Genomic DNA, 121,896 nt, shown 5'->3' on the forward strand with positions numbered 1-121,896 from the left:
CAGTAGATGTTTCTGGCTGAAGCCTTCATCAGGGCTGAGAAGGGAGGTGAGAAGTCAGAGAAAGAAGGAAGGGGAAGGAGAGGAAGAAGGATAAGGTGGTAGGTGATAGGTGAATCCGGAAGAGGGGGAGGGGTGAAGTAAAGAACTGGGAAGATGATTGGTGAAAGAGATACAGGGCTGGAGAAGGGGGAATCTGATAGGAGAGGACAGAAGGCCATGCAAGAAAGGGAAGGGGAGGAGCGCCAGAGGGAGGTGATGGGCAGGCAAGGAGATAAGGTGAGAGAGGGAAACAGGAATGGGGAGTAGTGAAGGAGAGAAGGGTGGGACATTTACCAGAAGTTTAAGAAACCGATGTTCATGCCATCAGGTTGGAGGCTACCCAGACAGAATATAAGGTGTTGCTTCTCCAACCCGTGTGTGGCCTCATTGTGGCAGTAGAGAAGGCCATGGACTGACATATCGGAATGGGAATGGGAAGCAGGCTTGAACTGGGTGGCCACAGGGAAATCCCGCTTTTTCTGGCAGATTGAATGAAGGTGCTTGACAAAGTGGTCCTTCAACATAGATCAGGACTCATTGATATACAGGAGGCCACATCGGATACAGTCAATAACCCCAACAGACTCACAGGTGAAGTGTCGCCTCACCTGGAAGGACTCTTTGGGGCCCTGATTGCTAGTGAGGGAGGAGGTGTATGGGCAGCTGTAACACTTGTTATACTTGCAAGGAGAAGTGCCAGGAGAGAGATCAGTAGGGAGGGACGAATGGACAAGGGAGTTGCGTAGGGAATGATCCCTGTGGAAAGCAGAAAGTGGGGGTGGGGGGGGAGGGAAGATGTGCTTGGTGGTGGGATCCTGTTGGAGATGGCAGACATTACAGAGAATTATGTGCTGGATAGAGAGGCTAATGGGGTGGTAGGTGATCCAATCCCTGGTGTGGTGGCGGGGGGATGGGGTGTGGCAGACGTATGTGAAATGGAAGAAATGTGTGTCAGGGCAACTTTGATAATGGAGGAAGGGAAGCCCCTTTCTTTGAAGAAGGAGGCCATCTCAATAGTTCAGGAATGAAAAGCCTCATCCTGAGTGCAGATGTGGCAGAGACGTTGGAGGCAAAGTTGAAACCAACGAGCTCAGCATGGGTGCAGGAAGCAGCCCCAAGGCAGTTGTCAATATGGTGTAGGAAGAGGTGGACGGTGGTGCCAGTATAGGCTTGGGACATGGACTGAACCACGTAACCCACGAAAAGGAAGGCGTAACTGGGACCCTTATGAGTGCTCATGGCTACACCTTTGGTTTGAAAGAAGTCGGAGGAGCCAAACAAGAAATTATTGAGGGTGAGCACCTGTTCCACCAGATGGAGGAGAGTGGTGATGAGGGGCAACCAGCTGAGCTTGTTGTCCAGAAAGAAGCAGAGAGCTTTAAGGCCCCCCGATAAGGGATGGAAGTGTATAAGAATTGGACATCCATAGTGAAAATGAGACTATCGGGAGCAGGGAACTTAAGTCATTGAAAAGATCAAGTGCATGGATGTAGGTTGGAAGGGACTGAACCGGAGAGGATAAAACAAGTCAAGGTATGCAGACAGAAGTTCAGTGGAGCAGGAGCAGGCAGAAACTGTGGAACTACCTGGATAGTCAGATCTTGGGAAGGAGGTAGAAATGGATGGTGCAGGGTAAGGGAACCCTGTAGTGAGATAGTGTTCATGGGTTCATTAACTTTTCAGAAACCTAACGTCAGAGGGGAAGAAGATTTTCCTAAAACATTGAGTGAGTGTCTTCAGGCTCCTGTGCACCTCGCTGATGGTAGTAATGAGAAGAGTGTTTATCCCGGGTGGTAGGGTTCTTCATAATGGATGATGCCTTTTGGGGGCTGTCTTTGAAGATGTCCTCAATGGTGGGATAGAGCTCAGGGTTAAGGTCAGGGAAATGACTCTTCCCTAGCTCAGGGTAAAATCTGGAAGAGTGACATGTCCTGCTGCTCTATCCATGAGAGTGGTGCCTTGCCCAGAACTCCAGCTAGCTAAATGGTTTGCAGGGGAGATCAGAGGATGGAGCCCGGGGCAGGGCTGGGTGTAATGGGAGCATGTCTGGTGGCTTGATTGACAGGTAGCCCAGAAATCACTGCTGGATATCGAGGAGTTAACTGCAGAGGAAAATATAAACAATAAACAAATTATATGTAACTTAAAGTAGAAGTTGTTATCGTCCAAACTTCCAAGTACAGTATTCTAGAATGGCTTCTACATGTCAGAGGTTGCAAATAAAATTCTGTTATTTAAAAATGAGGGTAAATGGTAAACTGGAACTACAGACTGTCGTTGATTGTAGGGAAGATCCAGGGACCCACTCTAAAGGAAGCGGTACTGAGGCATAAATCGTAAACACAGGAGATTCTATAGACGCAAAATGTTGGAGGAACTCAGCAGGTCAGGCAGCATTTATAGAGGGGACTAACCAGTTAATATTTCAGGCCAGGATCCTTCATTAGGTCTGGAAAAAAAGGGAGTAGAAGCTAGATTTGCTCCACTGCAAAGTCCCTTCAATGTATGCCTACACTGAAGAAATTTAGATCTTCTCTTCAAAGGGCGGGCTAGAAACCATAGAAACCATACACAGAAACAGGCCTTTTGGCCCTTCTTGGCTGTGCTGAACCATTTTCTGCCTAGTCCCACTGATCTGCACACAGACCATATCCCTCCATACACCTCCCATCCATGTATTTGTCCAATTTATTCTTAAATGTTAAAAAAGAACCCGCATTTATCATCTCGTCTGGCAGCTCATTCCATACTCCCACCACTCTCTGTGAGAAGAAGCCCCCCCAATGTTCCCTTTAAACTTTTCCCCCCTCACCCTTAACCCATGTCCTCTGGTTTTTTTCTCCCCTTGCCTCAGTGGAAAAAGCCTGCTTGCATTCACTCTATCTATACCCATCATAATTTTATATACCTCTATCAAATCTCCCCTCATTCTTCTATGCTCCAGGGAATAAAGTCCTAACCTATTCAACCTTTCTCTGTAACTGAGTTTCTCAAGTCCCGACAACATCTTTGTAAACCTTCTCTGCACTCTTTCAACCTTATTTATATCCTTCCTGTAATTTGGTGACCTAAACTGAACACCATACTCCAGATTCGGCCTCACCAATGCCTTATACAACTTCATCATAACATTCCAGCTCTTATACTCAATACTTTGATTAATAAAGGCCAATGTACCAAAAGCTCTCTTTATGACCCTATCTACCTGTGATGCCACTTTTAGGGAATTTTGTATCTGTATTCCCAGATCCCTCTGTTCTACTGCACTCCTCAGTGCCTTACCATTAACCCTGTATGTTCTACCTTAGTTTGTCCTTCCAATGTGCAATACCTCACACTTGTCTGTATTAAACTCCATCTGCCATTTTTCAGCCCATTTTTCCAGCTGGTCCAAGTCCCTCTGCAGGCTCTGAAACACCTTCCTCACTGTCTACTACACCTCCAATCTTTGTATTGTCAGCAAATTTGCTGATCCAATTTACCACATTATCATCCAGATCATTGATATAGATGACAAATAACAATGGACCCAGCACTGATCCCTGTGGCACACCACTAGTCACAGGCCTCCACTTGGAGAAGCAATTCTTTACTACCACTCTTTGGCTTCTTCCATTGAGCCAATGTCTAATCCAATTTACCACCTCTCCATGTATACATAGCGACTGAATTTTCCTAACTAACCTCCCATGCGGGACCTTGTCAATGGCCTTACTGAAGTTCATGTAGACAATATCCACTGCCTTCCCTTCATCCACTTTCCTGGTAACCTCCTCGAAAAACTCCAATAGATTGGTCAAACATGACCTAGCACGCACAAAGCCATGTTGACTCTCCCTAATAAGTCCCTGTCTATCCAAATGCTTGTAGATTCTGTCTCTTAGTACTCCCTCCAATAACTTACCTACTACCAACGTTAAATTTACCGGCCTATAATTTCCCGGATTACTTTTTGATCCTTTTTTAAACAACGGAACAACATGAGCCACTCTCCAATCCTCCAGCACCTCACCTGTAGACAGCGACATTTTAAATATTTCTGCCAGGGCCCCTGCAATTTCAACACTAGTCTCCTTCAAGGTCTGAGGAAACGCTCTGTCAGATCCCGGGGATTTATCCACTTTAATTTTCCTCAAAACAGCAAGCACCTCCTCCTTTTCAATCTGTACAGTTTCCATGATCTCACTACTTGTTTCCTTTAATTCCATAGACTTCATGCCAGTTTCCTTAGTAAATACAGATGCAAAAAACCTATTTAAGATCTCCCCCATTTCCTTTGGTTCCGCACATAGCCGACCACTCTGATCTTCAAGAGGACCAATATTATCCCTTACAATCCTTTTGCTCTTAATATACCAGTAAAAGCTCTTTGGATTATCCTTCACTTTGACTGCCAAGGCAACCTCATGTCTTCTTTTAGCCCTCCTGATTACTTTCTTAAGTATTTTCTTGCACTTCTTATACTCCTCAAGCACCTTATTTACTCCTCTCTCACTGCTCTGCGTCTGTGATCTCTACTGCATTCCAACTCTTCGACCATGTGTACCAGCTAACTGGTGTTCCTTCTTATACTGGCTCCCCCACTCCATTTCTTTCCAGTCCTGATGAAGGGCCTCAGCCCAAACAGTCGACTGCTTATTCCACTCCACACCTGATGAGTTCCTTCAGCATTTTGATTATTTTGCTGTGGTATCAGGATACCCAGAAGATTATAATAGGATTGGGCAGAATCAACATGAACTCCTGAAAGGAAAGTGAGACTTGACAAGTTTTTTTGGAGCTTTTGGAACTTGTATCCAGTAGGAAGAAGGTCTATTTGGGCTTGCAGATGGCCTTTGATAAAGTGCACAAAGGAGACTCATGGGACACACTAATTTCTTAATAGGCATAATAGAATTTCCTTCTTGAAAATAAGGGGCTGGTCTTTCAGGACAGGGATGGGGGAACATTTGAGGGGAGTGAATTTATGTGATTCTCAACCCAGTGCCCCATGGAGGTTCAGCCACTGAGAACAATCAAGGCAAAGATCAAACAGCTTTTCAATACCAAGATCAACGCAGAACCAGAATTTGGTTTATTATTGTTGACATATATTGTTTTGTGGCAGCAGTACACAGCAATATGTTACATGTTGTTCCTTTCCGCGCTTTGTGGTGCATCGGGTGGCAGCCGTGTCATTTCTTTGACAGTTTTGTCTGTTTTTGTGATGCCGAGTCACTAGCTCGACGCTCAACCCAGCACAGATGGAAAGCGTGCAAGGAACCGGCCAGATTTGAACCAGGGAACACTTGCCACAAAGTCCGGTGCAGATGCCACTACACCATGGGCCAGCTACAATACATTTTATAAATATATAAAGTAGTGCAAAAAATAAGAGCAAAAATAGTGAGAAGTGCTTTTACTGGAGAGCAGAGCAGATACAAGAAGTGAAAGGGCCTACTCCTTCTATTTCTATTTAAGTAAGGTAAGAGATCGGCTATGACATTTGAACCACCTTCTGGATCACTTCAGCTGTGTCAGGCTGACACCTATGAGATAACTGAAGCCCAGTAATCCAGTGGAAGGTGCTGCTTCATGTGGAAAGCACTAAATTCATCCCTAGGATTTTAGCCACAGAGGTTGTGGACAAGGGAGAACACTCCAATCATCTCTCCTGTTGGCTCCACTCTCTGCCTTCCTTGCCAACCTGCAATGTGCCACTGCAATAGCATTGATTTCTCTTGTCATCTCTGCTGAAGCAGTTTCTCATTTCCTTGTAAACAAGTGGTCTGATTTTTGAACACCTGCCACCCTGCAAGTTTCTATCCATTCAATGTTCTATTCTTCCAGCATCAGTAACCAAGAGCAGAAACACAGATCTGTGGCTGATTATTCCTCCAGGTCTTACATCACTGCCAACTTTGAACTGTTATGTGTGGGAGATTACCGTGCAGCCCATTCTATTGAAAATAGAGTGTCTTCCCAGGACCATATGCACCACAGACTATGATTGTTGATACATTATTGTATCTGGCATCTCCACTAGTCAGGAGTTAACTGCCCTCAATATTGTGCATTTTGTAGTGGCTCTGTATTTGTTATTTGTCAGATAGAGGAGCACGATGAAACAAACTGCAGATACTGTACGGTTCCAGCATCCAGTTATGTGCAATAGTTAAAAATATAGCTGGGACACATATAGTAAAAGCTTGTGAATCTTCACACTCCGGAAGCTGTTGCTCCAGTGGGAGTACTTGGGCTGACATTAGGACAGGGTGAAAAGGAGTGCCCAGACCAACACTGAATGAGCCTTTTTGCTGACATTGGAACAGCACTGAGGAAATGCTCAAACCAACTCTAATGGAGTAACTGGCCAAAACTGGAACAGCCCCAACGGAGGGTCAAGATCATATCTGGGCCAACACTGGGACAGTTTTGAGGGAATATCTGAACCAGTCAGATTGGAACAATGCTGTGGGAGTAGCTGGAATGATATCGCTTTAACCTGCCAGATTTGATTAATTGGCACCCATTAAGGCTGGAATGCTGGGCAGCAGAGCTTTTATAGCAAACTACTTTGTATATTTTCACAGAATCACAGAAAGGAGGTTATTCAGACAGTTCAGGCCATACCAATTCAGTATAAACACTATCCATCTGGTCACAGTGCACCGCCCTCTTCTCATAGCTAACTTCTTTGAGATACGTATCAACTTTCCTTCCAAATGCCACAGTTGGATCAGCCTCCATGACAACCCCTGGCACTGCATTCCAGACGACCACGTTAAAATTGCTTCTCCATCATTGTGTTTAGTTCATTTCTCAATCACCTTGGGGCACAGTAGCGTAGTGGTTAGCACGACGCTTTACAGCCCCAGTGATCATTAATTGGGGTCCTATTCCCACCGCTGACTGGAAGGAGTTTGTATGTTTTCCCCGTGACTGTATGTGTTTCCTCCAGATGCTCCAGTGTCCTCCCACATTCCAAAGACGTGTAGGATAAGGTTAGTTATTTGTGGACATGCTTTGTTGGCGCTACATGCAGGGTGACACTTGCAGGCTGCTCCCAGCACATCCTCAGACTTTGGTGGTCGTTGACGCAAACAACTCATTTCACTGAATGTTTCCATGTGACAAAGAAAGCTCATCTTTACCTTCATTTTAAGTTCTCTAATTTTTCATATTTCCACTGATGGCTATCCACTTTCCTATATCTTTCACAATTTTAAATGTCTCCTTAAGATCTCTTTGCAACCTCTACTGTTCCAAGGAGAATAACCCAATTCCCCAGTCAACGTACATTACTAAAGTCCCTTATCCCTGGAACCCCTCTCCTCCACATTATTGCCAATACAATGTGTATCTGGATGGCCAAAATCCACCCCCCTCCCCACTTCACCATTCCCCATTTGGTTTTATTGGTGCAAATGGTCCCCTGAACTTTCCTGGACCGTCATATTTAAATCTTTCACTGTGCACATTTCAAGAGGTGGCCTTTTTGTAACTGTGGAGATATTTAGAATTTTATGGAATTTTGATATCGGTCTTGGTTTTACTATTTATATTGCAGTTTCACGTTTATGATAGTGCAGGTTGACCACCAATTTTCCCGAAACTCAAGGTTTGGCCCTTCTTTTAATTCGGATGAAATTAGGAGTATTCTGAATTTCATAGAAACATTGCAAGTGATGAAGATGGCAGCAATGATGATGAAACCAATGAAATGGAAAGATTTACTATTGATAAGTTAATTGAGTTGTTGGGTGATTTAATCAAAGGGTTAGAGGCACGTACCTTTGCGATGGAACAAGAGCTAATCAATTTTTACTTGATGCAAGAAAAATTGCACATGAAACAACTTCACCTGGATGAAATGTTTAAGAAGATAACCGAGAAGAAACACTCTTCGTAAGCACAGTAATTAATAAATTTAAATTTAAATTTTTGTTTAATTAATAATCATTTTTAAGCTTCTACAATTTATTTTTGCCATTATTATTGAGTGACCTCTTTTAACCCGGCAAAAACATTAATTTGGCAATGCTCAGGAACCAAGGGTGCCGGAAAATCGGTCGTCAACCTGTAGATTTATTAATATTGCTCAAAGGGTGTTATCAAGTTTGCCGATGACGCAACAGTGGTTGGCCTCATCGAGAATGATGACGAGACAGAGTACAGAGAGGAAGTGGAGCGGCAGGTGGATTGACGTGAGACCAACCTAAACCTGAATGGGGAGAAGACAGAGGAAATCATTGTGGACTTCGGGAAGGTGCAGACAAACCATCCCCTCTGCCAATACATGGCTCCTCCGTAGAGAGAGTTAAGTGCACCACATTCCAGGGAGTTCACAACACGATGACCTCACCTGGTCGCTTCATATCACCTCCTCAAACAAGAAGGCACAGAAACGTCTCCACTTCCTAAAAGGATTGAGGCAAGCAAGGCTCCTTGACCCCCCACCAACACCGCCCCCACAATTTTAGCTGCGTTTTGCATAAGCACCATTGGGAGCGTTCTGACAAGTTGCATCTCCATCTGGTATGGGTGCAGTCGAGCATCGGACCAGAAGTCCCTACAAAGCGCTGTGAGAACAGCTGAGAGGAGACATTTATCAGGACCACTGCATACACAGGGCCCTTAGTATAATTAAGGATCCCACCCATCCATCCAGCATCCTCTTTGACTTTCTACCATCAGGCAGGAGACTACGATGCATAAAAACGAGAACGGTCAGGATGAGAAACAGTTTCTTCCCCAAGGCCATTAGGCTTCTGAACTTCCTGTCACATTGTATTCGAAATGTCACTGGTTAATCTGTTCCGTACCTTACGATATTTAATATTAACGCACTTTAGTTTGTTATTTATGTGTGATTCATCTGTAGATTTTATCCTTACCCTCATAAGTAGTTATCATGTGGATGTGTACTACTGTGCTTTACACCCTGGTTCAGAGAAGCATGTCTCGTTTCTATATACATTATATATGTTATATACACGTATGTAGTTAAATGACAATAAACTTCTCTTAAGCAACAGACACAAAATGCTGGTGGAACGCAACAGGCCAGGCAGCATCTATAGGAGGAGATACAGTCGACGTTTCAGGCCGAGACCCTTCCTGACGAATTTCCAGCATCTGCAGATTTCCTCGTGTTTGCATTTTTAAACTTCTCTTAACTTGACATTTGTTTTCTTCTGCATTGTCTTAAAACTGTTAACCTATAAACCTACTTAGCTTATTGTCTCTTAGCTCTAAACAAATAAATTCTGTCCTTGATCATTCTAGGACATCCTTTCTCTTTTGCACTGCATCATTTAATCAAAACCCCCATTGCCCCGCCTTCCCTCCCTTCCCTATAATTCATAAACATCTTTTCTACAGGAATGTTTGGAATCCATTTTAACCCTTTCATCACCGGGTCTTTCATTGTAATCCTACCTAGTTTATTGTGTCTGCAAATCTCCGACCTTTTTGGTAGTGTAATTTCATCTCTGTAAACCTTAGGCTTTCTTTACGTTCTGTCTGAAATCTTCCTTTTTTGTGTTCTGGTGCTATTTATTTCTTCCACTGCTTTTGGCACTATTTTCTGACTATTTTTCCTTGCCCAGTCTGTCGGACTCCTCCCACACTAATATCAAGCCTTTCTGCTCTGGAATCTATCCAGACTATACAGATCCCACCTCCCCTAGAACCTGTCCCAGTATCCCAAGAGATTAAATCCTTCCCATGCATTAATCTGTGTGAACTTCCCATTTCTGTTCTTTTAATCTACTTTCCACCTGCCTTTGTGGGTGGGTCCATTTATCATTGCTGGGCACAATCAGCCGGCAAGCGGGATGGGAGAAGATGAAGGTTACTTCTCTGTGCATTTTTAATCTTGAAGGACTGAAACATGAGCAAATGTCGCTGCTCACAGGGACCAGTGTTTTCACTGGCAATCACAACAGCAAGTTACAGAGGCCTGTAGACTGCTGTACACCCTGAGCAGAAATGTGACGAGACTGATCTTCCCCACACAGATTTTTGTGCAGGTATATTGAATTGGTGGACATGTAGAAATCCAGGTCACTCCACTCTTTGAAGAGAATATAGGACTTTCAATTGTTGAGAAAATTAACTCAAAGGAAATTGATTCCATCCTACTTTGATGGAGATTTTTGAAGTTCCTAGTAAGTGATTTCTTTGTGCTTGCAATTCATGCTATTCTGGGTATGTTGCCCTCTCGGTCTATTTTGAGAATTCCTTTGAATGATTTGGTGCTGTGGCTATTGTACACACATTCTCGCAAGCATGTTGCACTGTTACTGTAAGGAATTGGTAATTAATACCAAGCACACTGTGTCTTTGTTCACTTACGTGTGTACTCTATGTATTCTATTTACATCCCTTCCAGACAGATTAACTATGATTAACAATCAGAATCAGGTTTAATATCTCTAGCATATGCCAAGAATTTTTGCTGTTTTGTGACAGCAGTACACTGTAATAAATAATAATAAAAAACTATAAATTATGATAAGTATATATAGAAACATAGAAAAACCTACAACACAATACAGACCCTTCGGCCCACAATGCTGTGCTGATCATGTACTTATTTTAGAAATTACCTATGGTTATCCATAGCCCTCTATTTTTCTAAGCTCCATGTACCTATCTAGGAGTCTCTTAAGAGACTCTATCGTATCCTTCTCCACCACCGTCGCTGGCAGCCCATTCCATGCACTCACCACTCTCTGTGTAAAAAAACTTACCCCTAACATCTCTTCTATACCTACTTCCAAGCACCTTAAAACTGTGTCCTCTCATGTTAGTCATTTCAGTCCTGGGAAAAAGCCTCTGACTATCCACATGATCAATGCCTCTCATCATCTTATACACCTCTATCAGGTCACCTCTCATCCTCTGTCGCTCCAAGGAGAAAAGGCCAAGTTCCCTCAACCTATATTATATTCTGCAATCATATTTGACCAACCAAAATGAACCACCTCACACTTATCTGGGTTGAACTCCATCTGCCACTTCTCAGCCCAGTTTTGCATCCTATCAATGTCCCACTGTAAACTCTGACAGCCCTCCACACTATCCACAACACCCCAACCTTTGTGTCATCAGCAAATTTACTAACCCATCCCTCCACCTCCTCATCCAGGTCATCTATAAAAATCACAAAGAACAGGGGTCCCAAAACAGATCCCTGAGGCACACCACTGGTCACCAACCTTCATGCAGAACATGACCCATCTACAACCACTCTTTGCCTTCTGTTTGGTCACATCCTCACAAGATTCAATCAGGCTCATAAGGCATGACCTGCCTTTGACAAAGCCATGCTGACTATTCCTAATCATATTATGCTTCTCCAAATGTTCCTAAAACATGCCTCTCAGGATCTTCTCCATCAACTTAACAACCACTGAAGTAAGACTCACTGGTCTATAATTTCCTGGGCTATCTCTACTCCCTTTCTTGAATAAGGGAACAACATCTGCAACCCTCCAATCTTCCGGAACCTCTCCTGTCCCCATTGATGATGCAAAGATCATTGCCAGAGGCTCAGCAATCTCCTCCCTCGCCTCCCACAGTAGCCTGAGGTACATCTCATCTGGTCCCGGTGACTTATCCAACTTGTTGCTTTCCAAAAGCTCCAGCAAATCCTCTTTCTTAATGTCTATATGCTCAAGTTTTTCAGTCCGCTGTAAGTCATCCCTACAATCGCCAAGGTCCTTTTCTGTAGTGAATACTGAAGCAAAGTATTCATTAAGTACCTCTGCTACCTCCTTCAGTTCCATACACACTTTTCCACTGTCACACTTGATTGGTCCTATTCTCTCACGCCTCATCCTCTCTGCTCTTCACATACTTGTAGAATGCCTTGGGGTTTTCCTTAATTCTGCTTGCCAAAGCCTTCTTATGACCCCTTCTGGCTCTTCTAAGTTCATTCTTAAGCTCTTTCCTGCTAGCTTTATAATTTTCTAGATCTCTATCATTACCTAATTTTTTGAACCTTTCGTAAACTTTTCTTCTTGACTAGATTTTCAACTGCCTTTGTACACCACAGTTCCTGTACCCTACCATCCTTTCCCTGTCTCATTGCAGAACGCCACCCAAATATCCCCTGAACATTTGTCGCATTTCTGCCATATATTTCCCTGAGAACACCTGTTCCCATTTATGCTCCAAGTTCCTGCCTGATAGCTTTATATTTCCCCTTACTCCAATTAAATGCTTTCCTAACTTGTCTGTTCCTATCCCTCTCTAATGCTATGGTAAAGGAGATAGAATTGTGATCATTATCTCCAAAATGCTCTCCCACTGAGAGACCTGATACTTGACCAGGTTCATTTCCCAATACCAGATCAAGTACAGCCTCTCCTCCTGTAGGCTTATCTACATACTGTACCAGGAAACCTTCCTGAACACATTTAACAATCTCCACCGCATCTAAACCCCTCGCTCTAGGGAGATGCCAATTAATATTGGGGAAATTAAAATCTCCCATCACGACAACCTTGTTATTACTGCACCTTTCCAGAACCTGTCTCCCTGTCTGCTCCTCGATGTCCCTGTTACTATTGGGTGGTCCATAAAAACACCCAGTAGAGTTATTGACCCCTTCCTGTTTCTAATTTCCACCCACAGAGACTCTGTAGACAATCCCTCCATGACTACCTCCTTTTCTGCAGCCATGACTCTCTCTCTGATCAGCAGTGCCACACCCCACCTCTTTTGCTTCCCTCCCTGTTCTTTCCGAAACATCGAAAGCCTGGCACTCAAAGTAGCCATTCCTGCCCCTGAGCCATCCATGTCTCTGTAATGGCCACAACATCATAGCTCCAAGTACTGATCCATGCTCTAAGCTCATCTGCTTTGTTCATGATGCTTCTTGCATTAAAATAGACACATCTCAAACCATCAGTCTGAGCACATCCCTTCTCTATCACCTGCCTATCCTCCTCCTCGCACTGTCTCCAGCCTTTCTCTATTTGTGAGCCAACAGCCTCTTCCTCCACCTCTTCAGTTCAGTTCCCAACCCCCCAGCAATTCTAGTTTAAACTCTCCTCAATAGCCTTAGCAAACCTCCCTGCCAGGATATTGGTCCCCCTCGGATTCAAGTGCAACCCATCCTTTTTGTACAGGTCACGCCTGCCTAAAAGAGGTCCCAATGATCCAGAAATCTGAATCCCTGCTCCAATCCCTCAGCCACACATTTATCTTCCACCTCACTCTATTCCTATACTCCCTGTCACGTGGCACAGACAGTAATCCCAAGATTATTACCTTTGAGGTCTTGCTTCTCAGCTTCTTTCTTAACTCCCTGTAGTTTGTTTTCAGGACCTCCTCCCTTTTCCTACCTATGTCGTTGGTACCAATATGTTCCATGGCCTCTGGCTGTTCACCTTCCCACTTCAGGATATTGTGGACGTGATCAGAAACATCCTGGACCCTGGCAGCTGGGAGGCAAACTACCATCTGTGTTTCTTTCCTGCATCCACAGAATTGCCTGTCTGACCCCCTAACTATAGAGTCCCCTATCACTGCTGCCATCCTCTTCCTTTCCCTACCCTTCTGAGCCGCAGGGCCAGACTCTGTTGCTTCCCCCATGTAGGCCGTCCCCCCAACAGTACTCAAACAGGAGTACTTTTTGTTAAGGGGGACAGCCACAGGGGTACTCTCTAGTATCTGACTCCTGCCCTTCCCTCTCCTGACTGTTACCTACTTATCCATCTCCCGAGGCCCCAGTGTGACTACCTACCTATAGCTCCTCTCTGTCACCTCCTCACTCTCCCTGACCAGACGAAGGTCATCAAGTTACATCTCCAGTTCCCTAACCCGGTCCCTAAGGAGCTGCAGCTCGACGCACCTGGCGCAGATGTGGCTGTCTCGGAGGCTGGGAGTTTCCCGGACATCCCACATCTGACACCCAGTACGGACCACTGGCCTCACTTCCTATTCCTATTCTTCACAAGTAACTTAACTCGCCTCAACCTGTTATTGCAGAAGCCCCGTTGAGCTAAGTCTCCCTCTGACTCCTTCTATTCTATCACCCACTCTATAAAACTGTCTTCTTTTTAAATTCTTCCCACCGGTCTAACTCGCTGATGTCCATGCATCTGTACAGTTATGCCTCGATCAATATATATTATAATTTGAAGTATATAAATTAAATTAAATAAGTATTGCAAAAGGAGAAGAAAGCAAAAGAAATACTGAAGCAGTTTTCATTGGTTCATTGTCCATTCAGAATCTGATGACGGAGGGGAAGGAGTTGTTCTTAAAACAGTGAATGTGTGTCTTCAGGCTCTTAAACTTCCTCCTTGATGGTAGCAATGAGAAGAGGATAAGTTCTGGGTGATGGGGGTCCTTAGTGATGGATGCCACCTTTCTAAGGCACTGTTTTTTGAAGGTGTCCTAGATGCTGTGGAGGCTAGTGCCCATGATGGACCAGACTGAGTTTACAACTTTCTGCAGCTTTTTCTGATCCTGTGCAGTGGCCCCTCCGTACCAGATGGTGATGCAACCAGTTAGAACGCTCTCCACAGTACATCTGTAGAAATTTGCACGTGTCTTTGGTGACCTTCTAGGCCCATGACCACTACCATCTAGAAGGATGAGAACAGCAGACAGCCAGGAGCACCACCACTTGGAATCCGCCCTCCAAGTCACTCACCATCCTGACTTGGAAACATACCGCCGTTCCTTCATTGTCGCTGGGTCAAAATCTTGGAATTCCCTCCCTAACAACACTGTGGGTGTACCTACACCTCAGGGACTGCAGCGGTTCAAGAAGGCAGCTCATCACCACCTTCTCGAGGGCAACTAGGGATGGGCAATGAATGCTGGCTCAGCTGGCGTCGCCCACATCCCGTAAATAAATAAAAACATACCAATTCTCCTTAAACTCCTAATGAAGTATATATGCTATTGTGCCTTCTTTGTAATTGCATCAATATGCTGGGCCCAGGGTAGGTCCTCAGAGATACTGACACCCAGAAAGTTAAAGTGCACACCCTTTCCACATCTGATCCCTCGATGACGACTGGTGTGTGTTTCCGTGACTTCCTCTTCCTGAAGCCCACAGTCATTTCTTTGGTCTTGCTGACGTTGAGGGCAACACCTCTCAACCAGCTGACCTATCTCGCTCCTGTAGACCTTTGCGTCACCATCTGAAATTCTGCCAACAATAGTTGTGTCATGGCAAATTTATAGATTCTGCTTGAGCTGTGCCTAATCATGCAGTTGTGGGTGTAGAGAGAGTAGAGCAGTGGGCTAAGCACACTAGGCGCACCAGGAGGAGATGTTATTTCCGATCTGCACTGTGGACTCCCGGTGAGGAAGTCAAGGATCCAGTTACAGAGGGAGGTACAGGAGCTCACGTTTTGCACCTTTTAAATTAGAACTGGGGGTCTAGTTGTGTTAAATGCTGAGCTATAGTCGATAAATGGCAGCCTAATTTAAGTATTACTACTGTCCAGGTGACAAAGGCCGAGTGGAGAGCCAGCGAGATTGCATCCATTGTAGACCTATTGTGCCGATAGGCAAATTGCAATGGGTCCAAGTCCTTCTTTAGTCAGGAGCTGATTCTAGCACTTTGTTAAAGCACTTCATCACAGCAGATGTGAGCGCCGCAGGGCTATAGTCGTCATACAGCTCACCCTGCTATTCTTGAGCACTGGTATGCTTGACGCCGTTTTGAAGCAGGTGGGAACTTCCGACTGCAGAATTTGAAGATGTCCTTGAACTCTCCTGCTAGTTAGTTGGCACAGGTCTTCAGAGTCTTGTCCGGTACACCATTAGGGCCTGACGCCTTGCAAGGGCTCACCCGCTTGACAGATGTTCTGACATTGGCCTCTGAGACGGAAATCACAGGATTGCCAGATGCTGCAGGGATTCACACAGGTGTAGTTCTATTCTCCTTTTCAAAGTGTGCATAAAAAGCATTCAGCTCATTCTGTTTTGATGTTGGTCTCTAAGACAGAGATAACAGGGTGACCAGACACTGCCTTTCACTGCATGCACAAGAGGTGTTGGGCTCCTCTGGGAGTGAAACATCACAGCCATTCATGATGTTGGGTTTTGTTTTGTAAGAAGTAATGGCCTGCAAACCCTGTCAGAGCTGATGTGCATCCGATTCCATCTCTAATCTCAATTGGAATTGTTTTCTCACCCTTAAAATAGCCTTCCATAGGTCATAGCTGGACTTCTTGTACAGTTCTGGATCACTGGTCTTGAATTCAACAGATCTAGCCCTCAGAAGACGATGAATCTCCTTGTTTATCCATGGCTTTTGGTCTGGGCATGTCCGGTGGGTTCTCAGAAGCACACGCTCATCCTCACAGATCTTGATGAAGTCAGTGACAACTGTGGCATATTCATTCATTTAGACTTGAATATGAATCTCTGAATATTGTCTAGTCCACTGATTCAAGCAGTCCTGTAAGTGCTCCTCCACCTAACTTACCAAACCTCCTTGGTGCTCACCACTGGTGCCGCAGTGTTTAGACTCTGCCCATACGCTGGGAGGAGAGGTACAGCCAGGCGATCGGACTTTCCAAAGTGCGTGTGTGAGATGACACGGTAAGCGTTCTTGATGGTGGTATAACAGTGATCAAGTATGTTGGCTCCTCTTGGTGATATGTTGGTCGTAACTGTTCAGAGACTTCTTCAAGCTGGTCTGATTGGAATCTTCTGCAATGACAGGGAAGGCATCAGGGTTTGCTGTTCTGTGCCTGCTAATCACAGTGCTCAGCTCCTCCAGTGCCTGCCGATGTTGACTGGAGGTGGAATGTGCACAGCTACTGGATGATGGCGGAAAAATCCCTCAAGAGATAGAATGCATGGTATTTGACCACCAGATGTTCTAGGTCGGGTGAACAGGACCGAGAAAGATCCACCAGGTTTGTGCACCACAATGAGTTCATCATAAAGCAAACTCCACCTCCTCTGCCTTTAAAAGACTGAGCTGTCCTGTTTTTGCAGAGAATGGTAAAGCTGTCTGGCTTCGGTGCCGTGTCTGAAATTGCCGGTGTGAGCCTTGTTTCTGTAAAGCAGATGAAATAGCAGTCCCAATGTCTCTCTGGTACAGCAATCTTGCTCAAAAGTGTTCAATTTTATTTTCCAGAGAATTTTACATTCGCCAGCAGGATAGTCCATATGACCATAAAATACAGGAGCAGAAATGGGCGACCCATCAAGTCTGCTCTGCCATTCCATCATGTCTGATTTATTAACCCTCTCAACCCTATTCTCCTGCCTTCTCCCCGTATATAGGAGTGGAAGTCTAAGGCCTCTGCATTTTAATCATACCTGTAGACTGGTATGGCATCCCCACTTCTGTTCTCTAAGTCTGCCATCCAAGCTTCATCAAGTTTGGGTATCAATAGATTTTTTAAACATCTTAAATTGATGTTGCTTACTGACGTACCCATGCCCGTGACTCTGGATTTCAGCTGTAGTAGTCATGAACGGGAATATTTGATGATCCCCATCGGAGCTGCATGCAAAGAGTTGCCTCTTAATGGCATCATCTTACCAGCCGCCACCATGTTGCAAATGGCTGCATTTATGTCCCAGGACCCCCATCACGAGATTCAGTAAAAGTTATTATCCTTCATCCGTCAAGCTTCCGATCCAATATGGATAACCTCACCCAAATACAGAACTGATTCTGTAACCTATGGACTCACTTTCAAGGACTCCAAACTCCTGTTCTCAGCAATATTTATTTTACTTGTTTGTTTTGTATTTGCTCTGTTGGTCCTACTTTTGGGTTGTTTTTCATTGATTTGATTGTATTTTTTGTTCTACTGTGAATGCCTGAAAGGAAGCAATCTCAGGGTTGGATATGGTGATGTATATATATACTTCGATAATAAATTTACTTTGAACTTTGAATTCTCATGGTCTCCACGCTATTACAAACTTTCCCAATGTTCTCTCCATTCCTCCCCTTCTTCTCAGGTTCTGGTGGTCTTTCCACAGATGCTGCCTGACCTGCTGTGTGTTTCCAGCATTTTCAGATTTTATTTGAGTCCAGGGAAGTTGGTTCAGAGGTAAAGGGTTGACTGAGGACAAACAACATTGGTCCTCTTTCACCCTTGACTGGATGTTCTGCCAGCTATCGGGTTGGGATGCTTCCAAAGTGTCCCTGTGAACACTGGAGACCCACTCAGATGTGCGCTGACCCTATTTTCCTAAAGATCATCGACCTAAGCACTGCCTCCAAGCCATCTGACATGCTGAGTACTTGCAGTATCGTTTGTTTCTATTTCACAATCAAACATCTTCAAAGCTTGTCTTCTTAGAGCAACCTGGACTCCACAATTGGCCAGAAAATTAACGGATCAGGTTTACAAATTTTGTGGCTACCAGATCAAGTCAGGGGTTGAGGAAGTCTTTCTATCAACCTCATCAACCTCACAAGTTGAGGGCATGATGGAATACTCAACTGGAAGAACACAGCAACACTCTAAAAGCTCAACAACATAACATATGGTGAGCATTTGATAGCTCTGGGCCTGTACATGCTAGAGTTTAGATGAATGAGGAGGATCTTACCAAAACCTAATGAACATTGAAAGGCATTGATAGAGTGGACGTGGAGAGGATTTGTTCAATAGTGGGAGAGTCCAGGACCAGAGAACACAGCCTCAGAGTAGAAGGACGTCCCTTTAGAACAGAGATGAGGAAGAATTTTTTTTTTTAGTCGCGTGTGGTGAATCTGTGGAATTCATTGTCACAGATGGCCTTGAAGGCCAAGTCATTGAGAATATTTAAAGAGGCGGTTGATACGTTCTTGATTAGTAAGGACATCAAAGGTTACGGGAAGAAGGCAGGAAAACAGAGTTCAGGGTGAAAATAATCAGCCATGACATTTGAAGTGCCAAATGACCCAATTGCACTCCTAGGTCTTAACATCTAAGACAAGCAACCCACACCTGACCTGCACCCCAGTCATTGTCCTAAACATGCATTCCCTCCGCCACTGGCATTCTCTAGCTGCACTCTGATCCACTTACAAAATGCATGGCATTCAGCTGCCGGGGTTTCTTTAACTGCTCTTCCCAAATCCATAATCCCTACCACCAAGAAAAATCAAGGCTTCAGGCAGATGAAAACACCTGCAGTTTTGGGCCAATTTGCTCAGGATCCTGACTTAGAATTACTGTATATCTCCATTCTTTATCATTGCCAAGTCTAAATCCTGGGCCACCTTATGGAAGTACTTTCACCAGAAGAACTGTAACAGTTCAAGGAGCAGATTCACAACTACCTTCTCAAGGAAATTGAGAGCCAGTACCTTCTCAGTCCTGATGAAGGTTCTCAGCCCAAAACATCGACTCCTTACTCCTTTCCATAAATGCTACCTGACCTGCTGCGTTCTTCCTGCATTTTGCGTGCATTGCTTTGGATTTCCAACAGCTGCAGATTTTCTTGTGTTTGTACCTTCTCAACGGCAGTTATGGATGGGCAACCAATGCAGGACTTGCCACACCAGTATCAGGTTTATTATCACTGGCGTATGTCACGAAAATTGTAGCTTTATGCCAATGTTGGCACCCAAATATGTGGTGACAATTGCACATTTCACTGTATGCTTTGATGTGCATGTGATAAATAAATCTGAACTGGAACCTGAAATACAGTGTAAGACATAAAAATCACTATTGGTTATGAAAATATATGATAAGTAAATAGTGGCGAGGACAAAAGATGAGATAGTATTTATGGGCTCAGGAGCTGTTCAGAAATCTGATGGTGGATGGGATGGGAACACTAAAACTGAGTGTGGGTCTTCAAGCTTGTAACAATGGGAGTGTCAGCAGTGGCCGGCACTGCTGTCCATGCTTCTCCACATCTCTTGCAAGCAGTCAGGCAAGATGGTTAACGTGGGTGCCCTCTATCATCATCCTCATGTGAACTGAATACGTGTGCTTTTACCATCTATGGCACGACTGCCCCTTTGTTCTCTCGTGAACATGACAAAAGGCATGCCTCTATTCTATCCTGTTCAGTCTTGGCAGCTCCAGTATCTAAACGGGTGCTAGGTGGTAGTTTCTGGAATTGACACTTCTTGATAAGTGTCTTTGCCCCACTTTCTGGGAGAGCCAATAGCTTCTATCTGCCATCTCGTTCAGGAACACAAAACTGGTGGTTTCTGCCAGCTCGGTGTCAATCATGCAGACCGTGCAGACATGTCTGTACCAGACGAGCTAGTGCATAGTGCAAGGTCACTGCCATTGTTTACATGCCAATTAATTTCTCAGCTGAGTCCTGACCTCAGCTCAAAACATCAACTCCCTATTCCTCTCCATAGATGCTGAGTTCTTCCAGCACTTTGTGCATGTTTCAAAAGAGTTCTGGCATCTGCAGAATCTCCTGTGTTGATGAGTTTCTTAGCTGATGCGCCTCTTGAATCACCAACAGAGCCACAAAATGTACATATGTAAATATGTGTGAACAGACGCTTATTTACAACTTGATCGTCTGTGCATCTGGGAGCCTTTCGCTGAGCTGCGGATGAAGGTTGCTAATGAAATATCACTGACGGGGAAAATCGAGCTGCATAAAATGGGTCAAAATGCAAAGTGCTGTAATGACTGAGACCAGCTGATGATTGTCACTTGCCAGAGGCTTTTATGCATATTAATGGGCAAATGATCACCATCTGACATTCGCATCAACAGAAGTGCAGACTAATTCCAGGCCTGGGAGTGACAAGTTTGCCCGTAGCACCCTGGAGAAAGGCAACTGCTGGAGCATGGCGATAAGTACCTGGGTATACCCTCCCATCTGATCTCCTACCTAGCCTGGGCAAAGCGTGAATCCCTGCTCTATTCAAGTCACAACCTGAGGCTCTTTCCGAGTAGCAGGGGTGGGAGATAATTAAACAGTGCCATTTTTTCATTAGAATACTATTGCTGCTTCACTAAGTGGCCTGGACCATGTGCTTGAGCTATTTGGCCTTCTGTTGCTTCACTTTCAGATCTTTTTCTCATCCTTGCTGATTGCCCTTACACCCTCATTAAGTCCTCTTTAGAGCTTGTTAGATCTTTATTACTTAGTTAGTAATAGCTCGTTAGTAGTGACGAAGCTGACATTTTCTGGCTCTGGCTGTACTACGTGCAAAGCTCCCACACTGGCAAAGTAGCTGCAATTATATCTGTAGCTGTGTTCCATTTTGTTGAAATTAGAGCTAATATGCACCAGTGTTGACTCTTCAATGTTTTGTACTTGCAGACATCTCAATCAGATAGGGAGTCTGTGCTTTCATCCTACATTAGAAAACATAATTCAATCATTGATCAGTGCCACTGCTATCAAATGCTACAGTACAAACTGTGTTGTTCCATTTATAATTTCCACAAGCAATTGCATAATGCTTGCAAAGCTGATGTCAAGTCTGTTGATGTTAAGGGAGTAGAAATATACGGCTGCAATGAGCTATTGGACGTTTTTGTGTGGGGTAGGTTTTGACATAATGAAACACAATTAATTACCCCTTTCAGAGAACATGCAGTGGTGATGTTTATCATGAGTGCCAGCCCCAACTCCAGCTGTTAATGGGCAAGAATGCAAAGTCAAAGTTACACGAGATTTCAGTGTATAAATGGGTAGCTTTTTGCAATCCTTCCATTATCTTTGTCAGGCAGTTCCACACAATGCAAGATGACTTGCTTCCACTCTTATTCTGAGGTTTAACAGAGTTGCAGACCAATAGCAAGGAGGCCCAAGATGATTGGCAACTGGGAACTCAAACTGCACACATATACTCTAGGCATACTGTAGATGAACTCTGACTGAATACTCACACAAACACAAATATGAACATATGGACAGAGACTGTTTGTAGCCATACTCCTCCTCATTTGCCCCTCATACTAACCCCATTGATCCTTTCCCTTTGGATATTCTCTCTTTCAGCAGTCCCCTTTTTCTCTCAATTCCACTGTGCTCTCTTCTCCCTTGTCCCCTGTCTCTCCCTCTCTTCAGCTGTGTGTTCCCTCTGAGAGTAAGGCCATAAAACTGACTGCAGATGGCCTTTTGGGGAGTGTTAGGTGATTGACAATCACCCACCCCACTGCCAGCTTCAACCTCCTGCTCCTGAACTTCCCCTAGGATACCGGAGAGTCATAGGTGTTCTTGGGGCAGGTTGCTGGGTCCTAACCAATGGAGATGGATGTATCATGTGTGAATGGGAGAATCTCTCATGGCCCCGGTGAGGGGTAGCAGGCTTTTGATCCTGGAGAGGTAAGGACGGAGACATCATCAGTGCTCTTCCCTATGCTAGTACACACATGACACACCGGCATAAAAAACCCACCTCCCCCAGTCAGTACCACTGTAGTAATATGTATTGCCACTGTCAGCTAACAATACAAACAGAAATTAATTCAGGACCTATCCAGACTTGTGTTTCATTTAGTTTTAAGATTTGGTTAAGGACATCATTTAGCTGTCAGTAAATGTAGAGGAGGCTTGAGCCAAACACAGACGAGCAGAGATGATAGCTTTAATAATAAACCGCAAAATAACAAGCTATGAGGTGCCACGAAACAAAAGGGAACAGATACTGAACACAACTGGGCAACAAGGTACCCGAGGGCTAGGAGCAACTGGTTGATGCTGGCTGGTGATAGGTGAACAAGGACTGTGGCTGAGAGCTGGGTCGAAATAGGCCGCAGGTGATGAGTTGGAAGCAAGTGGTAGGTGACTCCTGTCAGCTGGCTAGAGACTGGGAGGTGCATGCCCATACAGGCCTGACAAGGCACCATTTTCTACAGCTGGCACTTTGACGCCCAAGGATGATCCAGGTGGGTAGAGTGGAACTCCTCAATGAACCATGGATACAAGGTGAAACTGGACAACACCCAAGACCTTTCCTCTGGGCAATCACCTTACCAATTGACCGGGTACTGCACACCCTGTCCATCAATCGGCAAACCATGTATAGTGGACCACCTTCCACCAGCTGAGGTTGCAGAGATGCAGGCTGCCGGAGCCCAGAGGGTATTGGTTGGAGGAACTGGACTGGACAGGCACCACAACGTACATCTACAATCACAGTGGGCCAGCAGACTACAGTGGATGAGCAGACAGCCCATTGTTTGTTGTGCAGCTGAGTGGCTGCAGAAGGGTGAGGAGTGGGCCCACTGCAGGGCCTCGCAGCACATGACCACTGGCACATACGCGTGGTTGTCAGGTCTGTCAGCCCGCACTGTAGGGCCTGCCGGATCGGGTTCTCAAGATCCCAGACGATTGGGTTGAGGATCTGCGAGATTGGAACAATGGGCTGAGGGTCAATCTCCATTTCAGCTGGGTCAAACTGCCATAACAGGGCGTCCGCCTTAGTGTTCTTGCAGCCAGGTCAGTAGGAGATGGCGAAGTTGAATTGCTCAAAGAAGAGGGCCCAGCGAGCCTGACGTGGTTTGAGTTGGTGGGTCTATTGTATGGATATGAGGTTCTGGTGGTTAGTCTAGATTAGGAAAGGCTTAGTGTTTCCCATCGGACAATGTCTCCCTTCCTTCAAGGTCCACTTAATGGTGAGCAGCTCCCTGTCTCCTAATCCATAATGGTGCCGTGTAGAGTTGAAATTGCACGAGAAGGCAGCTCAAGGGTTTCTCTTCCTGTCTGGTCCTTGCTGGGAGAGGGTGGCCCAGGTGCCCACATTAGATGAGTCCAGCTCTACCACAAAATGTCCGGAGGGGTTTGGATGGGAAAGAATGGGAGCGGTGGTCAAGGGTTTCTTGAACTCCTTGAAAGTGTGGTCCATGGCAGCAGACCAGGTTATCTGTGAGGGAGGTGAGAGGTGTGGTGATTTGGTTGTAGTTTCTGATGACATGGCGGTAACCATTGGAGGAGCCCAAGAAGCACTATAGCTGTTTGAGGGTGCAAGTTTGGGGCCATTCAACGACAGCACGATCTTTCTCTGGGTCCATAGTTATGCATTGAGGTGAAACCCAGAAAGGAGATGACGGGAGTGTGGAACTGGCTTTTCTAACTTGCAGCACAGTTGTTTATGAGGAAATGCTGACAGATTGAGCGAACCTGACAAGCTTGGTCTTGGGGATTCTTGAAGAAAATGAGGATGTCGTTGGGATCTTGTTAATGAAGGCTTGGAACATGGCTGAACCAAAATGTATCACCCTGTATTCATAGTGGCCAGTGGGTATCATGAACTTCAACTCATCACCTGGTAGATATGGATGAGGTTGTAAGCACTCTATAGATCCTGTTTGGTGAAGATTTAGGGTGCTCAGAGTGTTTAGAATGTGCTAACTGTCAAGGGGAGAGGGTAGCGGTTCTTAATGGTGATTTTGCTGAGTCCACGGTAGTCAATGCAGGGGTAAAGACCACTTTCTTACAAAGAAAAATCCTGCATGGTTCAACCACGATGGTTGAATGAAACCATGCAGTAGCTCTTTGTTGGGGTAGTCATTCATGGTTTGGGTCTCAGGAGGGGAGTTAGAGAACAGATGACCTCGGGGAGGAGGTCAATCATGCAGTCAACCACACCTTGAGGGGTGGAGCAGGGCAGAGGGAGTGCATCAGATTATGGTGCTGCAATGAGGGTAGGGGGAGCTCAAAAGATCGAAGGCCCCCAATCCCTACCTGGTTGTGCTGGTTCCCAGGTGCAATGGGCATCTGATACACCGGTGATTGTGAAAACCATTGAAAGGCATCTGTTAGTCTTGCAAGACCATGGATCTTTGCCTGGAAAGTCCTCACTCTCCAGGGCACAGGCCTGGGCAAGGTTGTATGGAAGACAAGCAGTTGTCTATGCTGCAAGTCTCCAATGTTGTCCAAGAGAAGGCCATTAGGACCCATACAGCTTGGCACCAATGTCGTCGCAGAGCAATGTGTGATTAAGTGCCTTGCTCAAAGACACAACACATTCCCTCAGCTGGGGCTCGAACTCCCAACCTTCAGGTCGCTAGTCCAATGCCTTAACCACTTGGCCACGTGCCCACACCATTATGAGAATCATATACAAGTCTCCAAATAGTAGCCAAGATATGGGGCTGAGATTGCAAAGGAAGCTGGAAAGAACATGTAATAAGGGTAATATCTCAATTGTAATGGAGACTTCAATATGCAAAGGGATTGGGAAAATCAGGTTGAGGTTGGATCGCAAGAGAGAGAATTTATTGGATGTCTATGAGATTGCTTTTTAGAGCAGCTTGTGCTTGCGCCTGCTCGGGAAAAGGTTATGTTAGTTTGGGTGTTGTGTAATAACCCATATCTTATTCGGGAGCTTAATGTAAAGGAACCCTTGGGAGACAGTGATCATAATATGATTGAATTCATACTGCAATTTGAGAGGGAGAAGCTTACATCTCTGTATCAGCACTGCAATGGAATAAAGGGAATTACTGAGGCATGAGAGAGGAGCTTTCCCAGGTGGATTGGAGGAAGATACTGACAGAGCAGATATGGCCGAAGTTTCTGAGAATAGTTCACAAGGCGCAGGATAGATACCTGTATGTGTCACAGAGGAAGAAGTTCTCAAATGGCGGGGTAGGCAACTGTGGCTGACAAGGGAAGTTAAGGACTGCATAAAAACCAATGAAAGGGCAGAAAAGGTAGCAAAAGTTGGATGATTGGGAAGTTTTTAAAATCCAGCAAAGAGCAACTAAAAATACGATGAGAAGGGAAAAGATGAAATATGAGGGCAAAGTAGCTAATAATATAAAGTAGGGTATTAAAAGTTTTAACAGTTATATAAAGAGTAAATGGCAGGTGATAGCTGATATTAAACCACTGGAAAATGATGCTGGTGAGATAGTAATGGGGGGAAAAGAAATAGCAGATGAATTTAATGGGTACTTTTCATCGGTCTTCACTGTGGAAGACACTAACCGTGTGCCAGTGGTCAGTGAGTGTCAGAGAGCAGGAGTGAGTGCTATTGCAATTACAAAGGGAAAAGTGCAGGCAAACTCAAAGGTCTTAAGGTGATAAGTTACTTGGACCAGATAGACTACATCCCAGAGTCCTGAGGACAGTTGCCAAAGAGATTAGGGATGCATTGGCCATGACCTTTCACAAATCACTTGATCCTAGCATGGTCCCAGAGGACTGGAAGATTGCAAATGTCACTCCAGTCTTTAAGAAGGGAGGAAGGCAAAAGAAAGGTGTTAGCCTAACCTCGGTGGTTGTGAAATGTTGGAGTATATTATTGAGGATGAGGTTTCAGGGTACTTGGAGACTAATGATAAAATAAGTCAAAGTCAGCATGGTTTCTATGAGGGAAATTTTGCCTGGCAAATCTGTTAGACTTCTTCGATGAAGTAACAAGCAGGGTGGACAAAGGAGAGGCAGTGGATGTCATTTACTTGGATTTTCAGAAGGCATTGATAAGGTGCCACACATGTGTCACAGAGAGGGTTGGTAATGGACCCAAATGCAAGGCACAGACACTGAAGTACAAGGAACAGAACTTGACTAGAGTAGGGACGTGACAGGATTCAGACCAGGAGCAGGGACGAGAACGTAGACTTGGGCTAGGGAAAGCGGGACCAGGACTCGAAACCATGGACTAGGAGACAAGGCTTTGACTCCGAGCCCGAGACTGGTCAAGGACCCAGAACTTGGGTCTTGCCTCGGGCTCAGACCCCAGAACCAGGCAAGGACATGTCATGGCTTCAGGACAGGACATGGCTGGTGTCTGGAGGCCTGAGCTTGGAGACAGGTTGGGGTCTTTGCTCTTGAGGCTTAAGACTGGTCTTGAGCTTGGTTGCAGGCTTGGGATCCTCTAGGCTTGGGTTCTTGGAGCTAGGCTTGGGATCCTTGAGGCTTGGGTTCTTGGAGCTTGGCTTGGGATCCTCAAGGCTTGGGTCTTTGGAACACCTCCTGGGCAGGACACGGATCTACTGGGCAGGACGCGGATCTCCTGGGCAGGACCCAACCACAGGGTAACAGCAAATGGCCTGCTTACCCGACGGAGGCAAGGGACAGGAAGGGACAGAACCAACCGCAGGGTAACGGCAATCGGCCTGGCTTACCTGACAGAGGCAAGGGACAGGAAGGGACAGAACCAAATGCAGGGTAACGGCAATTACAGCCTGGCTTACCCAACAGAGGCAAGGACAGGAAAGGAGCTCAATCTGGGATGGCTCTGAGTCTCGGGGCAGCTAGCAACCTTGGCTGGCTACAGAAACAGCCAAATCCATACCATGATGACTGCTCCAACAAGTGGCAACAAGGCTTCATGAAGCAGTGGTCCTCCAACCAGGCCTAGAGATCACAAATGGTTTCACTAGCCTTCTATCAGCAGGTTGCTCCAAGGGGGACTGACAAGACAAACCAGCAGCCCTCACTCAACCCCAAGGCTACTTATATTCCAAGCCCAAAGATGGGAATCAGGTGCCTAAGATTAACTCGACCAAATGAGGGACAGCTGGAAGACCCAGAGTCCTGCATCCACGGACCAGACTGTGAATCGGAATGCAGACTTCACGGACTGGACCATGACAACATGAGGCTAATTAACAAGATAAAACTCTATGGCGTTACAGGAAAGATACTGGCATGGATAGATGAATAGCTGACAGGCAAGAGACAGCAAGTGAGAATAAAGGGGGCTTTTTCTGGTTGGCTGCCCATAACTAGTGGTGTTCCTCAGGGATCAGTATTGGAACCGCTACTTTTCACATTGTTTGTCAATAATTTGGATAATGGAATTGATGGCTTTGTGGTGAAGTTTGCGGATGATACGAAGATAGGTGGAGGGGTAGGTAGTGCTGAGGAAGTAATGAGATTGCAGCAGGACTTGGACAAATCGGAAGAATGGGCAAAAATGTGGCAGATGGAATACAAGTGTTGGGAAATGTACAATAATGCATTTTGGTAAAAGGAACAATAGTGCAGACTATTATCCAATTGGGGAGAAGGTTCAAACATCAGAGGTGCAGGGGGATTTAGGAGTCCTCATGCAAGACTCCCAGAAGGTTAATTTCCAGGTTGAGTCTGTGGTAAAAAAAAAGCAAGGGCAAATATAAAAGCAAGGAGATAATGCTGAGCCTTTATAAAACACTAGTCAGGCTGCACTTGGAGTATTGTCAACAATTTTGGACCCCATATCTCAGAAAGGATGTGTTGTCATTGGAGAGAGTCCAGAGGAGATTCATGAGGATGATTCTGGAAACGAAAGGGTTAACATATAAGGAGCATTTGCCAGCTTTAGGCCTGTACTCACTGGAATTTAGAGGAATACAGGAGGGGTCTCATTGAAACCTACTGAATTTTGGAAGAACTAGATAGAGTGCCCACTTGTGCAGGCCTGACATTAGCTGCCCCTTCTCAACATTTTACAAAGATGGTTTTTGAGAAGTTTCTGTCTTATGGAGGACAGTAAAGCAAAAATATATCCTGCAATCTTCTCGTCCGTGGCTTGTTAGACAACCAAAGGATTGAGTTAAAGCCGGGAAGGGCTTTGTCAAATGGACTACTATTCTATAATTTTGCGATTCTATGGTAACTCTACAATAATTTGTAAGCAAGTATTTTCCCTTTTAACATTTTAAAATTTACTATTAAATGTGTTTCCACCATCTTTTCAAACCATCCATTCCAGATCATTATTAAAAGCATAAAATTATTTCTCTCTCCTATTCTAGCTAGGTGACAATTCCTTATGGTGTTTGATATCTGTACAAAGTTCCTGTATAACTTAATTCTCTTTTAAATGGAAGTACCAGACAGCTTTCAAAACCCAATTCTCTAATCATTAGAAAGTGTAAAAACGGAAGATGGTCTGTGGAAATGCAATTTCTTGTGTGAGGTTAAACATTGTAAAAGTTAAAGTACTTCATGAGAAATACACTTATCAAAAGTGAAGAATTCAGGTACCAGGAGATGGAACCATGTCAGGACCAAGCACACCTCAGCATGGTTGAATTCAATGTTAGTTTCCTCTCCTGGACCACATCCCAAGTATTGGACTTGCGGTCATATTACCATAAGATTCCCAAAGCAGACACTCTATGCTAAGACCTGTCAAGGGAGGAGATTACCAGGTGGACTGTAGAAAATATTCAAAGATGTGCTCAAAGCCTCTCTGAAAAATAAATTATTCCACAGAATTGTAGCTGCTAATCACTCAAAGTGGAGATAGAGCATCTGGGAAAGTATTGAGAACCAGGAGTTCATGTACTGGGAACACACAGAAGGAGAAGGAACACAAACACATGTCACCCAGCCTGCCAGCCCCATCCTGCCCCCATTTGTGGTAGATCCTACAGTAACCATTTCAGAACCCACAAAACCAGACAGGAAACAAGTCATCCTTGGTCCTAACTTAGAAAAAGGCTGCGTTGAATGAAGAAAGCTCCGTACCAAAGTTCACCTGCATTGTTCAGTCAAAAACATACCTACCTTCAAACCCAACTACATTTAGAAAGAAGGTAACCAATGAGATTTGTGCCATGGATTTAAATCATTTATTTAAATCTCTGTTCTAGGAGTGAAAAGAAAGCATCAAACCCAGAAGGCAACCCTTCCTCTTCTGGGGTATACGGTTTTGTACACAAAAAAAAATGAAATGATTAACACAAGAAATTCATTAGGCACTGGAGATCCAGAGCAACAGCCAAAACTAAAATAGATAGGACACACACAAAATTCAGGATGACTCTACGGGTCATACAGCATCCATGGAAGGAATCAGTTGATGATTTAGACCGTGGCACTTTATAGGGTCTGGAAAGGAAGGGAGAGAAAGCCAGAATAGAAAGACAGGGAGGTGGTAAGGAGTACATGCTAGCAGATGATTGGTAAAATAAGCTGAGTGATAAGTTAGGTGGGTGGGAAAGGGGGGAGATGCAGTGAGAAGCTGGGAGTATGTAGGTGGCAGTGAAGGGCTAAAGAGGAACGAATCTGGCAGGAGAGGAAAGTGGACCATGGAAGACAAGGAAGGAGGAGGGGCACCACACAGAGGTGATGGGCAGGTAAGCAGAATGGAAGAGGTAAGAAGGGGACCAGAATAGGGAATTGAAAAAGAGAGAAGGGGTGGAAGAGAAATAATCAGTAGTTAGAGAAATCGATGTTCATGCTACCTAGACAGAATAGGAGGTGTTGCTCCTCCATCTTGAGAGTGGCATCATTGTGACAGTAGAGGACACCATGGACCAACATGTTGGATTGGGAATGGGATGGAGGGGCTAATGCACAGGATAGGAAAAGCTGCAAAAAGTCGTAAACTCAGCCAGCTCCATCAGCATTAGCCTCCCCAGCATTGAGGACAACTTCAGAAGGCGATGGCTCAAAAAGGCTGAATCCATGATTAATGACCACCATCACCATGGACATGCCCTCTTCTCGTTGCTACCATCAAGAAGGAGGTACAGAAGCCTAAAGCACAGACTCAGCATTTCAAGAACAGCTTCTTTCCCTCCACCATCAAATGTCTTAATAGACAGTGAACCTATGAACACTAATTCACTACTTTTTCCTCGATTTCTGCACTAATTAAATTATTTTTTTATCTATACACTTGTTATTGTAACATATAGTTTTTTATTAATATCCATTGCACATAGAAATAAATTTCACAACATATGCCAGTGATATTACTTTATACTTTTTACTTTATTGTCACCAAACAATTGATACTAGAACGTACAATCATCACAGCGATATTTGATTCTGCGCTTCACACTCCCTGGATTACAAATATTAAATATTAAAAATAGTAAAAATTAGTAAATATTAAAAATTTAAATTATAAATCATAAATAGAAAATAGAAAAATGGAAAGTAAGGTAGTGCAAAAAAACTGAGAGGCAGGTCCGGATATTTGGAGGGTACGGCCCAGATCCGGGTCAGATCTGATCAGGAGTAAACCTGATTCTGATTCTGAAGTAGAATTAAAACAAGTGGCCAATGGGAAATCCCACCTAGCAACACACACAAAATGCTGGAGGAACTCAGCAGGCCCCGCAGCATCTAGGAAAAGACTACAGTCGACATTTTGGTCTGAGACCCTTCAGCAGGACCTGTTGTGGCAGACGGAGTAAATTTCCTCTGCACCCTCTCTAAAGCTTCCATATCCTGTCTATAATGAGGCAACCAGTACTGAACACAATGTTCCAAGTATGGTCTAACCAGGGTTTTATAGAACTGCAACATTACCACATGGCTCTTGAACTCAATCCCCTGACTAATGAAAGCCAACACACCATTATGCTTTTTAACAACCTTATCAACTTTCATGACAACTTTAAGAGATCCCAAGATCCCTTTGTTTATTCACACTGCTAAGAATCCTGATATTAACCGCGTATTCCGTCTTCAAATTTAACCTTCTAAAATGAGTCACTTCACACTTTTCTGGGCTGAACTACATCTGCCACGTTTCAGCCCAGCTTTGTATCCTATCAATATCCAATTGCAACTAACAATAACCCTCCACACTATCCACAACTCCTACAACCTTCAGATCATCTGCAAACTTACTAACCTGCCCTTCCACTTCATCATCTAAATCATTCATTAAAATCACAAAAGAGCAGGGGTCCCAGAACAGATCCCGGTGGAACACCACTGGTCACCAACCTCCAGGCAGCGCACTCTCCGTCTACTACCACCGTAAGCCTTCTAGAGGCAAGCCAATTTTTCCTGGATCCCATGCCTCCCAGATGAGCCTATCATGGGGAATTTCATCAAATGCCCTCCTAAAATCAATATACACCACATCCACTGCTCTACCTTCATCAATATGCTTTGTCACGTCCTCAAATAATTAAATCCGGCCTGTGAGGCATGACCTGCCCATCAGAAAGCCATGTTGAGAATCAACATACTCCCTCTTGTAATGAAACACAAGAATTTAGCAAGCAGCTGCAGCAAGTGCAAGCGTATAAAATATTTCTTGTTACAACTGTAGCAGGCATTGGTGAGCCCACCCCTGGAATACTGCGTCCTTATTTAAGACAAGAGGCACCAGCAATGGAGGTAGTCCAGAAGAGATCCACCAGTCTAATTCTTAGGATGAAAAGATTGTCCTAAAAGGAAGGCTAATATGGTTAGATTTGTTTTCTTTAGAGTTTAGAAGATGAGGGGTGATCTTATTGAAACATATAAGATCCTTTGAAGGGCATAAAAAAGTAGATGTTGGAATGTTTCTGCTGGTGGGAAAGGCTCGAATAAAGGGACATTGGGTGTCATTTGAAAGTGAGGTATGTAGGTAGTGTATTGTGGAAGCTGTGTCAGAGGAAGCAGGGACTCGGCGGGGGAGGAGAACAGTACTGGGTTCTTTCACTGCTGGACAGGGAGGGGCTGTGTTCAGAGAGGAAACCCCTCAGTTGTTGTAGTAGTGTACCACTCCAGGAGGCCACATGTATGGCGACATTCTCATTGGCTTCAAGGAATGTCATAGAACACTGCATAATGCATTGATGATGAATGTAAGAATGAAAGGCATTACATGGGTTATACTTATAAATTTTTTTTATTATTGCAAATAAAGTTTATTTTGATATGTTAAAAAACTAAACACTTGGACAAAAGATCATGGAATTGAGGGTGTCTGGGACTGGCACAGGAACTGAGGCTGGACTTACTCCGAACACGCCAGATCATCAGTAAGACCCAAAGGCTTCTTGTTACATAGGACCGAACTGCTGATTCGGAGAAGACTAAAGTTGGGGGTCTGTGTTTCATGATGAACTCTTTGTAGTTCTCGGTGTGACAAGAATACACATAGATTAAGATGTAGCTGGCCTGGGCTGGCACCAGTGGAATCAGCAGTTGGTCTGCCACCTGTCTTCAGGAGAGAGAGAGATAAGGAAAACAATGGAGCAGCATTTGGAGATGTTAATGAAGGGGAAGGAGAGCTGTCAAGATCGGCTCCCCTTTTGAACCCTGAACTGTTTGAAGTGATGGACAGGCGATACCCCAGCAGGGGGATAAAAAAGGGACAGGTTCCCTTAGGCAGGACACACACGACACCCGAGGTAACAAGACCCTGGAAGCGGTGCGTCTCTCACAAGTTCGTGGGAAGTACCAGGCCATAGACGCACAGGGTGAAAAGGCACGATCGGCGGGAACCTGGTGTGTGTCCACCCTTACCTGGGTGCCAGGTTCACCGCAGGGAAACGATCGTATCTGGAAACGGAGGGGTCACGGTCGGTGACCTCAGATGACATCACAAAGGACTCGCCTGAAAACTGACTGCGAAGGTCTGTGTGGAAGCCTTGAATATTCATTCGTTTTGCTCTCTCTCTCCTTCCCCCCCCACTGTCCATCGCCATGGCAGCGATTACTGCGAACTGAACTGAACGAAATTGAACTGAACTTTGCGTCACTTTGAAGCTGGTCATTTACCCCTAGGCAATGATAGAGCTTGATTGATCCTGTTATCTTAATTCTGTGTACATGTATGTTTATCATTGCTGAACTGTTGCATTCATTATCCTTTTCGATTAGAGTACTGTGTTGCTTGTTTCTTTAATAAAACTTTCTTAGTTCTAGTAATCCAGACTCCAACTGAGTGATCCATTTCTGCTGGTTTGGCAACCCATTTACGGGGTACGTAACATCGGTCATGATGGTTTTGTCGCACTTGTTCCACCGACCTGGAACATATAATGATTAAGTGCCAACTCTTCTACTTACCAAAAGATTTCTCCTCCATAATTCGAACTGCAGTTTACATACAGCAAAAAGCTGGCGTTAATTAGTCACCTGAGATATTGAATACTGTTACAACCAAATAAGAAACAGACCTCCCCGATGTATTTCAAATCATAGTCAGGGACTTTAATCAGCCTTGTTTGAAGAAATCTCTGCCCAGTTATCATCAGCATATAACCTGCAGCACCAGTGGTCCCAACACACTTGATTCACTGCTACACTCCTTAAGGAATGCATACCGTTCCATGCCTGGTGTGCATTTCAGGAAATTTGATCACTTAGCTGTCCTACCTGCACACAGGCAGAGGCTTAAGAGCAGGAATAAGGACAACAAAGCGGTGGTTGTGGGAAGCAGAGACTTTGCTGATCAGCTGGCTGGGGTGTCCACCAATATCTTTAACCACTGCCTTTGGCAATCTGAGGTACACACTTGCTCTAACAGGCTTCAATTATACTGGTGCGTGAGAAGAATGTGGTATCCTACCTCAATGGCTATCATCCTGTGATGATGTGCTTCGAGAGGTTGATGATGAAACATACCAATTCCCGCCTGAGAAGCAACTTGGATCCTCTCCAGTTTGCCCACCATTACAACAGGTCCACAGAAGATGCCAATTCATTAGCTCTTCATTTAACCCTGGAACATCTGGACAGCAAAGATGTATACATCAGGATGCTCTTTATTGACTACAGCTTGGCATTCAATATCATGATCCCCTCAGAACTAATCAATAAGCTTCGAGACCTTGATCTCAATACTTCGTTGTGCAACTGGAGTTTTTCACTTACAGACCCCAGTCAGTTTGGATTGTTAACAACATCTTCTCCACAGTCTCTTTCAAAACTGGTGCACCACAAGGCTGTGCTCTATTTGCTTTATACTTCTGACTGTGAGGCTAAGTGCAGTTCCAATGCCATACTCAATTTTGCTGACCGCACTACTGTCATTGGGTGAATCAAAGGTAGTGATGAGTCAGCATATAGGAGGGAGCTTGAAAATCTGGCTCAGTAGTGCCACAACGACGGCCTGTCACTCAATGTCAGCAAGACCATGGAGCCGATAATTGACCTCAGGGGGAGGAAACTGGAGCTCCGTGAGCTAGTCCTCTTTGGGGTATCAGAAGTGGAGAGGGTCAACAATGCCATATTCAATTTCAAGAACTCTGCTTCTCGTGCTTTCAATATGTATTGCTTATTTATTTACTTATTTGTTTGTTTTTCTTTGTATTTGCATAGTTATTGTCTTTTGCACATTGGTTGTTTGTCCGTCCTGTTGGGTGCGGTCTGTGTATGCCTGCAAGCAAACATATATGACATACGGTGATATATGTGTACCTTCATGATAAAGTTACGTAAAACTTTGAACTTTGGAGGTAGATCAGCCATGATTGAATAGTGGGGCTGGTTTGATCAGCCAGCTGGTCCATCAAATCCTCTATTATTTGGGCATTCCACAAAATGAATTTCAATGAATTAAGATTTAAAAATTGCTTACAATATTTCCCCAATCACCTCAGAGCAGGGTGGGCTCTTCCAACACGTCCAGTCCACCCACTGTTGTTGCTGATAGAATCTGAAGCTAAGCGCAATACTGAGCGGAGTGCACAAGGAATGGCCTGACAACCTCACTAAGTAGACATAGTGCTAGATGGCTGTCTGGCACGCAGAGTTTGCAACTTTGCCTGCAGTTTCAGGTTGCACCTTACAAGCTCTCTGATTGAGAGGAAGGTTCCAGGAAGGTGAGATGGCTACCCAACACAGAACCAGTGAGTATTCTGTTTCTGCCTGGCGATCAAGGTGAAACCTGGGGTTAAATGACAAATGGAGAGGTGCAGTGGCAGCATTTTTCACAGCTCTGTAAAGAATGGAGTTACAGAGACCATCCGGCTCAGGTTGCCGGGTGAACTTGGTTTGAGGTGACAACCAGCCTGATTTGACACTGCTGTGCAAAGCTGAGTATCAGCTGGCTTTATCTGATCTGATTCATTGAGTGCTTGGCCACATTTCATTGAATGAGCTCCCCCTGTTGGTTTTTCAGGAAGGACATATTCTCTCAAATCAGAAAGGTATCTGCTATTCAAGTGTAAAATCTTTTGCCAAATGGATTGAAGCAAAATAGCAGAACATACAGCAAAATTAATATCTAAGGTACAAAATTCTGTTAATTGATGATGCAATAGACACTTAGACATTTCTTTATATCAGAAGATGCTAAAGGAAACGGGCAATGTATTTTAGATAGCAACACACATCAAAGTTGCTGGTGAACGCAGCAGGTCAAGCAGCATCTATAGGAAGAGGCGCAGTCGACGTTTCAGGCCGAGACCCTTCGTCAGGACTAATTTTAGATAGCAGTTGTTTTCCATGACTGCCAATGATCAGAGCTTTCTTTGGAATGTTTGGGAAAAAAGCAGCTCTTGAACACACGACTTGAAATTACCTTAATTTTTCCAAGGGTGATTTTGGAAGAAGTATATGCAATTCTATGGAAATTGTCATGCATTGGTTGTTTTCCTGATATGAAGCTCAAATACGGTTTTAAGGTGAAATAGTGCACTGTAGTCATTAAGCTAAAACAAAAACTGCTGGAAACGCTAAGCAGGACTGGCTGCAGCGGTGGAGATAGGAGCAGAGTCAAGGTTTCAGGTTGATGGCCCATCATCTTAACTCAGAAAAATCAAGAGAAAAACATATTTTAAATTGCAGAAAAGGAGAAGGTGGGGAGGAAAAAGGGAATGTCTGTGACAGAGGGCTGACCAAGACTGAATGACTCCAGCAGTGGTGTTGAATAGTGAATTCTTGCTGAACGCATTGATCTGAATTAAGATGTAATGAGAACTAGATGAAAGATATCAGAGAAGAGAGAAAAAGAGAGAAAAAAAAGCTGGAACTGTGGGGTACCAAGCCATGCAGTTGACAAAAATCTGAGACAAAATAGTGTTGGATTGATAGATAACGTTAGCTCAGTGTTAATGAGCTGAGTTAATGGTCAATTCCGTTCTATCAAAACTGACCAGTTCTGACACAGACTGAGATGGCTGGTGATCTTAAATGATTGACTATAGCGTTCAATGCTGAGGGCTGTAACGTGGATACACAGAAGATGAGATACAGTTGCTCAGGCATTGGAACAGTGTAAGAGCCAAAGGACGGGAGCAGATGGAAAATTAAAGTGAAACACAACTGAAAAATAAGTCTGCTATTAAATTTTACTCTTCTTTTTGCTTGGATAGTCCATGGTGGCAGGGTGGAGATACGTCTCTACTAAAGGAGGTTTAAGGTGCACCTTCCATCTTCTAGCCTGCAGGTCACCCTTGGGCAAGGTGTAGCACCTGCGTAGTGCCCAGATCTGGGTCATGTGAGGCCATGGGAGCAGTGGTGGATGGTTGTAGGAATAGTTGCATATCACATCTCCTGATTATGTGATCACTGATGCCAGGCAGACAATCTCTGAAGGGTATTGGTAATGACTGGGGTCACCCATCTTGTAAAGACACTGGTCAAAAGAAGGCAATGGCAAACCAAGAACAATCATGGTCATAATCCATGATCGCCTACATCATACTACACGGCACATGGTGATGGTGATGATGATTATGGTATTGATGGTGATGAAGATGATGATGATGATAATTATGGTGATGATGATACTGATGATGATGGTGATGAGAGCATAGTGTTTGTCCATGACTATTGGATCTAGTGGCCATTTAAAGCATGTGAAAAGCAAAGGTGGAAATTCTCTTGAGAAATTTGGTTGTATTGCCCAACACTCTGAAGCTCTTGAAGGGACAACAAGTGTAAGTGAAAACACCAGAAATATTTTGTCCGCATCAATCAACCCAAGGACCCACTTTCAAATCTATTATATCCATCATGATGTATCAGAGGAGAACTGCCTTTGTTTCTTCTGCTTGACAAAAGATAAAACAGAATGGTATCATCTGATCCCTTTCACTGAAGTTTAAGTTTATCAGTATTAATTTAGGAATTATTAACTTAATGTCTTATTTGTATTATTCTTTTCCAGCATTTATTTTAATGATCACACAGGGTTGATAACTACCATCAACATAAAAGACTGGAGATATTGTAAGAACATATGGAAAATATCAAAACAAACCTTTACCTATCTTAGTAGAAGTTACATGGTATCAAATGGGGGAAAGAAGGAGAAGAAAATGGCTTTTAAGGAAATGTTCAATATTTGAGTTCCGACAAATCACTTTCTTTCATGCAAAATATTGGCAATTAATATTATCTTGATGAGGAAGCATTAGTTCCATCTTGGGTTTTTTTGCCTGATTAACAGGCCCCACAAGATATTCAGCTGATTAACTACAAGGTTCCTCATCTACAGCCATGCATGGTGATGTTCAGAACATTAGCAAACCCTCTTCATAACTGCAATACCCAGAGGGCAAGGATCAGTCCCTATTGGATGCTCAGCTTCAAACAAGTTTCAGGGAGCAGAACTTCCGGCTCTTTGGTAGCACACGAGGGGAGCTAGAATACACACTTCTTCCAGTCATGTCACATTTCCCTCTAATGGGTTCCCACAACGTTTCTGGATCTGCTGATTCTCCAGGTTATGTGTACTGCAGCTTACGTGCCAGAACCTGATGAAGTTGGCAGAGGGGACTGGGGACTGAACCATCAATGTGGGGGCAAGGTACCTCGTTCAACCCATTGTTGCCACTTGTAGAAGAAGCTGGTATATATTTTACAAAAGCCTATGCAGTCTATTCGTAGAGAACAGAAGGAACACAATACTCTAACTAACTAGCCTTAAGAACACGTGTTGTGACCGTGGATCAAATGCTCCAATTAACACTCGAGCTCTATGGCCTATTACAAGATGATAAAGGGCAAAGATTGACTGGACAGCCCGAAACTTCTTCCCGGGGCGGAAATAGCCAATACAAGGGGGCATAACTTTAAGGTGATTGGAGGAAAGTAAAGGTGGGATGTCAGAGGTAAATTCTTTAGACAGAGAGTATTGGGCGCACGCAGAGAGTCAGGGGTGGTGGTAGACGCAGAAATATTAGGGGTTTTTTTTTAGAAACACTGAGGTAGGCACATGGAGGGCTTTTTAGGAGGGAAAGGTTAGACCAAATGTTCCCATAGAACATAGAAACATAGAAAACCTACAGCACAATACAGGCCCTTCAGCCCACAAAGTTGTGCTGAACATGTCCCTACCTTAGAAATTACTAGGGTTACCCATAGCCCTTTATTTTTCTAAGCTCCATGTACCTATCTTAAAAGATCCTATCTCTAAGAGATCCTATCCTAAGTCTCTTAAAAGACCCTACCGTATCCGCCTCCACCACCATTGCCGGCAGCCCATTCCACTCTCTGCATAAAAAACTTACCCCTGATATTTCCTCTGCACCTACTCCCCAGCACCTTAAAACTGTGCCCTCTTGTGGCAGCCATTTCAGCCCTGGGAAAAAGCCTCTGACTATCCACACGATCAATGCCTCTCATCATCATATACACCTCTACCAGGTCACCTCTCATCCTCCGTTGCTCCAAGGAGAAAAAGTCGAGTTCACTCAACCTTTTTTATACCGTGGAACTGTGGACCCCTGGGCTAGACTGATCCTAGAGTAGGTTAGAAGGTCAGCACAGCAGCATGGGCCAAGGGGCTTGTATTGTGTTGTAATGTTCCACGTTCTATTTGGAGTATGAGTTTACCCTCCTGAAGAGAGAGTAGAGACAAAGAAAAGAAAGTGAACATATAAGAGAGAAGAGTAATTTAATGCAACTTTTACAGTGCACTCAGAATGTAGTATGAGCTCTTTGTTCAGAGGATGAAAGTAGTGTTTGGTAACCAGTTTATTATTTTCACTTGTACTGAGGTGCAGTGAAAAACTTCTGTTCTGCATGCCATCCACACGTGATTATTTCGTTACATCAGCACATCGAGGTAGTACAAGATAACAGCAGTAACACTGTGGGATGAAGCGTTACAGTTACAGAGAAAGTGCAATGTAGACACAAGGTAGATTGTGAAGTTGAAAATCCACCTTACCGTAAAAGAGGTCTGTCCAATGGTCTTATAACAGTGAGATAGACGCTGTCGTTGAACTTGCTGCTACATGCTTTCAGTCTTTTTCATCTCTGCCTGATGGGAAGAGGGAGAAAAGAGGACGTCTGGGGTGAGAACGGTCTTTGATGATACCAGGTTCTTCACTGAGGCAACAAGAAGAGTCCATGGAGGGGAAGCTGGATTTCATGATAAGCTGAGCTGTGTCCACAACTCCGGTAGTTTCCGCAGTTTAAACTGCCTGATCATAGAAACATATAATTGTTGGAACCCAGGCTATTTTGAGAAATATTATTCAACCACCACTTTGTGTAGTGTTACTCAATGTTCACCTTCTCATATTCAGTTTTAATTAATGTTCACCATTTTGTGCTGAGAATTATCCATTGCCGGCCCTCTTGCATGGAGCTTTACTCAGTCCCCACTCTCATGTGTAAAACGTTTGTTACTCGTCACCCACCCAGAGGCGTTGTGACAGCACACCTTCAATCCGGTTTAGGAAGTCACATTGCAAATTGGTGACCTTTAAACTCAAAACCTCTTCAGAATTCCACAAACCTTCTGATGAGTGCGCATTACGATGGTGAGTACAACTATGGACATCTGCCTGGATCTCCAGTGAAGCACGTGTCAAAAACCTGGATTCACTGACATCTTTAATGACCTTTGAAATTAAAGTCTGGCTTTTGTTGGCTGTAAGCATAAGTGTGAATGGCATGCAGACTGTATCTTGGTACATGTGACAATCATAAACCAATTTCTGATTAAAACTAATCTTATTTATCCCCTAATAGCACTAAAGTTCTGTACCCATCTGTAATAAAAAGCAGCATTAAAATTAGGAACATAGGAACAGCAGTAGAACATCTTGACCCTCGAGACGTAGTTCCATACAATTAGATCAATTCTATTTAACTGCTTTTACTCCCTATCCCCTGATGCTCTTGCATATATAAAAAATCTAAGTATTTGTCTAACTATCTCAGTCTTGAACATTTCAATTGACCCAGTATCTACAGCCTTTTGGGGGAAGAGTTCCATATTTCCATTATTCTTTGTGAGGAAGAATCTTTTCATTTCACTGTAGAGAAATCTAGCTCTCATTTTCAGATTTGTGAACTTTTTTCTCTTCCAGGACCTTAAAAAACGTAGCAGTTTTTTAATCTCTGCAAATGCTAACACTGTCCTTGTCCACTCAGTGGCCACTTTATTAGGTACCCCTTGTACCTGATTAGGCCTGTATTATATTTTGTAATTCCAGAACATAAAAGTAATTCAAAGGAAAACAAGAGAGCCAAAGGATAAGAGTCTTAGTTTTTTACTTTAAGCGAGTTGCACACTTACCACATGGTAGTGTCATGACGTATGCAATTCACATATTTTGATATATATGTAACTTGTAATAAATTATTTAAACAATAAGGAATGCTTAATCAACAACATATTTAAAATATTACACAAATACTACTAAAATATTAAATACACAACAGCCTGGAGGGCTGTCCGTGTGGTTGGGTGGGTGGGTGAGGGGAGTGAGGGAGGGAGGAATAGGCTGGTTTACGGTTGTTATTTTATTGCTTGTTGCATTCTGCATTGTGGGCACCCTATGCCGGTGCCAGAATGTGTGGCAACATTTGCAGGCTGTCCCTAGCACATCTCTAGACGTGTTGGTTGTTAAACCAAATGACACATTTCACTGTATGTTTCAATGTTCATGTGATAAATAAATCTCAATCTGAATCTGTGCTGAAAAATTAATAAATAATCAAAACACTTGGAGAGGCTAAAGGAAATAAAATTACTGCCTCTGCTTTCAGACAAAGCAGAAAATATTGAATAAATTATTTTTTCTCTTAACAACTTATTTTTAGTTTGTAATTTCTTCTTTCTCCTATTTTGTTTTGTGCTCGTAAGTGGTCATCAGAGTGTCTTCTATAGAAATGTTTAATTTTTGCTTGTTAGAAGATTATAAGTCTCATGTCTGTTAGTATTTATAAATAAATCACATCCTTCGTTTTCTCAAACTGTCAGTGTCAGAAGCAGCCATTAACCACACCTGACCTGGTTTAGCACAATGGGGTTTCACCCAGTTCCAGCCTGACTTCATTCTCCATCGAGAATGTTCCCATTTGTAACAATACTGAAGCTGCCTGGTTGCTGCTCTCTTTGTACAGATATTAGCAGAATAGCCTTTATTTTCCTAGGGCTTCACCCACATTGCCCCTCCCCTCACAACCCTGTTAATCAGAAAGAGAGGCTGCCTCACGGTGCCAGCTGTCCAGCCTCAGGTCCTATCTGTGCAGAGTTTGAATATTCTCCCACGGTGACTGTACGGCATTTTTTCCGGGGCTCTGCTTTACTCCCACATTCCAAAGAAGTGCTGGTTGGTAGATTATGTGGCCACTGTAAATTACGCCTTGAGTAGCAGATGAGAAGAGAATCAGGGAGTGGTTGAAGGGCAACGAGAGAGAAATAGGTTACCAATAAATACAGGGGGGAAATGGGATTCCTTTGAAAACTGACAGAGTCAATGGGACGAATGGCTTTCTTCAAATGGAAGAAAACATGAGAAACAAATATTTCTGGATCTTCTCATCATGCAATAATATGCCATCCATTTTCATTAATTTCCACCTACCTATAAGTTACAAATACCTGCAAATGCTTTATAATAAGTATTTACACTTTTCCCTTATTGACTGACTCCTCTGAATAGGACATACCATTGCATACAGTGTATTGGCATTTCTCTTTACAGCCCCAGAAGCTTACTAACACCTTTGGAAAGATTTATCATTGTTCACTGTGATAATTCCTACCAATGAAAAGAAAAATCTGCCCACCCACCAGAACAACTTCTGCTCTTATGAGCCAAATTTAGAGTTTTGCCTATCATAGGCCTTCAGTCTCTCAGAAAACAGACCATCAAGTCCCTAAATAGTCACCACTTTATAAAGTTCCAACTTTGATTACAAACTGACCCAGATCTTGTTCGATGACAATTGTTCTGAGATCTGACATCTCCCTGTTTAAATGGAAGGTGGTCCAGGTCTAATGAAATGACTGAAATATGTGGATTGCTCGATATTCTAATGTGGGGCAAAACTCCTGCAGGCAAGGTAAGTTCATTCTCTTCTAGATACTTCAGTTTATTTTAAAGTTCTTAATTATTTGTGCTTTTAGAATTTTTGTAAGGATTTTACATTTTTCTACATTTTGTCTTTCTGAAATTATTTATTATTTTACTAGTTTTTTGATGTCTATGAGAGTTAGGTATTTAAAATTATCAGTTTTGAAAGCCAGCAAAGCTGGGGTTGGGGGTTTCCTAGCTGTCAAAAGTTGTAGTATCAACTTGAGAATGGGGCACCCTGAGAGCACCATTGGAGCCAGCTGCTGCTCAGACCACACACTGAAGTGTGGGACCCTTCAACTTATTAGGGCAGGACCTCTGCATCTGAATGGGAAAGGTATGGACACAGAGGAAGAGTAGGCTGTGGTTTCAAGTCGTGGGTCCTGGCTAACTTTCCATTGACGTGTATCCAAACCTAGAGGTGCTGGATATGGATAGGGGTAATTTATGCAAGAAATAGGAAAAATCCATTAAGCTTAGGCCTCTGTTTTCAGCTGTATATGGTTGACATCCATTTCACATTTAAGCATAAAAAATACAATGTGGAAAACTGTAAGGAAATACTGTCAGTGATTGGCTTGAACAGCGAATAAACGCAAAATGGTGGGTTCTGAAGATTAGGGACTGGGGCTGTGACGAGAAGATAGAGACCCAATGGCTGAGAGATCAGAGGCATTAGAAGTGTTTGGGACAACAAAATAAGACAGATGTTGGAATGTTCAGCAAGAAGGAGGAACTCAGCAGGTTAGTCAGCATCTGCAGAGGGAAGTAGTCAGTCTGTGCTAGTGGAGAAGTTGAAAGTGGGAATTGGATTGGGGTGCATAGACCACAAACTGTATGTCAGGGGATGTTCACAATGTACTGTCACTCTGTGCTGGAAAAACTCAGAAGAATGCTGTTGTGACAGACAAATTTTTTGGAACTGCTGCTTTGTACGAAAACTCTCACAAGGTAATTAAGAACATCATGGTGATTGGAGAGACGTTTTAAGAATTGCCAATGTTTTAGTAAATGATTGGCAAGATAACAAAAAATAAAATGTAATCAAGGACTTAAACCTAAAAATCTTAGCTAAGCAGCCAAAATTAGCCAATACACCTTTGCGATATAGGTGCTCAAACAACTTCATTACCTTTGTAATATGTTTATGTCTCTCCTTGGCCATTTGAACTCCACGTGCACAAGTTCATGCTATTGGAGAAATACTGTAGCTATTATGGAGATAAATAGAATGGGCTGACCAAGTGATAGGAGAAAAGTTTTATGTTTTCCATACTCTAAGAGCAAAGCTAAAATTCCCAACAAAATCTATGGTAAACTATCCCCTTCAAAAAACAAGCCAAATGTGGCTAATATGCTTCATGTTGCTGGGGAAGAATAAACAGACTGCAGATTCTCTAAACGCTTTATTTATTGCTTTACTTAACACATTTCAAGAAACATTGGGTGGAAGCGTTTTCCAATTTTCCATGTATTGGTTCAAATCCACTAATTCTGCCTTGGTCAATGGAAGTTTCCCTTCCCAATTTGCTTGAAGGATTCTACATGAAATGCATTCAGATAGTATGCATCTGCATAGTTTCACCGAACAGGATTTACTCACAGTTCATACCAGTAGATGCACTGTGCCAAACCTTAGTGATAACCCACCTGAAGTAGACAAGCAGTCTGCTCCACTGGTACGCTCACCCAATACCCTACACATTAACACCCTTCACCACTGGTGCAGTGGTTGCAGCACAGAATCTCTGCAAATTACACTACAAACTCTTTCTAAGGCTACTCCAACAACATCTCCCAAACCAGTGACCTCTAACACCAACACCTAGTTGGTCAGCACATTCTTGATGGGCCGAATGGCCTGTTTCTGTGGTTTATCCCTCTATGACTCTATAAGAAGGTCAAGGGAAACAGTTGCATGGGAACACACCACCACCTGCAGGTCCCCCTCCAAGCTGAACACATCTGATTTGTGGTGACGACTTGGTGAAGGGTCTCAGCCCGAAACATTGACTGTTAATTCCCTTCCATCGATGCTGCCTGACCTGCTGAGTTCCTCTAGCATTGTGTGTGTGTGTGTGTGTGTGTGTGGTGTGTGTGTGTGTGTTACTCTGGATTTCCAGTATCTGCAAAATCTCTTGTGCTTATAACTTGGAAAGGTATCACCATTCCTTTAACACTGGGTCAAAGGCCTGCGACTTCTGAACCAGCCCTGGTTTCATCAAAAGGATGGCAGTCCTTTACGAAAACAGCTACAGCTGCACAGAAGGCCATGCCCTCTTCCCAATACTACAATTAAGCAAGAGGTACAGGAGCCTTAAGTCCCACATCACCAGGTTCAGGAAGGGTTACCACACTACAATACAGAAGATCAAGAGGGAATTTTAAAGAGTTATACAAAATTATGAGAAGTATAGATAGGGTAAATACAAGCAGGCTTTTTCCACTGAGGTTGGGTGGGATTACAACTAGAGGTCATGGGTTAAGGGTGAAAGGTGAAATATTTAAGGGGTGCCTAAGGAGGAACTTCTTCACTTGGACAGTGGCGAGAGTGTGGCATGAGCTGCCAGCACAGGTGGTGCATGGGAGCTCAATTCCAACATTTAAGAGAAACTTAGATAGGTACGTGGATGGGAGGGATATGGAGGGCGATGGTCCGGGTGCAGTTGATAGGATTAGGCAATTTAAATGGTTCGGCACAGAGTAGATTGGTCGAATAGCCAGATGCTGTGCTGTACTTTTCTATGATTCTATGACTACAACCATCAGGCTCCTGAACCAGCATGAATAACTTCACTCACATCAACTCTGAACTGATTCCAGAACATACAGTCTCACTTTCAAGGACTCTACAACTTACATTCTCAGTATTTCTTTAATTTGCACAACTTGTCAGCTTTTGCACCTTAGTTGTTTGTCACTCTTTATTTATGTGCAGGTTTTCATAGATTGTACTGTATTTCTTAATTTTCCTGCAAAATGCCTCTGTGGAAGTTGCAGCAACGCAAGGGTGAACACAATGTCCAGGCAAGGATAGATTGCAGTTAGAGTCCAGGGTATCTTCAAGCAGCGCTGCCTCAAAAAGGAGGTGTCCATCATTAAGGACCCCCATCACCCAGGTCATGCCTTGTTCTCATTGCTACCATCAGGGAGGAGGTACAAAAGCCTGTTGGAGATCGGGATCAGCCTGAAGGAGACAGCTGTCAGAGCAATAAGTTCACATGAGCAGGGGGTGAAAGCCAAAAGGGAGTTGGCAAGGGGATGCTGACAGAGGAAAGAGCCGAGGGAAGTTGGAGAGAATGAGGACGAGCAAAGGCAGGGATCACTGGAGGCAACCCACACAAAATGCTGGAGGAACTCAGCAGGTCAGGTGGCGTCTAAGGAAATGAATAACAGTCGATGTTTTGGGCTAGGACCCTACTTCAGGACAGAGAAGGAAGGGGGAAGATGCCAGAATAAAAAGGTGGGGCGAGGGGAAGGAGACTAGCTGGAAGATAACTGGTGAAGCCAGGTGGGTGGGAAAGGTCAAAGGCCGGAGAAGAAGGAATCTGATCGTGAGGAGAGTGTGCCATAGGAGAAAGGGAAGGAGGAGATGACCCAGTGGAAAGTAATAGACAGGTGAGAAGTGTGAGAGTGAAAGTGAGGAACAGAGGAAGGAGGGGAGGAGTTGGGAAAATTACTTATCAGAAGGAGAAACTGACGTTCATGCCATCAGGTTGGAGGCTACCCAGACAGAATATAAGGTGTTGCTCCTCCACCCTGAGGGTGGCCTCATCTTGGCACAAGAGGAGGCCATGGATGGACACGTTGGAACAGGAATGGGGGTGGGAATTAAAATGTTCGGCCACTGCTTGTGGCAAAGGGAGTGGAGGTGCTCGACAAAGCAGTCCCCAGATTTACGACAGGTCTCACGGATGTAGCAGAGGCTGCATCAGGAGCACCGGACACGATAGGCGTCCCCAGCAGATTTGCGGTGAAGTGTTGCCTCAGTTGGAAAGATTGCCCGGGGCCCTGAATGGAGGTCACTGGGGGTGCCGAGCAACAGCAGCGGTGATCGTCCTGTGGCTCTACTTCAGATATCGCCAGCTGCATCCAGCTAAACAGGGATTTCGATTGTTCCTTTGAATGTAATCAAGTGTTTGCTGACATCCAGCATTGCCAAGTCAATCCTTCAGGGACAGCCACCTGGGACTTATTATAATGATATGAGGAGTGAAATACAGATGCAAAACATGACAATATCCTTCAAATTAAAACAGTGCCAAAAAAAGTTTACATTCAATAAGCAAGTGCAAGCGTGCATATGTGCCCATTACTGGTTATATATAAGACTATAAGACATAGGGATAGTATTTGGCCATTCAGCCCATTGAGTCTGCTGCTCCTTTCCATTTGGCTGATTTATTACCCCTCTTAATAATCTAGTACCTATCAAATTCTGCTTTAAATATACCCAATGATTATATATACACCCATATAAAGCTGTGTCTGCTTCGGTTTTTGAAAATCAAAAAAAAAAGTGCTGGAATTCAGAAAGAAAAACAGGAGATGCTGGAAATACTCAGCAGGTCAGGCAGCATCTGTGGAAGGAGAAACCATTAATGTTTCAGAGATTGCTGGGCAGAGTTCTGATGGACTGAAACATTAACTCTGTTTCTCTTTCCACAATGCCTCCTGACACATTGAGTGTTCCCAGTATTTTCTGTGTTTTAATATTATTATTAATAATAATATATTTATAGAGCATTTTTCATACAAATGATGTAGTTGAAAGTGCTTTACAATAGGATAAAATACGAACATCAAAATGAAAGCAAAATGATGTTAGTTAAAAGCAAGGTTAAATAAATAAGTTTGGAGCTGGCACATAAAAGTGACAACTGAGTCCGCATCATTTATAGTTTTACGTTTTGAGTTCCACAATTTAGGAGTGTAGGAGATGCTGACCTTCTAATCTTCCTTTGAGGGAAATTGTTTAAATTTAAGAAACTGGGACCTCAAGCAGGATCATAAAATGAAAGTGATTCTGTGATGTACTCCGGTCCCAGAATATTACACTTCTGCTTTCTTGTGCGACTATGTGCTTGTAAGTGTTTGTAACAAACATGTTTTCCGTAGCCAGAAGGAAGATTCTTGTTGTGTCATATACACAAGAGATTCTGCAGATGCTGGAAATCCAGAGAAACACATACATTATGCTGGAGAAACTCAGCAGGTCAGGCTGCATCTATGAAGCGGAATAAACAACTGACGTTTCTGACCGAGGCCCTTCATCGGGACTTTGCCATGCTATGAGGACCTTCAAATCCTTCTTTGTAGGGCCATACAATGAAAGTATAACAGACTTCATTATCAAAAAATGTAGATAATATCATAGAGCTTAGAACGTAGTACAGTGCAGCACGTCAATTGAGAAGGTTTGCACCTTTTCAAGTACTTTTTCTCAACATAATCATACCCTTGATCTTTATTTCTGATTCTGGAGATTCAGACACTCTGAAATGGTATATTTTTGCTATTTTAAGTACAGTAAATTAGAATCAGAATCAAGTTTATTATCACCGGCATGTGTCGTGAAATTTGTTAACTTAGAAGCAGCAGTTCAATGCAACACATATTAATATAGAAAGAAAAAAATAAATAAGCAAATCAATTACAGTATATGTATATTAAATAGATTAAAAATAGTACAAACACAGAAATAATATATATCAAAAAAGTGAGGTAGTGTTCATGGGTTCAATGTCCATTTAGGAATCGGATGGCAGAGGGGAAGAAACTGTTCCTGAATCGCTGAGTGTGTGTCTTCAGGCTTCTGTACCTCTTTCCTGATGGTAACAGTGAGAAAAGGGCGTGCCCAGAGTGTTGAGTTCCATAATAATGGATGCCGCCTTTCGAAAGCTCCACTCCTTGAAGATGTCTTGGATACTACAAAGGCTAGTACCCAAGATGGGGCTGTCTAATTTTACAACTTTCTGTAGCTTCTTTCGATCCTGTGCAGTAGCAACTACCACCCCCATACCAGACAGTGATGCCACCTGTCAGAATGCTATCCACGGTATATCTATAGAAGTTTTTGAGTGTTTTAGTTGATAAACCAAATCTCCTCTAACTCCTAATGAAATGTAGCTGCTGTCTTGCCTTCTTTGTAGCTGCATCAATATGTTGGGACTGGGTTAGATCCTCTGAGATATTGACAAACAAGAATGTTACGTGCCCTGAAGGACAAAATATTTCCAGATAATCAGTTACATTCCAAATATCCTTGATGGTTGGAAATTACTGTGCAGATTAGCTTCACTTTCTCAGTCAATAGATCACAGCTAGGACTGGGCAATATGCTCCTCTTATACAGAATACAAGTATAGGCAGGGTTAAACTGGAGGAGGACAGAGAGCAGCTCAGCTTCATTGACCTCTCAACTGCTCACACTTTCATGCACAGACATTGCCAACTTAGGGGAGGAACTGGGCAGTCGTTCGCTGTTATGAAATTATATCCCAAGCATTCAAATCTTTCAGAAAGGTTGATGAAACATTTCAAAGGTTGGCCGGTGGCAGTCGTCAAGCAGAGTTCTTTCATTTAACCAGATTAGTATTAGAAGGTGGTGAATCTGTGGAATTCATTGCCATGGGAAGCTTTGGAGTCCAAGCTATTTTTGCGTATATTTAAAGCTGAGGATGATGCGTTCTTGAATAGTAAAGGATTCAAAGGTTGTGGGGAGAAGGCAGGAGAGTGATAATAAATCAGGTTCGGTCAAATAGTGGACCAGAATCGATGGGCTGAATGGCATAATTCTCCTTCTGTGTCTTATAGGGCAGTTGTAATTCCACACTTAACCACAATATTACACGGGTTATGTTTCTTTTCAATACCAATTTAGATTTAAAGTTTCACCCCTACAGGCTCAGTTTAAATAATCAAGTGACTTCATGGACCAAGACTTGTTGCAAAACACTGCTTTATTTTTCTTGGATAAACTTGTAAAGCACTCTGACATTTTCTTCGCCCCGCTTGCCACAACCAATCACTCACACAATCATTGCCGCACAAGGCATTCGTTCCAGCACGATTCAAAAACACAACTCCTATTTCAAACTATTTCCATTAGTCAATAACCAGAAGTTGCAAAGATAGATTTACAGTGTTTCCTTTTTTAACAAGCTTCCTTTGTATTATTCATTCTTTTTCCTGCCTAGTGCTGGGCCCTAGACTAGCCATATGCACACAGACTCCACTTTGGCTTCCGTTGTGATCCTTTCCTTCTTGCTACTTCCCTCTGGCTGTTCCTCAACCCTGGTCAGATCACATGATCTTGATTTCTCTCATTCTCTTTGCATTGAGGTCACCAGATGCATTTTCGTCTTGATCATTCCCTCCTTTGTCTTGCTCTCCTGACCCTTGTGTGCTACTCTTTAATCTTTCTACTTCTATTAATTTCTTTTGGGTCTCAACCTAAGCATTCCCTGAGCCAACACCTTCACCATAAGGACTACCTACAGTGGATCAAAATGGCAACTCAAGCCTATAGAACAACTAGGGAAGGGGTTGAACACACTTCCCTCCTTTCCATTTCTGATGAAGGATACTCCACCTGGCTCTGTTTCAAGGAGAAGACCCTTCATCGAAATTGGGAAGGAGATGCAGCCTGACCTGTTGACTGCTTCCAGCATTTTTTTGTGTTTATTTTAGATTTTCTTAGCATCTGCAGTTATTTATTGAAGCTTGGTACTTAGAGATGGACAGACGTTGTGATAGGAACTTGCACGCTATAAAGGGTGAATGAAGCATTGATCCTTCGACTCAACATTATGGATTTTGCTTCAACCATGTATTCCTGGATGCAAATGTTTATTTTGAAAATGGAGAACCTAAGTAAAATTTTTACGAACTTTCCATGCCTCCCATGCAGTCTCCTCTACTGCGAAGGAGCACAACAGGGGTAAAGGTGAAACAAAAGAATTGGTGGAAACACTCAGTGGGTCAGTCAGCATCTGTGGAGAGAGAAAAACAGCTAATACTCTCCCACCACAACTCCTAAGTATGCGACAGGGAAAGAGAAATAAAACATGTGAAATTCAGTGAGTAGAGAAGCTGGGGGGAGTGGAAGGGAAAATTCTGATGGAGTGAAACGTTTTTGCCATCCCTAGGATGTTAGATGAACAGTTTCCAGGACATATCAGTTCAGTCCACAGGGGCAAACACAAGGTTCCATATTAATCCTCAATCCGACATCAAATACACAGGGCGGAACAAGTATAGCGCTTTGTACCAGGGATAGAAGAAAACTGTTCCGTAGCTCAGATCAGCCCTTCCGCACACTAGCCATTGATCCTTGTGGCCTGTCTACATTTCCTCTGTGCCGCTTTGTGTTGCTACGAGTTCCTGCTGCTTCATTTGCTCGTGTACAGCAATGAATGATCAACCAGAGAATGAGGAGCATGGACCCTAATGGCCTGCCTCACTGGTGGCTTATGTATTCTGTGAACCTCTCAGTCCTTCTGTGCCATGTCTATTTGGAAATAGGATCAATGACTCTGAATGGTGGGAGCTGCTGCAAGGAAGCAGAACAAGCTCAGGTAGGGAGCAGCAGAGGGACAGAACAGGTGACAAAGGCAGATCCAGGACAACAAGGAATGTAACAAGGTTGTTCAACAGAAACAGCAGAGCTAGGAATTCCAGGAGGAGGCGGCTCAATTGTTTCCCAAGGACAGAGTTTAAAACAAGTTCTTGTAAGACATGGGAGACATGTTGCAGCAGATGATGGAGCTGCTATCTAACAGGACCTATAAGAACATAACAACATATGAAATAGGAGCAGGAGTAGGCCATCTGGCCCATCGAGCCTGCCCCGCAATTCAATAAGATCATGGCAGATCTGTCCGTGAGGTCAGCTCCATCTACCTGCCTTTTCCCCATAACCCTTAATTCCCTTACTATGTAAAAATCTATTTAAACACAAAATATTCTGCAGATGGTCCTTCCCACCCTCCCCCCACCTTCTTTATGGGGCCTTTGCCCCTTCCCTCTTCAGTCCTGATGAAGGGTTTCGGCCCAAAACGTTGACTGATCATTTCCACGGATGCTGCCTGACCTGCTGAGTTCCTCCAGCTTGTGAGTGTTGCTAAAAATCTATCTAACTGTATCTTAAATATATTTAGTGAAGAATCCTCAACTGCTTTCCTGGGCAGAGAATTCCACAGATTCACCACTCTCTGGGAAAAACAGTTTCTCTTCATCACGGTCCTAAATCTTCTCCCCTGAATCTTGAGGCAATGTTCCCTAGTTCTAGGCTCACCTACCAATGGAAACAACTTTCCTACTTCTATCTTATCTATCCCTTTCAAAATTTTGTATGTTTCTATAAGATCCCCTCTCATTCTATATTCCAGAGAGTATAGTCCCAGGCGACTCAATCTCTCCTCATAGGTTAACCCCTTCATCTCTGGAATCAACCTGGTGAACCTCATCTGTACCGCCTCTAAAGCCAGTATATCCTTCCTCAAGTATGGAGACCAGAACTGTACACAGTATTCCAGGTGCGGCCTCACCAGTACCCTGTATAGTTGCAGCACGACCTCCCTGCTCTTGAATTCAATCCCTCTAGCAATGAAGGCCAACATTCCGATTGCCTTCTTAATAACCTGTTGTACCTGCAAGCCAACTTTTTGTGATTCATGAACAAGCACTCCTAGGTCCCTCTGCACAACAGCATGCTGCAATATTTCATGATTTAAATAATAATCTGCTCTTCTATTATTCCTTCCAAAGTGAATGATCTCGCATTTACCAACGTTGTATTCCATCTGCCAGACCTTGGCCCACTCACTTAACCTATCTATATCCTTCTGCAGACTCTCCACATCCTCTGTACAATTTGCTTTTCCACTCAGTTTAGCTCAGTCCCCTCTTCTAAATCATCAATGTAAAAGGTAAACAGCTGCGGGCCCAGCACCAGCCCCTGCGGCACCCCACTCACCACCGACTGCCAACCGGAAAAACACAAAACACTCATTTATAAAACTCTCTGCCTCCTATTGGTTAGCCAATCCACTATCCATGCCAATACACTTCCTCCAACTTCATGCATCCGTATCTTATTTATAAGTCTCTTGTGCGGACCTTATTGAATGCCTTCTGGAAATCCAAGTATACGACATCCACCTGTTCCCCTCAATCCACTGCACTCATTACGTCCTCAAAGAACTCCAGGAAGTTTATCTAACAGGACCCTGCCCTTTCTGAATCCATCCTGCGTCTGTCTAATGGAGCCACACCTTTCTAAGTGTTTCGCTATTTCTTCCTTAATGACAGCTTCAAGCATTTTCCCGACTACAGATGTTAAGCTAGTTGGCCTATAGTTGCCCGTCTTTTGCCTACATCCTTTTTGAGACCCGAGAGATCAGGACTCAATTCTGACAGTCCATACAAAATTGCACATTTCCCACATTGTCCGTGGGTTTCCTCGGGCTGCTTCCATTTTCTCCCACATTCTAAAGGCTATTGTGAATTGTCCCTAGTGTTGAATCAGAGGGGAGTTAACAAGAATGTGGGGAGAATAAAATTGTGATTAACATCATTTTAATGCATGTGGGGTGTGCAATGGTTGGCATAGGGCCTGTTCCTGTGCTACAAGACTCTAAATTGTAGTTTGAGGCAGTGTAATTCTATTGTACAAGACTAAGAAACTACAGCATATCCTCAATGGCCCTCTCCAACTTTTACAGATGCATCCTATGCAGGTGTACGACAATTTGATATGCTATGTGCTCTGCCCAAGACCAAAAGAAATTGCAGAGTTGTAAACACAATCCGAACTATCTTGAAAACAGCTTCCCCTCCACTGACTCTGTCTACTCTTGCCACGGGCTTGGGAAAGCAGTCAATATAATCAAGGACTTTTCACACCCCCATTATTCCCTATTCCATCCTGATATAAAAGCTTAAGAACACATACCACTAAGCTAAGGTCAACTTCTATCGCACTGTTATAGGATTCAGGAGCAGAGCTCATCAGGGCTCTTGCATTACACTCACTTTGTAACTGTAACACTATATTCTGAATTTTCCCCCTTTGGCACTCGCTCGGTGTACTTCGGTATGGAGTGATCTCTCTGAATGGCAAGCAAACAAAAGCCTTTCACCGTATCCCAATACATGTGACAATAACAGATGAATTATGAATCACTCCATTCATTCTCAATGGGTCTTATTTTCTTAAAATAAAGACAAAATATTGGATACTCAACAGATCAGGCAGCAGAGAAAAAAAAACTGCCATTATCATTGATCACTTTCATCATTTTCATTAGAACTGACCGGCACTGTCACGAACCGAAAATGCTGGCTATCTGAAATCGTGAATGCAAAATTGTGTCCCGAAGGTATTGATGTGCCCAAGCCGAAAATGAGATGCTGGCTTTCCTGGAACACTAATGGAAGTGAAAGACAGAGAATTAAGATAACAGGCAAGTAGGAGCTCAGCTCACCCTTGTGGACTAAAGAAATGTTTTGCAAAGTGGTTATTCAATTTACAAAAGCTTTCTCTAAAGTATAGGAAACCACAGTATGAAGAGCTAATCATGAAAGAACTGCTTGTTCATTCTTTCCAGATGTCAGACTGACTGTAATTCCTAAGAGACACAAGACACTTCATTCAGTCTTGGTCAAAATGAAGGGTCAAAATGAATGAAGGGTCTTGGTCAAAAAGTTGTCTGTTTATTCCCCTCCTCAGATGCTCCCTGACCTGCAGAGTTCCTCCAGAATATTGTGTGTGTTGTTTAAACCCTGTGAGATTTGATTCTGATTTAATCTCTGAATGACAGAAAGAGTCAGGGGAATAAAACGGAAAGTGAGAGGTGAGAGTTGCAAGCCTCAGTATAACAGCACATTGACTGAATGAAGGTCGTTGTCTAAAACAACAGTGCAGCTAACCTCAATGAACACAGGATAAAATATTGATCTCATGCTGAATATCTGAGAAGCTGAATCAAAATAAGTTTACTACTTCTCCCACTTCCACATTTCCCACTTGAAATTTGTTTCCATCTCTAGCTTTTCATACTGCCACCATGTTCATGTATATGTACTAAATTTATTATTGCTAATAAAGAAAGGATCTAGTGCCTTCCCGGAGCACATGACAAATAAACTCTGCTCGGGCTTCTGGCTGGGTTATTTTTTTACTGCTATTTAGTTTCTCCAGTCTCTCTTTCTTGCTCCTGCTCCTTCCCTATGCCATTCTTATTTTCTTATCAATAAATACGTGACATTTCAAATGAGATTTAACCTTTATTTTGCGACAGATGACACAATAGCCATTGCTCTACATACTGTCCTTACATATCTGGAGAAGAGGGATGCTTATGTGAGAATGCTGTTCTTGGACTACAGTTCAGCATTCAACACCATAATTCCATCCAGGCTTGACGGGAAGCTCAGAGACCTTGGCCTTCACCCTGCCTTGTGCAGCTGGATCCTGGACCGATCACCAGCAGGTTGTAAGAGTGGGCTCCCTCACCTCCACCCCTCTGACTCTCAACACAGGAGCCTTCAGGGCTGTGTACTAAGCCCCCTCCTTTACTCCCTGTATACCCATGACTGTATCGCCACCCACAGCTCCAATCTGCTAATTAAATTTGCCGATGACACTACATTGATTGGCTTAATCTCAAACAATAACAAATTATCCTACAGCGAAGAAGTCAGCTCTCTGACACAGTGGTGTCAAGAAAACAACCTCTCCCTCAATGTTGCAAAAACAAAGGAGCTGGTTGTGGACTACAGGAGGAATGGAGACGGGCTAACACAACAGCGCCTCTTTCACTTCAGACAGTTGAGGAAGTTTGGTATGGGCCCACAAATCCCAAGAACCTTCTACAGGGGCACAATTGAGAGCATCCTGACAGGCTGCATCATTGCCTGGTATGGGAACTGTACCTCCTGTAATCGCAGGACTCTGCAGAGAGTGGTGTGGACAGGCCAGCGCACCTGTAGTTGTAAACTTCCCATGATTCAGGACATTTACAAAGACAGGTGTCAGAAAAAGGCCCGAAGAATCACTGGGGACCAACTACAATCTATTCCAGCAGCTACCATCTGGGAAATGGTACTGCAGCATAAAAGCCGGAACCAACAGGCTCTGGGACAGCTTCTTCCACCAGGCCATCAGACTGATTAACTCATGCTGACTTGAGTGTACTTCTATGTTACATTGACTGTTCTATTTATTATAAATTACTATGATTGCACATTGCACATTTAGATGGAGGCATAACGTAAAGATTTTTATTCCTCCTGTATGTGAAGGATGTAAGAAATAAAGTAAATTCAGTTCAAGTCAATTTATCCATGGATTCTCATCCACAATGAGATTACTTCTGGATCCTCACAATCCTCACTGCATCTTTTATCTAATTGTTTTATTGGTCATTTTTTCCTTCCATGAAACCAAACTGGTTATTTTGATCTTACTAAAATTTGCTTTTATCATTAGGTATCTTTGTTCTTGAGTTTTCACTTTACGTGTAAGAACTCTGTTTAATTATATATTGTGGTCACCATTTCCAAAATATTCTCCAAGTTTTTTTTGTGCCTGTTTCACTTTATTACCCAGAAATAGGCTAAACAAATAGGCTGGATTGGGATAAACAAGGTGGTGCCATCATTTCAGCTCAACAGAAAGACAGAGGCATGCTAAAGGGCCATTTCTGAAGGTCTATCCTGGGCCCAACATATTGATGCAATTACAATGAAGCTATGCCAGCAGCTATATTTCATCAAGAGTCTGGGGAGATCTGTTAGGTCACCAAAAACTCCAACAAATTTCTACAGATATACCTTGGAGAGCATTTTAACTAGCCACATCACTGTCTGGTATGGAAGGGTCAATGCACAGGATCAGAAAAAGCTGTAGAGCATTGTAAACACAGCCAGATCCATCATGAACACCAGCCTCCCCAGCATGGAGGACATCTTCAAAAGGCAATGTTTCAAAAAGGCAGCATCCATCATTAAGAACCCGCACCACCCAGGACATGCCCTCTTCTCATTGCTACCATCAGGAGGAGGTATAAGAGCCTGAAGACAAATACTCAATGTTTTAGGAACTGCTCCTATCTGTCCACCAGGAAATTTTTGAATGGACTATGAACACTACCTCACTATTTTTGTCTTATTTGCACTACACACACACAGTATAAATATCAATATTTATTTATTTATTGATTGATTGCCATACAGTGTGAAGTAGGTCCTTCCGGCATTTCGAGCCATGCCTAATCACTGTGGGAGGAAACTGGAGCATCCGGGGGAAACCCATGCATTCGCGGGGAGAATGTACAAATTCCTCACAGGCAGCAACAGGAATTGAACTCAGATCGCTGGCACTGTAAACCACTATGCCTAGTGGATTCTGGTTAATTGGGGCACATGGGGACAACTACATTTTGGCCCATGAAGGGGCTTCCCCAATTAGCTGGTTTCACTGAAATAGTTAAAAAGGTAAAAAAAAGATAAACCACTGTTTAACTGAGTAATAAAGTATTTAAATGAAATACAGAACAAATTAAAACACAGTCAATACTACTACAGTACTATAAAACTGTTTAGTTACTAATTGTTATCAACAGAGGAATTTATCCAGTGTACCTGCCCACTGCTGTGTTCTTTTGATTGACTGTAAATGAACAAAATCAGTGCAGACACCTAGTGTAGATAATGGACTGCCTTCATACAATTGCTATTGACGAATGCATCCTCCAAATCTTCATTTTTCATTGTAACATTCAAGACACTTGTCAATACCTTCAGATTCTTCATAATTTTTAACTTGTTGAAGTTGTGAAATTTTTTTAATTTTCACTCCTGGCGTCTGAACGCTTGAAACTGCAGTGAGCACAACAATTCCAAAAGGCCTTACTGCTTATTTCTCGCCAACTATCAGTGAGAAAACTCACTGCTTTTCAACAAACGCACACACAACTGGTGCTATTTAAAAACTCTTCAATCTAAGCACGGCTTACAGTGAATTTTGATTAACTGAATCTGAATTGTTGCACTGCCAATTTCTTAGCAGCTATCAGTGATAAAAATCACTGCTTTTTGAACACAAGTACATATAACTGGCACTATTTAAAAACTCTTCACTGGATGCCATGTGTTGTGTCTAATGACTACATAAGTGCACATGAATGATGCAAGTTAGAAACTGTTCAGCAACAGTCTCCTTTCCCAACTAAGAGGTACAGTGTCCTAAATAAAGAAAGGGAATCTCGGATATTTTCTCCATTAGTCTTTGTTCTTCAAGGGTTGTCCCAAGTAAGTAGCTGTCTTGATTAACCAGAATCCACTATGTGTGTGAGTATATTATATGTGTCACAACACGTCAGTAATAATAACCTGCTTTGGACTCTGAGATTAGTTGACCAACTTCCTAAAATATTCTATAGACTGAGATGGTTTAACATATGGTGCAAAAGAACTCAAAATCCTTAGTGGTTTTTTTGTGTGCCTTATCCAAGTGTACAAATTTAATATTGTTTTTACAAATCAGGGATAAATGAACACTTTATTTCTGTACGGAAAATGTGCAAAGATCAACATTTATTCTGTATCTATAATTGTTTCTGAACTTAGGTGGCTTCTGTAGGTCTGGAGCAACATAAAAACCTGACTGGGTAAGGATAATAGATTTCATGAGGCTCATAAATTGCAATGATCTAGTAACCTCAGTCGTTAGTATTAGCGTGTTATTCCAGACTTATTTGAATTTAAATTTACCAGTGTGCTAGTGGGATTTGAACTTCAGTTTAACAAACTGGGTCTCTGGCTGTGAAAGGCTGCAATTATGCCTTCTTATTAGATGGGAGAAATGGAGCTGCAGATTGAGCAAAGTCCAGGCGCCATACAATACCAATAAGACGATGTGTACCACAGTTCAATTTAATAAAACAAATTTTATTTCCTTGTGTGAACTCTTGCGTCACAGATAAAGCATTCATCTTCCCCCTTTTAGGTAGGGTTTACAAATAGATGAGCCTGTTTATTACATTCCCTCAATGCTGTCTCACAGTTTCTCCAGGTAAAAGTATTTTGTGCAATCTCTACTTTTCAGTTGTAGTTTTGGTGGCATTGCAGTGGTCATGCTGCGGCAGCCGAAGGCTCAGTGGCTGCACGCCTGCATCCAAGGCCAAGTCGAAATCTGGGTCTGCGGAGACAGGAGGCTGAAGAATACGGGCTCTCTTGGGGTTAGAAGGCAGTGTATGTGCTCGAGTGGGCAGGAGGAACAGGGGCTTGCTTTGCTATTGTTGTTTTCTGTGTTGTTCTGTTGAGAATTGTGGCCACGCTCTGTTGGTGTCAGAGTATGTGACGATACTTGTGGCTGCCCCCAGCACAGGGTGTGTTTGTTGTTAATGCAAACGGCACATTTCACTTTTGGTCTAAGTTACACGTGAACTTGAATCTTAAAGTGACCATGATGAACCTAGAGCCCAATAGTGTCCAAACACGTTTTGGTAGACAATTACAATTATTACAAAGAGATAAGAAACATAAAACACATAGGTGGAAACAAGTCAGTTCACAGGTTGATCACAACAGACAAGTGGGATTTCACATCAACTCTGGCAGACCATGTTTTAACTGTATAACACAGTTTCTACCAGCACCTTGTGTGTTGCTCCAGATTCTGGCATCTGCAGCCTTGAGTCTCCAAACTGGGCATTGATCTTGTATTTACAGCATCCAGATTCAAACACAGCTCATATAAGTAAGACCTCACCTACACAAGCCTCTTGTGAAATGAATACTGGCAGCAACAGTTAAGCTCCCTGTATAAAGTCACCTACCTAGCACCAGGTGGACAAGCAGAGACAGAAAACTCCGCAGGAATAAGTCACATTTGTTTTAATTTAATTTAGGGATATACAGCATGGTAACAGAGCATTACGGCCCAACGAGCCCTCACCACCCAATTGCACCCATGGACCGATTAACCTACTGACCCCTATGTCTTTGGAAAGCGCAGCACCCAGAGGAAACCCAAGTGTTAATGGGGAGAACATAAAATTTCCTTACAGTCATGGGAGTTGAACCCCGGCCTCTGGCGCTGTGAAGCGACGTGCTAACCTCCACGCTATCGTGCCACTTGTTGTCAAGGGCGTAGCTTTAGTCAATGTCACGGCACTGCAATTGCAAAGCTTATGTTTTTTACTGTTAGTGAATGCCTGGAGTGTAAGTCATTGGGTATATTTAAAGCAGAGGTTGATAGGCTTTTGATTAGTAATGTGTCAAAGGCTACGGGGAGAACAGGATGTGGAGCAGACTCGATGGGCTAATTCTGCTCCTATGTCTCATTGTCTTTCACTGTAAAGAGAGAAAGGTTTTTGCAACCGCTGCACTCACAATCCCCAGCTCTGGCAGAATCCCCATGTAGCTCTGACTTGGCCTATGCGGGGAAATAACAAGGCTGGAAACTGAGAGCTGATGCTGTAGCCAAAGGATGTTTGAGAAGGACTGGAGGACACCAGTAATCTGTTGGACGCACCAGGGTTGTCCGACTGCCCTCTCAGGGAGGTCCAGCCGTGCTTTCAGCCAAACTGGACACCTCTGACAAGGTGACACTAAGGGAATAGAAGGAGAGGGCAAGAGCACCTGCCAAAGCTTAGAGACACCAGGAGCTTTCAACAAAGGAAACTGTCTTGATGGCTACCAATGGCTCTAGGTGGATGCCATTCCAGAAGCTCGCAAACCAAGCTGGATTGTCCTAATCCACAAAGCAGAGAGTCATGAGCTACTGCATTGTATGAGCACCTGGTAACCAACCCGCTTCAGCCCCAGGCTCAAAATACTCTTCACCACATTCCTGGTGAGGACCCCAAGGAATCAGTGTTCACTAGAATTTACTGCAATCCTGCAGCAGAACATCACAAGGGGCCCAAAAGAACCTTCAGCATCTCTACTTTTTATAAGTTCATGTAGATTTGGCATGTGGCCTAAAACTTTGACAAACTTCTGAAGATGAACAGTGGAGAGTATCCTATCTGGTTGCATCACGGCCTGGTATGGAAGCACCAAGGTGTTTGGAAAAGGAATGGAAAAGTCTCCCGAAAATGGTGAATACAGCCCAGTCCATCACAGGAAAAGCCTTCCCTTCCATTGAGCGCATTTACAAGGAGCACTGCCACAAGAAAGCAGCATCCAGCATCAAGGATCCCAACCATTCAGGTCTTATTCTCTTCTCACTACTACAATCAGGCAGGAGGTACAGGAGCCTTAGGTCCCATACCACCAGGTTCAGGAAACAGTTATTACCCTACAACCATGAGGCTTCTGAACTTACTAAATGCTGGAGAAACTCAGCAGGCCAGGCAGCATCTACGGAAAAGAGTAAACCGTCGACGTTTAGGGCCAAGACCCTTCATCAGGATGGATCCCGGCCCGTAACATCGACTGTTTACTCTTTTCCATAGATGCTGCCTGGCCTGCTGAGTTTCTCCAGCATTTAGTGTGCGTTGCTTGGATTTCCAGTATCTGCAGTTTCTTTAATACATATTTAATTGCACAATTTGTCTTTTGCCAGTCCTTAATTATGTATAGTTTTTCACAAATTCTGTTGCATTTCTTTATTTTCTTGTAAATACCAACAAGAAAATTAATCTCAAGGTAGAATATGGTGACGTATCCATGCTTTGATAATAAATTTACTTTGACGTTGACTTTGAAAATGGGCAAGCAATTGTGTTTGCAGGTCTGCCTGTGAATTTAATTTGGGGAGAGAGACAAATTGCTCTTATACGCACTGATAAGAAGGGAGTGTTTCCCAGATTTACCTTCTGGTAAAAGACTTACACATCAGCCGAAGTACAGTGGTCAAGGTAGGGAAGGATACACTCTGTCTAAATAAATAAGCCTCCAAAATAAGGGGCTCCCCTGACACCAATCCTCAGTCAACAGCACTTGCACTTGAGAGCTAGGAGGAGAGTTTGGTGAACACCAGTGATGAAGCCCTAGCTTTGGTGGACAATACAGCTACCCCAAGTGAGTTTTACTCCAGGATGGCCAAGAATATCCCATTTGCACTGGCTTCAGTGAATGCAAAGACTAAGGGTTCCACTTGGTCAGTAAGTTAAGACATTTATCTTCAACAATTGAGAAAACTGAAACAGATCAGTAAATTGATTGCATTAAGTTGAACAAGTGGTGTGGAAAACTGGCGTAAGAGGTAAACTGAAACTTCTATGAAAGACTGAGTTGCTCAACACTCACATGATGCCCAGAATGTGCTGCCACATCCTTACAGAAACCTCAAAAAACTGTCTTAGAGAACTGAGACTTATCAAGAAAACAAAGGAAATCATTGGTAAACAGCACAAAACAACTAATGGAATCCTGCAGACTGGGAACCTGGATGGAGGGCTGGTCTTCCTAGCTGGAAGTTCAACATTGTTCTGCTGCAAATCAGGAGAAGGATTGCCTACAGCAATCCAAGGGCCAGGTCCCTTTGAGGTGGCAGACAAGGTCTGGTGCAGAATCCGAGGAATCGAGGCCACTTCAGCAGGATGAAGAGACTCTGGTACACAAGAGGCTGACACCACCCTCGCCGAGCGATGGAAGCCGCCTGGTAAATCAGAGTGGGGGGGGGGGGGAGGTTGCAGAAATGGGTGGACTTATCGAGTCCAGTATCAGTGTTCAGAGAAGACACACTATCTAACTCATAGGTCACTTGCAAAAACCAGAAGACGCACAAATCCAATGCCCTCCTGCTTAGGTGTGACCAGGTGCACCACAGGCTATGGCAGAGCACAACAAACCCAGGCCTGCAGCTGATGAAAGAGCCACTATGGAAGATTAGCATAGACTTCAGCCCAGTGCCTAGCATTAAAAAACATGACTTTAGAGATTCACAAAGGTCAAGGGCTCAGAGGAAGGAATCTGGTGGGAGAGAAGAGTGGGAAAAGAGAAGGGAGAGATCCAGGAGGTGGTGATAGGCAGGTGAGAAGAGGTAAGGGGTCAGCGTGGGGGATAGAAGGAGAAGGGAGGGGGAGGGAAATTATTTTTAACTGGAAGGAGAAATCAATATTCGTACTATCAGATTGGAGACTACCCAGACGGAATATAATGTGTTGCTCCTCCACCCAGCATCTTCTCTCTTCTTTTCCAGCCTTGAAGAAGGACCTCAGCCTGAAAGGTCGACTGTTTATTCATTACCATAGATGCTACCTGACCTGCTGAGTCCCTTCAGCATTTTGTGCGTGTTCCTTTGGATTTCCAGCATCTGCAGATGAGCTCGTATTTAGGATTAACAGGAGAGTTACTGCAAGTTTTTGTGGATAAGTGGCAGTGCCAGCACCTTCCGCTGCTTGATCTTCATTACAGTTCACCGCAATCACTTGTCCACCTGTAATATTATTGGTCAACTTGCTCCTTCCACAACTCAGTAACTTTTCTCTCTTCCCTTCGCTTTAGGATGCGGGCTCCTGCATTTGGAAGCCTTTCTATTTCAGTGGGATATAGTACCACTCTGTAGAAGGCAACAGCAGCCAAGGTGAGCATGGCAAGATCCCACAGAACGAAAATGTGACAACTGTTGGGTTCATCTGTTTTCGGAAAAGGCAGCCACTTGTAGGTATTGCCGAGACACCAGAAGGGCTCCACTTCGCTTTAGGGAGCGCTTTGGGCTCTTTTGCGTTTAGCCGAGGCCAAACAGCGCTACCCCAAACACAGCGCTTGCGACAGATGAACGCTGAGTGCTCTGTTGTGACACTGGCGAGCTGTCCCCAGCTTGCCCCTGGGTGTGTTGGTTGTTAACGGGAACAACATATTTCACTCTGGTCTGTGTAAAGGGCTCTGCCTCTGTACACTTTTCCTGCAGTGCCACTGTGTTGCAACTAAGCCACCAAAGTTTCAGTGTTTGAGCTAACCCCTGCAGTAAAGGGTGAAAGGAAATTAAAACAGCTACCTTCAGGAAATTAAAACAGCTATCATGCAATGCAACAGCAGACTGCCTTGGCACCTAGGGATTACAGCAGGGATAGCATCAGCACATTCTCTAGGATTCGCTTTCCTCTGTACAGCTGCATTCGCTCTCCCAGCAAGCTATTAAAGTCTGTCACGAGCCTTGTGGCCCATCAGGCCGGTGCTTATGCCGGTTTCCGTGGCGTGAAGCGACTGAGAGTACGAGACTGGGTTTTACTGGAGCATTGTGTGGTTAAGTGCCTTGCTCAAGGACACACACGCTGCCCCAGCCAAGGCTTGAACCCACAACCTTCGGATGGCTAGTCCAACGCCCTAACCACTTGGCCAAGCGCCATACCCAGCAAACCATATCACTCATTAAAAGAGCTGTAACCCCTGGGGTTCTCACACAACAGCACACGGCAGCTGCAACTGCTGTCAGGGTCACTAACACCAATTACAGGGTGCTCGTCACCCTGCTTCACTGAAGGCCAAGAGTTCTTCAAGATTCACGAGGTCCTTATTTTCCAGAAATTCTCCATCACTGCCTCTATGACAAGGTCATTTAGGAATTCTTTCACCATGCCGATGAACTATGGTGCCTATTACATCAAATTCTATTCTTACTCCAGGTATTTTATTCATCGAGTCATAGAGCACTATAGCACAGAAACAGGCCCTTTGGCCCATCTAGTCTGTGCTAAATGACCTGCACTGGGACCATAGCCATCCTTACCCCTCCCATCCAAACTTCTCTTCAATGTTGAAATCGAACTCGCATCCACCACTTCCGCTGGCAGATTGCTCCACACTCACCGTCCTCTGAGTGAAGATCCCCCCTGAAGTTTCCCTTAAACATTTCACCTTTCACCCTCAAACTATGACCTCCAGTTCTAGTCTCACCCAAATTCAGTGGAAAAAGCCGGCTTGCATGTCCCTATGCCCCTCATAATTTTGTACACCTCTATCAAATCTCCTCTTATTCTCCTGCACTCCAGGGAATGTACAGGAAAACATAAATATCGAGCCCATCATTTTTTAAATATTTTTAGGCAAGTTCTAAACTTCAAGGATGCAGCCAGGTCACAGTAGCAGAAGGAATGACATTTTTCAGCACAAGTTTAGATTTTTATTTTTATTATTATTAATTCCCAACTCTCCCATCTCACCGGTAACCCTGGACAACCTTGAGCCTGTTTAAGGGCAAGAAAGTGGGATAACTGTGATCAACCAAGATTTAAGATTTTTCCAACATGGATTCTACCTTCCACGGATCACTCAGTCGTTCATGTCTCTGCGTTCTGGTGCCAGGGATTGCAAGAACTGTGGAATGGAATCCGTTTCACTTCAGGCCTACAGCATTGGTATCTGTCATTCCCAGGAAAGCCCCGAGCAGATGGATGCAAGGAACGCCTGCCAGTGCTGCCCCCACCTTCCCAAAACACCCCCTCCCAACATGCCAGCCCTTGACTACAAAATCTGATCCATTTACTGTATATTTTGTGCTGTCCAAGTGCCATCAGTCTAATTAGGCTAATTAATGCTGTATGTAGGGCAGCATTGTGCTGTAGGCCAAGGTCTACCAGGAATTAGATTGGGACTGCTCCTGCTGGTGGCTCACGGCCGGGCAACAGTAGAGATCTTCCCTTCACGATGAGCAACTTTAAAACAAATCAAATGCAGATCAGAGTTTGTTCACAGGGAAACAAAAAGCACAAAAATATACACTGCAGGATTGCAGCCTTTCTCTGTAACTGGCATAAAAGATATATTTAGAAAGATCTACCTACTTGAAATATATTTGCTCCTCCCCCTAAATTCAGCAACACATGCATACCTTGGCTTGCAAAATCAATGAAGAAAATACAGTAATAGTAATTAAAATACCTCACATTTGTGAAAGTGAGAACTAGATTCAGTGATTGTTCTAAAACTTTGAACATGAAAGGAAGCAGGCTGCTTCCAATACAACACACCTCAGTTATAGATGAGATTAGAACAGACGTTACACAGAATGATTAACTTTGATACAAGGAATAAAACCTTTTGCAGAGCCACAGCCAAGTTTCAGTTTTATGCCTCAGCATTGAAAATTGTATCGTGCACACTTCCAATTAATTATTGTTCAACAACTGATCAGCAATCCCAACTAGTTCACTTTCCTCCAAAGCTCTGATCAGTCGACTCATTGTAGCCTTCTTCCCTTCGCACTGAATGAACTTGAGCAGCATTTGGTATGCCTGTTCATATAATCCTTCCCGCTCGTACTCAAAGGCAATGTTGTCGATGGTGGGATCGCGAAGACCTCGGCAAGTTTTCTGTAAGACGCGCCCAACCTGCTTCCAGTTCCTGCCCACCGACTTGGCAAAGTTACCGTGATCCTGCCCGCTCAATACACGATCACCTGGCATGAAAAGATCCAAAAAAAATTTCCTTAAAAGCCATACTGCTGAACAAAACAGAAAAGAAAGTTTATCAGCAAGGATCCTGTGTGGGCAAAGCTTGCCAGAAGCGAGGAGAGTTACCCTGGCTGATCCCACTTCCCCACTCTCTATGCACTGCTTATGAGTTGCAGTCCACAATAAAAACTCCATTTCAGGCCCCACCATCTTCTGGCAAATTTCTCCCTGCCTGCCCAATTTCATATAATCTTCGTACCAACTATGTTAAATGGAAGGTGAAGGCCAAAAAGTCACACAGCACAGAAAGAATCCATTCAGTTCACCAACTCCATGAAGCACTCATTTCAAAGTTCAAAGTAAATTTATTATCAAAGTACATATATGTCACCATATACAACCCTAAGATTCATTTCCTTGTGGACATACTCAATAAATCCAAAATGGAATAATAACCACAATAGAATCAATGAAAGACTGCACCTATTTGGGCATTCAACCAGTGTGCAAAAGTCAACAAACTGTAAATACAAAAAGAATGAAATAACAATAAATAAATAAATAAGCAATAAATATTGCGAACGTGAGATGATGAGCCCTCGAACGTGAATCCATGGGTTACTGCTCCCTGCATGCTAGGAGAAATTTACAGTGGCCAAGGGTGGAATGGTAGAGTAACAGCTGGTGCAATTGCTTTACTGCGCCACCGATCACCGATTGGGGTTCGATTCCTGCCGTAGTTGAGAAGAATTTTGTAAGTTCTTCCCATGAAAGTGAACAGAATTCCTAATTGATGCTAAAGTGGTGGGTTTGAAGGAAATACCGTTTCCACTGGAGGGAAAGTAAACTACACATCTGTCTGGGAACCTGGGGCAAGATGCTTTTAGTGGGTGTTAATTGAAATATGCGCAGAGGGAGGGAGGGAAAAGATGTTGCTGATGATTTTGGAGGTGGTGCTGGTGGCGGGGTGGGAGTGAACTACAGCGGTTTGGTCTGGTTGGATCACGTGCACGCTGAATGCTGTTAATCCAAGTCATTCTATTTGAAGAACAGACTAAGAAACTAATTCACTAGGCTGTGATTTTGAGAACTCTGGTTTCAATCTCAACCACAACCCAAAAATGAGAGGTGCATTTCAAAAGATCTCAGCTTCTGAGCTTTGCTGTAATTATTTTTGCTGAGGATGTTCTACGAGTCTGTAGTGACCAGTGCGATCATGTTTGCTGTTGTGTGCTGGGGAAGCAGGCTGAGGGTAACAGACACCAACAGAATCAATGAACTCATTTGTAAGGCCAGTGATGTTGTGGGGATGGAACTGGACTCTCTCACGGTGGTGTCTGAAAAGAGGATGCTGTCTAAGTTGCCTGCCATCTTGGTCAATGTCTCCCATCCACTACATAATGTACTGGGTGGGCACAGGAGTACATTCAGCCAGAGACTCACTCCACCGAGATGCAACACAGAGCATCATAGGAAGTCATTCCTGACTGTGGCCATCAAACTTCACAACTCCTCGCTTGGAGGGTCAGACACCCTGAGCCAATAGGCTGGTCCTGGACTTACTTCATAATTTACTGGCATAAATTACATATTACTATTTAACTATTTATGGTTTTATTACTATTTATTATTTATGGTGCAACTGTAATAAAAAACCAATTTCCCCCAGGATCAATAAAGTATGACTATGACTATTTTTGATGGGAGGCATGGGGAAGAGCAGGAGGGAGATTGAAAATTTAGCTGAGTTGTGTAATAACTACAACCTCTCACTCCATGTCAGTAAGACCAAAGATCTGAAAGTAGACTTCAGGAGAGGGAAGCCAGAGGTTTATGAGCCAGCAATCATCGGAGGAAATGAGGTGGAGAGGGTCAGTAACTTTAAATTCCTGGGTTTTATTATCTGAGGACCTATCCTGGATCCAACATATAAATATTATTGCAAAGAAAACATGACGGTGCCCCTCCTTCCTCAGGAATCTGCGGAGATTCTGCACACCATCAAAAACCTTGGCAAACTTCTATAGATGTGTGGGGAAAGTGTGCTGACTGGTTTCATTATGACCTGGTATGGGGACAGCAATGCCTTTGAGTGGAGTCGACCCAGTACATCACGGGTAAAACCCTCTCAATCACTGAGCACATGTACATGAAACGCTGCTGAAGAAAAGCAGCATCCATCATCAAAGACCCTCACCATCAGGCCATGCTCTCTTCTTGCTCCTGTCATCAGGTAGAAGGTACAGGTGCCTCAGGACTCACACCACCAGGTTCAAGAACAGTCACTACCCCTCAACCATCAGGCTCTTGAATAAAAGGACTCTGTTATATTCAGACACCCCACCCTGCAAAGACTCATTTCAGGGACGTAGCACCATCAATTTGCGGGAGACTTCCGGGAGAGGTGGGATGTCTGCAATAGAGTAGCTCCTTAGCAGCTAGCCAGCTAGTTTAAATAACGTTAGCTATGCTGATGAACGAATGACTGCTGTTAAACTCACCTCAACATGTCTTTTACAGTCTTAACCCACCATGGGCAATAGAAAAGTCACTGTTGCAAACAGTGCAGCGAGCAACACTGTCATTACTTTGACCCCTATTAGGCAGGGGTACACTTTAGTGTAGTCTGGGGTGACGTAGGTTTTATATTTTTTTTGGAACACTCTGCCATGGCGCGCTCTGGCTCGCGCTCCCTCTCTCTCGTGGTCACTCGCGCGCTCTCAAGCGCTTTTGCTTGCTTTCTCTCTCGCTCGCTTGCTTGCTTGCTCTCGCTCTCTCTCGCGCACTCTCTCTCTCGTGGCCGCTCTTGTGTTCTCTCTTGCTTTCTCTCACTTGCTCTCAAAAAAATTGATTTCCGTGATATTGTATATAATTTGCGGGCATCAGGGAGCCACTATTAATATGCGGGAGACTCCCGGAACTTCCAGGAGAGGTGGGATGTCTGTATATTGTTGTTTCATGCTCATTATTTATTGCTATTTATTTATTATCTGCATTTGTACAGTTTACGGATCCTGCTTACAGTTACTGTTACATAGATTTGCTAAGTATGCCTGCAGAAAAAGAATCTCAGGGTTGATTGTCTGTTGTGACATGTATGTACTCTGATAATAAATTTTACTTCGACTTTGGAAGAAAGGGGAAAGAGAAAGAACACAATAACAACATCCACAAGCATACCATACTATTTGCTTATTACATACAGATATGTACGCAAGAAGTATTTTAACTCTCCCTTATTTCATGATTTTGCTCTCATCTCTGATTCTCTTTTAACCGATTACTGTAGTATCTACCCAGACCCAAAAACAACCAGTAATGACCACCTTAATGGCAACATTAGCCAGAGATCTGGTAAGTCAGTTATCTGGGGCACAGTGTTGTTTCCGTGGGGCAATTTAAAAGAATTTGACTTCAGTGGCCCACCAGACATTCGGTCTGGCTTCAAGCACCAACATAGCTAGAGAACAGGAGAAAGTTCTGCAGAGTGAATATAGGGAGTTAGGTAGAAGGTTATAGGAACGATGTCAAGGGCTGTAATCTCTGGATTCTTCATGGTGCCACATGCTTCTCAGGGTAGGATAAAAGGTCAGTGTAGATGACTGCTTGTTTGAGAAGGTGGTGCAGGGATTCAGACTCTGGGGCCATGGGGATCTCTTCGGGGGCAGAGGAGGAAGGGAATGATATCCTGGCGGGGAGATTTCTTCCAGCAACTCGGAAGGATTTCAGTTATCTGACAGCAGGGATGGGATTCAAAACATTCGTGTGGCAGACAGGAAAGGCAAAAGGTAGTAGTTAAAGCAAGCAAGTTCAGTAGGTAGGGCAGGCAGGGCAAGATGGGGAATGAAAGTCTGATAAACTAACCTTGTTTATTCTACTGCAAGAAGCCTGGCAGATGGAGCAGGCGAATGCGGGGCACGTAAAGTTGCATGGGGCTGGGACATTACACAAACGTGGTTCAGGGACCGGCAGAGTTCAAGGACAGCCTGGTCATGTTGAAGTGAGGAGCAAGGCTGAAAAGAATGGAAAAGGTTACTGAGGGTTTTGGTCAGGAACAGGAGGAGGCACAGGAAAAGGTCAGTCCTCTTTCTGTTTACGCTGTCAATTCTCTTTAACACCATAAAAACTTCATTCAAATCCTCTTCATTTCAGGAAAATGAGCCTGATTATTGTTATCTCTAACCACTCATAGTTTAATTTTGGTAGATCTGCAGAGTCGTAGAGTACTGCAGTACAGGGCAAGCCTTTCGGTCCATCTAGTCCCTGATCTTCTGTCTAGTCCCTGTACCCGGACCACATCACTCCAAACCCCTCCCTTCCATGTGCCCTCCAAACTTCCTTTAAATTAAATTAAATCCACAGCGCAGAATTAAGAAGTTTTTCTATAGATTTCCTACAAATATTTCACCTTACACCCTAAACATATGACTTCTCGTTCTAGTCTCACCCAACCCGTAGGGAGAAAAATCTGTACAAAATCACGCCATCTATACCCCTCATAATTTTGTATACCTTTATAAGATCTCCCCTTATTCTCGTACGCTCCAGGGAATAAAGTCCTAACCAATCCAACCTTTTCCTATAACCCAGTCCAAGCGACATCCTTAAAATTTTATGGACAACTGTGATGAAACAAACACCGGTATAAGGGATATAGGAGCACATTTACGAGAGAACTCAGGACGACAAAAAGAGGACATAAAATAGGTCTGGCAAATAAGGTAAAGGGGAATCCCAAGAGTCTGCATAATATTTCATGGCATCCGGGGACAAGGACCGAAGGCCCGAGGGTGGCCTGTCCTGGTTTTGGAGGCCTGTACGTAAGACACACGGGCAGAATTAGGCCTTTCAGACCATCCAGTCTTCTCTGCCATTCCATCATGGCTGATCCTGGATCCTATTCAACCCCATACACCGGCCTTCTCACCATATCCTTTGATGCCCTGACTGATCAGGAAACGATCGATTTTCACTTTAAATATACCCATGGACTTGGCCTCCACCGCAGCCTGTGGCAGAGCATTCCACAGATTCACTACTCTCTGGCTAAAAATATCCTCCTTACCTCTGTTCTAAAGGGTCGCCAATCAATTTTGAGGTCCGTGCCCACTAGTTCTGGATACCCCTACCATGTGGAAACATCCTCTCCACATCCACCTTATCTAGTCCTTACAACATTTGATAGGTTTCAGTGAGATCCCCCCGCATTCTTCTAAATTCCAGTGAGTACAGGCCCAAAGCTGCTAAACGCTCCTCATATGTTAACCTCTTCATTCCCGGAATCATCCTTGTGAACCTCCTCTGGACTCTCTCCAGTGACAACACATACTTTCTGAGATATGGGGCCGAAATCTGTCGCAATACTCCAAGCGCAGCCTGACCAGTGTCTTTTAAAGCCTCACCATTAACTTCTTGCTTTTATATTCTAGTCCCCTTGAAATAAATGCCAACATTGCATTTGTCTTCTTTACCACAGACTCAACCTGTAAATCAACCGTCTAGGAGTCTTGCACGAGGACTCCCAAGTCCCTCTGCACCTCTGATGTTTGAACTTTCTCCCCATTTAGATAATACTCCGCAATATTGTTCCGTTTACCAAAGTGCATTTTCATACTTTGCCCAACACTGTTTTTCACCTGCCACTTCTTTGCCCATTCTTCCAATTTGTCTAAGTTTTGCTGCAATTGTATTGTCTGCTCAGCACTACCTACCCCTCCACTGCAAACTTGCCACTAAGCCATCAATTCCACAATGGGTGGCGACGAGGGTGGGTAAGGGTGTTGTTTTGCAGTTGTTGTCTTGCTTTGTTTTGTGCTGCTGTTACTGCTTGTGTTGTTCTGCAGAACATCGTGGGCATCCTATAGTGTCGCCAAAATGTGTGGAGACACTTGCGGCAGCCTCCAGCACATTGTCGGTTGTCAACACAAAGGACAGATTTCACTGTATTTCTCTATGTACACCCATGTGGCAAATCAACCCCAATCTGAAGTACATAAAGAGCAAAAGGGTAACTTGGAAGAGCGTAGATCCACTTCATGTGGTTGTCTGTGCTTGGAGCCACAAGAGGCGGGAGAGATATTAAATGAATATATCTAGTCTGTGTTTACTGTGACGATCACGGAAGGTGGCAAGTTCAGGAGAGAGAACTGTGATGCCTTGAAATATAGCCACATTATAAAAGAGAAGGTGCTGGCTATCTTAAAGTTCATAACAGTAGATTAAAAATCCAGACCATGTGTATCATAGTCATTATAAGAGGGAAGTGAAGAAAATACTGGGGCCACAGCAGTGATTATTGGATCTTCTTTGCCAAGGCTGAGGTACTGGAAGACTACAGAGTGGCTAATGTTATTTAAAGAAGGCTGCAGAGGGCAACTTAGGGAACATATGGTCAGTGGGAGATTTACTGGACAGACAGGGCATACTTGTGTTTGGAAAGGCAAGGTCTGATTAGGGATCATAAGCATTGGTGGTACCTCGCTGAATTGGATTGTTTGTTTTGAGAAGGTGACTTAGAGGATCGATGAGGACATGGACTTTGACAAGGCCCTGCACGGTCAGCTGATCCAGGAGGATCGAGCACACGGGATCCAGAACAAATTAGTCAACCGGATACAAAATTGAGGGTCGGAGGGTGGTAGTGGAGGGCTCTTTATCATTTTGAGAGCCTGTGACCAGCAGTGTATCACAGAGATAGGTGTTAGGTCCTCTGCTGTTTGTCATCTATATTAATGATTTCAATGAGAATATAGTTGGCATGGTCGGTAAGTTTGCAGGGGACACCAAAATAGGTGACAGAGTGGACAATGAAGTTAACTACAATTACAACAACATCCAGACCAGGGGCTCCCAACCTTTTTTGTGCCATGGACCCCCTACCATTAACTGAGAGGTCTGTAGTCTCCAGGTTGGGAACTCCTGATCTAGACTAACTTGGGAAGTGGGCCAAAGAAGGCAGATGGAACTTAATGCAGTCAAATAGGAAGTGCTTTATTTTGGGAAGTTGAACCAGGACAAGTCTTACACAGTAAATGGCAAGGTGCTGAAGAATATTGCAGAACAGAGAGACCCAGAGGTACAAGTACATACTTCCCTGAAGGTGGTGCTATAGGTAGGCAGGGTCATGTAGAAGCACACAAAGGAAACCCATGAGGTCAGAGGGAGAGTGTACAGACAGCAGCAGGAACTGAACGTGGGTTACTGGCACTGCAGAGAATTAGAATCAGAATCAGGTTTATCATCTCCAGCATGTGACGTGAAATTTGTTAATTTAGCAGCAGCAGTTCAATACAATACATAATCTAGCAGAGAGAGAAAATAATAATAATAATAAATAAAATAAAGCATAATAATAAACAAGTAAATCAAATACGTATATTGAATATTTTTTAAAATGTGCAAAAGCAGAAATACTGTGTATTAAAAAAAGTGAGGCAGTGTCCAGAGCTTCAATCAGATGGCAGAGGGAAAGAAGCTGGTCCTGTGCTAATTGCTACACTACCTTGTCACCCCCCCCCCCCACCTCCCCAGATGAAGAAAGTGGTTTGAAGGAGACTTGGATAGGGTTATAGTGGAAAAGGTTTAGAGGAATATAGCTCAAACTCAGGCACATGGGACTAGCTCAGGTAGGCAACTTGGTCAGCATGGACAAGATGGGCCGAAGAACCCGTCTTTGCTTTCTATAACTCTCTGATCCCACGCTACACGTGAACCGTCTCTAGCAAGCACAATAACATCGCATCAATTCAGAAAGAAGACCACATCCTGTTGATACAGCACCTAGCAGGTCACTGACAAAACTGCTGAGATGTGAGAAACAGGCATACCAGATCACCTCAAGATCTGACGATAGCATTCTTCGAAATTAATTTAGCTGTTAATTAAATTGTGGTAGCAACAGTCAGAGACACTATATTGAAATATGGTAATTACATAACAAGGCACTTAAAAATAAAAGATGCAATTAAATACCCAAAGCTCATCAGCAGCTCCTTCTAAATTTGCTTTTTGTCCACAAAATGTGGTGGAAAGAGCCCAGTCCGTCACAAACAAAACCCTCCCTACCACTGAGCACACCTACAGGGGGTGCAGCCACAAGAAAGCAGCATCCAATCTCAAAGGCCCCTTTCAACCAGGCAATGCTCTCTTCTCGCTGCTGCCATCAGCCAGGAGTACAGGAGCCTTAGGTCCCACACCAACAAGTTGAGGACCAGTTATTACTTTTAACCATCAGGCTCCCGATCCAGCATGGGTAACTTCACTCACCTCAGCACCGAACTGATTCCACAACCTATGGACTCAATTTCAAGGACTCTACAACTCATGTCCTCAGCATTTATTTATTTATTTATTTTGCACAGTTTGTCTTTTGCACTTCGGGTGTTTCGCAGTTTCCTCATTGATTCTGTGGAATGTCTTTGCTTTACTGAGAATGCCAACAAGAAAATAAATCTCAAGATAGTATATGGTGACATATATGTACTTTGATAATAAATCTACTCTGAACTTTGATTTACTTTCCACAGGGACCGCAGTTACGACATGATAACTGAAGATGCCAAGGGCAAGACTGCCCTCCAAAATACATCAGATCAGTTCAGGGCGATAAAAGGATCCACGGCACTTCAAACTGAACAAGAGTCCTGACACAGTGGGATGGGGAGAGCAACCAGCCAAACCAAAACACCTCAAAAATCACAAGGAGGCCAACAAAATTGTAACAATGGAAACTCGGTACCCACCAATAACTGGAGCCAATACTCACCAAAGAAAACGCCTTGGAATTCAAACATGTTTGCTGAGGGCAATGAGTTCCCATTTATCTGGTTGGTTGTCGGAGATGAAACTGAAGGCGGAGAGGATGGAGACAGAGATTCGGGTACTGAATACATTCCCGAAGCTTTCTCATGCTGTACATTCGAATCTTGACAGATGGGTCCACATTCAAGCACCATCTGCCTGATGTCTGCTTCCAGTCTGCTAACATCATCATCTCGGAGATGGTTGGGCTGAAATAGGGAAAGAAACCTTAATCATTTGAAAAGCCAGGTCAGTTACACAGAGAGATTGAGAAATCAGGCTAAAAGGCTTAATGGCAGAGACCTGAATGGTGGTAAGGGAGGAAGTGTAAGGGCATGTGTAGCACTTGGATAAGTGCCAGGAGGGAGATCGGTGGGGAGGGATGGGGGGACGAATGGACAAGGGAGTCGCGTAGGGAGCGACCTGAATGGTGGTAAGGGAGGAAGTCCGGTGCTCCCGATGTGGCCTTCTATATATTGGCGAGACCCAACGCAGACTGGGAGATCGTTTTGCTGAACACCTATGCTCTGTCCGCCACAGAAAGCAGGATCTCCCAGTGGCCACACATTTTAATTCCACATCCCATTCCGATATGTCTATCCACGGCCTCCTCTACTGTAAAGATGAAGCCACACTCAGGCTGGAGGAACAACACCTCATATTCCATCTGGGCAGCCTCCAACCTGATGGCATGAACATTGACTTCTCAAACTTCCCCTAATGCCCAACCTCCCCCTCGTACCCCATCTGTTATTTATTTATATACACACATTCTTTCTCTCTCTCTCTCTCTCCTTTTTCTCCCTCTGTCCCTCTGACTATACCCCTTGCCCATCCTCTGGGTTTTTCCACCCCTCCCCCTTTTCCTTCTCCCTGGGCCTCCTGTCCCATGATCCTCTCATATCCCCTTTGCCAATCACCTGTCCAGCTCTTGGCTCCATCCCTCCCCCTCCTGTCTTCTCCTATCATTTTGGATCTCCCCTCCCCCTCCCACTCCCACTTCCAAATCTCTTACTAGCTCTTCCTTCAGTTAGTCCTGACGAAGGGTCTCAGCCCGAAACGTCGACTGTACCTCTTCCTAGAGATGCTGCCTGGCCTGCTGCGTTCACCAGCAACATGTGTGTTGCTAAAAGGCTTAATGTTACCTTGCAACAGCCCAAGGAGAAGAATACTGTTCATCAGTGTTATAGGCACAGAATATAGCTCACAAGTAACATCAAAAAGGAAGTTTTCTTTATTTACAACTACAGGTTTCCCCCGCCATCTGAAGGTAGAGCATTCCATGAAACGGTTCGTAAGCCGGAATGTCGTAAAGTGAAGAAGCAATTACCATTTATTTATATGGGGACATTTTGTGAGCTTTCGCAGACCCAGAAATAACCTACCAAATCATGCCAAATAACACATAAAACCTAAATTAACAGTAACATATAGTAAAAGCACTAATGATATGATAAATACACAGCCTATAAAAGTAGAAATACTTTTCCACAATCATTGCCTGCACTGTTCCCATAGCGAAAATCTCACGCAAGTACCGTCAGCAAAAACACGGCGCAAGCGCTCTCCAGTAACCTTTAAGCTATGAAGCTGCCAAATCATACCAAATAACACATAAAAATACACAGCCTATATAAAGTAGAAATAATGTATGTACAGTGTAGTATCACTTACGGGAATCGGGAAGACAGCATAGAGCACACTGATGATGGTTTGTTAGACTGAGTCGTCAGAGTTTGGGTGGTGCAGTGGTCCCCACCCTCTGGGCAGTGAACCGATACCGATCCACGAAGCATGCAGGGGTACAGCGGTAGGCGGGAGGCACACAGCATATCTTTAAGAAAAAAGCCGAAATAAACATGCTAATTAATTAGGTGCCATCCGGCACGTAATTGTCGGCCCAGATCAGAGGCGATTGCCGATTGCGTTGTCCCTGATCTGGGCCGACAATTACGTGTCGGGCGGCACCTAATTAATTAGCATGTTTATTTTGGCTTTTTTCTTAAAGATGTGCTGTGTGCCTCCCGGCTACTGCTGCATTCTCCACAAATCAGTATCTGTCCGCGGCCTGGGGTTGGGGTGGTGGGACACTGGCGTGTCATCTTGTCGTCTGTTTCCATTAGAGCAGGCAGCTCATCTTCTCCTATGACTGCCCGCTTCGATGTCGAAGGTCGAGGTTCGTCGTCTGCTGTGGCTGATGTGGAAAGCTTGCTTGACTGCTGAGCCTCTCAAAAGGCTTTTGACAAGGTCCCACATAGGAGATTAGTGTGCAAACTTAAAGCACACGGTATTGGGGGTAAGGTATTAGTGTGGGTGGAGAATTGGTTAGCAGACAGGAAGCAAAGAGTGGGAATAAACGGGACCTTTTCAGAATGGCAGGCGGTGACTAGTGGGGTACCGCAAGGCTCAGTGCTGGGACCCCAGTTGTTTACAATATATATTAATGACTTGGATGAGGGAATTAAATGCAGCATCTCCAAGTTTGCGGATGACACAAAGCTGGGTGGCAGTGTTAGCAGTGAGGAGGATGCTAAGAGGATGCAGGGTGACTTGGATAGGTTGGGTGAGTGGGCAAACTCATGGCAGATGCAATTTAATGTGGATAAATGTGAAGTTATCCACTTTGGTGGCAAAAATAGGAAAACAGATTATTATCTGAATGGTGGCCGATTAGGAAAAGGGGAGGTGCAACGAGACCTGGGTGTCATTATACACCAGTCATTGAAAGTGGGCATGCAGGTACAGCAGGCGGTGAAAAAGGCGAACGGTATGCTGGCATTTATAACGAGAGGATTCGAGTACAGGAGCAGGGAGGTACTACTGCAGTTGTACAAGGCCTTGGTGAGACCACACCTGGAGTATTGTGTGCAGTTTTGGTCCCCTAATCTGAGGAAAGACATCTTTGCCATAGAGGGAGTACAAAGAAGGTTCACCAGATTGATTCCTGGGATGGCGGGTCTTTCATATGAAGAAAGACTGGATGAACTGGGCTTGTACTCGTTGGAATTTAGAAGATTGAGGGGGGATCTGATTGAAACGTATAAGATCCTAAAGGGATTGGACAGGCTAGATGCGGGAAGATTGTTCACGATGTTGGGGAGGTCTAGAACGAGGGGTCACAGTTTGAGGATAGAGGGGAAGCCTTTTAGGACCGAGGTTAGGAAAAACTTCTTCACACAGAGAGTGGTGAATCTGTGGAATTCTCTGCCACAGCAAACTGTTGAGGCCAGTTCATTAGCTATGTTTAAAAGGAAGTTAGATATGGCCCTTGTGGCTACAGGGGTCAGGGGGTATGGAGGGAAGGCTGGGTTCTGAGTTGGATGATCAGCCATGATCATAATAAATGGCGGTGCAGGCTCGAAGGGCCGAATGGCCTACTCCTGCACCTATTTTCTATGTTTCTATTTGTCTATCATACAGTTCTTTGTAAGGACTCAAACCATCCTGCAAATTTCCCCTAAACCTACGTACCCTTTCAAAATTAAAGTCGTACTTTATCATTGCAGCGAAACTCTCACGCAGTTGCTTCACGTTCAGTTCGCTACTGCATCGGTTTTGATTGTTATCCTTTCCTCTTCCCATTGCATCAGCTCTTCATCTATCAGTTCGTGGTCATGGGATGCCAAAACCTCTTCAACATCATCTTCGTCAGCTTCCACAAGCCAAACTCACATTGTCCTCACTTCGTTCACCACGGTCGAAACGCTTAATTATGTCTAGTTTTACGCTAAGTGTAACACCCTTACGAGCTCTTTCAGGCTTTTCCAATACCTTAGAACTCATCTTGCTAACAGCTGCTCACAGGCACGTGTTTAACCAATGCCGGCTAGAATGTCGTTCTGAATCCGGGGGAGAGCGGCTGCTCGGGGCACACACTGCCTTTTATCGCGCACTGCTTTTCTCGCGTGCTGTTTTTTATCATAACAGTGAAAACACCTTCTGTTAGCGAAAACAGGGAACTAATGTAAGTCTTTCGTAACAGTGAGGTTTCGTAAAGCGAATGTTCGAAAAGCGGGCGACACCTGTATGTGAATTATACTCTGCACAATTTCTGATGAAATGAAATAGAAAAGGAATTTACTGTTCTTTTCACATCTTTAGACAAACTCCAAGCCCTTTTTTGTTTTAATTTTATCTATAGGATTTCAACATTGAAACCAGTATTTATTGCCCATCCCTCATTGTGCTCTACGAAGTCATGGTGAGCTTTTTCAAACCACCAGTAATCCTACAGTGCCAGCTGGAGGAGCCAGCGGAGGTGAGGTAGCATCCACACCAGACTTCGAGGTGTGGGTTCGAATACACACTTGCTATGTGTGCTGGGTTGAGCGTCGAGCTAGCAACTTGGCCCTGTAAAACACAGATAAATTCTGAAGAAACAGCAAGGTTGCCGCCTGATGCGCCACAAGGCGCGGAGAGGAACAACAATGCAGATGAGCAACGAGCTTGCCTGATCTAGGACTCCGACATTTTAAACCTTCCTTTGGCCTCCTTTGTTATGAAGGAAACAACCCAGACCTCTTCCCAACCAAAGTGCTCCAGACCTGGCAATCCTCTATGGTTGCATTCCATTGGATGGCGCGGCACCATCGTGGTTAGCCTAAAGCACCAGTAAACAAGGTTCAATTCCCGCCGCCGTCTGTAAGAGGTTTATACGTTCTCCCCGTGACCGTGTGGATTTCCTGCAGGTGCTCTGACACCTCCCACATCCCAAAGACGCACAGGTCAGCAGGTTAATGGGTCACATGGGTGTAAGTGGGCAGTCAGGGCTCGTTGGGTGAGAAGGGCCTGTTACCGAGCCGTATCTCTCTAAATTAAATCCACATCCTACCTGCAATGTGCTGATCGGAACAGCCCGTGGCACATTAATGGGAGGCTAACTAGGTTTTTGCTTAAAGGAAGAGTTCAAGCAGAACCTCAAACATTCTGCTCTAGCTAGTTAGCATCAGAGAGTCGTACAGCACAGAACCAGGCCCTTCGGCTGAAGGTTTTCCCACCGCCAATACCCATGCACAAGTTTGTGATATAAAACCTGTCCTCATTTTCCACAAAGGAGAGAAGCATGGACTTCCCGTGGATAAACAAAAAAATGCTGTTATCAGTCAGAGCCCTCTCCTATGAGCCCAACGTACCCCGAACACAAATATGCCCTAAAAGCATCAACATGCATTAATGAGCAGGTTAAACCTAAAAAGGAAATAAAAAATGTTAAAAAACTACTTCCACTGAAATTTGCAAGCTCTGACTGAGACGAACAGCACAATGTGGGGCTGGGTAAAGGACGCCCATTCGATTAGTAAAGTGCAGGGAAGAAGCTACCTGCTACCAGGGGTTTGCAAATTGATCAGCATATTTATGCAGACAATGATTGTCTCCTCCGTGTTTACACGCACAGGATGAGGCCCAGGACCAACTTCACAGGCATGTGCATCCGAGGACAGCCAAAATCAGCAGATATCAAGGGCTAAATACACTTCAAAAAGGGGGCAAGGACCAAGACCCTTGAAAGCTTGCTGACGGTAGTCTCCCAGCCACAGCACCCTGCTTGGACAATTTAACAGAATACTGGAAAGACATGGTGTCGGGATCGGAGGCGAGAGCTAATTTTGCTCACTCTCCTGTGATATTCACTCCCCTCTCCATGGCGCAAAAAAAATCTCAAGGTTATATAATTTATACATACTTTGATAATAAATGTACTCTGAAATCTCAGCTGTCAATTTGGCACCCACTCTTGAATCACATGTGGATTTTGCTTTTCTGATTTGTCTGAAAATGTATCAAACACTGTTCCTTTATCAATTACCTTCCGTACATTTTCTTTGGTTGTGAGCCCTTCTGCCACACTCAGAACATTTTCTCTATTTCTCCTTCAGTCATGAGGTAAGGCGACTATTCAATCACCTCTTGATCCTATTTGGTCCAAGAGGCACCAGCACAACCTCTCCAGTCTGGTCACTTTGGTATCATTCTAGAAAATCCCTATCACACCTTCTCCAAGCTTGGGCAATTCTGCCTAGAAGCCTAATAGTCAAAAATCATCCTCTGCCCAGCTGATAACTAGCTAACGTTTATCGTGGTTTAGCATTAGACTTTGTCATTTATTCCCTAATGGGTAAAGAGGGAGGAGCCCACCAGCCTTTTCCACAGACATCACAATTTCTTGTGCTCCTGACTGTTATTGCATTTCTGATTTTTTGGCTCATTGGCACTATGTAATATCACACCCTGTATGCACAAGTTTTTTTTTTAACACAAGTCAAAAACTGATCCTAATACCAGCTCTTGAAGATCAACAGAATATATCCCTGCAGTCTGGAAGTTGTATCACATGCCTTCATGACCAACTTCCTTTCCATCGTGCCAAGGAATGAGAAGACCATGGAACAATAAATTCTGGCGTAACACAGGGAACACAGCCCATTTGCACAAGACCAGGATCTACAAACACCAATGCAATGGTGACCAGCCTCCTTCCCCTTCCCTTCCCTTCCCTTCATACCATGGTCCACTGTCCTCTCCTATCAGATTCCTTCTTCTTCAGCCCAGTACCTCTTCTACCTATCACCTCCCAGCTTCTCACCTCATCCCCACTCACCCATGCATAAGGCCATAAGACACAAGAGGAGAATTAGGCCATTCAGCCCATTGAATCTGTTCCACCATTCAATCATGGCAGATTTATTATCCACCCCAATCCCATTCTCCAGCCTGCTCCACGTAACCTTTGACACCCTCACTAATCAAAAACTTATCAAACTGCTTTAAATACACCCAGTGACCTGGTCTCCACACAGCTGACTGTGGCAAAGAATTTCATAGATTCACCACCCTCTTGCTAAAGAAATTCCTCCTCTTCACTGTTCTAAAGGAATGTCCTTCTGTTCGGAAGCTGTGCTCTCTAGTGCTGGACTTGCCCACTGTAGGAAGCATCCTCTCTACATCCACACTATCAGGGCCTTTCAGTATTCGTTAAGTTTCAGTGAGATCCCCCCTCATTCTTCTCAACTCCAGGTACATAGCCATCAAATGGTCCTCACGTGTTAACCTTTCATTCTCAGAATAATTCTCACGAACCTCCTCTGGACCCGAATAATCTCTTCTCAGCTTCCAGCCAGGTACAGGTATCGATTTTAACCAACGTTTTGCAATAAACCACCATCTTCATCTGGGATGATGCCCGGGCATGTCTAGTCTGGTGGTATTTATACCCCTGTAGTCTGTCCCTCCTGATGGGTTAGTCTTTGTCCAATCAGGTTTCCGCTCTCCCACCTTGTTTAAAGTCAAATTCCAGTTCTTACTTAGAAAGGGACCTTAATCTTGGTTTAAATTCTTTTCCTCGTGTTTTCTTTCAATGGTTTCCTTTACCAGGCAGTCCCAAAGCCACTGGCACAGCACCGTCGTTTTGTGCCATCAAAGTCAATCCTACGGCCATTGCAAATGCAGTATTCTGCTACCATCGATTTCTCCGGGTAACCCAAACGGATACATCTCCTGTGCTCCTTGATATGGGTTTCCACTGCGTGTCCCGTCTGGCTGATATACGCTGCTCCACATTCATAGAAACATAGAAAATAGGTGCAGGAGTAGGCCACTCGGCCCTTCGAGCCTGCACCGCCATTCAGTATGATCATGGCTGATCATCCAACTCAGAACCCTGCACCAGCCTTCCCTCCATACCCTCTGATCCCCCTAGCCACAAGGGCCATATCTAACTCCCTCTTAAATATAGCCAATGAACTGGCCTCAACTGTTTCCTGTGGCAGAGAATTCCACAGATTCACCACTCTCTGTGTGAAGAAGTTTTTCCTAATCTCGGTCCTAAACGGCTTCCCCTTTATCCTCAAACTGTGACCCCTCGTTCTGGACTTCCCCAACATCGGGATCAATCTTCCTGCATCTAGCCTGTCCAATCCTTGTAGGATTTTATACGTTTCAATCAGATCCCTCCTCAATCTTCTAAATTCCAACGAGTATAAGCCGAGTTCATCCAGTCTTTCATCATATGAAAGTCCTGTCATCCCAGGAATCAATCTGGTGAACCTTCTTTGTACTCCCTCTATGGCAAGGATATCTTTCCTCAGAGTAGGGGACCAAAACTGCACACAATACTCCAGGTGTGGGCTCACCAAGGCCTTGTACAACTGCAGTAGTACCTCCCTGCTCCTGTACTCGAATCCTCTTGCTATGAGTGCCAGCATACCATTCACCTTTTTCACCGCCTGCTGTACCTGCATGCCCACTTTCAATGACTGGTGTATAATGACACCCAGGTCTCGTTGCACCTCCCCTTTTTCTAATCGGCCACCATTCAGATAATAATCCGTTTTCCTGTTTTTGCCACCAAAGTGGATAACTTTACATTTATCCACATTAAATTGCATCTGCCATGTATTTGCCCACTCACCTAACCTATCCAAGTCACCCTGCATCCTCTTAGCATCCTCCTCACAGCTAACACTGCCGCCCAGCTTCGTGTCATCCGCAAACTTGGAGATGCTGCATTTAATTCCCTCATCCAAGTCATTAATATATATTGTAAACAACTGGGGTCCCAAGACTGAGCCTTGCGGTACCCCACTAGTCACTGCCTGCCATTCTGAAAAGGTCCCGTTTATTCCCACTTTTTGCTTCCTGTCTGCCAACCAACTCTCTATCCACATCAATACCTTACCCCCAATACCGTGTGCTTTAAGTTTGCACACTAATCTTCTGTGTGGGACCTTGTCAAAAGTCTTTCGAAAATCCAAATATACCACATCCACTGGTTCTCCCCTATCCACTCTACTAGTTACATCCTCAAAAAATTCTATGAGATTCGTCAGACATGATTTTCCTTTCACAAATCCATGCTGACTTTGTCCGATGATATCACCGCTTTCCAAATGTGCTGTTATCACATCTTTGATAACTGACTCTAGCAGTTTCCCCACCACCGATGTTACGCTAACCGGTCTATAATTCCCTGGTTTCTCTCTCCCTCCTTTTTTAAAAAGTGGGGTTACATTAGCCACCCTCCAATCCTCAAGAACTAGTCCAGAATCTAAAGAGTTTTGAAAAATTATCACTAATGCATCCACTATTTCTGGGGCTACTTCCTTAAGCACTCTGGGATGCAGACCATCTGGCCCTGGGGATTTATCCGCCTTTAATCCCTTCAATTTACCTAACACCACTTCCCTACTAACATGTATTTCCCTCAGTTCCTCCATCTCACTGGACCCCCTGTCCCCTACTATTTCCGGAAGATTATTTATGTACTCCTTAGTGAAGACAGAACCAAAGTAATTATTCAATTGGTCTGCCATGTCCTTGCTCCCCATAATCAATTCACCCGTTTCTGTCTGTAGGGGACCTACATTTGTCTTAACCAATCTTTTTCTTTTCACATATCTATAAAAGCTTTTACAGTCAGTTTTTATGTTCCCTGCCAGTTTTCTCTCAATCTTTTTCCCCCTTCCTAATTAAGCCCTTTGTCCTCCTCTGCTGAATTCTGAATTCCTCCCAGTCCTCAGGTGAGCCACTTTTTCTGGCTAATTTGTATGCTTCTTCTTTGGAATTGATACTATCCCTAATTTCCCTTGTTAGCCACGGGTCATTCTTGTCATTCACAGGGAATCCTGTAAACACCAGCCGACCTGAGTCCCAGGCCATCTTTGACCCTCATGAGCTGTGATTCCTCTGTGCCCTCTCCAATACCAGCCCAGCCTTTCTCAGATAATGGGCCAAAAATTGCTCGTGATACTCCGTGTGGTCTAACCAATACCTTATGAAGCCTCAGCATTACATCCTTGCATTTATATTCTAGTCCTCTCAAGTTGAATGCTAACATTGCATTTGCCTTCCTTACCAGACTCAACCCGCTAGTTGACCTTTAGGGAATCCTGTATGAGGACTCCCAAGATCCTTTGCACCTCAGATTTCTGAACTTTCTCCCCATTTAGGAAGTAGTCTATGCTTTTATTCCATTTACCAAAGTGCACTATATTCCATCTGCCACTTCTTAGCCCATTCTCCTATTTATCTAAATACTTCTGCAGCCGCCCTGTTTCCTCAACACTCCCTGCCACTCCACTTATCGTCATATCGTCCAGAAACCGGGCCACAAAACCATCCAAATCATCGACATATAATGTGAAAAGAAGCAGTCCCAACACCAACACCTGCGGAGCACCACTATTCGTCAGCAGCCAACCAGAAAAGGCCCCCTTTATTCCCACTCTTTGCCTCCTGCCAGTCGGACAATCTTTTATCCATGCTAGTATCTTTCCTGTAATCCTATGGGCTCTTATCTTGTTTAGCATCCTCAGTTGTGCTACTTTGTCAAAGGACTTCTGAAAATCCAGATGAACAACGTCTATGGACTCTCCTTTGTCTATTCTGCCTGTTATTTCCTCAAATAACTCCAACAGATTTTTCAGTTAAGGAAACCATGCTGACTATGGCCTATTTTATCATGTGCCTCCAAGTACCATAAAACTGAAAATGGACTCAGCTACCCACCTTGCCCCTCATCTGGTTTCACCTATCGCCTGTAAGCTTGTACTCCTTCCCCTCTCCCACTTTCTTATTCTGGCTTCTTCCCCCTTCCTTTCCAATCCTGATGAAGGGTTTTGGCCCAAAATGTTCACTGCTTATTCCTTTCCATAGACGCTAACTGATCTGCTGAATTCCTCCAGCACTTTGTGGGTGTAATTTTGCAAAATTATTTAAGATCTGGTTGCAAAGTGACACTGCTTGTACTCCATTCCCTCCCCCGTCTTGTTATTCTGCCTTCTTCCTCCTTCCGGCCATCATTTATTCCTCTCCCTAGATGCTGCCTGATCTGCCGAGTTCCTCCAGTATGTAACAACGTTTGTTAACAATGACCAGTTTTTCCTCAGTAATTATCGTTGAGGCAAACAGGTGAAGACGGATCTCTGAAGTGGTGCCCTGGGATCTGCTCCTTCCTGCCGGGGTGATTTAATATCACAACTAAAAAAAAAGTCTCTCCAGCCGTGTCACCTTCCAACCAGATTTTGAATCACTTGCAGAATTAGAGAGAAGAAGAAAATTTTTCTGAGGGTTATAAAGATCCGGCTTTTAAAGATCTAGGTTGAAGAGCTGGGTTTTAAGGATGATGTTGGCGAGTCAAACAAGATTCCACAGATACATCATGGAAACAAAGTGGTTAACGCATCGCTTTCCAGCAGGCAGCTGTACGGTTAGGGTTTCATTACCACTGCGGTCTATCAGGAATTTGTACGTTCTTCCCCTGACCAGGTGCGTTTTCTCCAGTTTCTTCACGTGCACGGTTAAGGGTGCTGAGTTGTAGATATGCTCTGCTGCCACCAGAAGCAAGCCAACACTTGCAGGCTGCCTTGCACAATCCCCACTGATTTCATTTGATGCAAACCAACGCATCCCACTCCATATTTGATACACATGCGACGACTAAAAGCTAATTGTTAATCTTTCAAAAGACAGACCTGTTCAGAAAGGATGAGCTTACACACAATTAGGATAAAGCTAGGGCATGGGGCTAACTTGAACAGCTTTCTCAAAGAGCCTGCATAGAATCAAATGAACCTCCTCGGGTGCTGTAAAGTGCTATGATTCTCTACCTACCTCATTTGCCTTGATGTGTTTTATGCAGGAGTCTGGCTTATTCAGGATATCATCTAATGTCACCGGACCGGCCTTCAGCTCCATTGTGAAGGCCGTGCTGGGGATAGACTGCGTTTGAAAATGATGCACTAGAGCGTTTTTGAGACTGCCTCTTTCGTAACTGTGCAGAAACTTCCTGCATTTTACTTCCTCTGTGAATTTCAGCTGAAGTCCAAAAGCACTTCTGTAAACTTTCAGGATTTCATAACCTCCACTACCGCCAGTGGCATCTGCAAAGAGAATTGCAAGAGATAACTCTTTACACAAACTGCACATAGATTTGGTTTGCCTCCTAAAGTTGCACGCAAAGGGCTTGGAATTTGTAGCTGGACACACGATAAACTACAACTTCCAAGCTCTTTGAAATGAACAGATGCAATCCCATTTGCCATTTCTCAGTCAGTTCCCTCCATTTTGTGCTCCTTTGGGCTTCTAAAGGAAGTATTAATTTTTATTAGGTGAAACATTAATTGTAAATCTCAACACCCTCTTGACCAAATCTAAAGTTTCTTTCCTTCTCATTCTAAAAAAATTGGCACTAAGGTTTGTACCCGAGTAATTTTTGATTAGAAACTTAATTCCTGTACCTTAATTTTTTAAAATCTCCCATGCGGTATCTTATCCAAAGTACGTATATGTCATCTTATACTACCTTGAGATTTATTTTCTTGCTGGTATTTACAGGAAAATTAATTACAGTAGAATTTATGAATAATTATTCATAAATAGTCTGACAAACAACCAAATAAATAAATAAATAATACCAAGATGATGAATGTCGAGTCCTTCAATGTGAGTCTGTAGGTTGTGGAAGAGTTCCAATTTCAAAGTAAACTTTATTATCAGAGTACATACATGTCACTACGTACAACCCTGAGATCCTTCTTCTTTGCAAATGGATTTATGCATGAACTGTAAACTGTAAACAAACTCTGTAAATGCAGATATAAATAAATAGCAATAAATAACAATACAACAGAGTCCTTAAATGAGTGTAGTTATCCCCTTTTGTTCAAGGGCCTGATGGTTGAGGGGTAGCAACTGTTCTTGAAAATGGTGGTGTGATTTCTGAGGCACCTGTGCCTTCTACCTGATGGCAGCAGCGAGAAATTATACAGCTCTCATTACATGCACGTGCAGTTCAACTCTGAGTGATTATGCAGAAAGTTTGAAGCTAAATAACTCATATCCTTCTACCTTAGGCCACGAACTTATCAATCACCCCTGCTGTGGGCACTTTCTGGAGGTCCAAGATCCGTATGCTCCACGACCGCTGGACTAAGTGTGTACATGCAGGAGGGGACTATGTTGAAAAATAAATGTGCTAGGTTTTCTAAAATTGACTCCTTCTACCTTAGATCACGAACTTATCAATCACCCCTCGTAAAATGGGTGATCAATGGGAGATTCCATTTTTTCTGGCAGACAGAGTAAAGGTGCTCGGCGAAGTGGCCTTCCAATCTACGTCTGGTCTCACCGATATACAGAAGGCCACACCGGGAACACCAGACATAGTATATGACCCCAACAGACTCACAGGTGAAGTGTCGCCTCACCTGTAAGGACTGTTTGGGGCCCTGAATGGTTGTGAGGGAGGAGGTGTAGGGGCAGGTGTAGCACTTGTTACACCTGCAAGGAGAACTGCCAGGAGGGAGATCAGTGGGGAGGGATGAATGGACAAGGAAGTCGTGTAGGGAGCGATCCCTGCACTAAACAGAATGTGGGCGGAGAGGGAACGATGTGCTTGGTGGTGGGATCCCGATGGAGATGGTGGAAGTCTCAGAGAATTAGGTGCTGGGCGCGGAACTGGTGGAGTGGTAGGTGAGGACAAGAGGAACCCTATCCCTGGTAGGGTGGTGGGAGGATGGGGTGAGAGCAGACGTGCGTGAAATGGAAGAGATGTGGTTGAGAGCAGCATTGATGGTGGAGGACGGGAAGCCCCTTTCTTTGAAGAAGGAGGATATCTCCTTTGTTCTAGAATGAAAAGCCTCAGCCTGAGAGCAGATGCAGGGGAGATGGAGGAATTGAGATAAGAGGACGGTTATTTTACAAGTAACAGGGTGGGAAGAGGTATAGTCCAGGTAGCTGTGGGTTTATTCTTTCAGCATTTTGTGTGTGTTGCTTGGATTTCCAGCATCTGCAGATTTTCTCTTGTTTGATCTCTGGAGCTTTGCTTTTTAGGCTGCGTCTGTATGCAGGTAGTAGGAGTACAGCCAAGTGATCTGACGTGCTAAAATGCGGTCTTGGGAAGGAACGATACACACTCCTTATCGTAGTGTAGCAGTGGTCTAGTGTGATGGGACCTCTGGTGCATGGTTACATGCAGGTGATTATCGGGCAGGCTTTTCTTCAAACAGACCTGGTTAAAGTCGTCGACTATAATTTGAAACGAGTCGGGATGGGCTGTTTCTTGTTTACAGACAACATCGTGCAGTTTCACGAGTGCTTGCTTATAATCACCCGCTGGTTCAGTGTTGCGGTGAGTGAAGTTATCCACACCATCTCAGAAGCCTGATGGTTATAGGGTAATAACTGTTCCTGAACATGGTGACATGGGACTTGCGGCCCCTGTACCTCCTATCTGATGGTAACAACGAGAAGAGGACATGGCCGGGATGGTGGGCGCTGCTCTCCTGTGGCAGTGCTCCTTGTAAATGTGCTCAGTGATGGGCAAGGGCTTTGCCTGTGACAGACTGAGCTCTATCCACTTCCTGCAGACTTTTCCATTCCTGGGCGAGGGCCTTCTAAATTATATCATTGCTGTTACTTTTTAATAGTACACCACAAGAAACAGGATTAGACCATCTGCCTTCTCGTGCCTGCTCCACCACGTAACTAATCTTTTACCTCATCCCCATCGATGCACTGAGCCCTTATTCCTTAAATATCCAACCATGCATCATCTGACCTGAATACACTCAGTGACTGAGCCTCCATCAGTTGTTCTTTCTCCACTGATGCTGTCTGACCTTCTGACTATCTGCAGCAATTTGGTTTTGTTTTCCTCAACAAAAACAAAGGCATTTTCCTGCAATTCTTCCAGCTTGTCTCCCACCAATTGCAGTCAGCAGCTCCCTACCTGTATTCATTTCCTGTTTGGTCACATCCATTTCTGCAGATAACTTTAAGAATCTCTCTTCCTCCCCAAATTTCTCCAGTCAAGATGGCGCCTGCATACAATGCTCCTTCGGTCGACATCTTCTGGATAAACCACAAAACTACTTATTTTGCTTCTTTTACATCTGTTTTTCATCCTGAATGTGTTTCTGGAACTGCTGAGGCCTGCGATTTCCAGTTAGGAGACCAACTGAGCATCCAGCACTTTGCTGTCTCCGAGAAGATTCCAGGAAGCAGCAAGTGCAAACTCCGAGGCATAGAAGCTGCGAGATGGAGCATGAGCTGTTGTTTGACTCCATTTCGCCAATTGAACCTTCCACTGTTCATCGATTAAAACAACGAGGATGAGTGAAGCCTCGAGGCGAAAGCGGAGGGGGAAATATTGATGACCTTCTGATCACTGGTGGGAAGAGGATGTCTGTGTTGCCTAATGCTCTGCCCAAAGTCTCTTTCTATTGATAATGCTGGTGAATGTTACCGAGGTTTCTGTGTATGGAGTATGGAGTTTGGACTATGGACTTTTTTTCAGTCTCATGGTTTATATATTCTGTGTTTTTATCATTCTTTCACATTGTTTGTTTGTGCAGGGGAGGGGAATTTGGGGGTTGAGGATCTTGTGGCATTTTGTGGGGGGAGGGGGGATCTGAGAGTCGATGTTCTTGCATTCTTGTTAACATTTTGTGTGGGGGGGCGGATTTGGAGATGAATGAATGAATGAATGAAATTTAATTTGGTCAGTACAAACATAACAAAAAGCATCATTTTCAACGATGATTTCATAGGACAAAATTACAACAAAAATGTTTTTGATGTTTTGTTGCATTTCTTGTGGGGGGGATACGAGTTTAGAGGCCGATGTCCTTGTTGCGTTTTGTTCCGGGGGGGGGGTTGATGATTGTTTTAGCATTTTTTTTATGTGGGGTTGGTGGGTTTGCTATTTCTCTTTGAACTGACTTCCACAGTGCTTCTTTGTTTCGTGGCCATCTGGAGAAGACGAATCTCAGAGTTGTATACTGCATAATAAATGAACCTTTGAACTATACTTCCTCTCCCTGCTATTCTTACAAGTGATGACATTGAGATAGTTGACAGGGATAAATGCGATTGACTGTAAAATAAAAAATCTTCCAATAAGGTTGTCACGTTGTGAACATGAGGCTATAGCTAGAGCGAATGGATGGCCAATGACCATGTGCACAATTCAATACAGACTAGCTCAGTGACAACATGATGCTTAAAAGGTTCTTCACATGATTAGAGAGAGCAGAAATTTTTAAAGATTAATAAAGAATCTTGGTCACTGGACAAAGTATTTTACAACTTGCAAAGAGTAATCTGACCAAGAGCTCATAAGAGGTACTAGATTGTGTGATTATAGCTTGCTTCCCTGAAGAGGGAGGGCTGATCAAGATTCACACTTTCAATTTATGCAAAACCAAACTCGAAATCCGGTGTGGTTTTTATCCTGGGAGAACAGTGAACTGCTGGTACAAGTTGCCTGTGTGTGCTGAACCCAGGTGCCGATTTACTCCAACAGAGGCCAGGCCAGAATCTATTTCCAGCTAGAATCAAGATCAGCTTGTATAGAAGATGCACAATGTCATCTACGACAGGAACCATCTTTTACAGAAGGCCTGATTGCCTGAAGTAACTTTCCAGGCTTTATCTCCACATGGACAGTTTTTTTTACGTCATTTCTCCCAAAGGCCAACAAGCTGTTTTGGTGGTGTGGGAGTCTGCACAGTGAAGCACAGGATGCTTTTAATGGGGCAGGCTGGGCCTTCTCCTCAATACAATTACTCACATCTTGTCAATCGCTAACACGTGTGACTTTGAAGAAAATTCCCACTGCAATGAATATATCCACCTTTTAAAGAAAGTAAGACCTGTTAAACTATCTCCCAACAACCCCTTTTCTCAAAATCTAAAAGCTGATTTGGAACACCAAACTTTAGACCACAGATCATAAGACCATAAGACATAGAAGCAGAAATAGGCCATTTGGCCTATCAAGTCTGTTCCACCATCCAATCATGGCTGACTGATTGTCCATCTTGACCTCACTCTCTGGCCTTCTTCCCATAACCTTTGACACCCTGACTATTCAAGAACCTATGAGCCTCTGCTTTAAATATACCCAACAACTTAGCCTCCACAGCCTCTTGTGGCAATAAATTCCACTAATTCACCACCCTCTGGCTAAAGAAATTCCTCCTTATCTCTGTTCTAAAGGGAAGTCCTTCTATTCTGAGGCTGTGCCCTCTCATTCTAGACTCACCTGCAGTAGGAAATATCCTCTCCACATCCACTTTATCTAGGTCTTTTAATATTTGACAGGTTTCAATGAGATCCCCACATCATTATTCTAAACTCCAGCGACTAGAGGCCCAGAGACAGTCGTCCAATGCTAAAACCTATTAACTGTAATATTCATTCACCTCCCCCCTCACCTCCATTCAGGCCCCAAACAGTCCATCCAGGTGAGGCAACACTTCACCTGTTGCTGACAGCTACTGTTCTGCTAAGCACCTCAGCTCCAGCTGAAAAAAATGGAATTTCCCAGTGGCCAAAGATCTTAATTCCTATCCTCATTCCTGTTCTGACATGTCGGGCCATGGCCTCCTCTTCTGCCAAGATGAGGCCACACTCAGGTAGGAAGAGCAACATCTCAAATTCCATCTAGGGAGCCTCCAACCTGATGGCATGATTTTTCCTTCCAGTAATTTCTTTCCCTTCCCCACTCCTTCTTCTTCTACTCCCTAGTCTGGCCTCTTACCTCTTCCCCTCACCTGCCTTTCACGTCCCACTGGTGCCCTTTCTTCCATGGTCCACTGTCATCTCTTATCAAATTCCTTCTTCTCCCGCCCTTTGGCTTTTCCAATTGTCATCTCCTAGCTTCTCCCTACATCCTTCCCCTCCCCTCCCCTTCTTATTCTGGCATCTTCTCCCGTTCCTTTCCAGTCCTGATGAAGGGCATTGGCCTGAAACGTCGACTATTGATTCGTTTCCATACATGCTGCCTGACCTGCTAAGTTCTGCCAGTACTTTTTGAGTTGAACTGTAATATTCTGATACTTTGTCTGCTTTAATAAATTACAATCAAAATGTTCCTTTGAGATGTATTAAAAACATGGACTGAAATAACTCTTGCTCTGTTTATTTCAGATATACAATTGGCTCTCAATAACAAACACCTCACTACTGGAAAAAAAACTTAGATCACCTTGCAATGCATTTACATTAATTGGTATAAAAATCAAGGGTTCGAGTACAGGCACAAGAAAGCTGTAAATTACCTGCAAGAGATAGCTTCAGCGCTTTATAAATCTTTAGCTGCATCTGTGGATCTTGGTAGAGGTTTGACAGATCAACCTTGTCTGAATAGATGAAAAGAAACACACTGCCCACCCAGCATGGTGCCACGGGCTCCATCGTCGGTCACTGAAACAGTAAAAGTTCCGCAGTTATCCACATTGATGAGGCTGTCCTTGTGTAGGGATCACACGAAGACTGGGCCCGGCTGGGACCAGTGACATGGTAGGCAGACTAAATCAGCAACGGCTTGATTACAGTCATCACTATAGAAGCAGATAGCATCAAGCATCGTCACTACAAGTGCTGTTACGATACTCAGGCACGGAACTTCTGAGGTTTGCCTACAATTAGTTATTTTTTTAAATTTAAAGATACAGCGAGCACGGAACTTGGCCTTCCAGCCCAATGAGCCCTACCCCTCCAGCGAGCCACCTATCTAACCCTAGGCAGTTTACAATGACCAATTAACCTAATAACTGGTACACCTTTGGACTGTGAGGGGAAACAGGAGCACCTGGAGGAAACCCACATGATCACAGCCGAACATACAAGCTGCTTACGGATGGCCCCAGAATTGAACTCTGAACTCTGCCACCCCAAGCTGTAACAGCGTGGCGCTAACCACGACAGTACAGTGGCGCCAAAGGCGATGACGTCAGCAATAGGCGCCTTGACAAAGTTCTTTCAAATCAACGAGCTATCTTAATGCAATGCTTGAAGGCTTGTCCCACCATCAAGGACAGATTCTATCCACTTAGAGATACAGCGTGGAATAACCCTCTCCAGCCCTTTGAGCCGCGCCACCCAACAGCCCACCAATTTAACCCTAGCCTAATTACGGGACAATCTACAATGTCCAATTAACCTAAAAACCAGTATATCTTTGGATTGTGGGAGGAAACAGGAGCACCTGGAGAATTCCCCTGCACCCCCCCAATCCCCCCACGCGCACATGCGCACGCACCAACTTTCTTACAGAGTACACCGGAATTGAACTCTGAACTCCAGCGCCCTGAGCTGTAATAGTGTAGCGCGAACCGCTATGCTACCATGGCACCCTATATTCCACTGTTACAAGACTACAGAATGGACTTCTTGTACGATAAGATGGACTCAACCTCACAGGCTATCTTTTCATGGCCTTGTCTGCCTGTACTTTTCTACAGAAGTAGAACACTATTTTCGCCATTTTCTTTCATGCTGCCACAATGCATGGAAGTGATGAAAAACCTCTGTATGGATGGCAGGCCTATCAAAGTTGTTCCATAGTACAGGCCCCTTGGCCCAAGATGTTGTGGCAACCTCTTAACCCTCTCTAATTTGAATCTAACCCTCCCCTCCTTCAAAATCCACCATTTTCCCATCATCCACGTGCCTATCTAGGAATTCCTAAATATTCCTAATGTATCTGCCTCTACCAACACCCTTGGCAGGCATTGCATGCACCCACTGCTCTCTGTATAAGTAATCTATCTCTGACATAATTTCCTCCAATTACCTTGAAGTTATGATACAATTAATAATCCAATTCAATGTTCACTCAACCCTTCATTTCCTCCCCAAACACACCTGTGACATTCTCCATGTGAATCAGCAAAATGGCTGAGATTTCAGCATGCCAACAACGCACAAGGGCAGGTTCAGGCATGTGCCTGGCTGCCTCCACATTAAATGGTTAAATGTAAAACAGAACTTGTGAATACTGGGCCACACAGGAAGTGTAAATGATCAGTCTGAAAGACCGCTACTGCAATATCGCAGCTTGGTTAAACCCAGCCATGTATTTCTGTGACACAGTAAACTACCAAGTCTATGACCAAACCTTCAAGCAATTACATAAACACCAAACCAAGAACCTCAACAGAGTGCAAACTCCGCAGCATATTGGAAGAATGATATTATCTGGTAAAAATCTGTGCATTTTAAATGCAATTAACCTTCAAGAGACAATAAAGCTACAGAATTAATTTTAATTTGAAACAAGAACCTTAACTACAGTGTGCACCATGAACTCTGTACTCAGCCTAAATCATATGGAACTATTGAACTACTGACCAAACAAGAGAAAATCTGCAGATGCTGCACATCCAGAGCGACACACAAACTGCTGGAGGAACGCAGCAGGCCAGGCAGCATCTATGGAAAAGAGTACAATCGACATTTCGGGCCAACACCCTGCGGTAGGACTGGAGAAATAAAGCATAGGAGTAGATTTTAAAGGTGGGGGAAGGGGAGAGAGAAAAACACAAGATCATAGGTGAAACCTTAAGGGGAAGGGATGAAGTAAAGAGCTGGGAAGTTGATTGGTGACAGAGATACAGGGCTGGAGAAGGGGGAGTCTGATATAAGAGGACAGAAGGCCATGCAAGAAAGAAAAGAGGGGAAGAGCACCAGAGGGAGGCGATGGGCAGGCAAGGAGATACGGTGAGAGAGGGAAAAGGGGATGTGGAATGGTGAAGAAGAGGGCGGGGGGCATTACTGTAAGTTCGAGAAATCAATGTTCATGCCATCAGGTTGGAGGCTACCCAGATGGAATATAACATGTTGTTCCTCCAACCTAAGCATGGCCTCATCATGACAGTGAAGGAGGCCATGGAAAGACATATCAGAATGGGAATGGGAAGTGGAATTAAAATGGGTGGCCACTGGGAGATCCCGCTTTTTCTGGGAGATGGAGCATAGATGCTCGGCAAAGTGGTCTCCCAATCCACGTCATGTCTCAACAATGTACAGGAGGCCACACCGGGAGCACTGGACACAGTAGTTGACCCCAACAGACTCACAGGTGACGTGCCACCTCATCTGGAAGCACTGTTTGGGGCCCTGAATGGTAGTGAGGGAGGAGATGTAGGGGCAGGTGTAGCACTTGTTCTGCTTGCAAGGATAAGTGCCAGGAGGGAGATCGGGGGGAGGGACGAATGGACAAGGGAACGATCCCTGCAGAAAGCAAAAAGTCAGGTGGCAGAAGGGAAAGATGTGCTTGGTGGTGGGATCCTGTTGGAAATGGCGGACGTTTTGGAGAATTATGTGCAGGGCATGAAGGCTGGTGGAGTGGTAGGTGAGAGCAAGAGGAACCCTATCTCTGGTAGGGTGGTGGGAGGCTGGGGTGAGAGCAGATTCATGTAAAATGGAAGAGATGCAGTCGAGGGCAGCGTTGATGGTGGAGGAAGGGAAGCCCCTTTCTTTGAAGAAAGAGGCCATCTCCTTCATTCTGGAATGAAAAGCCTCATCCTGAGAGCAGATGCAGCAGAAATGGAGGAATTGAGAGAAGGGGACAGTGTTTTTACCAGTAACAGGGTGGGGCAAGGTGTAGTCCAGGTAGCTGTGAGAGTCTGTGGGTTTGTAATAGATATCGGCGGATAAGCTGTCTCCAGAGATAAGAGACAGTACAGAGAGATCGAGAAAGGGAAGGGAGGTGTCAGGAATGGACCAGGTGAATTTGAGGGCAGGGTGGAAGTCGGAGGCAAAGTGAGAGAAGTTGAGGAGTTCAGCATGGGTTCAGGAAGCAGCACCAATGCAGTCATTGATGTAGCGTAGGAAAAGTGGGGGACGGACATCAGTGTAAGCTTGGAACATGGACTGTTTCACGTAGCCGACAAAAAGGCAGGCATAGCTGAGACCCATGCGAGTGCCCATGGCTACACCTTTTGTTTGAAGAAAGTGGGAGGAGACAAAGGATAAATTATTTACAGTGAGGACAAGTTCCACTAGGCGGAGGAGAGTGGTGGTGGAGAGGAACTAGTTGGGTCTGGTGTCCAGAAAGAAACGGAGAGCTTTGAGGCCTTCCTGGTGGAGGATGGAGGTGTATAGGGACTGGACATCCATAGTAAAAATGAGATGATGGGAGCCAGGGAACCTGAAATCATTGAAAAGAGAGTGTGAAGGGTCATGGATGTAGCTAGGAAGGGACTGAACTGGGGAGATAAACAATTGGGGTAAGCCGATATGAGTTCAGTGGGGCAGGAACAAGCTGAAACAATGGGTCTCCCTAGACAAGTGGATTGGTGGATCTTGGGTAGAAGGTAGAAACGGGATGTGGGGGGTGTGGGAACTATGAGGTTGGTGGCGGTGGATGGGAGATCCCCAGAGTCCATAAGGTTGGTGATGGTGTGGGAGACGATGGCCTGGTTTTCCTTAATGGGGTCCTGTTCGAGGGGTAAGTAAGATGAGATGTCTGAGAGTTGTCGCTGGACCTCAGTCTGCCAGACTACTACAACACTCCCTTTATCTGTGGGTTTGATGGTGAGGTTAGGATTAGTGCCGAGGGAGTGGAGAACCAGAGCCTTCGGAAGGAATTATTGTCAAATCAGATCATGGCTGATATGCAACCCAACTCCACATACCCACTATACGCCCTTATTTCTCAGTCATTTTGATAGTTTTGCTCACTGAACTAGGTTTCAAATTAACGACTGACCCAGCATCATTTATGTTCCAAATTTCTACTGTTCTTTGAGTGCTGTCCTCTGGGTTTGACCTGGAGGCTCCTCCGACTATGAAATTGAATGAGTTAGGAGAGCACAGAGGGAGGCCACAGGAGGCACAATGTCCACGCTGGCTCGTTCCATCTTCTTCTTCTGTAGGTCTGGACATTACTTGCCCTCAGGAATCTATGAAATCCCTTTTCAAACCCTTGGTAGTTTTGTTTCCGGCATTTCCATAACTGCATAAAAAGTTCTGTCCTTACATTCCCCTTCCAAAGCTCCGGTGCTCTTCACTCTACTTGAGGGAAGTGAGGATGGAGAACAAGAAATACTCGCTAGAACCTTCTAAACCTCTCGACCTGCACCATCTGAGCCAGTCATGACTTTGTAGGCCTCTCCAACCTTCAGCTTTCTCTGTTCCGGGAACAACCTCGGCCTCACCACGCAGCTGAAATCTTTCTTCCTTCTCCAGGATCCAAGTGCGGCCACAAGAATCCAATGCAATTCTCCAGTTGTGGTCTGAACAGCGTTTTATAAATATTCAACTTCACCAGCCTGCTTTCGGACACCCAATAGCCAATGTATTTTTACCAATCAATCATAACATGAACAGTTCTTTCAGAGTAACAGAAGTTAAACAATCAGTTCCTGTTTAATAGTGTGGCAAACAGCCCATGTTTCTCCTTCGGTCACTGTCACACTCAACAGAGTTGTACAGCATAGAACAGGCCCTACAGACCACTGCTTCCATGCTGGCAATCATGCCTGCTCTCACCTCATCCCATCTGCCTACATTAATTCTTCTTCCCTCTTTCCTTCCTTCTACAACCTCCTCTGACGGCTCACTCCAGGTACCAACTACACTGTGTGTGAGAAATTTACTCTGTTAACTTCTCCGTATTAAAATTTCAGCTGTCTCTTACCTGCCCAGTCTGCTGTTTCTCCACATCCTCTTGCAGCATAGTACTAACCTCAATGTGATGCTGTCTGCAGATTTTGATATTTCACTTCACACGCCAAACTTCAAGTCATGAATGCGCATCAAAGAAAGGAAATGGCCCTGACGCACACCCCTGGGGAACCCGCAGACAACCATCCTCCATTCCGAAAAACAACTGTTTACCAGGGCGCTCTGCTTTCTGCCTTTGAACCGATTTTTACTCAAGCTACAGCCAACCTCCCTATTTCATGGCTTCAGCTTTGCCAATTGGGCTGTAGGACTTTAGAAAAATGCCTTCTGAAAACTCATACATGTAGATATTAGCTAACTTAACCTTCCCCAAATGCCTAGTAATTCTTTTTCCCCACATAATTTGTGAAAACTTCCCCAGCACAGAGGGTAAACTGGCTGGCTTATGGCTGTTGGACAAGTTCTTGCACTCCATTTTGAACATGATCCTCGAGTACAAGGGTTTTTATATCATGGACCAACACCATTAAGGAAAAGGCTTATGTCCCAGGTGGGGAACTCCTACTCCAGTACCTCCCTGACAACTGGAAGATGAGGGCAAATTCTCTTGCATTCAGTACCCACACTTCCCTCAGCAACCTGGGATGCATCAGCTCCAATCAGGTAACTAATTAAACCGACCTGTATTATCCTCCTCATCAATTTTCACTTCATCTAGCATTTCTCCTTCCAAGATAATAGCAGCCATTTCCGGGTGAAGCCCAGCACAAAGCTATTTAAATGTAAGCTCTCTGGCAGAGAGCACGGTGAGCCAGGCAATCCGGAGTGGAGATCGGATACAGAATGCTGTTGGCACACACAAAGCAGCCATGCACACAGATGAAGCACAGCCATCTGTAAGCATTGTGCCCTTACACAGGTTTGGTCTCGTCTCTCACCCCAGCCCTTTTACCACATGCCACTTCAATGCATGTCGGGCACTCTTTGCAATCAGCTTTATTATCACTGACATGTCATGAAATCTGTTGTTTAGTGGCAGCGGTGCACTGCAAGACATTAATGATAAGTTACGATGATGACATTGACTCAGGCCTGGGAGGCCAGCGCTGGGCATTTTCATGCCTTTCAATGCGCGGATCGGAAGGCTGTGGGGGGGGGGGCACCACTCCTCGCACAGACATTTCACAGTACTATTTTACGAGGCCGAGTTGCGGGCTCAACATCAACCCGGCACGGATGGAAAGCACGCTCGGGGGAGGTCTGTCACTGGATCGAACTCGGGAATCTCTGTTCTCAAGCACGGCGCTGATCTCACTGCGCCACCAGCTGACCAAATGAATAGTGCAAAAGACAAATTTGTGGTGCTCATGGACCACTCAGATATCTGATGATGGAAGGGAAGAATCTGTTCTTAAATCATTGAGTATGGGTCTCCTCCCCCGTGGCAGAATCATGAAGAGTGCATGTTCTGGATGGTGAATCTTCAATGATGGATGGCACCTTTTTGAGACACGGCCACTTGAAGTTGTCCTCAGTGTCGGTGAGGACTGTGCTGATAGAACCGGCCGAGTCTACTATACTCTGTCCTCAGTGTCGGTGAGGACTGTGCTGATAGAACCGGCCGAGTCTACTATACTCTGTCCTCAGTGTCGGTGAGGACTGTGCTGATAGAACCGGCCGAGTCTACTATACTCTGTCCTCAGTAGCGGTGAGGACTGTGCTGATAGAACCGGCCGAGTCTACTATACTCTGTCCTCAGTGTCGGTGAGGACTGTGCTGATAGAACCGGCCGAGTCTACTATACTCTGTCCTCAGTGTCGGTGAGGACTGTGCTGATAGAACCGGCCGAGTCTACTATACTCTGTCCTCAGTGTCGGTGAGGACTGTGCTGATAGAACCGGCCGAGTCTACTATACTCTGTCCTCAGTGTCGGTGAGGACTGTGCTGATAGAACCGGCCGAGTCTACTATACTCTGTCCTCAGTGTCGGTGAGGACTGTGCTGATAGAACCGGCCGAGTCTACTATACTCTGTCCTCAGTGTCGGTGAGGACTGTGCTGATAGAACCGGCCGAGTCTACTATACTCTGTCCTCAGTGTCGGTGAGGACTGTGCTGATAGAACCGGCCGAGTCTACTATACTCTGTCCTCAGTGTCGGTGAGGACTGTGCTGATAGAACCGGCCGAGTCTACTATACTCTGTCCTCAGTGTCGGTGAGGACTGTGCTGATAGAACCGGCCGAGTCTACTATACTCTGTCCTCAGTGTCGGTGAGGACTGTGCTGATAGAACCGGCCGAGTCTACTATACTCTGTCCTCAGTGTCGGTGAGGACTGTGCTGATAGAACCGGCCGAGTCTACTATACTCTGTCCTCAGTGTCGGTGAGGACTGTGCTGATAGAACTGGCCGAGTCTACTATACTCTGTCCTCAGTGTCGGTGAGGACTGTGCTGATAGAACCGGCCGAGTCTACTATACTCTGTCCTCAGTGTCGGTGAGGACTGTGCTGATAGAACCGGCCGAGTCTACTATACTCTGTCCTCAGTGTCGGTGAGGACTGTGCTGATAGAACCGGCCGAGTCTACTATACTCTGTCCTCAGTGTCGGTGAGGACTGTGCTGATAGAACCGGCCGAGTCTACTATACTCTGTCCTCAGTGGTGGTGGTGAGGACTGTGCTGATAGAACTGGCCGAGTCTACAATACTCTGTCCTCAGTGTCGGTGAGGACTGTGCTGATAAAACCGGCCAAGTCTACTATACTCTGTCCTCAGTGTCGGTGAGGACTGTGCTGATAAAACCGGCCGAGTCTACTATACTCTGTCCTCAGTGTCGGTGAGGACTGTGCTGATAGAACCGGCCAAGTCTACTATACTCTGTCCTCAGTGGTGGTGGTGAGGACTGTGCTGATAGAACTGGCCAAGTCTACTACACTCTGTCCTCAGTGTCGGTGAGGACTGTGCTGATAGAACCGGCCAAGTCTACAATACTCTGTCCTCAGTGGCGGTGAGGACTGTGCTGATAGAACCGGCCAAGTCTACTATACTCTGTCCTCAGTAGCGGTGAGGGCTGGGCTGATAGAACTGGCCGAGTCTACAATACTCTGTCCTCAGTGGCGGTGAGGACTGTGCTGATAGAACCGGCCAAGTCTACTATACTCTATCCTCAGTGGTGGTGGTGAGGACTGTGCTGATAGAACCGGCCGAGTCTACTATACTCTGTTCTCAGTGGCGGTGAGGGCTGGGCTGATAGAACTGGCCAAGTCTACAATACACTGTCCTCAGTGGCGGTGAGGGCCGGGCTGATACAACTGGCCGAGTCTACAATACACTGCAGCCACTTGCTATCATGTGCACTGGCGGCAGGGATGCAACCAGTCGGAATGCTCTCCACCGTACATAAGACACAGGAGCAGAATTAGTCTATTTGGCCCATCGAGTCTGCTCCGCCATTTAATCATGGCTGATCCTTCTTTCCCTCCCCAATCCCTATCCTCAGCCGTCCCCCGTAACTTTTGATGCCGTGTCAAATCAAGAACCTAACAGTCTCTGCCTTAAATACACCCAACGACCCAGCCTCCACAGCTGTCTGTGAAAACAAATTCCACAAATTCACCACACTCTGGCTAAAGAAATTTCTCCACATCTTTGTTTTAAACAGACGCCCCTATATCCTGAGGTTGTGCCCTCTTGTCCTCGACCCCCTTTCCACATCTACTCTGTCTAGGCCTTTCAGCATTCGAAAAGTTTCAATGAGATTCCCCCTCATCCTTCTGAACTCCAGTGCATACAGACCCAGAGCAATCAAATGTTCCTCATATGATAACCCTTTCATTCCCGGAATCATTCTTGTGAAACTCCTCTGAACCCTCTCCAAAGCCAGCACATCATTTCGTAGATAAAAAGCCCAAAACTGTTCACATACTCAAGGTGAGGCCTCACCAGTGCCTTATAAAGCCTTAGCATTTGGGGAAGGTGGGACCTGTACAGATTGGATGGGTTGCACCTGAACTCGAGGGGGAGCAATATCCTTGCAGGTAGGTTTGCTAGCATGGTTCGGGAGGGTTTAAACTAATTTGCAAGGGGGATGGGACCCAGAGCGATAGAGCAGTGAAAGAAATGCATGGAGTAAAGCCAAATCTAACATACAGAGAGGCTTTGAGGAAAGAGAAGCAGAATAAATAGTGTAAAGACAGTAAGGTAGAAGGGCTGAAATATGTGTACTTCAATGCAAGAAGCATCAGGAACAAAGGTGATGAACTGGGAGCTTGGATACCTACATGGAATTATGCTGTAGTGGCCATTACAGAGATTTGGCTGGCCCCAGGGCAGGAATGGATTCTCAATATTCCTGGGTTTCAGTGCTTTAAAAGGGATAGAGAGGGTGGAAAAAGGGGAGGAGGGGTGGCATTACTGGTCAGGGATACTATTACAGCTACAGAAAGGGTGGGTAATGTAGCAGGATCCTCTTTTGAGTCAGTATGGGTGGAAGTCAGGAACAGGAAGGGAGCAGTTACTCTATTGGGGGTATTCTATAGGCCCCCTGGTAGCAGCAGAGATACAGAGGAGCAGATTGGGAAGCAGATTTTGGAAAGGTGCAAAAATAACAGGGTTGTTATCATAGGTGACTTTAACTTCCCTAATATTGATTGGCACCTGATTAGTTCCAAGGGTTTAGATGGGGCAGAGTTTGTTAAGTGTGTCCAGGACGGATACCTGTCACAGCACGTGGACAAGCCGACAAGAGGGAATGCCATACCACCGCTCCCTGGACTTCAGCATTATCAGGGAAAAGGATAGAATCAGAGAGGATAGGAAAATTTTTTAATTGGGGAAGGGCAAATTATGAGGCTATAAGGCTAGAACTTGCGGGTGTGAATTGGGATGATGTTTTTGCAGGGAAATGTACTATGGGCATGTGGTCGATGTTTAAAGATCTCTTGCAGGATTTTAGGGATAAATTTGTCCCGGTGAGGAAGATAAAGAATGGTAGGGTAAGGGAACCATGGGTGACAAATGAGGTGGGAAATCTAGTCAGGTGGAAGAAGGCAGCATACATGAGGTTTAGGAAGCAAGGATCAGATGGGTCTATTGAGGAATATAGGGAAGCAAGAAAGGAGCTTAAGAAGGGGCTGAGAAAGCCTTGGCGAGTAGGGTAAAGGAAAACCCCAAGGCATTCTTCAATTATGTGAAGAAAAAAAGGATGACAGGAGTGAAGGTAGGACCGATTAGAGATAAAGGTGGGAAGATGTGCCTAGAGGCTGTGGAAGTGAGCGAGGTCCTCAATGAATACTTCTCTTTGGTATTCATCAATGAGAGGGAACTTGATGACGGTGAGGACAATACGAGTGAGGTTGATGTTCTGGAGCATGTTGATATTAAGGGAGAGGAGGTGTTGGAGTTGTTAAAATACATTAGGATGGATAAGTCCCCGGGGCCTGATGGAATATTCCCCAGGCTGCTCCACGAGGCGAGGGAGGAGATTGCTGAGCCTCTGGCTAGGATCTTTATGTCCTTGTTGTCCACGGGAATGGTACCGGAGGATTGGAGGGAGGCGAATGTTGTCCCCTTGTTCAAAAAAGGTAGTAGGGATAGTCCGGGTAATTATAGACCAGTGAGCCTTACGTCTATGGTCGGAAAGATGTTGGAAAAGATTCTTAGAGATAGGATCTCTGGGCATTTAGAGAATCATGGTCTGATCAGGGACAGTCAGCATGGCTTTGTGAAGGGCAGATCGTGTCTAACAAGCCTGATAGAGTTCTTTGAGAAGGTGACCAGGCATATAGATGAGGGTAGTGCAGTGGATGTGATCTATATGGATTTTAGTAAGGCATTTGACAAGGCTCCACATGGTAGGCTTATTCAGAAAGTCAGAAGGCATGGGATCCAGGGAAGTTTGGCCAGGTGGATTCAGAATTGGCTTGCCTGCAGAAGGCAGAGGGTCGTGGTGGAGGGAGTACATTCAGATTGGAGGATTGTGACTAGTGGTGTCCCACAAGGATCTGTTCTGGGACCTCTACTTTTCGTGATTTTTATTAACGACCTGGATGTAGGGGTAGAAGGGTGGGTTGGCAAGTTTGCAGACGACACAAAGGTTGGTGGTGTTGTAGATAGTGTAGAGGATTGTCTAAGATTTCAGAGAGACATTGATAGGATGCAGAAGTGGGCTGAGAAATGGCAGATGGAGTTCAACCCAGAGAAGTGTGAATGGGACACTTTGGAAGGACAAACTCCAAGGCAGAGTACAAAGTAAATGGCAGGATACTTGGTAGAGTGAAGGAGCGGAGGGATCTGGGGGTACATGTCCACAGATCCCTGAAAGTTGCGTCACAGATGGATAAGGTAGGTAAGAAAGCTTATGGGGTGTTAGCTTTCATACATCGAGGGGTAGAGTTTAAGAGTCGCGATGTAATGATGCAGCTCTATAAAACTCAGGTTAGGCCACACTTGGAGTACTGTGTCCAGTTCTGGCCGCCTCACTATAGGAAGGATGTGAAAGCACTGGAAAGGGTACAGAGGAGATTTACCAGGATGCTGCCTTGTTTAGAGAGTATGCATTATGATCAGAGATTAAGGGAGCTAGGGCTTTACTCTTTGGAGAGAAGGAGGATGAGAGGAGACATGATAGAGGTGTACAAGATAATAAGAGGAATAGATAGAGTGGACAGCCAGCGCCTCTTCCCCAGGGCACCACTGCTCAATACAAGAGGGCATGGCTTTAAGGGATGGGAAGTTCAAGGGTGATATTAGAGGAAGGTTTTTTACTCGGAGAGTGATTGGTGGGTGCATGGAATGCACTGCCTGAGTCAGTGATGGAGGAGACACACTAGTGAAGTTTAAGAGACTACTAGACAGGAATATGGAGGAATTTAAGGTGGGGGCTTATAAGGGAGGCAGGGTTTGAGGGTCGGCACAACATTGTGGGCCGAAGGGCCTGTACTGTGCTGTACTATTCTATGTTCTATGTTCTATCACATCCCTGCTCTTGTATTCAAGACCTCTTGAAATGAATGGTAACATCTGTAGAAATCTGACAGAGTTTATATTAACTGCACTCCTTTCACCTTCTCTTCTTACCCATCTCACCTACCTTCTCAAATTATTACATTTAGCCTTCTCGAGTGAAGCATTTACCATTTGAGTTCTCTTTCCTGTGTCGACCACACAGCTCTGGCTACAGTACCCTTATGTTGTGTTTGAAATATCTCCTGAAACAGTTTAATTGTTCCCTCATGGAGCTACCTGTCAATTTTTACTGCCGCTCTACCTGGAACAGATCTTCCCTCTTCCCACTGCAAGTTCTTCTTCAGCTTATACCTTGCACTTCTCCACTACCACAATCGAATGCCCCCTACACCTGGGTCTCAGGGGATCTTTACACTCGCTCTGGATCACCCAGCCTTACAGCTGGACAGGCATCAATAGCAGCCCACTGCACAACACAGCTCACTAGAAAAGCTCCCTGACACCTTCCCGAGAGACACAGCTCCAGTACTTGCATTATACCCTCTTATCGTTAACTTACTATTCAGCCAAATATACTTCTATCTACTCTCTCAATTCCCTTCAATACCATGAAAACTTCAATTAAATCCTCCTCATTTAGGGAAAAGGAGACTGCTATCTCTAACCATAATTAGATTCTTAGCTTCATTCTGGCAAATCTATAGAGTCATAGAACAATACAGCCCAGAAACAGGCCCTTTGGCCCATCTAGTGAATGGTGACCTGATATTCTGCCTAGTCACATCGACCAGCACCCAACCATATCCCTGGAAACACTTCCCATCCAAACTTCTCTTAGTTACAATTGAACCCTCATCTACCATTTCGGCCAGCAGCTCGTTCCACAGTAGCACCACACTCCGAGTGAAGAAGTTTCTTCCCAGATTCCCCTTAAATGCCGTGACCTTTAGTTATAGTATCACCCAACCTGAGACAAAACAGCCTGCATGCATTCGCCTTATCTGTACCCCTCATACTAAGAACTAAGTCATAGGCTATTCAGCCCACAGTGTCTGTCCCGTCATTTGATCACGTCTGATTTAATTTCCCTTTCAACTCATTCTCCTGCTTTCTACCCTTGACCTTTGACACCCTAATTAAGAACCTATCAACATACCCAATGACTAAGCCTCCATAGCCGTCTCTGGCAAGTAATTCCACAGATTCATCACCCTCTGACTAAAGAAATTCCTAAAAGTGCGTCTGTCTATTCTGAGGCTGTGCCCTCTGGTCCAAGACTCCCACGTCCTCTCCAGGTCCACTCTATCTCGGCCGTTCGATATTTCAATGAGATCTAATATAGTTCGAACGAACGGCTCCTGCATTCCAAGTAACTCTACACTAAGCCTTTCGACATGATGGCTTATGTTAGGTCAGGCCTGCCACTGCTGCTCGTTATCAGGAAACCATATGGTGTGTAGAAAGTAAAGTTGCTATCCATGTGGAATTGGTGCCCTGAAGTGAAAGGCTTGCTAAAACAAACACTCAACACTTGCAACAGGATAACAACGAGCAGCAAAGAGTTCAACAAATTAAAACCCACCTGCATTGTCTCACCAAACCCTGTGTCAGTCACACAGCGCAGTTTTCACAAATACGCAAGTGCCGGCAATTTCCAGCGGCAGTCTCAAATCTCCCGTCAGTGTGAAATGTTTGCACAGGCCCTTCCTGCTCTGGGTATATCCGGTAACGGAATGGAGCAAACTTCCTGCAGACAATGTTCTTTCCACCTTTTACAACAATTCCCAGTTACAGCGAGCACGCCAACTACAATTCCCACTCCCTCTTCAAACACTAGGGCACATTCATTACATTTAAGACACAAGGCTCCCTTATTCTTGGCCTTTTCTCAGTGGTGTATAATTAATTTCCAGCTTCCTCACTTTGGAGCGTAATGCTGACAGGCCAGCTGAGGTCAAGAACATGTAAACAGCACCAGACAAACCGCTTGGTTTAACTTTATTTGCCATGTGCTGTACATTTATGTGTACTGGGTATTCGCTGCAGTGTGTTGGTCAGGACGCAACATGCAACAAAAACAACAGTCAGCAATTATAAAGAATAAGTTTGAAACTAAAGGACAGGTATGGAATAATATATGCATAAAATTACAAACAGCATTACAAAAAGTCGTTTAAAATGTTTACCGTGCAGGATAGTGACAGGGGTCATAGACAGAGGGGGGTGGGGGGCTAACTAGAATGATTGATCAGATTAACTGGCTGGGGAAGAAACTTTTACGATAGTGTGATGTTTTTGTTTTAATAGCGCTATTGTGCTTTCCAGAAGGAATGACTAGGAAAGACTGTTTGCAGGGTGGGTACTGTCCACAATAATTTTTCCTGTCCACCTCTTTGTCCTGGACACAGACAAGTCCAGCAGTGATGGTAGACGCAGCTAATGACCTTTTCAGCTGACCTGACAGTTCATTGTAGTTTTCGTACATTGTGAGTGGATGGTGCACCAAACCAGACAACACTGGCTGATGTGAGGATGCTCTCTATGATGGCAGCGTAGGATTGCACCGGTGTGTTCTGACGAGGATAGAATTTTACCAACTGCCACAAGTAACACATCCTCTGCCGAGCTGTTTGGTTAATGAAGGAGATACGTTTCTCTCACATGCACTCCTGTGAAATACTGATGCCCAGGAAGCTGAAAGTTGAAATGATGCTAACTGCAGAGTTGTTGACGATGAGTGGGTGGAGAGGAGACACATTTCTCCTTAAGTCGATGTGCTTCTCCACTGTGTTGAGGGCATTGAGCTCCAAGTTGCTGTGATTGCACCAGCACAAGAGCTTTCCTACTTCCTGGTGGTCCTTGGATTCGTCACCTCTGGTGATTAGCCAAATGGCAGCGGTGTTGTTCGCAAACTTTGTCCGGTTTACCAGCTAGATCACTGGAGACACAGTCACTGGTGTATAGAGAAAATAGGAGAGGGGAGGAAACACACCACTGCAGGCTGCGCAGGGCAGGATGTGGAGGTGTGCTTGCCTGGTCTCACATACCGTCCCCTACCAGAGAGGGCGTTCATGATCCACCTGCCCATCAGACCTTGCACATTAGGGTTGGAGAGTGTCTCTTGCAGAAACTCAGGGATGATGGCATTGAAGGCTGAAATGAAGTTAACAAAGAGAATCCTTACATATATACCGGGGGAGCTGAGGTGCTGCACCATGAAGACTAGATCAATGTCTATTGCATCATCTACAGATCTGTCAGCTCCGTAGGCTAACTGCAGTGCATCTAGAAAATTTTGAGTTATGGATTTGAGAAATGACATGAACAGCCTTTCAAGAGTCTTCATTATGTCTGATGTGCGTACATCTGGCCTGTAGCCATTGAATCAAGTGATCTTTGATTGTTTTTGAGAGGGCTGGAATAACAGCAGATTTCCTGAAACATGCTTTAAGGGTCGAGCTCAGCTCGACTGGGGAAACATCGAGTTTGAGTGAGTTTGTCCAGGCTGACTTCAGGCAGCATGTCAGTCAGCAACTTCCCTGACTCATAAGAACATAAGAAATAGGAGCAGGAGTCGGCCATCTGGCCCGTCGAGTCTGCTCCACTATTCAATAAGATCATGGCTGATCTGACCATGGACTCATCTCCACCTACCTCCTTTTTCCACATAACCCTTAATTCCCCTACTATGTAAAAATCTATCCAAGCTTGTCTTAAGTATATTTACTGAGTGCTTCATTGGGCAAAGAATTCCACAGATTCATCACCCTCTGGGAAAAGCAGTTCCTCCTCATCTCTGTCCTAAGGTAGAACAGTAATACAGTACCTAAGGCGTGGGGGAGGTCAAATCAACATGCATCAAAATCACCAGAGCTGCTTCTGGAGGCTGACAGTAGGATTGATTTTCCCACCCACAAGACACTTCGATCTGGTTCCTTTCAGAATATCACAACTACGTAGCGTAGCAACTGGCCTGGTGCTGTTAAGGAGCCAGCGACCCAGGTTCATGTGCTGCCACTGTCTGTAAGGAGCTTGCACGCTCTCCCCGTGACCACGTGGGTTTCCTCCGGGTGCTCTGGTTTCCTCCCACATTACAAAGGTGTGTAGATCAGTGGGTCAATTGGCCACATGGGTTCAACTGGGCGGTATGGTTCATTGGCCGGAAGGGCCGGTTACTGTGCTGTATCACAAATTTTAAAAAACTGGGTGCCTGCAGTTGTCAGCTTTGCAAAGGAAACTGTGTATGTACGTGAACTCCAACTGGGTAACACTGCAGAAAGTGTAACTTATAAGCAATCTGCCATGGGACTGTATATTTTCTTCCTAATCCCAAGTTGTTCTGTGCTCTTGGCCCTTAACTGCTCAATCCTCAAAGATGTTGCTCTCAGTCACTTATGTTTAAATTTCCTTCATATCACTTTTGGCTACCAAGCCATCAGCATGTCTCTTCTCCTTTATGATATTCCTTAATGAAACGGAGGACAAGGGTTTAGGCTTCTGGTTTTCCGGTTCTTAAACAACAGTCAGACTTTGTTAGACACAGCCTCACAAACATACAAATTAAGAGCAGGAGTAGGCCGCTCAGCCCGTCAGTCTTGCTGTACTCTCCAATAGGACCATGGCTGAACTGATTGCAATTTCAACTCAACGTTCTCACCCTTCGTTATCGTGTATCTATCTATCTATCCATCCATCCATTTATTTAATTAGAGATACAGCACGGTAACAGACCCCTCTGGCACAGCGAGGCCTCGCCACCCAATTACACCCATGTGAACACTAACCTGCTGACCCTGACACCATTGGAATGCAGCAGGAAACTGGAGTGTCTGGAGAAGAGCCACACGGTTATAGAAGAATGTACTATCTCCTTACAGAGAATGGTGTGGCTGGAGATGTAGCGGTATTACATTAACTGTTGCACTACCTTGCTGCCCCATTTCTGCCATACTCCTTCGAGGAAGAGAGGGTTCTAAAGACCCAAACTGACAGAAAAAAATTCACCTCATCTATCTCGAATGGGCAGCCTCTGGTCCTGCATTCTTCCAGAGGAAACAGCCCTGTCAAATCCACTGTGAGGTCTCCTCAGGATCTTCTACGTCCCAATAAAGCTCTTCTATACAACAGTCTTACAAGCCTAGCTGAGCCAAGCTTTCCGCCTAAGGCAGCTTACCCGTTCCAGCTATCTAGCTTCCTTTCAACTGCATCCAACACATTAACACCCTTCCACAGATAAGCAGACCGACAATGTGCACAGACTGAAGTCTATATTACACAAAAATTTAAAAAATGTTATTATCTTTAAGATACTATGTAAATACATGGTATACATGGTAAGTTCTCCGTTTTGGCATGCATAGAGGCTTCTTTCTATACAGCAGTCTCCCTAATTAACACAGTTAGGTGTTCTGCAGTACAATCTCTGCTGTTCAGCTGAACACCACCCTAAAATTTGGTTGAGGGAAAATTCCTATCCCTGCTAAATAGCTACAATTCCTGGGAGGGGCAAGTCAGGAGCTGCAGAAAGATTCTTTTTAAAAAAAAACAAGCTATTAATAGCTCAATTCTCCAGACTCCACGCCAGATTTACAGCAGACCAACAGTGCCATCTGCCAGGAGGGCGACAGAGTTACAGCCCCATCCCGATATGTGATGACATTCTTGCAGGAATTATGTACTTCAAAGTAAATTTATTATCAGAGTACGTATATGTGACCATATACAACCCTGAGATTCATTTGCATGTGGGCATTCATAGTAAACAAAAGAAACACAATAGAATCAGTGAAAGACCCCATCCAACAGGACAAACAACCAATGTGCAAAAGACAACAAACTGTGTAAAAACAAAAAGGAAAAAAGAATAAACAAACAATAAATATCCAGAACATAAGATGAAGAGTCCTTGAGAGAGAGTCCATAGGTTGTGGGATGAATGAAGTTACCTCCTCTGGTTCAAGAGCCTGAAGGTTGAGGGGTGGTTACTTCCTGAACCTGGTGGTGCAGGTCCTGAGGCTCCTGTACCTTCATCCCGATGGCAGCGGCAAGAAGAGAGCAAGTCCAGGTTGGTGTGGGTCCTTGACGATGGATACTGCTTTCCTGCAACAGTGTTCCATGGAATTGGACTTAATGATCGGCAGGGCTTTACCTGTGATGGGCTGGCCAATATCTACTACATTGTGTAGGCCTTTCTGTTCAAAGGCATTGGCATTTCCATACCAGGCTGTGATGCAACCAGTCAATACACTCCCCACTACACATCAAGTTTTAAACGACATGCCGAATCTTCGCAAACCTCTAAGGAAGTGGAAGCACTGCCATGCTTTCCTCATTATTGCACTTACATTCTGGACCCAGGACAGATCCTCTGAGGACACTCTGCCTGGTATGGGAACTACACTTCCCCCAAACGCAGGACCCTGCAGACAGCCCAGCGTGTCTTTGGATGTGAACTTCCCACTATTCAGGGCATTTACAACAGGTGCGTAAAAAGGGCCTGAAGGATCATTGGGGACCCGAGTCACCCCAACCCTGAACTGTTCCAGCTAATACCATCCAGGAAACAGTACCGCAGCATAAAAGCCAGGACCAACAGGCTCTGGGACAGCTTCTTCCACCAGGCAATCAGACTGATTAACTCATGCTGATACAACTATATTTCTAAGCTATATTGACTGTTCAGTTGGATACCTTACTGTACATACTATTTATTACAAAGTACTATAAATTGCACATTGCACATTCAGATGGAGACATTACGTAAAGATTTTTACTCCTCATATGTGCAGGATAGAAGAAATAGAGTCAATTCAATTCAATTCTGAAATGTTAACATTGAGGAATTGAAAGTTGCTGACTCTCTCCACCTCAGATCCCCCCGATGAGGACTGGCTCATGGACCCCCAGTTTCCTCCTCCTGAAATCAATAACCTGCTCCTTGGTCTTGCTGACGTTGAGTGAGAGGTTGTTGTTGTAGCACCACTCAGACAGATTCTCAATCTCCCTCCAACATGCTGATTCATCACCACCTTTGGTTCGGCTAATGACGAACTTAAACTTAAATACTGTATGGCATTGGAGCTGTGCTTAGCCTCTCAGTCATAAGTGTAAAGCAAGCTGAGTAGGGGTTAAGCACACGGCTGTGCTGATAGAGATTGTGGAAGAGATGTTGCTACCAATCCAGACTAACTGAAGTCCGCAAGTGAGAAAAATTGAGGATCCAGTTGCACACGGAGGCATTGAGGCCAAGGTCTTGTAGTTAGCTGATTAGTTTTGAAGGGATGACAGTATTGAATGCCGAGCTGTAATCAAGGAAGAGTGTCTTGATGTAGGCATCTTCACTGCCCAGATGTTCCAGGGTTGAGTGAAGGACCAATGAGATGGCATCTGCTGTTGACCTGCTGCTCTGGTAGGCAATTTGGAGCGGATCCAGGTCATTCCTCAGGCAGGAGATGATACGCCTCGAAACCAAACTTTCAAAGTACTTTATCGCGGTGGATGTAGGTGTTTCTGGATGATAGTCATTAAGGCAGGTCACCACGTTCCTCTTAGTCAGAAGGGATGGCATTCAAGCTCTGCTACAGCTGTCAAGCATCCTCAAGTTCAGTCTGGAATTTCCATACCGCACGTGAGGTGGCTTTCTGGAGACCGTACCTGGATCTATGGTACTTTACTTGGTCGCTAGACTTGAAAGCCACTGATCTGGCCCTCAGCAGATTGTGGATCTCATGGTCCACCCAGGGCTTCTGGTTGGAGAAGATTCTGAATGATTTTGAGGGGACACACTCACCTACGACTGTTTTTATAAAGTCCATTACAACCATGATGTTTTCATTCAGATCCTCTGTACAGTGCTTGAACATGGGCCAGTCTACCAACTCGAAGCAATCTCACAGCCACTCCTCTGCCTCCTGCGACCACCTCTTCATTTTTCCTACTTTTGGATTCTTGCACTTTAGCCTTGGCCTGTATGCAGGTGGGAGGAGGACAGTCAGATATCAAATTTCCCAAAATGCAGGCTCGGGATTGGACAGGAGGCATTCCTTATCTTCGTACAGCAGTGGTCAAGTGTGTTGGGACCCCTGGTGCTGCAGGTGATATATTGATGAGATTTATTCAAACAAGCCTGACTGAAATCCCTGACAATGATTTGAAAGGCATCGGGGTAGGCTGATCTTTTTGTTTGATGATGGCGGCTCTCAATACCCTGAGTCCCTGCTTAACACCGGCCTTTGTCAGTACGTAAACTGCAGTCAGGATCACAGAATGAACTCTCTTGATAAGTAGCACAGTTGGCACTTAAGCATTAGATGTTCCATGTCAGGGGAACAAGAGTGTGTTAAAACCGCTGGATCTAAGCACCACAAGGAGTTTATTATGAATCACAGATCTTTTGCCTTCTCCAAATCAGCAGTCTGATCCATCCTGTGTATCGAGAAATCTCACATCTGACCACTGAATCCAGCAAGTCTGGAGTGAGCCATGTCTCCATGAAACACATAATACAGCAATTCCTCATTTCCCTCTAATACAGCCAACTTGCCCTTACATCCTCAGTCTTGTTCTCCAGCATCTATACATTTGCCAACAAGATTCTGGGAAAAGGAAATTTCAAACCCCCGTGATTTAGTCTGGCTTGGAGTCCTCCTCTCCTCCCTTATAGCCATGGTTATGTACCTTCGTCTGCCTAAAGGTGTCATACCTGCTCTCCTTAGAGTTAAGTCCACCGAGTCCTTTGGAAGATTGTAAAATCGCCAGTTTGTTAAGATGGTTCAAAACTATGTTACTTAAATGGAAATTACAGACTGCACTGAGAGCATTTCAGAAGTATATTTAAGAAGTTTTATAAGCTGCCTGCAAAGCATCACGATTTTCAACTGCGCCATCTTGTGCAACAGTTTACATTACAACTTCAAAGGGAAAGATTTCCTCGATGTGCAAAACAAAATAGCAGACATCCTACCTCTCCCGGAAGTTCCAGGAGTCTCCCGCATATTGGTAGCAGCTCCCTGATGCCCGCAAATTATATACAATATCCTGGAAATCGATTTCTTTGAGAGCAAGTGAGAGAGTGCGCAAGAGCGAGAGAGAGTGCATGCACACGAGAGAGAGAGAGCACGCCATGGCAGAGTGTTCCAAAAAAAGAAAATATAAAACGTTCTTCACCCCAGACTTCACTAAAGTATACCCCTGCCTAATAGGGGTCAAAAATAATGACAGTATTGCTCACTGCACTGTTTGCAACAGTGACTTTCTATTGCCCATGATAAGTTAAATGACCGTAAAAGAAATGTTGAGGTGAGTTTAACCGGTGTCATTCGTTCATTAGCATAGCTAACGTTACTTAAACTAGCTGGCTAGCTGCTAAGGAGCTACTCTATTGCAGACATCCCACCTCTCCAGGAAGTTCCGGGAGTCTCCCGCAAATTGATGGTGCTACCTCCCTGAAATGAGTTTTTGCAGGGTGGGATGTCTGAAATAGCTTAATCAATCCCTTAATATAGTTAAGTGATTTGCAAATAAAATTTCTGGTTTAAAAAGAACTTAATAAAAAAAATCTTTAAAATCCATTAAAAATCTTAACTAGCATAAACAAGGGGGCTGCCAAATATCTGACTAACAGATAGCCGGAAATTAAAACAAAAATCAACAAATGGCTTAGTAGTAAACAGTACTGATGACTAAAAGGACACAAGCTAACTGTGGCCTCATCAAGACAGGAGAGGCGGCCTTGGACAAGTATGCCAGAAAGAAAATGGGAAGTCATATTTAAATAGTAGCTACTGAATCTTCTCTTTATGTACCCAATAGGAATTTGTCTACAACTAAAACAGCTGAATGTTTCTAGTTCTGTTGCTTTCTCAAGCCAACAGAGGACAGTGATGTAAGAGTGTGCAGGCCATTGGGATCCTCTCAGCTGCCTCCTCATGTTGGGATACAGATGATGGAGACAATAGTGCCACAGATTTCTGAAAGTATCCTGACTGACTACATTATGGTCTGCTACGGCAACCTGAACGCGCAGGAGTGCAAGAAGATGCGGAAAGTAGTGGACTCTGATCAGTAGATCGCAGGCACATCCCTCCTCACCATTGGGAGTATCTACAGGAACCACTGCCTCCAAAAGGCAACAGCAATCATCAAAGATTCCCACCATCTCAGTCACGCCATCTGTTCACAGCTGCAATCGGGCAAGAGATACGGAAGCCCCCAGTCCCACACCATCAGCTTGAAGTACAGCTGTTTCTCTTCAGCCGCTTTCTGCTTGCAAATATTGTTTAAGTGTGCGTTTAATTTTTGCTTTTCTTGTGAATGCTGCTTGTATGATGCTATCTGCTGTGATACTACTTCAAGTGAAGTTCTTCTTTGCACCTGTGGATATGTGTACTGGTACATATAACAATAACTCAATTTTGAAAATTCATTTTTTTTAAATACATGTAAACTATGCAAGCACTTACATGAAGATTCTAGCCTGTAGCTCATTTCAAGGTTTTTCACAACTTCATTTATAAACAAATTTCCAAGTCAACACATACAAAATGCTGGAGGTAATGCACAAAATCAAGCAGCATCTATGAAGGGGAACAAAAAGTTGACATTTCTGGCCAATACCCCTCATCACGACTGGAAAGGAAGAGGGACGAAGACAAAATAAGAAGGTGGGGGGAGAGGAGTACCAATTGGCAGGTGATAAGTGAAGCCAGGTGAAAGGGAAGGTAGGAATGAAGTAAGAAGCTAAGCGATGATAGGTGAAAGAGGTAAAGGGCTGAAGAAGAAGGAATCTGATAGGACAGGACAGAGAAACATGGAAGAAAGGGAAGGAGAAGGGGTACCAAAGGAAGGTGATGGGCAAGTGAGGAGAAGAGAAGGGATGAGAGGGAAATCAGAATAGGGAATGATAAAAAAAGAGAAGTGGAGGGGAGAAATTACCAGAAGTTAATGTTCATGCCATCAGACTACCCAGACAGAATATGAGATGTTGTTACCCCAAGCCAACTGTGGCCTCATCATGACAGGAGAGGCGGCGTTGGATAGACATGACAGAAGGAAAATGGGAAGTCGTATTTAAATAGTGGCTACTGGGAAATCCTGCTCTTCACAGCAGATGGAGTGAAGGTGCTTGACAAAGTGATTATCCCATCTCTATCAGGTCGCACCGGCGCAGAGGAGGCCACACTGAGAGCACTGGATACAGTAGATGATCCTGACAGGATCGCAGGTGGAGTGTCGCCTCACCTGGAAGGATGTCTGAAGCCCTGAATGGTGGTGAGGGATGAAGTGTAGGGGCAGGTGTAGCATTCGTCCCGTTTGCATTGATCGGTGGGGATGGAGAATCACCAAGAAGGTGATCCCTGCGCAAAGACGTGCTTAGTGGTAGAGTCCCGTTGCAGATGACCTAAGTTACAGAGAATGATGTGCTGGATACAGAAGCTCATGATAAGGGCCAGGGAACCCTATCTCTGTTATTGAGTTGGGAAGATGGGGAGAGAGTGGATGTGCAGAAATGGAAGAGATGTCGCTGAGGGCAGCATTGATGGTGACGAAGGAAAAACCTGTTCTTTGAAATAGTTGGATATGTGAGATGGCAGTGGAAGGGAAACCCTCTGCCCTCACCCTATCACTCAGCTGTCATAACATCTGCCCTTGCCTATCACCTAGCTTGTACTCCTTCTTCTCCCCGCACCTCCTCGTTCTGACTCAGCCCATTTCCTTCCCAGTTCTGATGAAGAAACCAGCCTGAAACACAACTGTTTATTCCCCTCCAGAGATCCTGCCTGACTTGCTGAGTTCCTCCAGCATTTTGTCTGTGACACTCAAGATCTCCAGCATCTGCAGGATCTCTTTTGTTTAAAACTTCTAGTCAGCAGCTTTGCAAAGTTGAGATGCAGGTATCAAACTGTCATTCACCAAATTAAACCACTACCAAAATATTATCAATTTCCAACACATTAGTATACAAAACTACACTTCGTAGGAGTACTGTCACAAAAAAAACCAGCTAATGCAGAGCTAATTTAGGATGGAAAAGCAAGTATACAGTTATACATAAAAGCAGCACTTTAAAGGATAGGAAGAAAGACGTGGAAGTTCTGGAAAGGAATTGCAGGCCTTCAAAGCTGAAGATATAGTTAAGGATCTCAGTCCGAAACATCAACTGACCTCCAGCATTTTGTTTGTGTTACAGTCAGATTTGGGGATACTTAAAGAAAGTGGATAGACCTTGAGTCATTGTGCTGCAGTAAGCTGAAGAAGTGAGGGCAGAGGCAAAGTGAAACAGGGGACGATTATTTAGTAAGCAAGGCATCTTTTGATCAAGTATAAGGTACTGTGTAATTTATCATGCAGCAGTAGAATTTAAGCTGACTTCATGTACATCATAAATCAGCAAGTTGTTTGTTATGTCTCCCCTCTCGCTGTGAAATGGAGACATCCTTTTATCCCTTATTAGGGAGAGAGAGAGCCTGTGGTGTGTCCAATCACCAGGTGAATGAGTAGTTTTGGGGTACTGCAAGTCTGTGTCTTTATTGATGCTTTGCTGTACACTTGAGTGCTCGGTGGAGGGTGCTGATGCTATTTGCTGGTGGGGGTGGGGGGGGAGTTTGTTGCCTTGCTGCTATGGGAGGGGGCGTTGGGGGGGAGGGGTAGCTGGAGGAGGGGGAGCTGGGGTTCTAACATTTAATGTCATTCATTCTTTGGGAAAACTCCTCTGTTTTTGTGGACGTTTGCGAAGAAAAAGAATTTCAGGATGTATATTGTATACATTTCTCTAATGTTAAATGTACCTATTGAACCTATTGAAGTACACAGTGACTAGGCAACTAGGCTCAACTCAGCTATTCTGATGCAACACCATGGGCAAACAGTTTCAGTGAGAGAAGAGATCAAGTAACAATTTATTAGCCGTAAGCATTTATATACATTAGGAATTTGCTGTGATGTGTTGTTTAAGGTGCAGCATGCAACAAAAAACTACATTTAACAAGAACAAAGAATTATATAAAAATATAGAATTATATATAAATAAGTTTAAAAAGTGGTTAAGGAACAGATATTAAACAAAATGTGCATATATAAATAAACACCAGCATGTATTTATAATGTAAACAGTTTCATAAAAAGTGGTTTAAAATGTTTACAGTGCAATGTTTAAGGTACGGGGATAATAGATAGAGGGGGTGGTGAGTGCTAACTAGAATGGTTGTTCAGATTAACTGCCTGGGGAGAAAACTTTAAAAATGGCATGAAGTTTTTGTTTCAATAGCCCTGTAGAGCTTTCTAGAAAGGAGCTTTCGAGAATGGCAGTTTGCTGGTTGAGTAATTATGTACTTGGTAAGATCTGAGGCAGGGGCAGACACAAGGATGTTAGGGAAATGGAAAAAGAGAATCTAAACAACAGAGATAAATGCTGCTGCCAGGGTCGAATATGCAACCTAGACTGCAGGCCAATTCAGTTCCAAATGAGTTCCAGAAAGCAGGATGAAGTAGGTGGCCAGGGAGCTCTTCGAAGAAGCAAACAATCTACTGGAAGAACTCAGCAAGTCAAGCAGTACGTGTGGGAGAAAGGCACAGTTGAGCCACGGAGTTCTTGCAAACTTATTGCTCCAGCTTCTAATATCTGTAGCCTCTTCACACCGGCTTCAGTCATTCTGATACACAGTTAGAGGGTCTCCTGTCCATACAGTGCCATCTGTTAAAGCAGGTTGACGTTGGAGAGATCAAGTGAAGTGCTGGAGAAGGCATGTTAGACATGATCACCTCTCAAATTGGAATTGGCACCACACTCCTGATGGGCAGCATGCAGGTGGGAAGTAGGAAAGAGCTAATACCGGGGTTGCAGAATTCAATATTGAGCCCTTGAATACTGAGAACTCGCTGTAAAACAGAGACATCCCTTTCTTCCTTATTAGGGAGGGAGAGAGAGCCTGCGGTGTGTCGAATACCGGGTGAACGAGTAGTCTTTGGGGTACTGCAAGTCTGTGTCTTTGCTGTTGCTCAGCGGTGGGTGCTGATGCTTTTTTTTGCTGGTGGGGGGGGAGGGAGAATCATTGCTTGCTGCCACTTATGCGCAGGAGAGAGGGGAGCTGGGGGGGGACTTTGGGGTTCTAACATTTAACTGTCATTCATTCTTTGGGGGCACTCCTCTGTTTTCATGGATGGTTGTGAAGGAATATACCTTTGAACCTCAGGTGACTTCATTTCTCTGTATCAGTTGTCCAACTACGATATAGGTTCTGTTCACTTTTGTTTTTTCTTCCCTTTCCCCTCTGGGAGTATAGAACATGCCTAGCCTGACCTGCTCTACATTTCACAATTCCTACATTGATTTGATTTACTATGTTTTCCCAATCCAACTGCTTCCATTCACTCAATACTTACGAAGCTGGAAAAAATCCAGACCTCAGGCAGCATCCTTTCCCCATCCTTCCTGCAGCTCAGCAAGCTTCACTTGTCTGACAAAGGTCTTCAATCTGAAACATTAACTCTACTGCTCCTCTCACAGATGCAGTTTGGCCTGCTGAGTATTTTCAGCACTTACTGTTTTAATAATAAAGTTACAGAAACTTGCAAAACAGTTGAAGCTAAAGCTTGTGAGTTGAGTTGGTCCATTTAAATAAGAAACTTAAATAAGGATTAGTTAGAAACATAGAAAACCTACAGCACAATACAAGCCCTTCGGCCCACAGTCCTATCGAACATGTCCCTACCTTAGAAATTACTAGGCTTACCCATGGCCTTCTATTTTTCTAAGCTCCATGTACCTATCCAAAAGTCTCTTAAAAGACCCTATCGTATCCGCCTCCACCGCCGTTGCCGGCAGCCCATTCCACACACTCATCACTTTCTGCGCAAAAAAACTTACCCCTGACATCTCCTCTGTACCTACTCCCAAGCACCTTAAACCTGTGCCCTCTTGTGGCAGCCATTTCAGCCCTGGGAAAAAGCCTCTGTCTATCCACATGATCAATGCCTCTTATCATCTTATACACCTCTATCAGGTCACCTCTCATCCTCCGTCGCTCCAAGGAGAAAAGGCCGAGTTCACTCAACCTGTTTTCATAAGGCATGCTCCCCAATCCAGACAACATCCTCGTAAATCTCCTCTGCACCCTTTCTATGGTTTCCATATCCTTCCTGTAGTGAGGCAAACAGAACTGAGCACTTCTCAGTCGTGTCCAAAAAAATCACAGCAATCCTTGGTATGCCTCTCTAATGATTCATACCAAATCTATTTCAATTTCATTCTTCAGCTAAGATATTTGCTTCGTAATTTAGAAACTGTAGGTTGAGTATCCCATAATTAGCTTGATATTTCATTGCAGCGTTATCCCAGGGATAGGAACATGAAACTAACTGACGTACAGCGATTTTATCTGCCCCAGGGTTTCAGCCCTAAACGTCGACTACTTTTTTTCTATGGATGCTGCCTGGCCTGCTGATTTCCTCCAGCATTTCGTGGGTGTTGCTCGGAATTCCAGCATCTGCAGATGTTCTCTTGTTAGCGATTTATCCTCCTAATGTTCTCCCTTTCACTAAAAACGCCGACATTTCTTAGAAAATCATAAACTGTTACACAAACGTAAATTTGATAAAAAAAATCCAATCCCAATTTTTCCAAAAACAATTTACAAATTTTGAGATTATAAAATTGGAAATCGTATGAAAACATTTTTTCGTTAAAAACTATCGAATTCAGACAAAAAAAGACTAAATAGTTTTTTTATTAGAGTAGACGCTTTAAACCAGCATGATGAACCAAAAAAATAAACACTGATAACTGATAAAGCAATCCCTTGCCTGTTCATTCTCCTATCACAATAATCGGCCTCCAAGAGGCTTTCCCCTGGGAATCCGGAACAATGTGCGGTTTTTGTTCTAGAAACCACAGTTACTTCTTTTTCTTCTGTCTTTTTATGGCGGTTGGCAGTCCAATTTAAAGATGCACTGCAGTTTCGCCTGGCCTCTAGTGGTTAAATTAACCCGGGTGCTCATAACCCCCATTTACTCACCGCACTCTCTCCACCGCCCTCTTAGCTTCACGTCCGCATGGGTCATTTCCGTAGCTGCGTAGTTCTAGACACCGCTGACAATCTTTACGTGGTTTCAAATTGCTGTGAGTTATTTGATTGAAAATTTCTTTAGAGCTGCGAGCCCTTTACAAATTTCAAAATAGTGATTTGCAATATTGTATGCAGGTTGTCAAAATCCCTGGACAAAAGCAGTTTGAAGTCTAGCCTACTACCTTATAGAAATATACCAATGGTGGACTGTAAACCCATAATGCAAAACGACTTTGCAGCCACTCTATAACGACGTACCGATCTTGGACTGATGTGTTGCGCATGGGCAGCTCAGAGTCGACTGGATCGCCGACCGCAAACGGGAATGAGCGGTCATCTGCCTTAGGCTGAACCAAACAAATGCTTCACTCCTGGGCCCCACGCCAGACCGGGACAGTGAGATAATGATTGTGGAAGGCAGCTGTCTCAAGCTCCGTAAATATACACTGAAAACATCCAAAGAACTACCAAAAATC

At 44.4% G+C, this 121,896-nt stretch overlaps 1 protein-coding gene across 4 annotated transcripts; it reads right to left on the bottom strand.

Annotated features, from left to right (window-relative positions):
• Window positions 1-61,310: 61,310 nt before the first annotated feature.
• On the bottom strand, window positions 61,311-121,405 carry tradd (tnfrsf1a-associated via death domain). 4 transcript variants are annotated; one of them, XM_063066719.1, is made up of 5 exons: window positions 121,370-121,405; window positions 93,046-93,190; window positions 86,594-86,862; window positions 74,952-75,195; window positions 61,311-66,192 (listed from the first exon to the last, which is right to left on the bottom strand). In XM_063066719.1, exons 2-5 carry the CDS (start codon window positions 93,179-93,181, stop codon window positions 65,903-65,905), a joined length of 939 nt encoding a protein of 312 aa, XP_062922789.1. In that variant the 5' UTR covers window positions 93,182-93,190; window positions 121,370-121,405; the 3' UTR covers window positions 61,311-65,902. The 4 variants fall into 4 exon arrangements, with proteins under 4 accessions (XP_062922789.1, XP_062922788.1, XP_062922790.1 ...); XM_063066718.1 differs by lacking the exon at window positions 121,370-121,405 and adding an exon at window positions 106,942-108,275; XM_063066720.1 differs by lacking the exon at window positions 121,370-121,405 and adding an exon at window positions 98,412-98,443.
• Window positions 121,406-121,896: the final 491 nt, after the last annotated feature.

The sequence above is a fragment of the Mobula hypostoma genome, chromosome 14 (assembly GCF_963921235.1).
Source record: "Mobula hypostoma chromosome 14, sMobHyp1.1, whole genome shotgun sequence".
Lineage (NCBI taxonomy): Eukaryota > Metazoa > Chordata > Chondrichthyes > Myliobatiformes > Myliobatidae > Mobula > Mobula hypostoma.

What these genes read in the sequence shown, in the direction of transcription:
- tradd (XM_063066719.1), bottom strand. Translation starts at nt 93,181, where the DNA reads ATGGAGCCCGTGGCACCATGCTGGGTGGGCAGTGTGTTTCTTTTCATC. An exon ending in AACACATCAAGGCAAATGAG is followed by an intron (nt 75,196 to 86,593) that starts GTAGGTAGAGAA and finishes TCCCTATTTCAG; the next exon opens with CCCAACCATCTCCGAGATGA. An exon ending in ATTCCAAGGCGTTTTCTTTG is followed by an intron (nt 66,193 to 74,951) that starts GTGAGTATTGGC and finishes TTTTCATGCCAG; the next exon opens with GTGATCGTGTATTGAGCGGG.